Source organism: Mirounga leonina, unplaced genomic scaffold (genome assembly GCF_011800145.1).
Source record: "Mirounga leonina isolate KUSES-001 unplaced genomic scaffold, KU_Mleo_1.0 Mir_129, whole genome shotgun sequence".
Taxonomy (NCBI): Eukaryota; Metazoa; Chordata; class Mammalia; order Carnivora; family Phocidae; genus Mirounga; species Mirounga leonina.
Genome location: NW_023270323.1, coordinates 20,127,369 through 20,271,547, shown reverse-complemented (window position 1 = coordinate 20,271,547; position 144,179 = coordinate 20,127,369). Strand labels below are relative to the sequence as shown.

Sequence of the window (144,179 nt, the reverse complement as noted above, 5' to 3'; positions counted from 1 at the left end):
AGAGAGCATGAGCAGCGGGAGAGGCAGAGGGAGAAGGAGATGCAGGCTCCCCACTGAGCCAGGAGCCCGATGTGGGGCTTGATCCCAAGACCCTGGGATCATGACCGAGCTGAAGGCAGACGCTCAACCATCTGAGCCACCCAGGTGCCCCCGAGCAAATTTACAATGAGGGTTTTCTTCCTGAAATTTTGCTTGGTGACCAACATTTAAATGAATATCAGGAGTTGAAGATTTTACCATAATTATCCAAGAGAATAATCATTCTCCCCATACCAAGTGAATCGTGATTTTAAGTGCAGCCCAATTAATAAGAGCCAAAATTCAATAAGTATTTATTTTTCTTAAAGATTTTATTTATTTATTTCACAGAGAGAGAGAGATATCACAAGTGGGGGGCGTGCAGAGGGAGAGGGAGAAGCAGGCTCCCGGCCGAGCAGGGAGCCCGATGCGGGGCTCGATCCCAGGACCCAGGGATCATGACCTGAGCCGAAGGCAGATGCTTCACCGACTGAGCCCCCCAGGCACCCCTCAGGTTCAGTTTTTAGACTCTCATTTCATAGATGAGGAATTTGTTTCATGGGCAGTTAATGGCCAGCCCAAGGTCACATAGCAGGGCCTGTGGCCAGGATTCCAAGTATTCTGCTTCCAGAGCCTGCACTCCTAGCCAGGAGGTAATGCTGGCCTCATAGGACTGGGATGCTCCCTTAGGCGTTATGGTCAACATGAGTGAGCCTGGTCCATCCTCCACACCCCATCGCTGTGACTTCTTCAAGGTGCAGATCTGATCATAACACCGGTGTAACATCTGGTGATTTCTCACTGCCTACAGGATAAAGTGCAAATCTTGAAGATGGCCCACAAGGCTTCACTTCCATCATCTGCCTCTCCAGCTACACTGTCTCCTACCTGCCCCTGCCTAGCCACGTGACTTGCAGATCCCCAATTAGCCTGTGCCATTTGATGCTTCCGGACCTTCAGCCTCTCTGACCTGACCTTTTTCTCCCCTCCTCTTCTTACCCCGTAAGCCCATGTACATTCTTCAGGACCTCTCTCAAACATTTCTGGACCCTTCCCTGACATAAATAGCCTCTCCTCTGCTACCAGTACATAGATTAAGCAAAATAAAAATAGCAATCTTTGTTTTGTTTTGTTTTTAGCTCTCACATGCTAGGCACACAGTGCTATGCATTTTACATGTTTGGTGGGTAGAAATCTTGAGCCACAAACATAATTATGCAAGAATGTAACTGCTTCTTTTTTAGAAACGGACTGTAATTTCTGTTTTGAGACCTCATTCAGCAGAGACAGAAACTATCAGCCAATTCCCAGTGTCCCCCAGCTCCTGGGGTTGCAGCTGAGCTGTGAGGGCCTTAGGCAGAGGCGGGGTGTGTGTGTCACAGGGAGTCCGAGTGAAGTTGCACCTGTGACCTTCATGTCACCATGTCCCCGAGGCGGTGCCTGATGTGTCTGCTTACCAGCCAAGCTGGGAGGGTGGTATCTGCAGCCTCCTCGGATCCGTCCCGTGTCTATGCCATCTTGGCTTTACCAGATACGTTCTGCCTCTCCTGGGCCACCCTGGGTTGGGATGATTGGTGGAAGGCGGGAAGCTCTCTCCTGCCTAGGTACACCACATAGACATTTCTCTGACTCCGACTCCTTACTGAGTTCCCAACAACTCTGGGACGAAGCCCGCTCTCCAGACTCTTGCTTGGGGGCCCACATACTTTCTGCTCTCAAATCCCTAAGCCTATCTGGAGCTTCCAGCTTGCCCCGTGTAGGACTCAGAGTTGCCCTAGCTTCTAACTCCCCTTCACTTCTCTCTGACTCGCTTTGCCCTTCTTTGTGAGTCCTAGGAAGCTGTAATCGCTGTTGTGGGGGAAAACACTGGTTCTGACTAAGAATTCTCAGTCTGAGTATTCTCAAATCTTTAAGACTTGTGCCTGGATTCCTTTGTTCTCTGAGTTCTGCTGACTCATCCTTTCTTTGGTCAATGAATGGCACCCAATGGGAGGAAAGATAGGCCCGTGAGGAGATTCAATAGAAAGAATAAGAACAGTTACTATTCACTGTTACTTCTGCACCCACCAGATACACGCTCAATAATTATCTCATGTTGTCTTCCCAAAAACCTATGGGAGGAGATTTCTCTCCCTGCAGTCCTACTGCCCAGGAATGGTTTAGTATTTCCTTTCAGATGTTTTTCTAGACTTGTGTAAAACATACTAAACATTGTATATAATTTGACTTAACAATATGGACATCTTTTCTTTCTTTCCTTTTTTTTAATAAGATTTTACTTATTTATTTTGTCAGAGAGAAAGTGAGAGAGCACAAGCAGGGGGAGCGGCAGAGGGAAAGGGAGAAGCAGGCTCCCCGCTGATCAGGGAGCCCAACATGAGACCCGATCCCAGGACTCCGGGATCATGACCTGAGCCAAAGGCAGACGTCCAACCGACTGAGCCACCCAGGCGCCCCCAGATGTAATTATTCTTGGAGGAAAAACTAAGGCTTAGAGGAAAAACTAAGGCTTAGAGGAAAAACTAAGGCACACAGCTAGCAAGCTCTTGACTCCAGTCCATACTCTTGATCACCACACTCTACTATTCTTATCACATGGTACTGAAATAATTTCTTTCAACGTTTGAGTTTCTGATGATCACTGTGACGTCAAGGCTAGGACCTCACCCGACTTGATATCCCCAAAGCCTGGCACTTAGCAGGTACTCAGCAGGTGGTATTTGAATTGAAATGGGTCAAGGAGAGAGAAAGGAAGGGAAGGAGAAGGGAGGAGAAAAGGTCAATGGGAAAATCTTATCTTAGGCTATTCTAAAACTCCCTGGATGATATTCTGTCAATCAAAATCTAAGCAGAATTGCTGGTATTATCTAAATCATGTCCAGAATAGGAGTCTCCTTACATGATACTCTCAGAGTATTAAAGACATGGAAATTATTTCCTTGTGTCCAGAAAAGAAATGGGTGTAATGTCACTGGTGACAGCAATAACAAGTGAGGAGCACACGCATATATGAGCAGTGCGACCAGAACTCGTGATAGTTGTCATCAGCCAATGCAGGCCTGGTTGACGTTTCTTTACCTTCAAGACATTGTCATCCAAGATGCCGGTGGTGTATAAATCTGATAACTTCTAGAATTTCACTCCTTTCTATTAAATTTTCGTCTGAAAACTCTTGTTATCCCACATTACATAAATGCCTCCGATAACAGATATTAGACTATGCATGTAGGTGAAGGGTAAATGCTGTGGGCTGCGACATGCCCAAGTTACCACCAAAGGCAGCTTAGCTGAATCGTTTTCCTTCTTCTTCATAATTGTTTATCTACAGTGGGCCTTATTTTTACAATTTTTATTATTTGATATTATTGGGGCACTTGGCTGGCTCAGTGAGCATAGTATGCAACTCTTGATCTGGGGGTTGTTGAGTTGGAACCCCATTTTGGGGGTAGAGTTTACTTAAAAAAAAAAAAGGTTATTATTTGCTATGATAACAAATACTATGACACAATAAAAGTAAAATAATAAGGTCAACATTTTCCCATGCCACCTCTTTCAGGTAACTTCTGTTAACAGCCTAGTGTATGTTCGTCCTTATGTGCTTAACATACGTGTTCGAGCACATCTTCATGGTTATAGGAGTCTGATGTTCCTTTTCCTATTCTCCCTCCTGCCCTACCTTCAACCTCGTCTTTGACCCTGTAGCCGTCATCTCTCCTTCTTCCCCTCTTTCCTTCTCTCTCTTTCTTCTCCCTCTCCAGTTTTCATCTTCCACCTTTTCCTCCCTCGTTCCCTATTAGCCTTGCAATACCCAGACTCTCAGGAAATTGAGTTTTCACCCCAAGGTGTGACAGCTCCATCTAAGCTTTGGAGATGGACTTTATTCCTTGGGTTGCCTTGCAGTCTTACAAAGCGTGAGAAAGTGAGAGGCAAGCATGGGAAGAAATCAAAGACTCAGTTTATCAACGTTAGCTTACTTGGCTGAAATATTTCAGAATTCAGGGTGCTTTTGTAATTATTGAAATTTTTATTGTAAACATTTAATTCAAAGAGTAACTTATACTTACTGTTTTAAAAAATGTCCACACTCTATATAGAGGTGTTTAAAAGCAAAAGGTAAATTTATGTTTATCCTCCGAGACTTCTCTCCCTGCAGTCCTACTGCCCAGGAATGGTTTAGTATTTCCTTTCAGATGTTTTTCTAGACTTGTGTGAAACATACTAAACGTTGTATATAATTTGACTTAACTATATGGACATCTCTGGGTACTACCTCTAGGTCTGACTCTTGTCAATGCTGCATTTTATGCTTCAGAATTCATCTAACCATTTCCAATATGAGCTTCCAATTTCCAGGATGCAATTCTAATCTTTCAATCAAAACTTTCCCAAGAGAATGCTGTCCATCCTTGTCTCCTTGGTGACCTGAGGCTGCTGACATGAGTGACTGTTCCTTCATCATGACCCCCACAATTGAAAATGTCCTTTGTCTCCCACATGTCCATGAAGCGATCCCTTTGAGGCTCATCTGTTAGTTTTGTTGTTCTGTTCTTCTTTTGGCTTCCATTTAGACCAATGCAGGTTTGATGCGGGATCCCGGATATGCCCCCCTGAGCCATGCACACGGCCATGCAATTGTAGTGGCCCACATAGTGAGTGCACTTTCACAGACCTAGTCCTGCCTTCTCGTTTCCTTGGGTTCTGACCTCTGCAAGATGCTATGTAGCTTTCCAGGTGACAGTCAGGTTGCATAAAGGCCTTTACTTGAGACCCTAGTCCTAGGGTCCCAAAGAACAGAAACCACAGAGGCGCCCTTGTCAGTAACAGCCAGCTGCGAGCAGGAGATGATGCTTTAAATAAGGAGAGGGCGTGAGGGTGCCTGGGTGGCTCAGTTGGTTAAGCGACTGCCTTCGGCTCAGGTCATGATCCTGGAGTCCTGGGATCGAGTCCCGCATCGGGCTCCCTGCTCGGCAGGGAGTCTGCTTCTCCCTCTGACCCTCCTCCCTCTCATGCTGTCTCTCATTCTTTCTCTCGCAAATAAATGAGAGGGGGTGAGGAAGCTGTTAGCTCAGCCGACTTGGGGGCTCGCCATTTGCAGGAAAGGACTGTGATGGAGGGAAGAGATAGGTGGCTGAGAAGACAAGGAACTGAGAAGCTGAAAGATCTTACAGGATTTTCCCTTCCATGTTACAATCACCACTTCATGAAATAAATTACTTCTCAGGGTTGGCCTTGTCTTAAATGCACTTCCTTATTTTAAATTTCCATTTTAACATCTTATTCACTATGATGGTTGTTTACTTTTCACATGGCGAGCAGTTCAAAAAAATTAAAATATTTATTAAAGTGAATATTACATTAGAAATTATGTCCACATTAAACCTAACTACCTATTTGAGAAGGAAGCACCCCAAACATTCTCCTAATATTTTCTCTCTGAAGCAAGATCCATGTTTCTTTTTTTTTTTCTTTCGGGTTTTCCACAGTCCATTTTTTGTTTTCTTTTGTTTCAAATTCTTATTTGATTTCTAGTTAGTTAACATCTAGTGTAATATTGGTTTCAGGAGTGGAATTTAGTGATTCATCACTTACCTGTAACACCCAGTGCTCATCACAAACAGTGCCCTCCTTAATGCCCATCCCCTAACTAGACCATCCCCCGTCCACCTCCCCTCCAGTAACCCTCAGTTTGTTCTCTGTAGTTAAGTGTCTTCTGGTTTGCTTACAAGAACCCATGTTTCAGGTGTATACTTTCCTATTGGTGAGTTTTTTGTATTGACCATTAAATAGTCCCTAGAACTGACTTTCAATATTCAACAGATACTGACCTTGTTTTTCTAAGGTGTCACAGCCAAAAGAAGAGTATAGATGAACCAGGGAACTTATTGTGTGGCAGTGACAAGAGCAAATTGAAATAATTCTTCCTCTTCTTCTTCTTCTTCCTCTTCTTCTTCTTCTTATTATTTAGCAAAGACTCTTATGATTCAAATAGTTTTCACATTAAAACTTTATTTGGAATTATAGAAAGAATGCCAAGCAGAATTGGTAAGAAGTAATAGTTGATTATTTCTAAGTTAAATTTAATTTTTTTAAAAAGTAGGCTCCCTGCCCATCATGGAGCCCAACATGGGGCTTGAACTCATGACCCTGAGATCAAGACCTGAGCTGAGATCATGAGTCAGATGCTTTACTGACTGAGCCACCCAGGTGCCCTTACATGAAATTTAATTTAATAAAGTACAAAGTATATTTCAAAACTATACTACTATAATATAGAAAAGAAGCTAAATTTGTGAAAAAAATAAATTCAGAACCCCAATCACATATATAATTTCTATATGTAGTTTCTTTAAAGGTATGATTAATTAAATGTATTAGACTAATTGAAATTAAATACTTCAAAGAATAATTGCTGAATCTGGAATTTGGAGATATATGTAAATAACCGTAAATTTCTTAAGCTTTTTGTTTGAAAAAGATACTCGTTCTCAAGGGTTTCTCCTTACTAATAAGACCTGACAATTGTAGGGGACAAACCAACTTCTAAGTGTGTGTACAGTATGAATCAATCCATTTGGAATTGGCATAGTCAATCTGATGTGATTTTAAATATTTTTAGCTTAGCCTATTTATCTCATACTGAAATTTGGACTTAGAGGTTGAAATATTTAAGAGAAACGGGAGGAAATGATTTGGCCTGTGAAAGCACCAAGTGCCTGGACGTGCTACCACGGCCAGGCATCCTATCACCACCCCTGTTTCTGACTCATGACTCCTCTGCCATCACCACCTTGGTGGACCTTCTACATGTCACTCTGATGTGTCTCTAAGCATCTGCCTTCAGCTCAGGTCATGATCCCAAGGTCCTGGGATCGAGCCCAGCATGGGGCTCCTTGCTCAGCGGGGGGTCTGCTTCTCCTTCTCCCTCTGCCTGCCACTCGCCCTGCTTGTGCTCGCTCTCTCTCTGACAAATAAATAAAATCTTTAAAAAAAAAGATCTTAGCATTTTTTAAAAGCTTTCTTTCTTGATCAATATGTCTGTTTTAATCTTTTAAAAAATGCTTTGGATACTAGTGTGAAAGCACCATTTCTGGGTACAGTCTTTTTTTTTTTTTAAGTAGGTGCCATGTGAGGGGCTAGAACTCACCACAGTGAGACCAAGACCTAAGCTGATTTCAAGAGTCAGATGCTTAACCAGCTGAGGCACCCATGGTCCCCTGGAGTACAGTTTTAATAGGAACTGAAAGACAGCATGACTTTACAGAGATCATCTTTAATAATTGTCTTGGAGTTAATCCATACCTATACTTGATACGTGTAACTATTCCACGGTCATTTATCAGTTCTGCTTCATGAAGGAAGGGACAGACCATTCTGCAGAGAACTGAGGTGCCAGGTGAGGGAACTTGCTCCTCGCTTGTGCAGAGAGACGTTAGCGGCATTTCGTGTTGCAACAGAGGTTTCTTCATTTCCAGGCTCAGCTTTGATCCCATGAGACAAGTTGTTTTCCTTTCATCTACAAATATCTGACAAGGCCTCTAAGTTACAGATACAAGTCAAGAGTATTTTTCCAGAATCTGTGGTACAGTGGAAGCCCAGGGATTTCTCATCATAGTGATGGATTTCACGGTATAAAATAGGCTGTGTGGGAGGTAAGATTTGGACCCAAAGTATGTTTTCAATCACCAATTTAAAGTGATATTTCAAACAGGAATAGAAGGATCTGTTCCACCCTTATGAAATTTCACCTGACCCTGAGCACTCAGGAAACAAAAAGCAGCTGCAGGACTGGTCTTATCTATTCTGCCCACAGTGCTCCTGCCTGTGTCTTCCAGCTAATACCTCTTATTTCCTCAACATGGTGGCAGAGGCAATGTGCTGTCTATACTGAAGGGCTGACCACTTATTTAAAGCTGAAGTTGTGAACATCACCTTCACCCAAAACTACTTCCACAGGGCTTCCAACCCGCAGCAACATGTGTGTGGGTACCCCATTGATTATATGATAGGTGTATATGTGTTTGTGCATGTTTGTAATACCATATGGAAGACAACATCCAGGTTGAAGGGGGATAGTACCTTTTTGGAGGTGGGAAGGAAGCCTGTCCTTAAAGATTTCAGGAGAGGTTTATTCTGTGGATGCTGTGATGGCTAAAGCGTCTGCGTTTGGCCAGGTTGTAACAAAGAGTATGGCCAAGTAAAGACAAATGGTTTCAACTCTCCTGGAACTCAGGCTTCTAGTTCCTACCTAATTAGGCATTCTCTTCTCTGTGTCTGTATATATATTTACTGCCTTAAATACAGAACCTGAAATTTTAACAACAGGGATTCCGCTTGAGTGAGAAGAAATAAAACCAATCTCAGACCTTTCTGTTATCTTAATCTCTGGCGATGACATGTGAGAGCAATTAAGAAAGGTACTCTAAGAAAAAAAAAAATCTTACCTCCATTGAAAGAGGCTGGAAGAGCCTCTGAAGAAAGATGAAACTAAAAGCACCATACCTTCCTTAGGGAAAAATGAAGGGGGGCGGGAATCGGAGGGGGAGACGAACCATGAGAGACTATGGACTCTGAGAAACAAACTGAAGGTTCTAGAGGGGAGGGGGGTGGGGGGATGGGTTAGCCTGGTAATGGGTATTAAAGAGGGCACGTACTGAATGGAGCACTGGGTGTTATACGCAAACAATGAATCATGGAACACTACATCTAAAACTAATGATGTAATGTATGGTGATTAACATAACATAATAAAATAAAGAAAAGGGGAAAAAAAGCACCATACCTTCCTTAAGAATATTAACTGGGCAGCTAGATCACAAATGCAAAACAAATGCAAATGTGTACTCTAAGACCCAAACGATCGCAAAGCTGAATCCAAGCTCCCGAGAGATAATAGCCCTAACCACTGAAATAATCACCTGCCTCTCCTCTGGAGATGATGCTCATGGAAACTAAAAAGGGCTGAGAAGGGAGGTTTCAACAGCATTAGCCGATCAGCAACAACCTGGATCTCTCCGGTTGACTTATACTGAAAAAAGGACATACGGAGAAAAAGGATGGTTATTTTCCTTGTAATGTGAGCTTTTTTTCTTCCCCCCAAGCTGTGAACTTTTTACCTTTCCTTCATTCATGCTTCATTTGATCAATTACTAACTGTATGGGCCCTGAAAAGCGAGCGCGGGCTTCTTAAAGTCGGGATTTTGCTCTGGGATTCCGTCTCGTTTCAAAATGGGGCGGGGTGGGGGAGGTAAACCACCTTTCTGACTGGGAGCAGAGAAAGGAGACGCCGGGAGCATGTGCGCCGGTCCCCTTAATACCACGAGGACCGGACGACTTGGCCTGCGGAGGGGCGAGAAGAGCCCGACTCTTCACTCCCAGAATCCGTTTTCAAACCTTGGGGAGCCTTCTCTGCCATTGAAATGCAAATCCCGCCCTGAGCGCGCGGGCCAATCCGGGAGGCTTCCTGTGGGATTACCTGGTGGCGAAAGCCGAGCGAGCGCGGCCCCTCGGGCGCGGCCCCCGCGGCCGGGAGGCGTGGTCGGCGGGCGCCCCCGCACGCTCCGGGGCCCGGGCGCCGGGATTGGGGCCCCTGGAACCGCGCGCCCCGCACCCGCCGCGCCGCAGCCGCAGTAGCCCGGGCGCGGCGGCGCAGGGCGCGGCCGAGCCGCCCATTGTTGAGCGCGGCCGATGCCCCCGGCGATGCCCTGCTCCGCCTCCTCGGAGCCGCGGCGAGGTTTGAACTTGGCGTCGGCCTGGAGTCCTGCGCGGCGCGGGAGGCGGCGGCGGCCCGGCGAGCGGCGATGGTGAGTGCGGTGCTCCGGTCCGCTCCCCCAGGTCCGCGGCCGGCGAGGTCGGGGCGCACTGCTGCCTTTGAATGGGGGAGGGGGGGGCGGGTGCCGCGCCGTCTGCTTTCTAAAGGGCGTTTATTTCTGTCCCTTCGGCGACTGTGGAAAGCCTTGTCTGTGAGGATCGGTCCCGCCAGGTGGGGGGTAGGTGGTGCGCTCCGAGGGTCTCCTGACACTCCCGGGCTTTGGCTTTTTTTTTTTTTTTTTTTTAAGGAATCAGGAACTGCCACTCCAAGAGGAAAATAATTGCAGATTATTGACAGCATGAAAACTTTTCAGAAGAAATGATCTGTGAAATATTTTAATTTTGATAAATGGCTCCGCATGAGGGCCCCTACTGAGTTTAGAACGACTCGCCTTTCGTAATTTTACTGGATTGGTTTCTGTAGGAAAGTTCCCAAAGGTGCTTTGAGGGACACGCCTACCCCCCCACACCTGTTCCAAATCTTAAGGCGGTTTTTTTTTTTTTTAAAGGTGTGCTCTACGGTCCTGTAGCAGAAATTAAATAATGAAAATGAAATTATACCTGACATTTGTTCTACTCTGAATTGCCCGAGGGATAAAAGTGCTTTGCCAAAGGGCGTGGGAGGACTTAATAAAATTTCAATACAGGGAGCATCCTGGGGTGGGGGTGGGGCTGGGCTACGTCTGTCTCTCTCCCTGATGTATTTTGGCATTACTTTTTTTTTCTTTTTAATCGTAGTGTTGTGGTGAACCTGTGTGCACGGAGGCTTTGGGGTTGGGCATGAATGGGCACCCGCACGCACATAATCTCCATGGAGAGATTGCTGTGAGCTATCAGGGTGCTACAGGAAATCTTAGCACAGAGGCTCCTCAAGATTGTTCTGGGCGTTTTCTATTTCTAATTATTTACTATTTAAAGGCTCGTTATCATTTCCAATTAAAAGCGTGTTAGACGTATAGCTAAATCCCACCCACAATTGCACCAGAAGTTGGTTTACATTTTAATTAATTTTGATGGGTACTTTTGTCTTAAATTTTTTTTCTGATTATGAAAGTATTACATGATCATTTGCAGAAAAGGTGGACTATACAGAACTGAGAAAGAAGTAAACGGCTATTCATAACAATAACATTTATATTGTATGTTAAGGCCTAGTTTTTCATAGACGCCTAGTCATTTGAAAACTTTGCAGCTATGGACATTTTTTTACTTGTTAATGAATTTGGTTAAGGAACTAAAACTAGGAAACGTCAAGGAAATAAACTTGTATTTTAAAAAAAGGTTCTAACCAACAGTAACTTCTCCACATGGTTCATGGAACAGAATTTATTGTGGCAATTTCTCTTGATTCAACTTCCCACATCTGCTCCTGACAAATGGTTTCTGTTTGTGTAGCCTGTTTTGTAAATACATCTCTCTACCATTAAGACAAAGGGCCCAAACACATCCCTTATCAGTGCTTGTAGCTAGCTAGGCTCACAGAGTTAATATTTTTATTGGTTTCTACATCAGAACTTCTTCACTGTATGCTTGATAAAACCCTGGAGAAGGTTACCAAGGGATGTTGTGGAGAATTTACTTCCCTGGAGGTTTTAAGAATAGGATAAACATCCATCTGCTTTCAGTGCAGCGCTGTCTGGATAAAGGAAGACTGGGTCACCTCTCCAAACCCCAAACTGAGGAATTCTAAGTATATTTCAGTCTTCAATAACCTGGGACCAAAGGGTATAAAGATTCCCCCCAAAGCACCTGAGCCCACTGAAGCCCTGCTTTGATTTATGTAAAACAAAGATCCTCCTTTGGTAAGAAAGATTTATAATTATCCCTAGGACTTGCCAGTTCTTTTCCGTTTATGGATAGAAAATCAACAACGATATAATTTCTTTCTAAGAAGTTGTAGGTTGAATATAGTGTAAGTTGTGTGATTTAAAGTAAATGAATGAATTGATTGATTCACAGGAATTACAAGTTCTGCCTCAGGTGGGGAGGGGTATATGCGTCGTAAGCCTCTGAACTAAGGATGGTGTCCCTGAGAGCTCTCCCCACTCTGGATCCAACTTTCTTTTCAGTATCCTATTTTGTGTGTTAAATCTGAGTACGTTTTTGCATCAACATTACATTTGACTTTTTCCTCAAAATGTATTCTCGTGTCGCACTTTTGCCCAAACGGCGTATTCCCGTAGCTTCTGTGGGAGGCTGCTCCCCTGGGCCGGCAGGGCTGCCCTTTTGCTGGTTTCTTTCAGAAGGTCCGGATTTCACGGGCGGCTGCTTTTCTACCCCCTGTTCGATAGAAGTATCCTGTAATTCTAACCACTGTGTGACCTCCATTGCAGTGACCCCTTCCTCCCTTTCCGCGATGTCACTTGATCAGGAGCAGCCACCACGCTTTCTCCCCAAGGGGTCACCACTGGGAGGGGTTCACTTTCTAGGAAAGGTTCTGTCGAAAAGAAAATGGGGATGTCAAGAGTCTCCTGGCTGGGCGGTTTTTCACTTTGCTTGAATGAGCACTGCCTCCCCTTCACACCCGTCAGCTTGTCATATTTCTCCATGCATGCCAAGCATGTTTTCTTATGCTATAGTAACGCCCAAAGAAGGAACAGGAGTAGAACAATCGTCTTTCATTTGTTCAGCAAACATTTACTATGTGGGAGGCAGCCCAGGAAATGGAGATGGGTTCTTTGCCCTCAGGGAACTTGTCCTATAGGAGGAGAAATCAAATGTTAATAAGCTAGTGCCATTCTGAGGGAGTATAGGGGTTAAGCACTTAGGTTTATTATAAGTTAAACATATACCAACCCTATGACCCACCATTCCCCTGCCTCGCTATTTACCCAAGATAGATGAAAACAAATGTCCATAAAAAGACTTGTACAGAATGTTCATAGCAACTTTATTGATAATTGCCGACAACTGGAAACAACCCTGTGTCCATCAACAAGAAAATGGACGCACTGTGGTACATCCATACAATGGAATACTACTCAGCAGTCAAAAGGAATGAAGTCCTGATGTACACAACCAGCTAGATGAATCTCAGAATCATTATATCAAAGAAGCCAGACACAGAAGAATTCATAGGCAATTCTATTTATGAAGTACTAGAACAGGCAAAATTAATCTATGATAGAGAAGTTAGTGGTTGCCTCTGGGGGCCGTGGAGGGATTGATTGGAAAGACTTAAGAGGTTTTTCTGGAGCAAAGGAAAGGTTCTAGGTCTTGTTTTGAGTGATGGTTGCAGAGTTCTACACAATTATCAAGCTCCATCAAACTGAACACTTAGGACCTATGCATTTTATTGTATGCAAAGCATTAGTTCAATTAGAAGAAGAAAAGCATAGGTTCTAGAGCTTGACAAGGGTACACATCCCATCTCTGTCTCTCAGTACATATTGCCTTGGGGAAATGATTAAATAAATGCCTGTGAACCCGAAAGCATTGGACAGTAATGAAGCATCTTCATAGAGTCATTGTGTGGACTGAGTTTGATAATGAAAGTACTTAGCTTAGTAAGGACTCAATAAATGTCAACTAATAATCTCATGCACTGTGAGAAATAGAAATGTGGTTTTGGTGTTGATAAAATTATTTGTACTTTTTGTAAAAGCCATCTATCTCATTTATTTAAGATTATGAAGGATCCTGTAACCTATTAACTGATCTCCTTAGCATTATATGTATTTTCTTTTTAGTAAGTTCTTTCTTTGAGGTTGCAGGGAATTTAAAGTTCTTGCCTGCAGCCTACCTTTTCAAAATACCAGTGGGGCCCTTTATTGCCAGCAGAGGTAAAAAAGAGAGGAAATACCCACTAGGCAAACCCCTCTGTTTCTGAGGACTGATTTAATGAAATTTGTTGAAGCTGAATGACCAGACCAGGCTTTCAGCTTTCTCTGGGAATCCACACGAAAAGGTTACATTTTACACCCTCTTTCTAAAGATGTAGGTGGACAAAAACTCTTGAACTCTGTATCAAATTGATATTGTGCTTTTTTTTAAAGGGGCAAACTAACTTGAATTTTCAATAGGATACCTTGGACAGAGTGGTAAATATGATAATAGTTTACTTAATCCATTAAGCTTCAATTATTTCAGTTCAACAAAGTGCTTAGGAAAGACATTATTTACTTTGCCAACTCCAACAGAGGCATTTTGTTGTTGGGTTGGTGTAATTCATTCAGTAAACATTTATCACACATTTACTGAGAACATATTAGCCCTGGGAATTCAATCATGACTGATAAGATGTTTTACACTCATGGGTTCATAGACACCTTGACTGTAAGTGTGAATGTGTATCCATTTCTCTTGGAACTTTTTTCAGAGCAGAGGGCTCTGTCTTAGGCTAGTCTTGTTGGTTTTTTTGGTTTGTTTTTGTTTTGTTTTGTTTTAAGCCTCTTGAGGTTTAAATCCTGGTTTTTGTTTTGTTTTTGTTTTTTGCCATTGGTACTGTTTTCTTAAACATCAGAGTTACTCGCGAAGGTTTTTTCTTATTATCTTCCTAAGAATAAGAACAACAAAATGTTCTATAAAAAGGCAGTTGAGTATAGTGAAAAGGTCTTAGACTGTGGAGACCGAGCACCTCACATCTGAATCTGAGCTCTGCTACCTCCCAGTGGTTTGGGGCTTAATATCTTTAAGCCTCAGTTCCCTTATCTGTAGAAGGGTGATGATAATACCTTGAAAGAGGTATTAATACTATCAGATTGAGGCCATCCTAACCATTCAATGACACAACACATGTAAAGGTAAATAGCTAGGCACCTGGTGGGTGTTAATTTCTGAAATTTACTGAGTACTTGCTCAGAGGGAAGCACTGCCTGAGAGTCTTCTTGTATCTTCTTCACACTCCTGTGAGGTAGGCACTCTTGTTACCCCCCTTTAGAGGCGAGGAAACCCCAAGCCCAAGAGATTAAATAGTTTGCTGAGGGCATGGAGCTGCCAGGGTTGGAACTCCACAGGATCGTGCTGCTCAACTGATGAGTCTCGTAGGGGAGGTCACTTGCTTTTCCCTTTTAGGTAAAATTATTTTTAAGATTTAATTACTGCAGTAAGTGGCGCTAGCGCCACCATTATGGGATGCACACAAGTGAACGCTGGTGATGGAGGGTTTGGTTGATCGTGGCGGGGGCGGGGGGGTGGGGGGGTGGTAATGAATGTGTCAGATTCTTTTCCCAGGCCCTCAAAAGTCTGTCAGTGGCCCTCTCTGAGCCCTGTCCTTCACCCTCCTACCACCCCAATGGCTCCAACTAAGAAGTCAATCCAGGAACAAAGACAGCCGGAGAACTAGGCCACCTGTTAGAATTTGGCCTAGATTTTGTGAAGCCCTTGTAGGGAAAGACATAGATGTGGTATTACCTTGGTCTCCAAAAGCAAGGCCAGGTGAAAGGTGGTGTCCAGAGCCCTGCCACAGTAAGAGGGGAAGGTAAGCTGACCCGGGGTGTTTGTACTCCCTATTTCCATTGGCATTTCCTCAATAGATTCTGGAGAACCCTGAGCTAGACTTTAAAAATGAATGAATGTCAGGTGTACATTGAGAACCCTACTGATTTAATGAAGGCTTAGGTCACATTGGCCAATTAAAATAACGTGTGGAGGGGGTGCCTGGGTGGCTCAGTTGGTTGCACGTCCGACTCTTGGTTTCGGCTCACGTCATGGTCTCATGGGTCGTGGGATCAAGCCCTGCATCAGGCTCCGCGCTCAGCAGGGAGTCTGCTTGAGGGGTTCTCTCTCTCTACCCCTCTCTAAAACAGGTAAATAAATCTTAAAAAAAAAAAAAATGTGTGGAGGCCTAGGGGGAGCATGTAGTTAAATAAATTATAGATACGATTTCCTGTTTAGATAAGAGCCTTTGCACTAGATCTGCCCCACCCGCTGCTTCCGTAACATCCTGGTTGTTGTGCAAGACGCTCTGTATTATCATTCTCATCATCTAGGCCTCTCCTTGGCAGTGCAGCTCAACAGCCAGAATCTCAGGACTTTTTCCTCAACTACCCAAATGGTGCCCTGTCTCCTTACAGACCCACCAGAGAAGCTCCCTGGGCAGTAGGGGAAGTCCCACCCGAGGCAGTGGGCTGTGGGGAGGGGTCCCATTGGGAAGTGTTGCTTGCAGCCCTGTATGTGAAGGAATGCCGTTGTGTACCAGCTCCGTACGCCCACGTGAGCCACATTATCACAGGGCAACCTTCCTGAGAGAGGAAACTGCTCTCTGAAGGGGAAAAAAGAAATCGGGAGGAAAACCCTGCAAGGATCTTGGCTCTCTGGCTGTCTGAGCCTTTAAAGCTGCTCTGCTGTGTACGAGCTCCACTTCTGGTCTTTGAGTCTGACTCACAATAGATGTGCATGGCTCAAGTGAGGAGAACGGAGGGCACTTAAGTCCCTCTCTGCCTCTTCACCATTGCCTCCAGTCTCTGCCCCTCAACTTTAAGCCCTTTGTGTCGGTTCCTATGGTTACCTCTTCACACCCCCACCCCCCAGCAGCTGGAATACCACAGTGAGTCGAGGCTGCCTCCCCTCCTGAGCCAGATCTGGCTGGGCTGAGGCCACCGCTCTGTGGCTGGATTCGTGACATGGGGTCGCAGTCCGGAACCTTCTCTTTGTCATGGGTTCTGTACCTTTCCCAGGCTTGGCAGGCTCAAGTTGCAGCTGGAGGGGAGGGGGGGTAACATACAGGGTATTTCTTGCCCTAGGCCAGCCTGGCTGCCCCATGACCTGTCACACTCCTGCCTGATGCCATCTTCTTTTGTGTGTTAGTGCTCAGTGGAGGAGAAAGGACCTGCTCTGCCCAGAGAAGAGTGATCCCTCGCTTCCCCACCTGCTCTCACTTTTAAATACAGACATACCTCATTTTATCGCACTTCGCTTTATTGCGCTTCATAGGTACTGTGTTTTTTACAAAGGGTTTGTGGCAACCCCGCAGTGAGCAAGCCTAACAGCACCATTTCCCCAACAGCATTTCGTTACTTCCTGGCACCGTGGCCCATTTTGATATTCTTGCAGTATTTCAAACTTTTTCAGTATTATAATATTATGGTAATCCGTGATCAGTGATTACAACTTGCTGAAAGCTTAGATGATAGCATTTTTAGCAATAAAGTATTTTTTAGAGATTTTATTTATTTGACACACAGAGAGAGAGAGAGAGAGAGAGCACAGACAGGGGGGAGTGGGAGAGGGAGAAGCAGACTCCCTCCTGAGCAAGGAGCCCAATGAGGGACTTGATCCTAGGACACTGGGATCACGCCCTGAGCTGGAGGCAGATGCTTAACCAACTGAGCCACCCAGTTGCCCCAGTTTGTAATATTTTTAAATGATGTTTTGAGAATGCTATGCTAAACTCAAGACATAGATTTTGTCAGTCCCACTTTTGTGTTACACGTTAGTGGGTCCAGAATTCCCTTGGAGGATATAGGATAGTATTGGGGTGAGTAGGGACATACTGGATTAAAAAAACCCAAAAACTCTAGACCCTGTTACACTAATCCTGTAGTAACCAAAGGAAAGGAAAAATGTTGGGGACAAGTAGAAACTCAGCCTGTAGAACCATAATTACAAACACCTTGAAAAGGTATATTGTAAACCACAATTACTTTTCCACAAATTGTCTGCATGGGGGCACCTAGTTGGCTCAGTTGGTTAAGCTACTGCCTTTGGCTCAGGTCATGATCCCAGGGTCCTGGGATGGAGCCCCACATCGGGCTCCCTGCTGGGCAGGAAGCCTGCTTCTCCCTCTGCCTGCCCCTCCCCCCGCGCATGCGCTCTCGCACTCTCTCCTCAAAATCTTTAAAAACAACAAACAAACAAAAAACAAATTGTCTGCATTTTGGTACCTTGCCTTCCATTCAGACCTGCTTCCCAAAAATACAATGCAACAGCTGCGGGAAAGCTTGGGAGACAGATTCCTGCTTTGGGTGAGAGCAGAGGTTGGAAACATTTAGGTTTGTGATTCGGAGGCATTTAAATAGCATGGAATGTCTGTTATCTACCCTAAACAGCAGAATGAATCTTGCATATTGTGGACACAAATGCAGTTGGCATGAGCTTAAAAAAAGTGCATGTGAGCTTCTTTCTAAGACCCAATAATCCTCTTGGGCAAAGTGAGGATTAGGCCTTCCTCACAAACAAGGAGGGGGGAGGTGAGTTCATTTTTGCTAGGATTCCTCAGCTGATGCCAAATTTAGCAAGGGACCTATTTTCTCTCTAGGCAGGTTTAGGACAGGAGCAGCTTATTTTGTAGATGGAGAGGGAAACCTTGACTCCCATAGACCACATTGCGACCCCAGGAACCTTCCAGAACCAGAGTCCCTCCATGTCCTCCCGTCTGCAGGAGGGGAGGGGTGTCTTGCCCCAGAGACTGGTGCGGGGGGACTCCAGGCACTCAAGAAAGCTGGGCCCAAACTCCTGTTTTTAAGACAGCTGTGCGCGTACATTGGCTGAAGCGCCATTTCTGCCCGTTACCTGGGACTCCTCTGATGAGGGGAGGCCCCTGGAAGAGCTCCTCAGGCTAATTCTGACACCCCTGTACTTGAGGAACTCTTTCTTTCAGACCAGTGGCTGGGTTCTCTGTGCTAGTCTGTTCCCAAGGGGCCTTCCTCATGCTCCATATTCTTGTTCTTGTTGCCTGATCCTTCACTCTGGAGTTAAATATTTATTTCTGTGCCTCCCCAAAAGCTTTGGACCTTCGCAATTTTCCTTTTTTAAGGAATTCGAGAGCCCATCATTACACCAACCATCCTGTCACACCCTTTGGGTGACTTTTCCTGTCCCTCTCTCTCCTGTAGACCACTGTGATCGAATGGTAATAGCCGCATCTCATGGTGGTTATCACACGCCAGGCTCTTTTTGTCTCATGGAAGTAGCAAAAGGGTATGTGGAAGGAATGGCAGGCTCGCATGGCTTAGCATGTGGCAATTCCTTAGAAAAAAGTATTCAAAGCCCAGTGATCCTCGGGGGCAGTACGGAGAGGGCGTGGCCTTCAGTCATTCCTTTTTCTACTTGTTTTATTTCATTTTACTTTTTTAAATTTTATTTATTTGAGAGAGAAAGATAGGAAAAGAGAAAGCGAGAGAGAAAGAGTGTACACGTGGGGAGGAGAGGGAGAAGCAGGCTCCCTGCTGAGTAGGGAGCAGGGTGGGGGGCTCGATCATGACCTGAGCTGAAGGCAGACGCTTAACCGACTGAGCCACCCAGGCGCCCCTCATTTTGTTTTCTTTTTCTGTAATGAGGACCCTCACTGTTTCACATGATAAGAAAATTCACTGAATTTTGTTGTTACAGTATCTGGTGTATACCATGTGCCTAATAAATGTAAGTGTCTGTCCTATTGGTAGGAAGTTAGTATTTATTGCTAGGCTCTGTTCTAAGTGCTTTTTACACAGCAGCTTGTTCGAGCCTCCCAACTACCCTTTGATGCCTGTGCTCTTATTGCCCTGTCTTGTAGAGGAGGAAACTGAGGCACAAGAGGTTAAGTGATCTGCCAGAGGTCAAACACCTATTAGGTAAAAGAGCCTAAGCACGAACAAAAGCAGCTAGTTCCAGGGGCGCCTGGGTGGCTCAGTTGTTAAGCGTCTGCCTTCGGCTCAGGTCATGATCCCAAGGTCCTGGGATCGAGCCCCGCATCGGGCTCCCTGCTCAGAGGGGAGCCCGCTTCTCCCTCTCCCACTCCCCCTGCTTGTGTTCCCTCTCTCGCTGTGTCTCTCTGTCAAATAAATAAATAAAATCTTTAAAAAAAAAAAAAACAGCTAGTTCCAGACCCACATTAATACACCGTCTGCCACTTGTCAGAGCTGATTTAAGGGCAGACTCAGAGTTTGCAGCGAGGGCCATACCCCTCTAGTGGCGAAGATAACCTCAGTTTAACCGTAGGGCCTTGCATGAGGGCTCTTCCTTTTCTTACGCCCTCGCTCTGGGCTACCTATGTGTTTATAGGCTTCAGTGGGTGGAGGGATTTGAGTCAAAAGTCAATTCGAAGCAGATTCAATGTTTACTAGGTAGGTTAAAAGATTTGGCCAGTCATTTGGCTTTTTCCCCTACCCACCCTTTTCCAGTCCTGGTGCTAAGGTTGACATAGAAGTCATTGGCTAGGATCTGGAGGTGGTTAAGCTTATGGTTTCAAAAATCATCAGAAATACACTGAACGCCAGTGGTGTAAACTGTACATGTGGATCCAGTGGGAGGTTTCAGGGGATACCAAGTGAGAAAAAGCAGCAGCAAGAGCAGGAGGTACAAATGGACGCAGGTCTGAGCACTGCCGTTCACATCTCTGCATGACTGAAGGGTTACGTGGGGCCCTCCTGTAATCAGCAAGCGGCGAACCAGGGCGGGCGAGCAGAAAGAAGAGGCTTTTAAGTCCATGTCAGTGGTATGTATGCCGATGATGGAAAGCACCAGCTGGGGTTCAGGCCTGAGAGAATACAGTGAGCTTCCTAGATGGTAACGAGTGATTTAAAAAACAAAAAAGGATGGGGCACCTGGGTGGCTCAGTCGTTAAGAATCTGCCTCCGGCTCAGGTCATGATCCCAGGGTCCTGGGATCGAGCCCCGCATCCGGCTCCCTGCTCAGTGGGAAGCCTGCTTCTCCCTCTCCCACTCCCCCTGCTTGTGTTCCCTCTCTCGCTGTGTCTCTCTCTGTCAAATAAATAAAAAAATATTAAAAAAAATATTAAAAAACAGGGGCGCCTGGGTGGCTCAGATGGCTAAGCCTCTGCCTTCAGCTCAGGTCATGATCCCAGGGTCCTGGGATTGAGCCCCGCATCTGGCTCCCTGCTCAGTGGGGAGCCTGCTTCTCCCTCTCCCACTCCCCCTCCTTGTGTTCCCTCTGTGTCTCTCTCTGTCAAATAAATAAAATCTTAAAAAAAAAAAAGTTTCCTTTAAAAAAAATAAAATAAAAATTAAAAATTAAAAAAATTAAAAAACAAAACAAAGAGAGTAAGGGAGGGACAGTGACCCAGAAGGCTAGGTCTAAATATATAGACGTGTACATATACGAATATAGACCAAAAGGCGAGGAACAGTAACAGGAACAGGGGACTTTGAAAGAAAGGGCAGTTTCTTTCATAGTGTGAAAACTATGATAAATAGTCATCAGAAAACAGAGAACAGCTATGTTAGGCTAAGAACAGAGATCTGTACCCAATGGCATCAGTTCTTAAAATGTTCTTCCAGACCCTGGAGGAGCCGAGAATCCAGGCTTGCTTTCTCCCCTTCCCAGAGACCGAGGGGAGATCCGTGGGAAGCCTCTGGCGATGACACTCAGCCTGCTACCAGGAGAGAGATGATAGGCCAGCTTCATGCATGATGGACATGGAACAGGACAAGAAGAAGAAACATAGGAAACCAAGACCATGACTTTTAATAAGGCAAATTATGAAAATGAGTACACTCATGCATCTAGCCTAAATCCAAAGGAATTTCTCCAAAGGGCTCTGAGGTCCAACTCAGGCCTGTATAAATGCACTTCTGTCTGCTTAATCTCAAAAAGCATTCTGGCTGGTTCAAAACATAAGGCAGCGAAACTTCACAGAGCTTTGCCACCTGTTTGTTTGTGGGAGGGCTCAGGCACAGTCCCCCAACCCTGATCCTCTCTACCCCACAAAAGGCCACTGCTAGTGAGATGGACCAAAAAGGACCGAATATTGGACTTTCACAAAGAAATTGGCTGACAGTCTTATAGAGAAAACAATGAAAAGAAGAGAGACCCGCCTTCCCCAAAACGTGTATGGTAAATACCTTCAAGAGTTGATGGGCAGAGAACTCCATTCTGGATGTATCCCACAATTATTCCCTTTATAGTCTCCTATGATCCATTCAACAAATCTGTGTGTTATGTGCCTACTGTGATCCACTCACCGTGGTAGGCTCTAGGTGCATGGTGGTTTAAAAAGCAAAACCGAGGGCAAGCCAGCCGTGGGCCCAGACCTCACTGAGCTTGCTCTTCAGTAGAAGGAACAGACCATGTGCAGGTGAATGATCCCATTCAGCCATTAGTGCCATGAAGGAAAAGACCAGGTGCCTGGAAAGAGACTTCGGCCGTAGATGAGGTGGCCTCTGATGTTCGACCTGGGACCGGAAGGCTAAGGAGGAGCCAGCCAAGTGAAGAATTGGGAGGAAGACTGTTCCAGGCAGAGGGAACAGCGTGTGTGCAGGTGAAGAGTTCGGTGGGGTGGGGAGCTCAGGACAGAGCGGGAAGGTGATATGGAAGGGAGGACCAGAAGCCAAGTCACTTGGGCCTCAACAACCAAATGAAGGGACTTGAATTTTGTCCAAAGTGCAGGGGGCAGCTACACAGAGTTTTACCAGAGAATGATATAAGCCATTTCCATTTTTTAAAAAGTGTCACTGGCCGCTGGGTAGATGCTGGATTGAAGGGGGGCAGGAGTGGAAGTGGCCAGTGAGGAAGCTGTTCCCTGTTGGGTAAAACACAACAAAAAGGAAGAAACTGCTTGTTCTACAGATAAACCCAGCATGTCCCTAACGTGGTAACAGTCCATGCTAAGGAGATACGGTTCTTTGCCTCTCTACTGCAAGACAAAATAAAACTGTTTAAAGTCCACAGAAACCAGGAATCTAAAGGGATCTGGAGAGATCCTTTAAAAGACCTGGCTCAGTTCCTCCCAGCTTTCACTCCGGCCTCCCCAGGCATTCCCCAGTTTTTGTTCAGTTCAAGAGCGTCACAAGGAACAGAACGATTGGGAACTTTTTCTTCTAATATTGGCTGAAAGTCAGTTCAGAAATACCAAATGGTAAAGCAGCCAGTGTATATTCAAGAGTGGTGAATATTGGGGGTGGTGGGGGAGAGGGTGGAGGAAATAGGAAATAGAAATGTAGGTGGTTGGCCTGGATATCTTGTTTCTTTCTTTCTTTCTTTTTTTTTTTTTTAAGATTTTATTTATTTGACAGAGAGAGACACAGTGAGAGAGGGAACACAAGTAGTGGGGAGTGGGAGAGGGAGAAGCAGGCTTCCCGTGGAGCAGGGAGCCCGATGCGGGGCTCAATCCCAGGACCCTGGGATCCTGACCTGAGCCGAAGGCAGACGCTTAACGACTGAGCCACCCAGGCACCCCTGGATATCTTGTTTCTTAACTGGAGAAGAAAGATGACATTGGGATTGTGGATCACAGTTATTTCATTTATTTATTTTTTTAGCCCCTGCTAAACCTTCTTTGGTCTGCTTTGAGTCCTCTTTCATCGCTCAGTAATCTGTCATCTCGAGACTGGGGAAGAGCAGGAAGCAGTATAAAAACAGTGCCCCGGAATTCTCGTTAGCTTTCCCGGCGAGTTAAGTGAACTAAAAGGAGACAGGAGGGAAGAAATGTTACAGATCTGTTGAACATTTGGCAGTGTTTCATTTAACAAATAATTATCAAGCACGTCTGTGTGCCAGGCGGCAAGCTGGTTCGCTTGCCTGAGCCTGCCGCGGAAGAGAGGCCAGCAAGCAGGTGGTCAGAAGACAGTGTGGCTTGCACTTTGAAATGCACATCTGTAGTCAGCTTAGCTAGCATGGAGCGCAGCACCTCATCCCCAGCTTGCACCCAGAGAAGATGATGTCCAAACCGAATCCTGCAGGACAAGTACGGATAAGCCAGGAGAATATGGTACCTTTTGGGATCTTGGAAGTAGCCCCATAAGGCTGGAGAGCTGTTCGGTTTCTGTTTGTATTTTTCACTTGAACTTGTTTCATTGATTCCAAGGCTTCTGCAATGTATCTTTGGGTATTTTTAAGTAAAACAGTGTACCTTGGAATATCTTTTAAGTAAAAATTAGCTCATTTGGTAACATGTTTAATTAATGTCCCCACAGTCACCATTCTCCACCCAGTCTGGCCACATCTAGGTTAGTAATTCCAAGGCCTATAGAATTTGTGAGATAAACCTCAACATTTTTGAAGCTTTTAAACTGAAAGGAAGAAGAGGAAGTGGTTGTCAGTGATTGTTTTTTTTTTTTTTTTATCCCAAGCGAGTCTGATTCCATGTGTGGTTTGAACCAAGATATACAACTCCTCTGTCTCGGCTTGTTCATCTGGAAAAGGGGGCTAAAAGAATTAGTTCTTGCCTTTAGAGAAGTTATGAGAATAATTCATGATATATAGGAAAGCATATATATCCTTTTTTTTTTTTTTTTTAAGATTTTATTTATTTATTTGTCAGAGAGAGAGAGCAGAAGCAGGGGAAGCTGCAGGCAGAGGGAGAAGCAGACTCCCCACTGAGCGGGGAGCCCGATGCGGGACTCGATCCCAGGACCCTGAGATCACGACCCCAAGCTGAAGGCAGACGCTTAACCAACTGAGCCACCCAGGCGCCCAATACAGATCCTTCTGTAGGAAAGACTTGGAGTCTGTTCCGGTCAAGTGATAACCACGGTACCACTAATGGTGCACCACTTCCTGATGAGATCAAAGCACGTGCTAGGCTTTGTCAGTTCCAGTCTGTTGTGAGCCAGGTAACCTCAGGTGGGGTGGGACAATGTGCATTCCAGAGACAGCCCAAGTTCAGTGTGAGATAAGATAACTGGCGGGGGGAGGAAAGGGTGAAGTGAAGATTCCAAGGTGATAGGCTTCCCAACACTCATTCCAGGATTATTTTATGCCTCGGTTCACTATAGAATTTTTTTTCATTAGAACATATGAAGGGCGCCTGGGTGGCTCAGTTGGTTGGGCGACTGCCTTCAGCTCAGGTCATGATCCTGGAGTCCCGGGATCGAGTCCCACATCGGGCTCCCTGCTCGGCAGGGAGCCTGCTTCTCCCTCTGACCCTCCCCCCTCTCGTGCTCTCTCTCTCTCTCTCTCTCTCATTCTCTCTCTCAAATAAATAAATTAATTAAAAAAAAAAAAGAACATATGAAGTTTTTAAATGTTATTTGTTGTCCAGATTATTCCAGAAAGGCAGAAAAGCTGTGTTCTAGGTGCTGGTGATTCTTCCTGCACGCTCTCTAACCTCTTTTCTAGTTTGTTCTAGTTTGTATGATATAGCCAGAGAGCCCACTCGGGTGCCAGCCCATCCAGGGTGGGGGGAGGGGAAGATCAGCAGGGAGGCGGGGCTGTGATTTAGCCTGGGGGTTGCAGTGAGCAACAAGCCACATGGGTTCCACAAACCCTCACACGCAGGTGCTAACCTCAGCAGGTCCCCTGGAGGTGTCAGGTGACAGGACCACGTGTGGCCACGGAGAGCAGTGCTCTGCTTTCCTAGGGTTGCAAAGAATCACGTATTAAAAATCCTTAAAAAGAGGAGATCATCTCCTTTTTTAGATCATCTCCTGTTCTTTGTGCTTCCATCTTTTTCCCATTTGTCTGCTCTTGCTGCCAGCCCTTCAGTGGGACAGTGTACCCCTGGACCTTCCATCCCTTTGTGCCTCCCGGGAAGGGGGAGTAGGCAAGGAAAGAGGAAAGGGCTTAGCTATTGTGTGGCAGGGACAGAGCCAGCGATTGTGGTTTGGGCCAAAAATGAGGAAGTTATTAAATGCCACAAAGGTTTTATGAAAGTTCAGGCTTGGTCTTTGTTTGCCCGTAGCAGTCAACATCAGGAGCTAGCGGAGAGCTAGAAAGGAAAGCTTGCTGGCAGAACAGATTATACCAATGGGTGGTCTTGGGCGTGCTCCTTAGGTTCATATAATCTTTAAACTCGCACATCTGATGGTGAGATGCCTGTGAATCTACTTTCCGCCCCAGTTTAAGCTAGAGGGTTTGGTGCCACTGAGGGTTGTGTGAGTAATCCTAATTGGAGACCACATGATGAATTCTGCAAAACGCTTTGACATGTTAACTCTCTGGCCAGAGTTCTTTTCTTTTTTAAAGATTTTATTTGACAGAAAGAGTGCGCGCACAAGCAGGGGGAGCGGCAGGCAGAGGGAGAGGGAGAAGCAGGCTCCCCGCGGAGCAGAGAGCCCGATGTGGGGCTCGATCCCAGGACCCCGGGATCATGACCTGAGCCGAAGGCAGACACCTAACTGACTGAGCCACCCAGGCGCCCCTGGCCAGAGCTCTTCTTGCTCTTACTTCCAGCACAGATTAGGTCTCTTTAGTTGTGTCTATTTTGTATAACATCTTAGCTAGAAGAAGCTCTAAAATAGAGGTTCTGCAGTAAAATGATAATGAGAATAATTAGGCATATACCATGTGTAGGCAGGATGCTAAACAGTTAATAGACATCATCTAGAAACCTTACAGCAGCTTTGCAAGATAGGCATGGTAATGTTGGCTAATTTGCTGAGTGCTGAATATGTGCCAGGCTCTATTCTAAGTGCTTCATCGGAATTAGGTTAAGCGACTCAATAGCTCTGTAAAAGTGTGGGTGTTCTTTTACACCCATTTTAGAGACGAGAGAACTGGGGCACAGAGAGGACAGTGTCACAGGGCTGATCAGCAGGAAGAGCCAGGACTCCAGCTCAGAGAGGCTCCTAACCGTGGCATGCCGTCTTATTTTTACATTACGATGCAGAGCCGGAGGCTCAGAGGGCAGTTTTCCCAGTGTCTTTCGTTCATAAGTGACAGAACCTCAGACTTCAAGCTTCGGTTTATATTGACTGTATTAAAAGCCAGGAATCCTAAATTGGATGAGAAAAGTAATGTACAGAAATGGGTGATGGAAGCATATCTGAGAAATGGAAACTCCCTGGTCATCTCCCTCCATGACCTGAAATAAAAGGAGTGAGCAGCCGTTTGATAATCCCACCTCTTCTCAGCCGAGGCTCATGCAGAGGAGAAAGAGCACACATTTGCGTCTTCTCCGGATTCCTGCTCTCAGGACATGTGTGGGGGCGTAGGTTCTCAGAGTCTCAGAAAGATCCTCAGAAACAGATGCTGAAAACACACCACTGGTACGCAGCAAAGTGGAATGATGAACAAACCTGCTTTAGAGCCTGATGCAGGCGACCGTCTGATCAAGAGGAGACCTTAAAGTCAGGCATGTGGAAATTCGGGAGCGGAGATTCTCCTAAGGAGAAGAAATGCACCTGTTGTCACGGCAGAACACGTTGGCCACGCAGGGCTTAAAATCTTCTGACTGCCTGGGAGTGTGGAGGAAAAGAGTCAAGGGAATGGTGTTCGGGACCAGGGGTGGGGAGGGGTGGGTTTAAATGCACACATAAAAGGCTCGCCCCCAGCACAGTGGAATCTAGACAATCTGAAATAGCTCAGGCTCAGGAGTTGGCACGTTCCTCTGCGCGGCCACCTGCCGAACAAAGGAGGGCTGCTCCACTTGGGGGTCACTGTGCTAATAATGAAATTGAGAAGGGAGGCAGTAGGGGCTGGGTTTCAGGGACTAGGTCTGACCACTTGCTTCAGTGAGTCCAATTTCTCGCTTACCGACGGAGGCTGAATTATAGGGGGAGTTCACCTTCATTATAGTGTCTCTTTCTTCCCCCTTGGTTGGAAAACCTGGTGTTTGGAGACTGGGAAGTACATTTTCTTGCTTCACAGAGATGGAGATAGGAAAGGATGAAGACCCTCAGGAGCGGATTCACCTTCTTTGGGGCAGAGAGCTTCAGTGGGTGCAGGCTGGGAACTGTGCACTTAGCTCTGCCGCTTTGCTCTAACTCCACGGTTCATTTTCATACATTTTGCTTGTTGATTCATTTGTGCCCCTGCCCTTGAACACCGTCACACTCAGCTTCTCATTTTCCTCTTTCTGCCAGAGATGCGTGTGCAGACCCGGGCCCTGCGGGCACTGGCACGTCTGACACCAGCCCGGAGCACCCGGCCTCCCACCCCCAGCACAGGAAAGCAGCGTGGTCAGGAGGGGCTAAGCATCGGCCGAAGCACAGGTAAGAGGCGCAGAGGTCTGTGCCGAGTGGTTCAGAAAAAGGGACTCGACTGCTGGAAAAGGGAACGGGGAGCAAGACTGTGAGTCAAGAGACAGGCTAGGGAGCGAGGTCAGGAGGGGCTGGACAGGGAGGTCCCACAGAAGCTCAGAGTACATTCATGGCAGTTTTCAGACTAGGTTCTGAAGAACCCCAAAGTTCCTGGGAGGTGAGGTGGGGCTCGCAAATCATTTGATTCAGATCTCTTTTTAAAAACACAACTGTTTTTAAGACTGTAATTAAAAACACTCAAAGCAATAGACCAACCAATGTCTTAAACACTCTGGAAATGACTAATGGGTTACATTGTACAGTAAGATTAATTCATCTTTGAACTGATAGTCATTTAAAACTTCTCTTGTCATCTGTTAAAATGGAGGAATGTCCTGAGATTATGAAGTTAGCCCAGTAACAATTCGCAGCCACGTCCCTGTGCTTCCTCCATGCTCCTGCGTACTCGGTGGTGTGCTAGGCCTTTGCCTTTTTCATCAAATCCCCACGCCAGTCCTGTGATGTCCACCCCAGTATTCAGCAAGGAGGCGGTGGGTTCACATTCAGTTTGAGCTCACAGATGCCACCCTCTCTTGCCTCGACAATCAGCATTACGACCTACTTCCTAGTAAAACCCTGGGAATTCAGCGAGCTAAGGTAATCAAAGCACTAAGCACAGAGCCCACCCGTGGGGAATGGGGTCCATGGAAGCAAACCACCTAGATTCATGTGGCAATTCTGCCTCTTCCTGTGTAACCGTAGGCATGTTATAATCTGTAAAACGAGTTTAACAACTAATCCCGGGGCTGCTGAAAGACTGAATACACAGAAAGCACGTAGGGCAGTGCCCAGCACATCGTAAACCCTCAACACGTGCCGCTTATCGTTGTTCTCAATCATCCCGATTTCAGTTTGCGGGCTCTTTCTTGCAGACATGTTGACTTACATTATGAAGAAATAAACATTGTAAATTTGGATTTACACAATTATCCCTGTTTATGGATATGCAAATATACATGAACATATTTGTTATGTTTTTCATAATGAAACAACACTTGTATCCGGGGTCGACCTTAAAGTTGTCTGTAAGATTTCATTTGAAAAAAAGAGTCAAAAGAAGTTTGAGTGTACCGACAGAGGACAGGTCAGATTGGCAGAGGGCTCTGGCTACAAGGCAGCCAGCCTGAAGCAGCAGAGCCCTGAGCACTCTGCCCTCCGGCCTCCTTGGGTCATCACGGTGCAGAGAACCAGAGCCTTCTGTTCAGCAAGACTCCACTGGGCTGTGTAGGCTGGCGTGCCACAGGGCCAGAAAGTTGTGGTGAAGGAGTTACTGCAGTTGCCAGCCAGGGGAGAGAGTGATCGGGATTGAACCAAGCAAGTGGTGATGGGACAAAGGAGGAGATAAGATGGGAGATGAATTTGGGAGGCAGATGAGGATGGGAGAAGGGAGGAGAAAGAGGAAAGGGTGTGACTTCCAAGTTGCTGCCAGTGGGGCACTTGGGGCTGACCATGGGACCGTGAGGTGGGGTGATGCAGGCAGGAAGAGCAGAGATGAAGTGAACGCCTGCTTGAGCACGGGAATCACTAGACCTGCGTTTGAACTTGAAACAATGAGAAGATTTTATAAGGCAGTCTTTTTTTTTTTGTATTTTTTTTTATTATGTTATGTTAATCACCATACATTACATCATTAGTTTTTGTTGTAGCATTCCATGATTCATTGTTTGCGTATAGCACCCAGTGCTCCATTCAGCACGTGCCCTCTTTAATACCCATCACCGGGCTAACCCATCCCCCAAACCCCCTCCCCTCTAGAATCCTCAGTTTGTTTCTCAGAGTCCATAGTCCCTCTTGGTTCATCTCTCCCTCTGATTTCCCCCCCTTCATTTTTCCCTACCTGCTATCTTCTTCTTCTTTTTTTTTTTTTTTTAACATATAATGTATTATTTGTTTCAGAGGTACAGGTCTGTGATTCAACAGTCTTATACAATTCACAGCGCTCACCATAGCACCTACCCTCCCCAATGGCTATCACCCAGCCACCCCAACCCTCCCACCCGCCCCCCACTCCAGCAACCCTCAGTTTGTTTCCTGAGATTAAGAATTCCTCGTATCAGTGAGGTCATATGATACATGTCTTTCTCTGATGGACTTATTTCACTCAGCATAATACCCTCCAGTTCCATCCACGTCGTTGCAAACAGCAAGATTTCATTCCTTTTGATGGCTGCATAATATTCCATTGTGTATATATACCACATCTTCTTTATCCATTCATCTGTCGATGGACATCTTGGCTCTTTCCACAGTTTGGCATATAAGGCAGCCTTTAGCAGTTGCATAAGACAAATGAACCTAATTGTATCCCCAGATGGTGTCCTAGCTAGCCACGAAGAGACTGTCTTTAAAACAAGCTGGGGTTGCCCTCACCAGCGTGGTCAAACCTGGCCAACGGTGCTCTGTGTGAAGGGGGACTGGAGGGTGCAGATGGGCAAGCAATTGTGTTTTTAAAAAGTCATGACCTATATGTTGCAGACATTGTTCCCACTCATATCCCTTTAACTCCAAATACTCTAGGAATTTTACATGTGTGTCTTGACTGCACAACTATATTTATTGTAAGCCCCTGCAGTAGTTGGTTTCTTTCCTAGAGGAAGAGATCTCTGTACCCCAAGTGTACCCTGGTGTAGGACTGAACTTGGAAGTTGGAGTGGTTCTCATCCAATTACACTCCAATCCTAAATCCTGTCCATTTTGGTTTTTACTTTTTATTCTGAAATAATTGTAGCTCTCCTAAAGTTAACATCTCTTATAACCATAGTCCAAATAGCAAAACTAAGAAATTGGCATTGGTGAAATGCTATTAACTATAGACGCTAAGACTTACAAACTATAGACTTTATCATTTTTTTCTCCTACGAGTGTCCCTTTTTTGTTCCAGGATTCCATGTTGTATTTGTCATGTTTCCTTAGTTTCCTCTCATCTGTGATATTTCCTCAGGTTTTCCTGGTCTTTTCTGACCTTGACACATTGGAAGAGTATGAGCCAGTTATTTTGTAGAATGCCTTTTATTTGGGTTTGTTTGATATTACCTCATGGTTAGATTGAAGTTCTACATTTTTGGCAAGAATACCACAGAAGTGATGTGTCCTTCTAAGCACGTCCTGTCAGGGATTACATGATGTCAGTATGTTTTATTCCTGGTGATGTCAACCTTGATTACTTGGTTGAGGTGAAGTCGGCCACGTTTCTCTGCTGTACAGTTATTATTTGTCTCTTTGTAATGGATAAATATCTTGGAGGAGATAATTTTGAGGCTATGTAAATATCCTTGTTTCTCCTCAGACTTTCTCCATTGGTGGATATATTCCCTGTAACACTTATTACTATAATATTCTAAGATGACTCTGTATTTCCTTCATTCCTTCTATATTTATTAATTGGAATTTTTCTGGAAGAAAGAGCCATCTCTTTCCCCACTTATTTAAACTGTTTTATATCAGTAAGGACTCCTTCACATTTATTTTATTCTGTGGCTTGTAATCCATGATACTGTTATTTTATCGCTTACATTATTCCGGTTTTGGTCATTGGCAGCTCTTTCAGGCTGGCTCTGGTCTAAATCCTGTCTTGAATTATGGAAAGGGGTAAGGTGCTGATGTCCTGGTCTTCCACGTGGAGCAGAAGTGACATGCTTATCAGCTTCTTAGGAGTCTTCCCGTTGTTGAGGTGGGAGGTTAGTAGTGGGCGTTGAGCAAATCTAATTCGTGACAGGTCACAGATTTTGGAATTGAAAAGTGCCACCTCATGAGCCAATTCCAAGTGCCCTGGGTCATAGTTATAGATAGTTCCTTTTTTGTAGAGAAAATAGCCAGGAGGGATTTTCTCATTTATGTATAAGAAAAATGAAAGAGTTAAAGCCAGAAACCCCATCCCCCTAGGTGTAGACCGGGACCAGCCAAGAAACCAGGTTTAAAGAGAGAAACTCTTGGTGGCCCAGGGCTTAATATGCTCGCAGATCCAATCCCATCCTTCCCTTCCTGCTTAGACCCCTGAATGCTCTCTTACTTGTCAGTAGGAATCCTGTGATCTCACTCACCTTAACAGAAACGTCTCCATAAAATCTGTCAGGCCTAGGCCAGGGTTGTTCAGGGGGTTGGAAAAGGAAACAAAATGTTCCAACTTAAAACTCAAGATTTCCTGAGCTAGCGCTTCCCCCCCAGAAACTTCTCAGCCCTTCCCCAACCAGTCACCACCATCCTTACAATAACTCTCTCATCTGCTTACTAAGCATTTGCCACATGGTGGTCTGGGCTCTGTAAAATAAGTCAAGACAAGTCCTAATAGGAGCTCAGGTTTTGACCCCTAATTCATTCTCCATTGAGCAGTGAGGCTGGTTCACCAGGCACTTTGTACTTCCTTGGCAGTGAGTTTTGTCCCGGTGCCACTGACTTAGCTTTCACAGGGCAGTGTGCCTTAGGAGGTTTAGTGGATGTTGATTTCGACCCTGGCTTCCGTAGCCTCCCAAACTGTGGGAAGCTTAAAGCAGTTAACACACGCTTTTGCGGACAGTGGCATTTTTGCATGTGGAGGAGGGAGCGGGTTTGGCAGAGATCATTCAAGGAAACTTCCTGATTCCAGTTTGATGCATTTTATCAGCAGATGGTTTTGCTTGCTTTTCTCCTCCTCCTGCCCCAAAAATGGAATTCTAGCATTTCCAAGCTGCGTGCTCTTGTCTAAGATGCTCATCTTCTCAGGAAGAGTTACTAAGGGTCACCTTCTCTTCTTCACTCGGATTTGGCAGGAATTGAATTTGAATTGGCCAATTTGCAGAGGTGACTGGGAATGAAAGTCCCACGCAGCTGCATGCTTGGTGAGTTCAGGGCGGCTCAGGCTGTCTGACAGGAGGCACAGAGGATCGTTGGGAAGAGGAGAGAGCAGGAATAGGGCGAAATGGCTTTTTATCCCAACCCTGAATATGACATGCAGTTGGCCAGAGGGCTGTTATCTAGGATGCTTCTATTTGCCACCAGGTGAGTTCATTACTATGTGGGAATGAGCTTTAGCATTTTCTTTGCTGGACTCACGACTGCGAAGCCTTTCACAGGTGTCTTTTTGATGTTGTGCTGTATGTCTTTATAACGAAAAAGGACCACATGTTTAGTTTAAGCCTGTTTTTCTAAATTGTCATTGAAAATTCTTTTTATTTGAGCACTCACGTAATTCAGTACTGTTAGTATTTCTGCTTGGGAATTTTCACTCATTCTCTCTCCTCTGTATATAGTCACCGTATTTCTTATAATGTGCATATTTGGAGTGGCTTTTATCTTATTCAGATTAGCAGTTGCTTTGTGTCGTGCACTTCATGGTTTTGCTCCCCCCCCCCCGCCCCGCCATTTCCCTGGGGAATTCCACAGTTAACTATTTCGGTTTCTCACAAGGAATGATTATCTGTGTACTAAAAGCCAAGTTCTTCTCTATTCTCATTGCCAACACTTGTTTGAAGAGAAGGAACCTGTGAATATATTCTCAGTTTTAAAGACAAGGTGTGGTCTTCTCATTGAACTTTGAATTTAAATGAAGAGTTTATTGAGATTGCCAATCGTACATTATGTAAGTCCATCACAGTTGCAGGTGTAAATGCTTATCTTTTCCCTATTCACAATCATTTGAATCAGCTTTTATTCTTTTTTGTTTTAAGATCTTATTTATTTATTTGAGAGAAAGAAGAGAGATAATGAGCAGGGGGAGGGGCGGAGGGAGAAGCAGGCTCCCCACTGAGCAGGGAACCTGACACGGGCTGGATCCCAGGACCCTGGGATCATGACCTGAGCCGAAGGCAGACGCTTAACCGACTGAGCCACCCAGGCGCCCCTGAATCAGCTTTTATTCTTACATAATCCTGATTCAAGGTTTTTGTTCAGAGCTATGCTTAATGCCAATGCTTGTTTCTAGGGATACTATTACTTAAAAGAACCTGTGGCATATGGAAAAGAGGATGTGGCAGTCATGGTAATGTTCTAGATCTCAAGGTGATTTAAATATTTATTACTACGGGAATTCATCTTGCTTTTATACCATGTAAAAGGTAAAAAAAAGAAAATATGAACTGCTTATATTATAGAACACAGAGAGAGAGGGATCACAAGGCTGGTTTTTCAAGTTTTATTTGGCATTCTTTCACTTGAAAGTGAATAAGAGAGAAGCATTCTTCGGAGTTGTATTATTTTCTCCCCCACCAGTGTCAGGTTATGTGAGTCGTGGTAGTCAAACTCCTGTTGTAAAATTTATTATGAAGATATTGGTAGGGTAGGCACTGAGGGGCTGGAGCAAGTATTCCGAAAGCTTTCAGCCTGTCTTCTTTTCATTCAGGTTTCTATAATATTTAAAAGCGTTCGTTTAGTGAACAATCCCTTTCTGGTACGATTCTAAAATGTAGATTCTTTTGACCACTGTTGAAGATTTTTCCCTAAAATGAATTCTTTCTGTCCTTTCCTTTGTTTTCTTGTTGTCTTTAATTGCTTATTTGTGGCCTCGTTCTTGAAATGACAAGAAAGTGAATTAGAGAAGAGAAAAACAATGCAATGCATCATACTTACCCCCAAAAAGAATTCAGTTTCTTTAGTGTTAGAGGTTTGGGGGCCATCTATTTGTTTTTGTTTAATGGAATAGTATTTGGAAAAAAGTAACTTCCAAAAGGTAAGGCTTTTGCCTCACAAAAAACAAACAAAAAAGAAACAAAAAAACTTTCTTCACTTGTTTTGGCAAATGAAATTCGATTTATACTTTGGGGGGCACCTGTGTGGCTCAGTCGGTTAAGTGTCTGCCTTCGGCTCAGGTCATGATCCCAGGGACTTGGGATTGAGCCCCTCATCGGGCTCCCTGCTCGGCGGGGAGTCTGCTTCTCCCTCTCCTTCTCCCTGCCGCTCCCCCTGCTTGTGCTCTCTCTCTCTCCCTCTGTCAAATAAATAAATAAAATCTTTAAAAAATTTATACTTTTGCATTATATAAAAATTAGCTTAATTTTGAAATACCTTAGTTGGTATTTGGACTCCTTTAAACTCCAGAGGACGATCTTGTGGGTTTATACACAAAGGAGGAGGAGTGTGTCCAGCTAGTGGTAGCGTACCCTTCCCCTCCTGCCTCTCAGCCCTGCAGCCCACTGGGTGGAGGGGAAGAGCCATGCACACCTTTTATTGCGCCCTGCTGAACTGCTTCTGATTTATCCAACAAGAGTCCTCTGGCAGAGACCTCAAGCAACTTCTCCTTACAGGTGGCAGTAATTCAGGGGCACACACAATATTTCTGGTTCTCTGCAACTATCTGACACTCTCTGAGATCCATGAGTATGTTTGTGGGTGTCTGTGTGGAAGATAAAAACAAACCAGCATGGAAATGATTTATCTGAGCTCTAGCTACATATTCTATGGCACAGAGAGGTAGAGAAGAAAATTCTAAAATCATAATATCTGCTATCTGAAGAAATCGGTAAGAGCCAGTCCCTCCTTCCTTCCTCCAACAAATGTCTGATCGCAAATTGAGATTTGAGAAGAATAAATTATTGATAATTAGAACTTAGGCTATTCCATGGTAATTGAATTTTGAAAGTCAGTGAAAGACAAAATGAATGCTATTACAGATCGGAGCTGTTACGGTGTTTGCATCAACTTCTGCCGTGGCTTATTTGCACACGTTGAAGTATGGGAAGGAGAGTTGACTATTCTGATTCCTCAGAGTTGAGAGGAGGAGGGTAGAAAGAGAGGGCTATTGAGAGAAAGACATTTCAACACCATCACCCACCCCCATTGCCAGTCCCTCTTCTTTACGATAATAGTCTTCTTTTGTCATCGATAAAATTTAAATCTTTTTGGGGCGCCTGGGTGGCTCAGATGGTTGAGCGTCTGCCTTCGGCTCAGGTCATGATCTCAGGGTCCTGGGATCAAGTCCTGCATCGGGCTTCCTGCTCCTTGGGAGCCTGCTTCTCCCTCTGCCTCTCTCTCTCTCTCTGTCTCTCATGAATAAATAAATAAAATCTTTAAAAAAAAATTTTTTTTTAAAATTTAAATCTTTTCAAAAACATGTCAGAATAGAGAGTGGGGAAGAGATAAACCAGTAGTGAAAGAATGTTGGGATAGGTGTAAGGAGTGGGATAAAGCATCTTACTAGATGTGCTTGGACCAGGGTAAAGCAGGTTTCCTAAACCAAAAGGTTTTTCATCTTTTCTGCAAATTTTAGATGTTAGAGGCTTCTGTCGGTCAGTTAGCACACTTCACTCTTACTTGTGTGTGATTCCGTTGTCACAGCCAGAAGTCCCCAGGGCATATTATCAGGATGTGACATTTAAAAAGAACTTCTCTTTCCAGAAAGGATTGTGTTGCTCTGGGGTTATATTACCTAATGCATACCTTTCTACCCACTGAACCACTTGTTTAAGACACAGATGTTAGTGAGGCAATTATAAAAGCCTTAGAAAATTTTGCTTGGATTTTTCTGTGAATCCGAAAAGTCTGAAATACAACCTTGAAGGGCCTGTAGTCCTAGAAACTGGAGGCTAAGGGTGCTTTAAGGGGGGTAAAGGATTTCTCAAAAACAATGTCTTTGGGGCGCCTGGGTGGCTCAGTCGTTAAGCGTCTGCCTTCGGCTCAGGTCATGATCCTAGGATCCAGGGATCGAGTCCTGCAACGGGCTCCCTGTTCGGCGGGGAGCCTGCTTCTCCCTCTCCCACTCCCCCTGCTTGTGTTCCCTCTCTCGCTGTGCCTCTCTCTGTCAAATAAATAAATAAAATCTTAAAAAAAAAAACAACAAAAACAATGTCTTTGACAACAGTGTGTGAATGCACAATTACCACCTTTATTTTTTTTCTTCTTTTTTTTTTTTTTTGTATTTTGGAAGATAGGCTTTTTCAACTCTTTAAAAATTTTGACAGCTTTTCTCCTGTGAACATGTAGAAAACTGATCTCAATATAGGGTAATTTTTATTGCAGAGAGTGCCATCTGGATCTATGGAATGAAACAATGTTATGAGTACAGCTCAGTTTGCTTGGCTTGGTCATCGTTTTTCTTTTCTTTTCTTTTTTTTTAAGATTTTATCTATTTATTTGACAGAGAGATAGCGCCAGAGCACAAGTGGAGGGAATGACAGAGGGAGAAGCAGGCTCTCTGCTGAGCAGGGAGCCCGACGCGGGGCTCGATCCCAGGACCCTGGGATCATGACCTGAGCCGAAGGCAGATGCTGAACCATCTGAGCCACCAAGGCTCCCCTGGTCATCGTTTTCAATTGCTAAATATTTTTGTCATCAGTATTTGGGGCCTATCATTGTCCTGTAAACAGGAAATGCCTAAAAGGGCATTGTTGTTCCTATCATCTGTTCTACCACACTACAGATATAATCTCCCCCCCCCAAGTACTTGTACAGTGACATTTAATTGTTCATATTGAGTTTGCTTCCTCTTTAAAGTTACGTGAAAGGGGCAATTTAGCATTTACTAGCAAAACCGCAAGTGCCAATTTTGATCCAACAATTCTACTGGGAATTTCTGCCGTGATATGTCAGCATAGATAGAAAACAGTGTGTGGGCGTGGTTATTCACTGAAGCATTATTTGTAATAGCAAAAGACTGGAAATCAAAATATCTACAGAAAGGGTCTGGTTAAATAAATATGATATATGCACAGAAGGGAATATGAGGCAGCCAAAAGGAAAAAATGGCACAAGGAAACTAAGTCCTGAAGAGATATGGGGAGTGCAGGCTGGGAATCGTGGAGTAAGACTTCTCAGTGGCTTTGATCTTTTTTTATTTTAAACTATATGAATTAATTACCTATTCAAAAGAACACCTGAAATAAATGGGAAAATATTAAGACTTGATTAATTTTGGTGATGAGTACATGGGTGTTCTTTATATGAATATGTTTGAAGTACTTTATAATTTTAAAAACAGATGGGGAAAAATAGCAGTGACACACAAAAAGAAACTTAGGAAACCTGCTTTACCCTGGTCCAAGCACATGGTGCTCAGTGAGTATATTAGGAAGACCCCTCGACCCAAATCCATGACACATTAATTCAAATAGACCTAATTTGCAGAATATATTGATATATTGGGGTTTTTTGGGGGGGGGGTGGTTAAGACCAGAACCTTGTTAAATTGGACTTGGTCATCTGTTAAAGCTTATCGTGCACTAAACAGACGATGGATGGGCAGGTAGGTAGGTTAGTGAGCATATTAGAAAATGGGATGTTTTATTTGATAGTGCTGGTAGTCTACTTTGTATTCTTACATATTCAACTCATGTCCAGGTGATAACTGGCATGGTTTTAGCATGTTGGTGCGCCCAGAAGAGTCGACACAAAGTGTCAGTCATAACAGCTTGTCAAAGCACAGCATCAACGAAAAAATGAACTCTAGCTCTTAGAATTTTTTATGTTCCGAGTTAAGGCTCTCACCTTCTCCATTTATCCCACTAAGCATACCAATCCTTTGAGGTCATGTGAAGTCCCGCTCTACCTCTAGGCCATTTGGCCAACTTCAGACCCTGTTCTTGACCGTGAGCAGCATGTGAGTTGTTTGATGCTTATATCCCAAATCCCTTTAGATCCACATGGCCCAGTATGATCTGATGACTTCTCCTGCCGTCTGCTCTTCACTCCGGTCACACATCCATGCTAAATATTCTGCCCCCCTCTCTTGCATAGTTGACTCTCATCATTTAGATCTTGGTTCAAATGTCATTCTCAAAGAGGCTGTTCCTGATCCAAAAGCAGACACCCTCAGTCACACTCTCACAGTACCCAGTTTTATTGCTTTCGGAACTCTTATACAGGATATTTTCATACAGTTCTATTTGCTTATTGTCTGTCTCTCTACTCTGCCCAGCAGACCTTTTTGCTTAGATGTTAAGAGCGCAGGCTCTGGGGACAAATGTGTGAGTTTAATACCAGCTCTGCCCCTCACCACCCTTGTGACTGTGGACAAGTTGCTTAGTTTTTTGTTTTTGTTTTTTTTTAAGATTTTATTTATTTATTTGACACAGAGCACAAGTAGGTAGAGAGGCAGGCAGAGGGGGAGAAGCAGACTCCCTGCTGAGCAGGGAGCCCGATGCGGGACTCCATCCTAGGATCCTGGGATCATGATCTAAGCCAAAGGCAGACACTTAACCAACTGAGCCACCCAGGTGTCCCAAGTTGCTTAGTTTTTCTTATTTACTTCATTTTCTCATTAATTGCCCTGTAACATAAAGACAGTACAAAGAGTGAGAAAACACACACCAAGTGTCTACAATGGGCTTGGCACTCAGCAGGCACTGAAATATTTTTTGAATCTATAAATAATGATTCTGTTTAATACTTTTTCTTGCATCTAAGGCTCCCCAACAAGATTATAAACTCCTGTGGCCATCTGTGACCTCTCAGAACTCCAACTAGAATTCATCAAGGTAGAATTCACATAGTAGGTGATCGGTGAATACAGCTTGCAATACCTGAACTTGATTATAGATTTCTCAGAAATATGCTCTGCATTCCTGAATCAGTGTTAGGGCACAATCATCTAAGAAGGACATCATGTCACTTGTTAGCTCCAGTTCCATCAGCCTACCCATCCCACACAGTTGAGCTTCCTTGTTTGTGGTCAGGAATGCAACAAAAGAGCTTTGTTTGAATTATGCCCACACACAAAACTTGGTTAGCTCAAATTTTAAAATTAAAAGAGCCTTCTGACTCTTTTTGGTATGCTCATGCTGTAATGCCCTTTAGGAAAGTATTTCCTTATCTTCTTAAAGATCAAAGTGATCCCCAAATATGAAAGCATGCCGTGCTCTTTAGGAATGTTTATTAAATTATTTGCATCATTGAAAAAGTCAGCCAACAGCTGTTTGACTTTTTTTGGTTATCTCAAGATACAATGTGATATATTTGTAAAATGAGAGGCTATTTTTGGGGAAATACTGTGCCTTTTAATAGGTAATAGGTATGCATGGTACACAAGTCAAAAGTTACAGAGAAAACATACAGTGAAAAATAAATTTTCCTCCCAGAGGCAGTCATTGTTTCTAGTTTCACAAGCATCGCTCTGGAATATTCTCTACACTAATAAACATAGAAGGAGTTACATGTATTTGCCCCTTCTGTACTGCAGCATGCTGTACTCACAGTGCCACACCTTACTGTCATCATCTAACCATATATTTTGGAGATCTTCACATGCCAATATGAATAGAGCTACTCCATTCTTTCAATGGCCACAAAAGTATTCTATTCTATGGATGTATTGCAGTGATTTAACGAGTCTGCTACTGATGAGCATTTAGCTTGTTTTTCAATCTTTTGATAGATCTGTTATTTAAAACATTTTTTCCTAGATGTTGCCAAACTGTTCTTTCTTCAGGTTGTGCTGATGTATATATATTCCCCTTAGCAAGGCATGAGAGTTGGTGGGCTAGATTTCGGTCCTCTTTTTCATTGTTCTTTTCCCTCATTTCATCACTTAACTGTCCATGTGGAAGAAAAGACTTATCTCTGAAGCCTTCTTCCAACATACATGTTTTTGTTTTTGTCTTTTAGGACCTTTTGATTGTTTAAAGATCTCTCTGTTCTTAATGTTTTAGGTCTGTGAGGAGATCTGACACCCCACCCCAGGGCAGGTAGTTACCTCTCCAAGCTCCAGAGAAAAAAGCTCCCCAAGTTGGGTTTCCGATCTTGGCATTGCAAGTCTTGGACATTTATCTTTACTGTAGGAATTATTTCTTTGTGATTTATTATTTACTGTAGGAACTGCCTCATTTGGTCTGGCTACATGGATGTAAGCTCCTTAAGGGCAGGACCCTATCTTAGTCATTAATTCTTTGAAATATCTCTTGTCAAGTTTCAACTCTTCTAGTATTCACTGTTGTGCTCCTTGAGCCCCAACCCACCACATTCAACCCCCTCAATTTTTCCTCCTCTGGCATCATCATGAGAATAGAGGACACTGGGTGCGAAGTCTCTCTGATCTTCCTCTACCCCGCTGTCTTTCATACTTAGGAGCATCAACATTTTACCTCCTCCTTTCTTATTTCAGTGGATCTGGCTTTACTCCTACATAAATAAGGCTGTACTCCCCACATGCGCTCTAGAATGCCATCCCTTCCTATGTCCTCATGAGCCTTGAGGAGTGTCATCCTTTTTGTCCTGTATCCTGGAGCTCCCTGTCTCACATACACTTGCTCATACTTGTTTAAAACAAAACAGCAAGAACAAAATCATTCCCTCCCTGATCACCTCTAGATTTCTAGCTACCACCCTCTTTCTCTCCTTTAGAGCCAAGTGTTTAAAAGAATGATCTGCCCTTGCTGTTTCCGTTTTCTCTCTCATTCCCCTCTTACTCCACCCTAGTCAGGCGTCTGCCCCCCTGCAGTTCCACAGGAAAGACTTACTAGTTGTCAAATCCACTGCACATGCATCCACCCTCATCAAACTGCCTTCTCGGTAGCAGTTGGAATGGCTGGTAGTTCCTCCTCCTTATTCTCTCCACTAGGAACCTGTGAAACTCCTGTACTCTCCCTAGTTTTTCTATTTCTCTAGAAGCTTTTTCTTGGGCTTCTCCCTTGGCTTCCTCTCCCCTAATTCATAATGGTTCTCAAAGATCCATCCTTTAACTCCTTCCTTTGTCTCCCTATGCATTCTCCCCAAGCAACTTGCCTTTTCTCAAAGGCCACGTGTCTTTATGAATCCTCATATCTAAATGCAGCCCAGGCTTCAGTCCTCTAGACCCTCCTGCCTGCCATATTCCTCCGTGGGAAAACTCCACAGGCTCCTCATATTTGCATGCCCCAGAGCGAGCCAACCACTTCCCCACTCAGGTTCCCTCCTCCCTCTCTCTATTCCCACCTCCTCCATCTAATGTTCTTGATATAAGTTAATTTTATTATCATTCTAGCTCAAGCTAGAAACATAAACACCATCCTTCCTCCTTGGCTATCCTCCCTTCCACACCACCTACATCCAAGTAGTTGCTGGCTGGGCATTCTCTTTAAGTTCACTGCCTACCACCTTAGTGCCAGGCCCTCAGACCCTGGCCAATAGAATAGCCTCCAATCTTGTCTCAAATTTATTCTCCTTGTTATTGGCGATTTCTTACTGATACCTGAACATGCCCTTCCCTGGCTAAGGTTATTTGGTGGTTTCTAAATCCATAGGATACTGTCCAAACCTTTTAGTGAGGTCTGTAAGATCTAGCCCCTCCCACCTCTTCACCTTTGTCTACTGCTCTTCCCTTACTCATCATCTCCTTCCCAGCTTCTCTGAGTTGTTTTACCATTTGCTTGCACATTTCCATGCATTTGTTGTGCTATTTCTTCTAGCCGGATGGCCTTCCCTTCCTTTTCCCATCCTTTTCCATCTAGGAAATCTTTCATGATGTAGGTAAAAGTGAAGCTTTCTTGACCTCACCCCACAGTGTTAGTGAGTCCCTCCTCTGTGTTCGCCAGGCATCTTGTACGGGTCTCTATTATGGAACCCATCTCATCGCAGTTAACTTCGCTGTCATCCTCTATATTTTGAATTATTTGGGTCTCATGATACTTTGTTGTTCTTTGTATCCCCAGTGCCAGCATAGTGGCTGGGATATAGAAAGTGTCCTTGGATGTCCCCTGAACGAATGGGAAAGAAACCAAGGAAACGTCTGGATAGGTTACATTTTTTAAAAAGCTTTGCTCTTGGGCGCCTGGGTGGCTCAGTTGGTTAAGCAACTGCCTTCGGCTGAGGTCATGATCCTGGAGTCCCTGGATCGAGTCCCGCGTCGGGCTCCCTGCTCGGCAGGGGGTCTGCTTCTCCCTCTGACCCTCCCGACCCTCCCCCCCCTCATGCTCTTTCTCTCAGTCTCTCTCTCAAATAAATAAAAAAATCTTAAAAAAAAAAAAAAAAAGCTTTGCTCTTGTCTTCAAAGCACAAAGAAAAATTTTCCTCCCTTAAAACAGCTCCATCTGTCTTCATTGTTCTATGGAGAGCCTCTTGTACACTTGGGAGTCTGATTCAAAACTTCCAGCAAGATGTCTGATCCTTCATGAAGGTGGTGTACCAACTGATATAGGAAGTCTGGGTAGCTATATTGTGCTTAGGGCAGCTCCCCTTTTCTTTCCTGGGAGGCATCAGTCTAGAGGGCTTCTCTGGAACCCTTGAAATTGTCAGGAAACAGTAGCTCACACCTCATCTCCTTGACTAGAAGAGGGATCTTTCTGTGGCACCTGTGGAATTTATCAGGGCCTGTCCATTTCTCTTGGGTTGGAAAGACTTGTCAGCACCCAGTCTTTGTAGGCATGGTCAGATGTGGTTGGTGGATGAAGCTGCCAAAGAGTCATCCCCAGCATTACCACACTCAGGTGTCAGGACAAGTTCGCTCTTCAGCTACACCCATTGGCTTCTCGAAGCCTGTCCCTAGTCACAGGGCTCGCTAGCATCTTACTCTGAGAGGGGTCCTGCCAACTCCTCCCACTGAGGTAACCAGAACACGAGATGGGAAGATGACAGTTTTTCTTTCTCCTTATGTATTTTGGACCCGTTTGGATCATTTGGGCCCATATGAAGTGTCTCCAGGTGCCTCATGCAAAAGACACTTTATATTTTTTCATTAAGTTCTGTATGGTTTTTCAGCCGCATTTGTTGAGTATCTGAAGTCCTAGGTAACTGGGTTTGAATCCTGGCTATGGGACTTAGGGCTGCGTGATTTGGGCCAGCCTTTGAGGGGCTCGGTGCACCAGGAAGGATTTCTAATCCCTGGATGGAACTGGAAGATAAAGCAGGAATCTAAGTTAGTGAGGAACTGGGGTTCAAGGGAGGTAGCCTGGCTTCAAGGAACTAGGTGAGGAACCTAGTTTTTGGGGGGCTGCATGTTCAAGGTCAGAGTGAGGCTAGTGGCAAAAATGCCAGACTGTGAAGACAGCCATTACCCTGGGGCTCCCTGGTGGCCTTCTGAGATGAGGAGAGGTTCAACTTTGGGGCAGTCCCAAACCCAGAGGCATGTGTTACCTGGGACCTGTTATGGGGATTAGAGAAGTAGGGGGCAAGGAGCCAGACAAATTGTAATGTTTTGCCTTCCACTGTTGGTCTCTTGTGTTTGCACCCTACTTGATCTCTTTAGGCCAAGGCTGTGTTACTACTTGCTTTCTTTCCTGGCTTCCAGGTAGGCAAGGTCTAGTCCCTCCTGGCCTGTGTCTACCTCCCTGACTAGAGGTCACAGCCATCGTCCTGCAGCTCCCTGCCTTACCACTGTGGCCAGGGTCCTTCAGGCTGCGAGCACAGTAACCCTCTGCTGTAATTATCTACTCTGGGTACTTTATTAGGGAGTTCAGAAGTGGGTGACTCATCACCATCAATAGTTCCTGCCCATTCTGCTCACCTCCACCATTCACTTCTGGCTTCTCTCTCCCCTTTCCTGTCCTGCATTGTAGATCTCTCTGGCAGGCTTGTCTCCCTATCCTCTAGTTTTCACCAATTCTTTAATAATGAATGACTGAAGATAATCATACTTAACATTTATTGAGCTCTACTATGTGCCGGGTATATTAGCTCATTTTTTATCTTACAAAAACCCTATTTATAGGTTCTGTGATAATCTGCCTTTTTCAGATGAGGAAGCTCAGAATGGTTAAGAAAGTTACCACCGGTTTTTAGCTTTTGGATTTTAGGTATCAGGATTAGAATCCAGGTTTGTCTGATAGCAGAGCTGATAACTTTTAGCCACATTTCAGCTTCTTTCTATCCCCAGCATTTTATCGAGATATTTCAGTGAGATATTTCTCACTTTCCTTGGCCTCTGTAGCAACACAGATATTAGTCTGACTATAGGTTCCTTCATTTCAATAAACACTGACCGCTAAAAATCTTGTGTGTCTGTATCCCTTGCTTTGCACAAGATCATTTTCCTATCACCCCAACCTCTCTTCAGAAAAAATATATGTATTTTTGGGGAATGATTTTCTCTCTTGGCAAGTCCTCCATACTCTCTTACAGATTTTTAAAGTTGCTTCAGATTAAAATGAGGTTAATACACCCTCTTTGATTAATGTCTTTATCTTTTACATGAACAAAGGCTTATGGAGAAGTAATTTATACAGGGTCGTATAGTAAGTTAATAAAGTCAGGGTGAGAACCCATGTCTGACACCTGGGCTAGTATTATTCTGATATACTTAACACTCGAAATTTTACTGGTATCAGGGGAATGAATTTTCATTTATATAACATAAGCTATTTTTTCAGAAAATAGGTGGATGTACTTACAGCTTTATCATCAGTGTATCAAAGTGGATTCCTGGATCCCATACTCATGTTTCTAAACTGTAGGAAAATTCCTCTACAGTCAGAGAGTTCAGACGTTTTCAGTATGAAATTCCTGATAGCTCACCTCACTTTTTTCCCAGAAAAAGGCACATTCACTCTCTCCTGTCTCAGACCTTCTATAGTAGTGTAATTCTTCTTACCAAATTTATTCTTCAGTATTGCTGTTGAAGGACACCCACTTTTTCCCTTTGGCTTTGTAAACACTTTGTGTTATAAGGGCAGGATATTTAAAAGTTGAAGTCATTGACTTGCAAAATGAAAAATGACTTTTGAGAGCATCTTGCTGTTTGTTTATACCACGTAACTGAGAGCAGTGCTAACACTGAGGTAGCTGCTAATTTTTATGTAGTTCTTACCAAGAAATTAAAAGAATGTCATTTATGCAGCATCAGGATATGACAGAGGACTTCAAAATCCCCAGAAAGCTTTTTTACCATATATCCACACACAGTCTCTTGGGATGTGGGAAGGAATTATTGCTCACATTTTTATACATGGATAAACAGAGGCAACTCCGGCATTAGGTGAAGGATATGTGGGAATTTTTTTTCCAGTTTTATTGGGATATAATTGCAAAAGAACATTGTGTAAGTTTAAGGTGTACAATGTATAGATTTGTTACATTTATAAATTGCAAAATGATTCCCTCCATAGCATTAGCTACCACCTCTATCCTGTCACATAGTTAAAATTTCTTTTTTGTGGTGAGAACGTTTAAGACCTACTTTCTTAGCAACACTCCAAGTATATAATATAGTAGTATTAGTTATAATCACCATCCTGTACACTAGATCCCCAGTCTTGTAAATCTCATAACTTGAAGTTTATACTCTTTGACCCAATCTCCAACTCCCCAGCCCCACTCTAGTCTGTTATTCTGAGTTTGTCTTTTTTAGATTCCACATAGAAGTGAGATATATTTATCTTTCTCTGTCTGCCTATTTCACTTAGCATTATGTCTTCAGGGTCCATCCAAGTTGTTGCAAACAGCAGGATCTCCTTCCTTGTCGTGCCTGAATAATATTCCACTGTGCGTGTGTGTGTGTTTGTACATACCACATCTTCTTTGTCCATTCATCAGTTGGTAGACATTTAGGCTGTTTCCTTATCTTGGCTCTTGTGAGTAATGCGGCAGTGAACATGGGAGTGCAGATATATCTATGAGATCCTGATTTAAATTTCTTTGGATATATACCCAGAAGTGGGGTTGCTGGATCATATGGTAGTTCTGTTTTTAATTTTTTAAAGGAACCTCCATACTGTTTTCCATAGTGACTATACCAATTTGCATTCACACCAACAGTGCACTAGGGTTTATGTAGGAATTCTTTATACTAAGTTTGCAACATTTTTATGTAAGCCTGAAATTATGTCAAAATGAAAATAAAAATATTAATAAAGCAGAGAGTAGCAATGGTTAATAAGAGAAATAAGCAGTAAGATCTACTTTCCAGTATTTACTTATTTTTGATCTCTGAGGATACAGCAGTGTCTGTTTTTAAATCTATAAATCCCATCAATAAAGAAACTCAGCTGAGAATGCTCCTAATGTTGAGAGGTCCCTCTCCTGTAACTCCCCAGGCGCAGTGACCCTACCGGCCGACCTCACTCTTGGCATTTAACCAAATTTGGGGAGAACCAACCAGATGCCAGCATGATGCAAATAACTCCGGGCACGATTGGCACTCCTTGGCCCCAGAGATACCATTCCAGGTAAGTGGCCCCAGCTGAGACTCGGGGCTTTTTTTCTTTCCGAGGTCTTGAGAACATTTTCTTACACTCACTTCGAGTATTAAACCTCTCTACCCACCAGCTTCCTCATCCTCTTAAAACTCCGAATGTATACCAGTTATCTTCATATCCTGGGCTAGGCTGGCACAAAGGGAGGCCATTTGAGTTAATTACAGGGTCTGTCCATTCTCAGACACTTCTCAATTACACATGGTAACACTACTAGAAAAATTGACGAGCTTCTTCCCTCACGGCTTACTGCCCTTCTTAGCCAAATATGCATCTGCTTTTTACTGAATGATCTTATTCTTGTATTTGAACTCCCCACTCGTTTTTATCCTTCTGTTAAGCCAGTTATCCAACTTAGCTCCAACCCAGAAAGTTAACACACTTAGGGCTGCTCAGGGTACACATTGTCTCATGTGATATGACATGCTTTCTTCTGTGTAAAACACACACAGTAGTCTTAACCCCATTTTACAGAACAGGAAGTTGAAGCTTGCAGAGACTAATTTGTCCAAGGTCAAACAACTGATCAGGACCTGAGTCTAGACTCAAATTCAAGCCAGGGGTCAGAGCCATGGCCTATAACTAACTACTAGTTCTACCTCCTCTCTTTCTCTAGTCATTGTATCAGTCAAGGTTCAGTCAGAAAAAGGCAAGGCCACTGCAGTGTCATGGGAGAAGGGACGGACTATAGTAATCAGACCTGACACAGTTGAGAGGGAAGCCAAACTTGACCACCAGACATATTAAAGTACTCAGTCAGGACTCCCCTACATTTACTATGGATTCAGAATCCATGCAAATTAGAATCCATCTTCTGATGCCAGGGAGTTTGACCCTGTTGCTTCAGGCTTTTTGAAAGTGCTTATATAAGGGTAATGGCAGGGATGGGAGGGTAAAGAGGATATGGGTCCTATATGCAAATGAGATGCAGGTGCTGATGGGTCAGGTGGGGGGAGGGGCAAGACTTCTGGAAGGATTACTTAACTAACAGATGGTGGCTCCACATTTGGCAAGGTCAGGACTCGGAACCCTTAACTCATGTCCAGTCAAATCAAGGGCCAATTCCTAGACTCCTCACTGATGGACGTGGCTCCTGGCACATCAGGGTAGGCTTCAGGCCACAGAAAAGAATTTCATGGTGACCCTCCTTGTTAGACACTCCTCTCCCTTGCCCGTGTCCCTCCCACTAACCCTGAAAGAATTTATTCTTGCCATCTGGGCTCAGAGAACAGGGCCCCTCGCTGGGCGCCGCCTGCACCCAGGCATAGCACTTTCGCTCTCTGGGCCTTTGGAAGGTAAGATGTGGAGGGCCCTGCAGTGCGAAGGAAAGAAAGCATAGTGGGAAGGCACTTGGGCTTAAATCCCAACTTCACTGCTTACTAGATGAGCTTGAGCAAGTCATTTAACCTCTTTGATCTTGTTTTTCTTGTCTGTAAGATGAAATTAATAATATGTATCCCACTGGATCCATGTAAAACATTTAGTGCAGTTCCTGGAACGTAATAAGCACTCAGTAATTACAACAGTTACAATAATTAGGCTGAAGACTTATCAGAGGCACAGTGAAACCTGATAATAAATTTCAAGGTTAATAGCATAAACCGGCACGCACATAAAATGCAATTGTGTATTAGCAGAGTGCTCCTCAACAGTGGGGCCCTGTGCAGCCTCCCAACGCCTCACCTCCCCAGGAGGCCCTGAACCTGCTCATACTGTAAACTAAAACACATGAGCAGAAGGTAAGAGTGCTGCAGTTGGTGCTCAGAAGAGCTGCCTCCAGGCACTAAGAGAGTTGGCCACTGGAGAACTGTGCAGCTGGTGCTAGAAGATTAGCGCTCTGAAGGCTGCGTGTCCGCACCTCCCGTGTCCTCTGCCCCGTCCCAACCTCCACAGGGAGTCAGGCAGGTGGATCCATCACTGCGCTTCTAATGCAAGCTTCAGGACAGATGCCGCCGAGCGTTGCACAAAGGACCACGTAGGGTACGAGGACAAAGGCAAGCTCACGTTCCCCACAGCACTACAGACCTGAGGATTCTCTTCTTCGCCAGCACAGGTCACGCTGTGGTCTGTTAGGTCCACGCCTCAGGCTTGCAGCGCTGACAGATGCCTCACCCCAACTCCGTGTTCTCTCAGAGGGCCTGACGTGGGTGGCTGTCGGTGGAGACGCGCTCCAGGCACCTTTCCAAGGAGCACAGTAACATCCAGTGGTCTGGTGCGCCAAACCAGCTGTTTGGCATCCCTCTGACAGCCTGCCTTTGGTTCTAGAAGCCCAATCTCAGTCCTGAGTTTATGGATCTGTTTCTCATATAGAAGCTGGTGCACCAGGGAGCTTAGGGGAGAGGGAAGCACAGGACAAGTGATTTTAAGTGCCTGCAAGCTGGTTTAGATCTGGATTTCATCGGCTTCCTGTCAGACCTGGCTCACAGTCTTTTTTGCTGTCCTGCAGAACTCTCACACAATTAAAGTATACTTCAGAAGAGATCTGGAAAAGTCATGTAATCTAGCCCCTCAGCGGAGGCTGAAATAACAGTATCAAAATGCTGAAGAACCAGTACTACCTCTCAGGTGATTTCTGGTTACTAGGGGTATAATACTGAACAAGACCAAAAAAGCGCCCACCTTATAATATTTGTTGACCAAGGTCTGTTCCATGGATTAATCATCCATTAGATGCTCCTTGGAAAAAAGTTCCTAGGATCAAATTAATTTAGAAGACACTGTTTACTATAGTTTCCTTTTAGAACATCACATGAACAACAGTTTATTAAAGACTCAGAAGTCTTATAGCAAATAGAATTAATTTACTTAGCTCGGCATTTTCCAAACATTTCATCATCTAAGGAATCCACATTCTATGAGTGCACTTTAGAAAATGTTTTCATACACTTGTTTTGTGCTCTTTGCTGTGTGTTTTAAGTATTTAGAAAATACATGTAAACACACAAAAGAGTAATATAAGAATTATAAGTAATATTATAAGACTACGTGGATCGACCACAAAAGTAACATTTTGTCATATTTGCTTCAGATCTTAAGCATTACAGACACTGTTGAAGTCTCTCTCATATAATGAAAGGGATATAAGGTAATGTCAAGTAGTGGTAAGTACTATGAAGGAAATAAGCAGAGTAACAAGTGGTAAAGATGGGGGAGATGCTCTTTAGATGCTCTTGCGTTCAGGAAGTCTCCCAAGCAGAGACTTGAATCAGGTGAAGAGCATACCATGTGGTGGGAACAGTGGGTACAAAGGCCCTAAGACACTGGAAGAGCTTTCGTGGGTTTGAATTACAGGAAGGAGGCCATTACACTGCAGTGCAGTGAGCAAGAGGGGACCAGTAGAAAATGAGGTTGGGAGCTAGCCAGACCACGATAAGAAGCTTGACACACTTACTTGACAGTAGGGCTGTCTCTGTATGGGCTGGAACTGTTCCAGGGAATGAAGACCTCATCCCAAGTTCTTCTTCCCCACCATTAAAAGTGCGATCTTGGAAGCAAGAACGGCAAAGATAATCAGAATGACGACTTCCAGAAAGTGGTGGAAGAACTCCGTAGAGGGTGATGTCAGTGCACTCGATGGCACAGCATGCCACTTGGGTCTGTTCCCCACTCAGCTTTGGAGTGGAGATTTCCAAGGGATAGTACATGGTACATTCCACCTGAGGTTTGGTGGGTTAAGTTTCCTTTAGCCACAGGATGGAACCCATTGTACCCTTGCTCTGCCTAAAGATATTTACACCAGCGATTTTGTATTTCTAGACATCTACATTTTGAGATGTTAGTAATGACACTTCTTGCCCTTCAGTCGTGAGAGTTTCAGTTATTCCGTCTCTTCGCTTTGACTTTTTGTGTGTCCCTAAGTAGATCTGAATTATCCTTTCAGTGAAAGACTGCTAAAATTCCCAGCAGTTGGGGATTAAGTGGTGCCTACCACCTGCATGGAACTGGTGAGCAAAAGGGCCATGATGGGGTATACGGCTCCCATTTCCACTCGAAGCATTAGCTCTGTATCTCCTGTTAGAAGAGATGAAGGGAAGCGTAAGTGGGTCATAGGAGATTATCCTCAACTGAGCTGTCATGTACGTTAACACAGTCTTCATTTGAAGGGGAACTGGGAAGAGGGGGAGGGGGTAAAATCTGGCAGTGACATATGCCACACCGTTGAGTGCCAGGACTGGTATCTTTAGTCTGGCTGGCTCAAGAGCTGTTCCTTCTTTTCTCCCTTGAATTTACACCTGTCCCTCCCGAAGGGGGAGGCTCCATTCAGTAAACGGACTCTGTCTAAAAAAGAAAAATTACATCCTTGAGGTGAACTGCTGAAAATGTAGTCTTCCTTGAATTCCAGTGCCAGTTTTGAATCAGAATATGGTCCTTCCGGTCTCTTGCCATAGACCCTGGATTTAGGCCAGCCATAAAACATTATCCTATGCTTAGTCAGGAAGACACTGTATTTACTTCAATGAGATCCAGAAATATAATCATAGCCCCATGAATTTTAATAGTGCTTAAACACCTATTCATTTAAAAGTACAAAAGCTTAGCAAAAAGTTTTAGTGTTTACCCTTCTGTAGAGAATGGTGAGTCACAAACATTTGAACAGTTTCGAGACTGTTTGATTTTTGAACCACTTACTCCTTTCTGTATGCCCTCACTCCCTCCCCCCAACGTGCTGGGTGAAGTATATTTTAACATTTGTAACTAAAGCTAATTAGAAGTAATTTTGTTTTGAGGCAACTCTCTGGGGGATGCCATGTCAGGATTGAGAATCTGAAAAATCACCTGGAGGACTGTGTAAAGGAGAAGGTCTTACCTTTCTAAGTGTTTGAAGGAGGCTTTGCTCGGGCTTTGGGAAGCCATCCACAGGTGATAGACTCCTGTAATTAAGATTTCTTTTAACGCTTCCCTCTCCTGTCAGCTTTTTCTGACTTTGCCATTTCTCTGAATTTCTCTCATTCAGCTTTGTGTTTAGCTTTCTCACTACAATCAAATTGTCTCTAGTAGTTGAGATTCCAGGAAGATTGCCAGGGTATAGCCCTTCAATTCCATAAAAAGGAAAGATTAACTAAAAACACACACGTGCACACAGTCTCCCTCACCCGGTGCACGTGCCTGGTCTCTTACTAAGCTCTTCCCCTTCTTCCCACAAAGAGCCCTAAGAGACACAAAACTGCAGTCTCTCTCACTCCTCCTCCTCCTCTCTTCTTTCCTCCCCCATCGCTCATTTCTTGGCACACACAGAATGTCACTTGCAGCACGCAGCAAGTCACATCAACGTGTTGCCTCTACCCAGAGGCTGCGCGGCTTCCTCCACGCCCCCCGTTCTGCCCCTTGCAAGCCCGGGTGATTAATTAGAGGCGCACAGGTTACAGTGTTGGGCAATTACTCCTCGTGACAACACACAAGGAGGCTGAGCAAGGCCCAAATTGGCCCTTTTCACCCACCCTTCCAAAAACCAAACATCTTGCACAAGAGTACATTTATAAGCTAGGCCCTGTGCCTGTGAGCCTCCCAAACGCTATTGTCTCCCTTTCTTCTAGCTCCTCTACCAGTGACCTCTCCAGCTTTGACCATGCTTATCTGAGGCGAAGCCCTGACCGCTGCAGTTCCCAGGGGAGCATGGAGAGCCTGGAGCCCAGTGGGGGATACCCACCCTGCCATCTTCTTTCCCCTGCCAAGTCCACTGGCAGCATTGACCAGCTCAGCCACCTCCATAACAAGAGAGACTCGGCATACAGCTCCTTCTCCACCAGTTCTAGCATCCTAGAGTATCCACCCCCTGGCATCTCTAGCCGGGAGCGGTCAGGCTCCATGGACACCACTAATGCTCGGGGTGGCCTCCTAGAAGGGATGAGGCAGGCTGACATTCGCTATGTCAAGACAGTCTATGATCCCCGGAGGGGAGTCTCGGCCGAGTATGAGGTGAACTCTTCAGCCCTCCTTCTCCAAGGGAGGGAGGCCCGAGCGTCAGCAGATGGTCAGGGCTATGATAAATGGCATAATGTTCCTCGGGGCAAGGGAGCACCACCCCCATCCTGGAGCCAGCAGTGCCCCAGTGCCTTGGAGACCACTCCCAACCTGCCTCCTAAAGTGGGCGCACCCCTGCCCCCAGCTCGGAGCGACAGTTACACAGCCTTTCGGCAGCGAGAACGACCCAGCTCGTGGTCTAGCCTCGATCAGAAGCGGTTCTGTCGGCCTCAGGCAAACCCGGCAGGCTCCCTGAAATCTCCCTTCATAGAGGAACAGCTGCATACCGTGCTAGAGAAGAGTCCAGAGAACAGCCCCCCAGCGAAGCCCAAGCACAGTTATCCCCAGAAGGCCCAACCTGGCCAACCTCTGCTGCCAACTGGCATCTACCCAGTCCCTTCTCTGGAGCCACACTTTGCCCAGGTGCCCCAGCCTTCTGTGAGTAGTAACGGCACGCTCTACCCAGCACTGGCCAAGGAGAGTGGGTATACAGCTCCTCATGGAGCTTGTGACAAGATGGCTACCTTTGACGAGAATGGGAACCAAAATGGATCTAGCAGGCCTGGGTTCGCCTTCTACCAGCCTCTAGAACATGATTCAGTGTCCCCAGGAGAGAGGAAACCTGAAACTTCAGCCAGATGTGTCCCCTACAAAGTCCATTTCCCTTCAGTACCTGAAAATGAGGAGGATACCTTCCTGGAGAGACAGCTCACACCTCTCCGAGGCAACAGCCCACATCCCAATGAGAGAAGGAGCACCCACAGCAACAAACCATATTCTAGTTACCACAGCCTCAGATCCCCTCAGGCCTGGCAAGTGGGTGAAGACAAGAGGTCCTCCAGGCCCTCAGAGCCTTGGGAGGGTGATTTACATGAAGACCACAATGCCAACCTGCAGCAGAGGCTGGAGAGGGAAAGCCTAGGCCAGAGCCTGTCGAACAACTTTGGCAGGACCAAGCCAGGCTTTTCCTCTCTCCAAAACATTCCTGAGAGTCTAAGAGGGCAAAGCAGATTGGAGCTAGGAGGAGGAGCCCAGGAGGGCTACCTGGAGGGCTGGTCTACCTCTGTAGTCAACAGCAAGGTAGAAGACTCTGGAAGGAAAGCTGTTCCTGACCACAGGAGCCAGCTGGACAGGCCAGTCTCCTATCCAAGGCCTGAGGCAAGAACCAGTGCCTTGGCCTCTTTCCCCAGTTCAGACCCAAGGTATGAGGAGCCTCCCTCCCCACCCCACCAGCAGACATCTAGTCTGGGCAGGAGGCGGCTCAGCTCCAGCAGCACCTCCGCTCTGCAGGGCTTTCAGTATGGGAACCCCCACTGCTCCGTGCTGGAGAAGGTTTCCAAGATCGAGCAGCGAGAGCAAGGGAGCCAGAGACCCCCAAGTGTGAGCAGCTCTACTTACGGCCACAACTACAGGCCCAACAGGACGCTTGCGACTTCTAATACTTTTGGGAATGACTTTGACGAGACAAAAGCCAATGTCCGTTTTTCTGAACCCACTGAACCCATAGGCAATGGGGAGCAGCACTTCAAAAACGAGGAGCCAAAGCTGGAAGAGGTTTCCTGGCAGCCATGTGGTCAGCAGTTGAGGCGGGGTGCCGATGTCGGCCGTGGCCCCCAACTTCACGGCAGTGAGCCCCCGAGGCGGGACCCTCACCTGCTCCGCAGCCAGAGCACCTTTCAGCTCTTCGGCGAGGCGGAGAAGGAGCCCGTGTGGCTGGACGAGAGGCCCGGCACGCCCGAGTCGCCGGTGCTGGACGCCCCCTTCAGCCGTGCCTACCGGAACAGCATCAAGGACGCGCAGTCCCGTGTCCTGGGGGCCACCTCCTTTCGACGCCGGGACCTCGAGCTGGGGACACCCGCAACTTCGAGACCCTGGCGCCCGCGGCCCGCCTCGGCGCACGTGGGGCTGCGGAGCCCGGAGGCAGCGGCATCCGCCTCCCCACACACGCCTCGTGAGCGGCACAGTGTGACCCCGGCCGAGGGCGACCCTGCCCGACCCGCGCCCCCTGCCGCCCGAAGGGGGCCGCGCCGCCGCCTGACCCCCGAGCAGAAGAAGCGCTCCTACTCAGAGCCTGAGAAGATGAACGAGGTGGGGATCTCGGAGGAGGCCGAGCCGGCGCCCTCGAGCCCGCAGAGGAAGGGGCTGCGTTTCCCCGAGAGCGCGGTGGCGGACCGGCGCCGCATCTTCGAGCGCGACGGCAAGGCCTGCTCCACGCTCAGCCTGTCGGGCCCGGAGCTCAAGCAGTTCCAGCAGAGCGCTCTGGCCGACTACATTCAGCGCAAGACCGGCAAGCGGCCTTCCTCCGCCGCCGGCTGCGGCCTCCAGGAGCCCGGGCTGCTGCGGGAGCGCGCCCAGAGCACCTACCTGCAGCCTGGCCCCGCGGCGCCCGAAGGCCCCAGCCTCGCCTCGGCCTCCAGCCTCTGCTCCCTGCGGGAAGCCAGTCTGCAGCCCCGCAGGGAGGCCGTCCTCCTGCCGGCCGCAGCAGTGGGGGGCGCGGGGGAGTCCCCGCGGGCGCCCAGAGATCGCAGCAGCTCCTTCGCTGGAGGCCGCCTCCTAGGGGAACGGCGACGTGGGGACCAAGCCCCAAGGGAGCAGCTCGGTGGAGCTAGTAACTATGGACCAATGAGCACCCAGAGGGTGGACAGAACCCCTGGGGAGCCCTCCGCGTGGGGAGCCGCGGCCAAGAGGGCTGGGAAGTCCATGTCTGCAGAGGACCTGCTGGAGCGCTCCGATGTCCTGGCGGTCCCTGTCCATGTGAGATCACGGTCCTCGCCCACTGCAGACAAGAAGTGTCAGGTAAGTGCAACCAGAGGGTCTTAGAATGGGGCCCTTCGGCCCCAGAACTTTTGTGAGGCTCCCCTATCCTCCTGCTTCTCCCCACTCTAATTTTACTGTTATATGCAAAAGGGTAGCATTTGTTTTCATGGAGTGATTTCTTTCTCCATGCCGTGATACCCTTACAGAGATACAGATAGAGTTGTATAGATATCTGTGTGTGTGTGTGTGTGTCTGTGTGTACCCTTCATTTTAGGAAGTTACCCACCTCTCAGGGCAAGAATGCATGGTTAGGAAAAGTTAGGGATTGTCTTTTTTGCTGGTTTGGTTTTTTTATATTCACGGAATAGAGACTGTCTCAGTATTTTAAAGATTTTAGCTTTGCACCCTCTGTTTCTGACTTTTACATTTACAAAACAAGAATTATTAACTCTAATAAGTTACTGGCTATCAAACTCCTGGCCCTCAGCTAAGTATGCTTTACATTTGTTATCTCATTAAGCCTCAATCCTCCTGTGTAGGATATTGCCCACATCAAACCTATCTGAATTCTTGGAGTGCACCACTTTGGTGAGATAGGAGAATCAGACTTTCCAATTCTCACATAAAAGGATTTTCTAATAAAGATTTCAAACTATTCAAAGATTATGAAGTGCTTTCCACTGAAGATTTCAGCATAGCTAAGCAATAGAACCTGAGCACTAACTCCCAGGAGTCTACTAATTGCCCTAATTCTTAGTCACTCCTTGCTGCGAGTGCACTGCAGATCAAAGGCCTACCTCATGGTTCCCTTCCCACCTCAGAAGATATTAGGAATTCACATCTAGGTCAGCACAGGGGAGAACACTCCTCCACTGTCCCTTCTCGCATTCTGTTTTCCCAGCAGAGAAGTCAGTCGTTTAGCAAGACTTTGTAGAGCATGTGTTGTATGAAAAGCACTGTACTACGAGGTTGAAGGAAACACAGAAAGACGTAAGGCTCATGCCTTTCTGGGGTTCACAGCTGAGCAAGGAGTATGATGAACTTCTATATAAATGACACACAGGACTAGCGAATGCTTTGGGAGCAATGATAAATAATATGCTATGGAGGGGAGAGTGATTAATTCTAACTGAGGAGATCTAAGGGCTTCTCTTGAAGGAGATGGTATTTGAACCAGGCTGTGAAGGATGGGTAAGATGTTAAAGGATTGGGGTTGGTAGAAACAGCTGCAAAGAAAGAAAAATTCAGACATTACTGCCTGAGAAGTTTTTTGCTGCACTGCTTCTGAAACAAAATACTGTACCCATCTAGATATTTTGTTTCAAAACACCCAGAAATACTTTCTCTCCAGGATAAATGCACAAAAAATTGTATAGAGGCAGTCCTCCACAAGCTTTCACTAACCATTTTCTTCCCCTCAGAATGAAGCACAGAGCTAATTTCTACTCCTTATCCTACCACTAAAACACTTAAAATCCATGTATGTAACATACAATTTCAGCTAGTTTGATGAACTTCAGTAGCATAATGACCCCAACATTAATTTTTCTTCCCATGTTCTCTAAAGAAAAGAGAAATGTTGAGGTGAAAACTAAGTCATATTCGGCTATTTATTTCTTACTATATTTCATTATTCTCCCTTGGGGAATTGGTTGGATGGCTCTGAATGTTACTCTGCTTTCTCCCCAGATATTGAGAAAGTGGTAAACTGGGAAATAAAGCTAAAACATAGGTGTAGGGAAATGACGAAATTCCTCCAAATCCCAGCTGAATACGTTATTTGAAAAACTTTTAGAAAAGTACAGAACATTATTTACATCCTCTTCAATAAAGAGAATACCATATTTAGATATTTAATTTGGGGACTCTGATGCCAGAAGGGGAATATTTTCAAAATGAAATACTTTCTCTGTGCTGCTTTGCTCCTACAAATTCTGAAAACAGATTACCAGCCCCCAGATTGTAATTGTGCCGGGACTGTGCTCTGGAGCATCCTTCTCCCATTCTCCCACCAGCAACCAGACCTTGCCTGCCCCAAGACCTGGTCCACGGCAAGGTCTTCGCCTTGCATCTTCTTCATATAGCCGTCCTCTACCCTATTTGTAGAACTAGTTAAAAAACAAAACTAGTCTCTACACAATTACTGTGGTTCTTATTTCAGGATATTGTATTTTTTTAATGTGCATGAATTCTAGAGACTTTACAATTATTATTAAGCTTTAATGAAGGTATTCAATAAGAATTTGTCTCATCCCAGCTTTAGAGAACTCTGAGAAATTAAGTAACCCTGCAGAAACTGTCTGCCTACTAAGTTAAAGCCAAAATATGAAGTCGTTTTCTGGGGCTGGCTCATTCCATGGCATCCTGAACAAATGTTCCTTGCTCCTGCCAGCCAGATGCTTATAGAGCAGGATTTTATAAGCTTTTGACAAGGATTCAGTTCCTTTTCAGAAGTCCATTAGTGAGGACAGTTTCTGCCTCCCAGACAAGGTCAACATGGAAATCAGTTTCTCTGTTTATACAAATTGATCATTCTTGCACCTAAATAACTGCAGAAGGCTGCCACCACTCGTAGCCTGAGACCTGCTCAGACACTCAGGAGGCCTGGGCCTCTCCTTAGCCAGCGATGGTTCTCTCTGAAACATGCAACCTTTTACTACTTCTCTCTTAATTCTTCTTCATTTGAAAAGTGTAACTGCAGAACAAATGGATATTAGTGATGGCGCTGAAGGACACATCAAATTCTTGCCTATTTCCTACTTTCTATGAAACTTTGGAAAACTTAACCTTTTTAAAATGGGTGGGCCCTGAAAAAGCTGCCAGAAAATACCCAAATATTCCTGCTTCAGAGATGAAAATTTACACCTATTCATTGCATAGATTTAGAATCCAGCAAAGGCTATAAAAAGAAACCTTTGGAGAAATAAGATTTCTGGCTGGGAGTTGCTTTTTCCAGATGCTGAGTTAGAGGTTTCTCTGGTTCTCACTGTATTTACAGAGACCTTGGTTCGTGATATATAAGATATTCACCATGTGATGGTGTGACAAACATTTAATTGCTGAGGAAATTGCTTAGTTCATCCCACAGTGTTTGGATATAGGCTTGATTCTGTAGAATGCAGCTTGTAAATCATTTTAGCACCCCTCAGGAAGCACCCATTCAAGCTTGTGCATAAACAGAATCACCTTTCCACAAAATGTGAAGTTACAAATTGCTAGTAATAATAAAAGTCTACTGTGTATGCACCAGTCATTGTTCTACGTGTCTTATAAGCATAAAAATAATCCTCACATCTACGCAAAGAAGTAGATACTATGGTTCTCTCTGTATTACAGATGAGGGATCTGAGACACAGAAGGGATGAGAAATTTGCCCAAGGTAGTGGGAGGGAGGTTTTTGACCCCATGCTGTCTGACTCCAGATTCTGCAAGTCACTATACCATACTCCCTCCTTGAATAAAAAAAGACTGGGGGAGGGAGGAGGCAAGAGTTAAATATCTGAAAACTTCAAGCCAATGAATTGATTTCATTTTAACATTTACTGATTACTGTTATTCACATTTAAATAAAATTTTAAGATTTCTCAAATGGATTCCTAATTCATTTTTGCAGATACTTGGAAACTGATATCCAAAGTAGATGAATACTATCATCATCATATTTCACTGGCCACAGAGTTAGTAGGATATCTAACTCCGAACCCAAAGCAAGAGTGTAAGGATTGGGACTCAACTTTAGGTTTATAAAGTTTGCTATGCCTAACGAAGACTAAGAACAGGGGTATTTTTTTAGGTCAGTCATCAGAAGTCAGATAACTAACAAACACAAATAGACATTTACCCAAGTATCTATTGGAATATACCTCGTATTTCTCCCATAGCCATTGCTGTTTCCTAAATTGCCGTAAGTAGTTTATTTTCTATAAACTGGTAGGAAGTATAAAGTCTTCTTTGGCAGTGAATATATGCCCAAATCAGAACAAGTAAATGTAACAGAAACTGATCTCCTTGGGCTTGTACGAGGTTGGACTTCTGTCCAAATGATATTGTCATCGACAGAGTTAGAGAGTTTTCTTAATGGCCTATTAGTGGATCTAACTTCCTTTATCTTGTGCACACCCACATAAATATCAACTTAAGCTTGATATTCTGGGGGCCAACTCATGTGACTGCAGAGGTTAAACTCCTTCTCATACTGAAATTCAAAGGAAATAAGAAAATGGGAAAATAGACTTAATTGTTAGTGGGCAAGGACCTCACAGGGGATCTAGAGGCATTCCCAGTTAATTGCACATTCTTGTCAAGAGGGGGGTGGAGTGGGGAAAGATTTTAGAAGGACCATAAGGTTCCATGGAGAGCGGGAATTCCCATTCCCTAGAGTGATATTTGAGCAAATCGGAGACGCATGGAACTCCTTTTTCTCAGAGTATTCAAATCTGATTGCATCCAGCCCAGCCTCTACACACTTATGAAGATGCCAAGGACAGATCTTGGGCTTTGAAGACATCATGGTTTGAATGCTCGCTCCTCCACTTTAACTGTGGGTAAATACTTCACCTCTCTGAGCTGCAGTTACCTCCCTCACCTTAGTGTTATAGATTAAATCACAGAGGGACTACTAAGTTACCTGATACAATTCCAGGCACATAATTTGAGGATTTTAAGGTACTTTGCAGTGTCTGGGACTCAGTAAATGCAATAAGGGATAACTGCAGTTCACAATATTCATGTGTTTGTTTTCCCTTCAGGCCTACTACCACCTTTGGCTCTTTTTTTCTATTGCCTTTCAGTACTTCTACCACTGACTGGAACAACAACAACAAAAGGTGGACAGATTAATGGTGAAATAAGTTGCTAAAACTAAGGGTAGGGATCAATTAAATTAAATATGGATTTAATTTCTCTGTTATTTATAAATAATTGAAAATTAAATGTATTATCAATAACAACATCCTTGTCTGCATCAAGACCTGTTCACATGGGCCAAATTTTATGCTATCAAAAACTCACCAAAAAAACCAAAGAACACCTCACCTATCACCCTTTCAGGAAACCAGTCTATATACCCTTACTAAAAACAAAAACAAGTCATGACTACCCCTGAAAAGTTACCAGAGTTACTGATATTACATGTGGGTGAGATGTTTTTTCCTGAAGGGAATATACTTCAACCTGATTACAAGCCAGATGCATATCTTTTCTCTAATTAGAACTCAGAACATTTGAGATTTTTTGCTACATTCAATAAACGATCCTTTTCCTTGTCATCTCCCATATTTTCCTATTGCTGTTTCGAAAGTTTGGCCCTCTGAAATCATTTTCATCATTGTATTTCAAGTATAGTGGTTATTCTGAACCCTGGAGGTAACTGTCATCAGACTTCTGCTTAGAAAACGTCTTTGTGAGGAGAGACACCTGGGGAGACAGACTGAGGTGCAGATCCTAGCTCTGCCACTTGGGAAGGGTAACTGCTCTGGGCCCATGTCATCCTCACTGCTCTGGGGTTGACAGTGTTGCTGGGGCCGTGGGGGTGAAGTGGATAGTATGCAACAGTGCTGTGTTGGGGCCTGACACTAAGTAGTAGGCCTCCAACAAAGGTTCCTTCTCCTTTCTACCTCCAGCCTCTTGGTAAATTTAAATGCCTCTTTGTTGGTCATAATGCTGTGCCTTTCTTGTGTTTCAAGGATGTGGTTTTGGGGGAAAGCAACAGCTTTGGTCTTGTGAAGGATCCATGTTATCTGGCTGGCCCTGGGTCCAGGTACGTACATGTATTTATGAGGCCCTCTGCCTTATGAATGCTGGAGTTAAATGCTTCTCTTCTGCTCTACGAGAAAGGGAAATGTGACATTAAGATGTTTCGTGTTATTGTGTGCCGCCTTTTCAATTTGTCTAGGCCATAGGAAACGTCTAAATTTTTTATTTATAGGTGACTTTCTCTAAGAATGATACTTATTCAGAATGGGTTTTGATTGTGCACTAGGGAGGCAGTAGTTGACTTCAGTTAAGGTTAGCCTTAGAGTAGTTCCTGGAGATGCTCTTCTCAAGCATATCCTGTGGCTCACAACTGGGGCCTCACTTGTGCGGCTCTCTCCGGGTTCTGTGCACAAAGGATCAAGTCTGGTGACTAAAGCACTAGCAGAAGAATGAGCATCTCATGAACAGCTTCACAGAGCAAGACAAATTTATCAGAAGCACACGAGGTAAAAAATAAAGCTCCCAATCATAATTTTTAGGCACTGAGGGATAGGAAATAGAGTTAGTTTAAAATTGCCATCAAGGGGTGCCTGGGTGGCTCAGTTGGTTAAGAGCCAGCCTTTGGCTCAGGGTTCGAGCCCGGAGTTGGGCTCCCTGCTCAGTGGGGAGTCTGCTCCCCCCTCCACTCACTCTCTCTCTCTTAAAAAAAAAAAAAAAAAAAAAAAAAAAAGGCAGCCCATGTGGTGTCAGGAAGAGGGTATTAAGTTACCTTCTTTACTAGCAGACTTCCCCAGCTATTTGCTCTTGCTCCCATAGTTGTGCTTAAAGTGAAGAAAGTATTCAAGGTGAGGCTCAGAACTTTGGTTAGTTTCAGTGCATTGCTTAAAAGCTAGAGACAAGGGAAAACTGACAGTGACCTAGAGCATTGCCAAAAGAGAATTGTCTAAAGTCAAAGGTGAAACTCAACTCAACCACAAAAAATCAAATACCTCAATTACAAAAAGAACTTGAGTAGACATTTCTCCAGAGATGATAAAAAATGGCCAGCAAGCATATGAAAAGATGCTCAACATCACTCTCAGAGAAACATAAATCAAAACCACAATAAGATACCACCTCATACCTATTGGGATGGCTACTATAAAACAAAACAAAACAAAACAAAAACAAAACCGTAAGAAAACAAGTGTTGGTGAGCATCTGAAGACATTGGACCCCTTGTGCAAACATGACTACTAGGCTCCTTTCCCCCCCTCCCCCGCTGCCTACCACCCCTAATTTATAGCCTGGTAATAAATGTCTTTCCCCCCACCAAAAACAATTGTTGGTAGGATTGCAAAAATGGTCCAACTGCCTTGGAAAACAGGATGTAGGTTCCTCAAAAAAAACTAAAAAAAGATCTACCATATCCCTTAGCAGTCCCACTTCTGAGTCTGTATCGGGAAGAGTTGAAAGCAATGTCTCAAAGAGGTATTTTCATACCCATGTTCATAGCATCACTACTCACAATAGTAAAGAAGTGAAAGCAACAAAAATGTCCATCAATAGATTTTAAAAATGTGGTACATTCATATAATAGAGTATTATTTAGTCTTAAAAGGGGAATTCTGGTACATGCTACAATATGGATGAACCTTGAGGACATCATGCTAAATGAAATACATCAGAGACAATAAGACAAATACTCTAATTCCACTTATATAAGGCATCTTAAAGTAGTCAAATCCATAGAAACAGGAAGTAGAGGTGATAAGGGCTGGGAGGAGTTGTTACTTAGTAGGTATAGTGTTTCAGATTTACAAGAAGAGAGAGTTCTGGAGATCTGTTGCACAACAATATGGATATTCTTAACACTACTGAACCAAACATTTAAAAATAGACTAGTAAATTTTATGTTTATCACATTTAAAAAAAAAAAGCTATGAAGAAAAAAAAAAAGAGACTAAATGCTTTCAAACTCCATTCTTGAATGTTAGGATTCCTAGATACCTATCAACAGCTGTTTGCCTCTCACACTCTAGTATAAAAGAGACTCAAGGATGGCTCGGTGGCTCAGTCGGTTAAGCGTCTGTCTTCGGCTCAGGTCATGAACCCAGGGTCCTGGGATCGAGTCCCACATTGGGCTCCCTGCTCAGCGGGAAGCCTGCCTCTCCCTCTGCCTGCCACTCCCCCTGCTTGTGTGCTTGCTCTGACAAATAAATAAAATCTTCAAAAAATAATAAAAATAAAAGACACCCAAACAAAATCTTTTACCCTATCCTTTGTTCTTGAAAAAATACAATCACCAAGGAGACGCATTCTCAACCAGGCTAAGCATTTAACTCAAATATTACCTTCAAGAATACCCAATTTAAGTATGGTTCTTATAAACTAAGAAGATTAAACAAAAACTAAAAATACATCAACGTTTATTTGGGCTTTATTTTAAATAAAGGATAAATAATTATTTTGGTTTTTAACGATGTCTCTCCTTTTAAAAAAGCCTCAAGATACAAATATAATAAAATGAAGGTACCCAAGTTAGTCATTAAAACAGATTCCAGTTATTCCATGTCCAATTAGAGGATGCTGAGTTTAAAGAATAGTTTATATCCTAGTCTAAACAGCAATTGGGCAGAGACATTGCTTGTTCAGCAGACATTTACTGAGAGGGTACTTTGAACCAAGTACTGAGGATACCAAAATGAATACGGAAGGAAAGCACCCAGCAGGTCCCCTGCCTTTGGATTTTCAGTTCACCCATTTGGGAACCCACCAAGAAGTACAGAGTAGCCAATCTTAGATATTGAGAGGTTCCTGGTAAATAAACTGCCTCTACATGAAAAGGATATTTCAGAGGAAGGGCAAGTTTGCATCTGAGAGAGATGGGCCCCTTAACCATCTGCATGTATAATACAGAAAAAATAACATCACGAGAAGAGCTAATTTGGTTCTTTGCCGTCTTTCCCTTCCATATGCCGTGTTACCCTTGCCTGGTGCTTGGATGGTTTTATGCAGGCCTGTGCTGGGGCTCTGCCCGGGGACTGAACCACAGCTCCCTCAAGACTCAGATCTGCAAAATGAAAAGTTCCATCTGCTCTCCAGATTCACTTGCATACCAGTCAGGGAACTCCAAATGTGGAATTTTCAAATTAGGATGGGTTTGCTGGAGGTTGGTTCTATGCTCACATTAACTTGCAGGGTAGCAGGCAGTGCTGCGGATTTCTGTTGTCCTATGGAACATAGTAACAAAAGTATTGGAAATTGTTGGGTTTGTCCTCAGAGCCAAGGTAGAGGACAGGGGTTTAAATTACCGTGTACCCTATTTGCTCCTTATGATCAATCTCTCTCTCCAGAGATAATTGCTTATTAGCTCCTTGGGTGAGACTCTCCCCCTCCTTCTTACTTTCCATTCTAAAAAATGAAAACACTAGGAGACTAAGCGAAAATGGTAAATCCTTCAGATTCAGCAGCCCTCGCTGATGCTTTCCAAACAGACCTCTCCCATGGGGATCACACTGGGAGAGAATAAGGCAGCCCTCTTTTCCCAAAGCAGTCCTAAAAGGGGCTGAAGAAATGTACCTGTTTCCTTTTAGATCCTGAAGTCTGCCCTGCAAAGCTGGGATATGTGTGCTGGGGGCGGGGCGGTGAGCAGTGAGAGCGAGCTAATAATAGGAAATGCCTTGTGGCCCCAGGTCTACCATTTGACATTTTCCTGTAGGAGTTTATGCCTGTTTGGCATCTTTTTAAAACTCGGTTCTTTGTATGAGCAGCTTCTCTGGAATCCTTTTCCCTAAATGCTTTCCCATCTGTGTAATGAACTCTGGGTTCAGTATCTGCCCCTTTCTTCTGAGCCATAACCCTGTGTTTGTATCCTGCTCCAGGTCATTCAGTTGTTCAGAAAGAGGCCATGAGGACATGTCGTTGCTCAAACACCATCCCAGCCCTCGTTGGGGTGGTCCAGGCTGCAAAGCAGTTGGTGGTGCCTCTGTCCCCAGCAAATGTCCTGGACCCCTGGACCCTCAAAGGCAGGCTAGCAGAACAATGCCTTGCCCTGGGCTGCTCCCCACAGGAATGCCAGGGCACCTCACAGACAGCAGGGCTGCACCCTTGACCCCACTCGGCTCCGCTCTGCCTTCCCCTGCACCCTTGAGCTCTCAGGCTGCAACCGATCAGCCAACTGGAAGGGATGGTCCAATGGGGCAACAGCCTCTTCCGCCCCACACCCAAGCAGTGACCCACAGAAGTGACGGTCACGGCCTCGTCCAGCCTGCCAGTCCAAGAGGCCGTGAGCCCAACAGCCCAGAGCATGGGATGGAAGAGGCAACAAGGAGGCGGGTCTCGCTGCCTCAGCGGCCTGCCCCGCCTCGGGTGAAGTGGGCCCACGCAGTCAGAGAGGACAGCCTCCCTGAGGACTCTTCGTCACCTGAGTTTGCAAACCTGAAGCACTACAAAACACGGCAGGCTCCTCCAAGCTCAAGCAGCACTCTTGAGGACACGCCTCTTGGGACCCCAAGCACTCCAGGGAGGCTCTCCCTCCGAATATCTGAGTCAGTCCTGCAGGCCTCCCCACCACCTCGGGAGGACATTGATGATGAAGTGTTTGTGAAGGACTTGTACCCCAATGCCACTTCCAGTCCCACATTTGACCTGCCCCCACCCCCACCGCCTCCACTGAGCCAGGACACACCTGTGAATAGCTTGGACGACTTCCCTCCACCTCCTCCCCAAGCTATGTATGAGGCAGAGCTGGTCAGTGAGGATTACAAGGAGCCCTGTACCAGGTAAAGTGGGCAGACTCTGTGTAGAGCAAGCCCCCCAGCTGAGGAAGGAAAGGATGGCCCTCTTGTGAGAGATTTTCACACTGCAGACTCCCCAGATCCTCCTTCCATTGGCCACTGGAGAGCCCTGGTGTGGAGATTTTCTATACAGTTAAGTCATGAAACTAGCAGAACGGTTTCATTTGTTTACCTTGGCTGGTCGTTACCGTAGTACCCAAGACTAGCACTGGGAACAAAGGAACAAGAGTACTGACAATGAACACCAAAGCCCAAAAGGCATAGTTCACTCTATGGACAGGATAAATTCAAAGGGTCCAAATAAATAACATGCCTCTTCCCTGCTTGAGTTCTGAATCAGTTAAGAAGACAAAGGAGGAAGACATAGAAGACAAAAATATCATTTTTATTACCGATAGAGCTGATACTAGAAAATAGGGCTTCTCTGTGAGTGTACGTGGGCCTTGTGATGCTGAGGCCTAGCAGGTTTACCTGCCTAGCCTCAGGCCATGCTAGACACACACTGGGTGTGTGTGTGTGTGTGCAGGGAGACGTGTGTGTGTGTGTGTGTGTGTGTGTGTGTGTGTGTAGGGAGAGAGACATAGATTAGCCTAGAGGCAGCCTCACTCAAAAGAAAAAGAGGCTGGACTATGGACAGGCTATGGTCAGCTTTCTTATCAAAGTCACGCCATGTCCATCAGAAAGGATAAAGAATAGAGCGGTCAGTTAATGTGTAGGGAAAACCTTGTGAAAGCCAAAAGAATGGGTAGAAGCCCTTCCCAACAAATAGTCCCTGGGACAAGTGATCTCTGAACCCCAGAAGAACACTATGCCTCTGTGGTAACCCCCTCTAAACACCACAGGAATGATGTACCAGCCCTGCCCTCTGTTCCCCTGGACCTTTCAGAAAGCTCTGGAATCTCACTGCCACATTCACCAAAGCTGAATTCCTACTAGATCCATCCCCCTTAAAAAGTCACACAGCTTCCCTGTACCAACTGCTGGGCTGAGGAGAACGCCCTTTAGGACCCTGCAGTTTGGGGGGAATGATAACCTCAGAGGACTACCTTGTCCCCACCATTCCTCATGTGAGAAACCACAGCCCTGATGTGGAAAACTTCCCCCTAGTCTTCCTACCTTTCTGCTGACTCCTCTCTTACCCTCTCTTTTTTAATATCCCTAGCAGCTCCAGCAAATTTGCCAAGGTGACAGTTGCCAAGGAAAGGCCCATTCCCGGTACAGTCCATTTAGTTGGTAGTCAGATACTGGCTTCCAGATCCCAAACTTCAATCAAGGTTTCAGAGGCCAACGAGACCAACCCACCTTCCAGCATGGGTGCTCTGCCCCAACTTGATGGGGCTCTTGGCAAGCAGCCAAGCCCCGGGCAGCCACCTCCCATCCATGACCCAGTCTGTGGGACTCAGGGTTTAGAAAAGAATGTCAGTTCTGGCCCTCAAAAGACCTCAGAAGACATTAGAACAGAGGCTCTGGCCAAGGAAATTGTCCACCAGGACAAATCTCTGGCAGACATTTTGGATCCAGACTCCAGAATGAAGACAACTATGGACCTGATGGAAGGTTTATTTCCCCGAGATGTTAACTTGCTGAAGGAGAACAGCATAAAGAGAAAGGCCATGCAGAGAACTGTCAACTGTGCAGAATATGAAGGCAAGAGGTAAGTCCCTGGCAATGCCCACAAAGAGACTTACATTTAAACTCCTTCCAGGGGGTGGTGGTAAGTCTAGGACAACTTACCTGATGTTTTCCTGCCTCCAGAGATTCTGACCCAAAAGTGACACTCCATCTCAGTCTTAGGAGAATGGCTCTGAGGAGTAGGACGTGGGACTGACCGCCCTTGAGTTACCAGGCACTTGCCCAACAACAAAAATGCTCCTGGTACATCATTCCTGTGGTGTTTAGAGGGGGTTACCACAGAGGCATTGTGTTCTTCTGGGTTTCAGAAAAAGAGGCTGGACTATGGACAGGCTGTGGTCAGCTTTCTTATCAAAGTCACGCCATGTCCATCAGAAAGGATAAAGAATAGAGCGGTCAGTTAATAATATAATAATATTATTATTTTATTAATAGTGGTGACAACTGCCATTAATACCGTTAATATTGTTCACATTCTTTGTGTTAATCATTGTATTAATTTATATAAACATTATTTCATTCAGTCTTCACAAGAACCTCCTGACATAGCTACCAATTGTATCTCCCTTTTACAAGTGAGCAAACTGAAGCACAGAGAAATTAAGACCATGCCCGACCAAAGTCCTAGAACATGTGAGAGTGGTGGCATCTGAATTTGAACTCGGCACTATGACCGTGCCCGCTCTCTTAATGATTTTACAGTGCCCCCAACTCAGTAAGCAAGCAACTGCCCATTCTCTGTCCGAGTCACCTTGATAGAGAGCCCCCCAGGGGTCCGTGCGGAGAGAGGCAGGGGGAGTGAGCCCATCAGAGGCCTCCGCAAGGCAGAGGTGAGCACAGACTGTAAGAAGGATGAAGCCTAGACAAATGGGTTTATTTACTACACTGACATCCATCCACGTTCCAAGAGTTAGGATGGATGTTCGCTTCAGCCTGAACAGCAAGAAAGACCAGAATGTCTGTCTAGACGCTCTTACGGTTTTGTTCAGCTGCCTGCGCGTGTGTTTACTGTGGTGTGATGCGTCCCAGACCCCAGGCACCGGGGTGAGCCGTCTGTATTTGCCGTTCTTCTGCTTTCTCCTGGGTTATTGCAGTATTTTCTTGCACGTTTGATTTCCTTAAAGGATGACTATGGGAAAGGTTTAGGGTGGTTTTTGTTTTCTTTTTAATTTTCAGTGAAAGCTATGTGGATTGATGGACTGGAACTCCACAGTTAGTGGCTTCTAGACTAAATAAAAACAGCATTTCATCTAAATTCAGTCTTGCCTTTTAGAAATTTCCAACTAATCCTAACTAAATTACTAACAGGAATACTATGTTTTGATTTGCGGGAGGGGGAAAAAGGAAAGAGTTATGGAGTCCTTATGAGCTCTTTGAATGTTTGTTGGAGACTCTCCTAATATGAGGCCTTAACCATCCCCTTATCCATCCCCTTCTTCAGACTTGGCAGAGACTAACTGAGGTGAAGTGATTTATCCAGGGTCATGTGTTTAGCAAACATTTACTGAGTTCCTACAATGTGCAGGGCAGTCCACTGGGTTCCATGAGGGACCCAAAGATGTGTCTCTGTGGGTGTGCCAGTCACTTAAGTATGGGTGTTTGTAGTAGATCAAAGTTAGGAGCTTCCATTCATTCTGTTCTCTGACCACTTGCTTTAGAAAGTCCAAAGGAACTTACAAATACATCCTTAGCAAAGCATTTCCTAGCATTTCCTTGCGTTCTCTCAGTCAATTTAGAAGTGAAATGGTCATGTAACTTTTGCTGCAGAGACCTTCTGGAGAAATTTCAAAAGGGTGGCATGCGCCATCTTCTGGTGGAAAGGAGCATTGCCCTGTTGTGCGTGAGACTCGGCAAAGAGCCTTTGTGAGGGGTAGTTAATTAAATGCCTGAGAAGCCAATTTGTAATGCAATGAATATATCTGGGGGAAAAGCGTATCAAAAGACCTTTTCCAGTTTCTTCAATTAACTGAATTAAATGTTGCTTAGAACATTTATCATTAAACTATATTGCTTAGAAAAATAGTCCTAGCAAGGAGGAAACTAGTAAAAATGACTTTTTTTTTTTTTTTGTGGTTCTTTATTCCTCAGTAAAACGATAGCCTAGATGTTAAATAAAGTCACCAGATTGAAATACCTCTCCCAGAGAACCTAACCCACTTCCACAGCGTCATTTCTTCACTGGTAGCATCTGACCTATACTCTGAGAGACAGCTTGGTTATAGTAAAACAGAGAGCACTAGATACTGGGTTTCTCAATTCCTGGTTTGTTCTCCAAACTCTCAAAACCCCTGCTGTGTAACTAAGGAGTCGACTTCACATCTTGTCCTCACTGACCAGCACAGGCTCTAGGTCTCTTAGGCTCATCTGGTGCATCATGCTTACATGAGACGGAAAAGTGGTAAGTGTCCAGGCAGCAATTAGAGCAGGCGTCAGGAAGATTATGGTGGCCCTGGAAGACTAGGTAACAACTTGCAATCTGAGATGTGTGCAGCACCTTGGAAATACCTTCACAGTCATGGAGTCACAGTTCCCCCGTGGTCTGTGAAATAGGGAGTCAACACCATCCTTATATTTATCACAGAAGGAGAAACCTGCAGGGAGGTTAAATGACTCGCCCAGAGTCAACTGGCAGATGCATAAGCCTGACTCCCAGGCTTCTTCCATGGTACTGCCTTTGGCGTTTTCCAGCCTAGGTCTGCCTGAATCAAGAGCCCTATGCAGAGTAGTTGCTCCTTAGTAAATATTTATTCATCCTGATCTCTGGGAAGGGACTGAATAGAACTTTTTACACGTTTCTGAATGGACAGGCAGGTGGTGACATGAAGCTCCTGGAATGTGCTATGAACTTTTTTGTTCTTTATGGTGCAGGAGTGAAGACAAGGAAGCAGTGGGCATGTTGGTCACCTGCCCTGCCTACTACAGTGTGTCTGCTCCCAAGGCCGAACTTCTGAACAAGATCAAAGATATGCCAGAAGAGGCCAACGAGGGAGAGGAGCCGGTGGATGTCAATGAAAAGAAGGTAAAGGAAGAACTGGGGCCTGTGTTCTCCCCAAAAAGAGAGTCAAGGTCCTAGCAAGGCTACTGGCCCCTTAGGGCAGGAGAGTGAGAAGGGCCTATCACATCACCAGTCCTGCCCGTACCGTCACTGGACCCTCAGCTTCTTGGCACTCAGTGATTTCTCACAGCTTTCCTGTCATTTTCAGTTTTACAGATGACAAAAGTCAAGGTTACTGCCTAAAAGTCACATAGCTGAGACTAAAACCCAGGTTCCCTACCTCTTAATCCAACACAGAGACACCCCAACACTCTTCTCAGAGCTGACCAGCCAAAGCCCATGGTCGGGGTCATTTTCCTTTCATGTTTCATGGTCAGAAGGACCATGGAAACCAGAAAACGTAGAAACTTTAAGGGAAAAGAGCGATTGTCAAAAGACACTTGTGAGAAGAGGTAACGTTAATCTTTAGGTTCCCCAGCGCTCTCTGCAATACCCCAGGAAAGAGCCTGGAAGCACTGTTGGAATTCAGCTGTTAGCAGCTGATACCGCCACAGAAATTTTAAATGTAAAGCATTTTACAAATGCCTGTGATGCCGCCTGTCTTCCCGCATACCCTGGAGATCTGAGCCCCACGGTGCCTGCAGGGGAGAAAGTGCTTGCCATTCCACTTTCCCTACAGCCCCAGAGGGGCCGCCTGCCTGCCCCCCTGCTTTCAGCTCTCCATACGAGTCAGGGTCAGGCCTGCATGCTGAAAAAGGACTCTTTGTTAAAGCTTGTCTCTTGCTGAGCTTGGAATGTAAGTGGTTCTCAGTGGTACCAATTTCAGGAGCAGCTTTCTTATGTGATTCTATTTCATTTACTCTCTGTGTCCTAAGTTCTCTGGTTTCGGTGTGGGTTGAGACCACAGGATATAGACCCTGGGAGCAGGGAGTCATGGGGCAGGAGGATTTAGGGATTTTGGAAGCCCCTCCATCAGGGGGATTCCTCCCTTCCCACTGCTCTAGGTCCTCTGGCTCCGCGGGCCCCCGAGCATATGGCTGACACACTGACGGGCCACTCTAGTGACACACTCTCCCAGCCCAAGGTTTTCCTGTGTGAACACCTACCTCGTGGCACCTTCTGGCACGTCCTTTACTTCAGTGCCGCCAAATGCCCCCATTTAATGGGTCCTCTGGTCAGGAAAAAAAACCCACCTGCTCTGGTCTCTCCATATTTATCCCAAAGAGGGAGCTCTATAAACACCATTACAGGTACCAGGTTGTCATGACCCCTTTCACTGAATATTTGACAGGTTTTTGTTTTGTTTTGTTTTTTTTACATGTAGACATACCCTATTTTACAGTAGCAGTGGGACAAATTACTCATTGCTTTAAAAAAAAAAAAAAGCGTTTCCATCACTTTATTATCAGCCTCTCACTCTGATGATTATGTGGCAAAAGTATTTTTAGACCAAGAATATAAAGGCAGAGGATGAAAACTCACAGGAAGTAGCAGCAGGTACCATGTACCGAGCACTGCTTGTTACGCGGGGGCCATGTTTTTCATAGTGCCGTATTATCTTTATTTCCACAAAACTGCTCTCACACCTGTATTGCCACATTTTACACTGAAGTCATCAGAATGAGTCAGGGTGAGAGGAGGAGACAAGGCATGCAAGACAAAGGACTGGCCTAGAAAAAGACCTGGAAAAACACAGGGAGCGTATGTACACTGAAGAAAGCTTTTGCCAGAAGTTTGATATTTTGTGATGTAAAACAAAAAGGCCCCTGCCTCAGTCAGAAATTACCAAATTTAGAGGATCACAAAGGAAGGTGACGAATCCCAGACGATGAGGCTGGGAGGCTCCACAGGGACCAGAAGGTCATGGAGGTCACATGGGGCTCTGTGTAAAAGGCTGAAGCGTTTGGATCTTACCGTTGGGCAGTAGAAGACCCTGGGAGATTTTTTTAATGAACTACAAGCTTATTCATGTGTGACAGAATTTTCACTGGTGTCACTTGCATTTACATATCTGATTTGGAAACAGAAAATATGTGAGTTTTAAACAATGTTGTGGAAGGCATCTATTAGTATTCTCAGCAGAGAGTTGAAAATGCAGTTCCCTTCCTGATATACAACAAACTTTCCTAAGGGTGATTTTAAAAACTGATGCTGGGTCAAGATTGTTCCAAGGCAGAGTACAGCTGTCTGCTAACTTTCACAAAGTAATAGTTTATTACCTAATATTTAAAGTTATTAATAACCTGAGATATACTTCTAGGCATGAAATTCACCAAGAGTCTGTGGAAACTAGAGTCCCAATTTATTAATAAATATTTTAAAAAATTGAAATTAGCCTTTGAGATCAATTCTACTTTAACATTTTTATGTATACATCATAGATGATGGATTATAACATTCCAAGTAAATGTAAGCATTAAGGTATGAAACCCTTTCATCGTCTGAACTTCTGTCTGAACTAAAGACAGTCTAATAACTAGAATTTTAAATTATTTGCCTAACCCTGCCATATCTAATAGGCAAAAATTTGCTTCAACAGATCCCATGATTCTTTATTCTGAAGGCCAAAAGGCTTTGGCTTAGAGACTTAATGGAATATTTCCAAAGGCAAAAAGAATCTGTTGTTTCTCAGAATTGGCTTTCCCCAAGAGATCATTAGCGACCCAGATGGGCTCTCAGCTGCCCATTTCTGTTGCTCTTCTTCATTCCTCAAGTTCCAGATTTCTCTGTGGTCTTTCTGTCTTTCAGCCTGAAAGATTTGCTTCAGCATTTCTTTTAAAATAGGGTCTGCTGGTGAGAGTTTCTCTTAGCCTAATTCTTCATCTAAGAATGTCTTTATTCTGCTGCCATTCCTGAAGGATATTCTCACTGGATATGGGATTCTAGGTTGACTGTTCTTTCTCTTTTAGCACTTTAAAATTGTTGTTCCACTTTCTTGCTCCCATGGTTTCTGATGAGAAATGCACAGTCATTTAAGTATTGTTTCTCCTATATGCCATGTGTTGTTTTTCTCTGGCTGCTTTCAAAATTTTTTTTCTCTTTCATTTTCAGCAGTTTCATTATGATCGTGTGGGCCTGATTTTCTTTGGTTTCCCCTATTTGGCACTTACTAACTTCTTGATTCTGTAAATTTATGTCTTTCACCAAATTCAGGAAGTCCTCAGCCATTATGTCTTCAAATATTTTTTATGCACTAATCTCTTTTCTCCTTTTGGGACTTGAGTACTACAAATATTAGACCTTTTGATATTGCCCCACAAGTCCCTGAAGCTCTGTTCAGATTGGATCATTTCTATAGGTCTGTCTTCATTCTGCCAGTGATTTTCTTAATTTCAAATATAGTTTTTAGTTAGAAAATTTCCATTCAGTTAGGTTTTTTGTTTTAGATTTTATTTATTTGAGAGAGAGCGAGAATGAGGGGGTGGAGGGCCAGAGGGACAGGGAGAGAGAGAATCAAAGCAGATTCTGTGCTGAGCAGAGAGCCTGACACGGGGCTCAATCTCATGACCCTGAGATCATGACCTGAGCTGAAATCAAGAGTCGGATGTTTGACCGACTGAGCCACCCAGGTAGTCCCCATTCAGTTAGTTTTTTGTAGTGTCTGTTTCTTTGCCAACAACTTATGTCTTCATTCCAAGGGTGTTTCTTTTACCATGGAGAAAAGTTATAAAAGCTATTTTAAGGGCCTTGGTAATCCCAGCATTGGGGTTCTCTCAGGGTTAGCACCAGTTAATGGTCTTCCCCTGGGAACTGCTCACGGTTTTACTATTTGTGGTTTTTGTTTTTTATATTGGGTAATTTTGTATTGTATTCTGCACATTTGGGGAATTATGTTGTGAGACCCTGAGTTCTGTTAAAATCCTCTAAAGAATGTGGATTTTTTTTGTTTTTGTTTTAGCAGGCGGACTATTTAGCTTCAGAGTACAGGTTCCGTCCCACCTTTAGGTACAGATTCCAATGTCATTTCTGTTTTCAGAGCCTTTGCTGTATTGTACAGGTCTGTCCCCAAATATGCACCATTCAGAGGTTAGTCTGGGACTTGGGTAGTTGCTTCTATCATAGTTCAGTTCTCAAAGCCTTTGCTGTGCTGCTTTGGTTCTGTCCTACACACGTGCAGCTTGAGGCTGTGCCTAGGCTTTATGTCAGTTCTTATACAGACTTTGGGGATCTTCTTTCCAGATCTCGCCTATTCAGTATTTTCCCCCACATTCTCTGGCTCCCAGCGGCCTCTCTGCCTGGGCCTCTGGCTGGAAAGACAAGTTCTCCTGATTATAGCAGCCCGTGCCGTTCTGCATGACCGGGACCACCCTCAATAAAAGAGAAAAAAGAAATAGTAGGCATTCCCCTGACACTCTTCAGGCCAGTGCCTCTGACCAGAAAGAAGGGTTTTTCTCCTGCGGTTTTCAGCTCGGGGATGGGAGCTACTCTTGGAAACCAGGGCCAGCGGAAGAAAAAAGGGACGGTTCAAACAGGATTTTCCCCCCATTCTTGACCTCACAGAGGCCCCTTTTCTGGTCTGCTTGTTTTAAAGGCAGGGCTTTTCTCAGAGTTGTGCTGCCACACCCTGCGTGCAATTCTGCACCGGTCAGAGCGAGAGCATCAAAGGGGGAGGCAGGAAATGAACCCCCGCTCTGGGTCATACTTCACATTTGGCTCCCTGCCCCAACACACTGCCGTCCTTAACTTGACAGAGCCCCCCTTCAGAGTCCAGGGATGTTAGCTGGGCCAAATGGGGAGGGAGGCTGCAGTGGGTGTATGCCATCTTGGCCAAGGTCACGAGTTGTTCGCTCTTCCCCCTCCCCAGGACGTACCAGGAGGGAGACAGCTGTGGCACATTTGCATTTTAGAACAGTCTCTGGCCACTGTGGAGGTAGACCAGAGGCCGAGGTGGTCGTTGGGAGGCCGTTACAGGAAAGTGAGGACACCTGTGTAAGGGCAATATGAGCCGTGAGAAACAGATGGGTTTTTAAAAAGGGGGTGGGGGGAGCCAAGTGGACAGAACCTGGGGACAGATTAGACGTGGAGCATGGTAGAGAGAAGAGGGTCAAGGCTGCCTCTCGAGTTCCTGGCCTACATGGCTGTCCTAACTGAAACAGGGAGGTCCTTTAGGGAAGGAGGATGACGGGCTTAGTTGAATTTAAAGAAATTCAATATTGTTTCTTGTGTGTCAGAGATTCCTGATACCCAGAACCAAGAGACCATGCTGAGTAATAGATCAGCTTTCTGATCACAAGCCCTCCTGAGAGGAAATGAATGATAAAGAACCACTCTTGACAGAGAATGTGCCAGAGAACATTTGAAATGGCAGTTGAGTCCCCAGGATCTTTCTGTTTTGCTCAGGTCAGCCAGCAGGGGGTAGAGGTTTGATCCCATTTCTGTCACTGGGACAAAAATCACCCCTGACTTTTCTCTCTTGGATGAAATTCGGCTGAGAAAACCATGTGCTACTGCCTAGATCCTCTTCCATTTAAAACCAAAGAAACAACAGCAAAGCCTATGGCTGAAATACCTTTATCCTTCTCATTTTTACTAGCAGGAGCCTGAACTCCACTCTGCCCCCAAACGCCAGCCATGGGGCTAGGAGTCCCGAATTACTCTTACTTGAGATGAAGACGGTCCGCCGGCAGAGGCCAGCTGTGTTAGTAGGGCTGTGATTGGCCATGCTGTCAGCCTAAGTCCTTGAGCAGAAGGCAAAGTGGTGTCGCCATGCAGGGGAGAAGCTTAGTATTCCCCTGCAGAGGTCGCCCTCCAACGAGGGTGTGTGTTGTTCAGCCTGTTGACAGATCAATGATAGCACGAAAAGTAGTAATAACGCAAACATGTGTACAGTACTTTTCTATTTCCCGGAATGCTTGCACAAGCTTTATTGTATTTGAGCCTCATAACGTTCCTATAAACTATTTTAAGGTAGTGATCAAAAAGCCTGACCTGAGCCTCATAACATTCCTATAAACTATTTTAAGGTAGTGATCAAAAAAGCCAGGTCGTCTGGCTCTGGCAAGTTAACTAACCTCTGTCCACCTTACTTTCCTCATTAGTAAAACCAGGATAATAATAGTACCTAGCTCATCGGGTTGTTGTGAGTAGTAATCGAATAGAACACTTAAATAGTGCCTGGCACAGAGAAAAAGCTTAATATTTAAACATTATTAGCTTTAGGCATGTATTATTATCCCCTTGCTCTGAGTGAGAAAGCGGAGGCCCAAAAGGTCAGGTAGCTTGCCCAATGGTGAGTTTTCTGTCAGAGCCTCCGCTCCTGACTCCTGGAGCAGTGAAGAGGTGGGAAGGGGCCCAGCAGGGTTTCTGCAAACAGATGGTGAGGTGGGAGGGGAGGGTCTGTTAAACTATATTTAGAGAAAGAACCTTTATAAATAGCATCTCACACTGGGTGACCATGCTAACAGTTTACACCCATTGAGAAGTTAAGGGAATAAATGTCAGTGATCTTGCAAATTAAGTAGCTCCCGAGAGACTAGTATGTTACTAAAACAAACCCCTCCAAAAAGACCTCTATTGTCTCTGCCACAGCAAATTCTGTAGATAGGAGTTGGTAGGATTTTGTTTTTTGGTTTTTTTTTTTTTTTTTTTGAAGAGGTCTGCCTGGCAGAGAAATGGTTGTTTGGTACAGCTAACTTTCCCTTGTTGCCTTCAGTTACTCACATCCCTTTTAACTGCGTTTTTTGAAGCCAAATTTCCATAATTTAAAGGCTTAGAAAAATTTTTTAAAAAATCAAATGCCACCCAAATATGCACCACTTGGGCCAGGCGTGACTGATGTGACTGCTCAGTAACTTACGTATCCCAACCTGGCCATATGTGCTCATACATGACATTACAGCCCAGCAAAGAGCTTTCAGAAATCAGAACGCCACAGAGTGGGTACTGGTTCATCCCACAGGATCCTCCCCGCATCATTCCCAGACACTTTGATCTCATTCCATTCCTTCTTACACCATGAAGCCCCCGTGTACACATTAGCTCCTGTACAGAGAGGCTTGCGGCTCTGCCCAGCATCGGTGTCTTTGAGAACTAAAACAGGGTGTGGTGCCGAGGACAGACGGAGGATTAGACTGCTGAGCCTGGTCCCCGGCTGCAGTTCAGCTGTGTCACATTCTTGGCCTGGGGCTCGCCCACCGGGCCATGCTTGCTCGGTAGCTCCCCTTTCGGCGCTGCTGGCCTGCATCGGAGCCCGAGAGCGCTGGTGAGCTGAGTCCAGCAGAAACCTAGCCCAACACGTGAGGGCAGACTTCTCCTAACCGGTCACTGCTCATTCACAGATTCAAAATCAGCACGCTTGTCCCTTAAAATATCAGCTTCTAAGGACACGATGAGGATTTTTTTTAACGATACCAATTCAATTATTAACAAAAGTGCTTTGAGTTCCAAAACCAATGACACAGTATTAGTTTCCAAAGAAGCCACAGTTCTAGGAATGAAAAAAACACGAGGCCATTACCCTCTTTCCTTTCTTCTATTTAGTTTCTTTAAAAGACTTTTCTAGAAACTGCTCAAGACATGAGGTTGAAATGGATCCCACAACATTTGAATACTCAGAGGCCTTTTCGTGAGGCTAGAGTGTAGCAGTGTTGCTGAGTAGTCACCTGCTTCTTTGGATTTGGTGCAACTGGTTTTCTCTGGGAAGGTGCCATCCGGAGACACTGAGAGTGGTGAGCCCAGGAAACGCAGCCTGTAAGTCCTGGGCTGACTTCATGCAGAGGTCAGCCTCTGTCTATCTGAAAAGCAGCAGTAAAGACGTTTGACTTCTCTTAACCCTGTCCAACAGGAATGTGGGAAGATGTAATAGCAGGCAGTGTTTATTTTTCCTACTGCTTTCTATCCGAGTCTCCTTGCTCTTCTTTTCATAGAACGGATCATCAGACCCTGCTGGGTGTTTTGCTGAAGCTCCTTATTAGCTGGTTGTGTAGCAGGCAAATATGAGAGCTGCCAGCCAGAATTGGTGGGGGTTTTTTTGGAAAATGAAACAATATCCTCTCCCGCCTGCATTTTTCTGGGTTCAGACTCCTCTGTTGGGGAGTAATATAGACTGTACAGCTTTTTGCACTACTAAAATTATCCTTGATTGACTTTGTCTTAACTAAACAGCTTGAGGAAAGCCAAAGATGATAAGCCATGATGGGACAGTGCAGCAGATGGGAATATTTTAGTCACCCGTTAGCCTTTGGGATTAGGCAAGTCGAGAAGACAAGCTGTCACCATGAAAGCCAGAATTTGGTCATTTCAAGGACATTATGAACCTTACTTAGACTGGAAGACTGAAGTACCTCTGATGGCCTAGCTTCAAGATGCGCACATCATGAAGAAATAAATATTTCCCCATATCATTGTGATTATTGAATTTTCTGGTGATGAAGAAATTGTACAGAAAGTCCTCAGGACCCTTCAGTTCTGTGAGCCAAAATTTTTTCTATTTTTCCGCTTTCTTTTCCTTCCTCTAAAAATGAAGATTTGGTTTAACATCAAAAAATTGTGATCATTTTTTACCAAGTTTCCAATGGAAGTCATGTGGTTTGGTTTTATATATATGCATAAAAATTTTTCTTTGAGCTGGAACAATTTTAGTGGTTAAAGAAATAGGTTTTGGGTGCCTGGGTGGCTCAGTTGGTTAAGCGACTGCCTTCGGCTCAGGTCATGATCCTGGAGTCCCTGGATCGAGTCCCGCATCGGGCTCCCTGCTCGGCAGGGAGTCTGCTTCTCCCTCTGACCCTCCCCCCTCTCATGTGCTCTCTCATTCTCTCTGTCAAATAAATAAATAAAATAAAATCTTTAAAAAAAAAAAAAAGAAATAGGTTTTAACCAAAAAAAGATTATGTCCTTTCTCCATCTGGCTACCTTAGGCTAAGAGAAAAAACGAAAGACTAATTTAAAAATCACCAAGTTTAATTTCTCTTATAGCAAAGTAGTAGACATTTAATATAAATGTAGTCAAACTTGAAACCACTAAGACCCGTACTTCATTCCTTCAATTAAATATATTGGATATTTGTGTTAACTGTTTATATGTATAGAAATTGGCAATAAAGATGGCAAATTATGTAGCTCAGGCAACTGGAGCCCGTGGAGTGCAGTGGAAAGATCATGGGGCTGACTTCTGATAAAGGTCTCAGTGAATATTCACAAGGGTAAATCGTACAAGGTAGTTGCTAAAATCAGGCTGACTTGAGTTCAGGGCAGCCCCACTTAATGGTACGTGCATCTTGGCCCATCACCTCACCTAAGTCTGTTTCTTCACCTTGTGTATGTGGATAAAATAGTATCTACTGCATGACTGTTGGGATGACTAAATGAGATAATCCACCTAGAGTTCTGGCACATAGTAACTGCTCTAGTTAGTGGTAACTAGCATTAAGATTCAACTCCGCTCTCTGAGCTTGGGCAAGTCCCTTAATTCCTTCAACTCTTGGCTTCTCTATTTGTAAAACAAGAAATATTTACCCTACTTGCCTATATTACTGTAGTGAGGATCAAAAGAGAGCATGTCTTGAAAAGCCTTTCAAAAGTGAGTTAATAAGCCAATTGGGAAGGCAGAGGTGTATGTAGTATGACAACTGGGAAACATTACGAGGGGACATCTAGTCAAGCGTTGGCCTGTGAGGACTGCATAGACTCTGAGAAAGGCAGCTGTAGACAGTCAGGGAAAGGAAAGAATATTGTGGCCTAATGTTGGGGGGCAGTCCAGAGTAGGGGACCTTCAGCTGAGCCCTGAAAAGACAGGATGTGGCTGGGAGAAGTCAATCCTCCTTCCACTGACAACTCCACTGGCTAACCTTCGCTGTGTGTCTCCTCTGCGATTACAGGCCGAGCTCATTGGAAGCCTCACCCACAAGCTTGAGACCCTCCAGGAAGCGAAAGGGAGTCTGCTGATGGACATCAAGCTCAACAATGCCTTGGGGGAAGAGGTGGAGGCTTTGATCAGCGAGCTCTGCAAGCCCAATGAGTTTGACAAGTACAGGATGTTCATCGGGGACTTGGACAAGGTGGTAAACCTGCTGCTCTCCCTCTCAGGGCGCCTGGCCCGTGTGGAGAACGTCCTGAGCGGCCTCAGCGAGGATGCCAGTAACGAAGAAAGGGTAGGTGGCCTAGCGATTTAGTTCAGCAATTTTTCCCTCTGAAGCCACGTACACAGAGGGGTGCAATTAAACACAATCCCTTCTCTGGAGAAGATTACGATCTCTTTGGGGCAGAGAGTCCAATGTATAGGTTACCAGGAAACACAGAAGAAGGCATCTTGCAGGCGAAGAGGTAATGCTGACACTTCAGGCTCAGGGAATACTTAGGGAAGTAAAAACACAGGTGCGAGAATGTCTTTCCTTCCTTTCTGTCCCAGGAAAAAGAAGAGACAACAGCACGGTGGGGGTTGACATTAGAAAAAGAGAGAGGGACGGGGCGCCTGGGTGGCTCAGATGGTTAAGCGTCTGCCTTCGGCTCAGGTCATTATCCCAGGGTCCTGGGATCGAGCCCCGCATCGGGCTCCCTGTTCCGCAGGAAGCCTGCTTCTCCCTCCTCCACTCCCCCTGCTTGTGTTCCCTCTCTCGCTGTGTCTCTGTCATATAAAAAAAAACAAAAAAAAACCCCCAAAAAACTACAAAACAAAAAAGAAAGAGAGGGACAAAGAAACTGTTGGGACTGAGGAGAGGGCGCAGGAACAGGGGCTCAAGCTCCAGGGACTCTCCCGGGTCAGTGCGTGGCTGCAGGCCCTCCGTGAGGATGCACCCTCGTGTCCCCACTGCGCCCTCTGCTGGAAGGAAGAGGACAGGTAGCAACAGTGGTGCCCACACTGGATAACATTCAAGTCCTTCGTCTTTGCCTGGCACGGTGGGCTTACACACTTTATCTGCGGGCTCACTGAATCCTCACAACAGGCCAGTACGTGATGGAGCCAGGATAGAAGGGGTCCTGCTGCAGACCCCACGTTTTATTCACTAGGTTGAACTTAATTCTGTAGTTACGGAGCATTCTTCACCTGCTCATCTTTACCGCAAACACTGGCTGTCTGATGTATGCCACCAGGCTCATGGGATACAGCCGTGAGCAAAGCAGCCAGATCCCTGCCCGCAGGGAGCTTATCGAGAGAAGTCAGACAATCAACGCATCTGTAACTATTGTACTTTCATATTATGCTAGAAGGTGATAAGCACCCCAGCCATCAAGAGGCTTCTTTGCTTTCTGGCTCCTTCTCCTATCTACAGCTCTCTTTCAGTGCCATGAGGGATTTCCCAATTATTTCTCCTATACATTACATCAAAGGGGAAGATTCTTTTTTCCAAATAGAAAAAGTCTAGATCGTATTAAGAAACTGACAGCATACAAGAACTTTCTGCAGCGGCAACCCCCTTCCTGCATGTACGCTCCTCATGAGGCTGTGCTGAGCCTTAGCTTCCTCATCTGGAAATGTAGTGCCTGCCTGTCAAATACCCAGTGCTGTGCATGCTAGTGATGAACACCGACTAAAACGCAGGCCCCGCGCTCAAGGAACTCAGTGCAGAATGAGGAAAACCAGCATGGAAGCAGCGAGTGCATCCAATATGCCGCAACACGGCGACAAATTCAGCCCATGAGACACTTCTCAGGTGTTGGTGGGAGCCCAGGAAAGACTTGGCATACGTGACACTTGAACAGGGTATAGGAGAATTTCTTAATTCTACACAGACTAAGGGGAGGGCTTCACCATTTAGAGGGAATGTCATGGACAAAGTCAAGAAAGACCATGGCATGTTCTAGAACCATACACATATGATTGGTGTGTCTAAAACAGAGTGATTGCTTGGTTTTAAAAATCTCAAGTTACAGGAAATAATAGAAAAGTGTATAGTCAGGGAACTCACAGGAAGTAGAGAGTTCAATCAACCGGGGTAAGCAGAGAAAGTTCAGTGAAGGTGTGGGGAGGAGTAAGGAGGACCAAGAAGAGATAATGAAGCTCCCTATTCTCCCAGGGTTAGCATCACTTGGAGGAGGGAGTCCTTATTAGAACTCTGTGTCTGTCCTACAGCACTGAGGCCTTGGTGAGCTAATGTAGCTCCCACTACCTGGCAAGGAAGGAGCCAGAGATAGGGGCCCCAGGTTCTTCCTCCCTCCCTCCCTCCCGTCTCCTGCCCATGACTCCCGTTGGCCAAGCCCAGAGGGAAGGGAGCCCAGCTGGTGCAGCTTGCACCGTTCAGCTTCCTTAGACACAGAGCAGGGCTGAGAAGTGGATCTGGAGGGCCCAGCAGTATCCAGCACAGAAAACAGTCACAAAGACCTTGTGGGTTATACCTTATAGATAGGACTTCAGCCAGTAGGCCAGGAAGAGCCATAAACTAATTTTATAACCTAATCTGCCCGGGGAGGAGTGTGACTTATGCTAAGAGTCTAGCCAGAAGGAGTTAGGCTGTTCGTTTAGGCTGTTGTCATAGGGATAGAGACTAGGGAGTGAGAGAATGAGTTTGAATTAGTAAGGCGTGCTAGATGAGGGGAAGAGGAAAGCAGAAACTAAATTTTCGTTTCCTGTTTGGCCACTGGGATGGATGCCACAGGTATGTGAGAGAAGGAACACTGGTACAGTTAGTTAGGGGAAGAGGAGCTGTTCCAGAACTAAATTCAGCTCAACATTTAAACGTAACACACACACTCTTGAATACAAATATGTGCATGCTCCCATGCAAAATACATCCATAGTTTTTATAATGATTAATCTTAAACTGAAAGTATAAGTAGAAATGAGGGAAGGAAGAATAAGTGGCTCAACAAATGCCAATTGTAGGATAAAGGTCATGGGGGGTTGGGGGGATGGGAGAGTGTGTATCAGGCTTCAACTGAATCTCTAATTTTTGTTTTTAATCTGAAGAAAATATGATAAATGCTCCTGTTAAGAATTGGCACAGTTAAGGATGGGTACACAGGTCTTCTACTATTCTCTATACATTTCTAATGTGTAAAATATTTCATAATTTTTTTAAAGGTGAGGAAGAGGTTTTCACCTTTTAACTTCTCTACAGTATTTTGAAAGGTGTCTTCATTCAGATTAAGTCCCTAAGGGTTTTTTGGGGTTTAGTTTTATTCAAATTCCAGTTAGTTAACATACAGTGTTCTATTAGTTTCAGGTGTACAATATAGTGATTCAGCACTTCCATACATCACCCGGTGCTCATCACAAGTGCACTCCTTAATCCCATCACCTATTTGACCCATCCCCACCTACCTCCCCTCTGGTGACCATCAGTTTGTTCTCTGCAGTTAAGAGTCTGTTTCTTGGTTTGCCTCTTTTTTTCTCCCTTTGCTTGTTTTTTGTTTCTTAAATTCCACATATGAGTGAAATCACATGGTATTTGTCTTTCTCTGACTTATTTCACTTAGCATAATACTCTCTAGCTCCATCCATGTCATTGCAAATGGCAAGATTTAATTCTTTTTTATGGCTAATATTCCATGGTGTGTGTGTGTGTGTATAGATGAACGACGGATAAAGAAGATGCGGTGTGTGTATACTGATGGACACTTGGACTGCTTCCGTAATTTGGCTATTGTAGATAATGCTGCTATAAACGTTGGGGAGCATCTATCCCTAAGGGGTTTTTGTTCTTGAGAGAGAGAAAGTGCATGCAAGGGGGTAAGGGGAGACTTCAGCTGGTGGCAGGCAGAGGGAGAGGGAGAGAAAGAGAATCTTAAGCGGGTTCCACACACCAGCGTGGAGCCATACACACAGGGCTCAATCTCACAACTCTCAGGTCATGACATGAGCCTGAGCTGAAACCAAGCATTGGACACTTAATGGACTGAGCCACCCAGGCACCCCTAAGGGTTTTCTTTTTCCTTTTTTTTAAGATTTTATTCTTAAGCAATCTCTACACCCAACATGGGGCTCTAACAACTCTGAAATCAAGAGTTGCATGCTGCACTGATTGAGCCAGCCAGGTGCCCCATCTGGTGTGTTTTTCTGATTAGGGGAAGGAAGCCATGAAAATGGAGATATTTGTAAGATAAACCTATAGCTTTGTAGCTTTTCCCCTGGGCATTATTATGTAGGATCTGACAGGCTAGTTCAAGGGAAGTTAAGGTAAAAACACATGGTCTGTGAACTTTTCATAAGCCTACATATGAAATAAGATTAAAGATATACCTCTTGATTTTCATTTTAATGTTTCTCAATCACTTTGGCCTTAAAAGTCTAAATGATTAAATATAAAATGAAAAAAAATTTTAATGACATTCATTGTAAGTCAACATGTTGCATAAAAAGCCATGTTAAAGATTATTATAAAGTAAATTAGCCCTAAAGATAACATGCTACCTTACCATTGGGTTTGTATAAGAAATGCTCAGAATATGGGGCGCCTGGGTGGCTCAGTCGGTTAAGCGTCTGCTTTCGGCTCAGGTCATGATCCTGGGGTCCTGGGATTGAGCCCCATGTCCGGCTCCCTGCTCAGCGGAGAGCCTGCTTCTCCCTCTCCCTGCCACTCTGCCTACTTGTGCTCTCTCTCTATCCCTCTGTCAAATAAATAAATAAAATCTTTGGGAAAAAAAAAAAAGAAATGCTCAGAATATGAAATTGCCATTATTGTTAAATAGAATTTCTCTCATGTTAGATTCAGAGGCCTGAAAACTAGAAACATTTCTTTAGACATGGGAAATACGACATTCCCATTGTTATTTGTGGATCAGGGCAGAGGTTCTCAAACTTCAACTGCAGAAGAATCACCTGGAAAGCTTCAACCACAGCTTCTGGGCCCTAAGCTTTATATTCAGTAGGTGGAACAGGCCCTAAAAATTTGCATTTCTATGGTCCCAGGGTCCTGGGATCGAGCCTGCTTCTCTCTCTCCCTCTGCTTCTCTCTCTCCCTCTGCTTCTTCCCCAGCTTGTGCATGCTCTCTCTCACTCTTTCTCAAATAAATAAAATAAAATAAAATAAAATAATTTGCATTTCTAACAAATTCCCAGGAGATGTTGCTGCCGGTGGTCCACACTTTGAGAAACGCTATAAATGTAAATACTTGTAAATGCTCAAGGTAACTTAAAGATTGGTCTTTTTTTACCCCCTTCAGTTTTTTATCATGGTAAACTACACATAACCTAAAATTTGCCTTCTTAGCCATTTTAAAGTGTTCAGTTCAGTAGTGTTAAGTATATTCACATTGTTGTGCAACTGAGCTCTAAGAACTTTTTCTTCTTGCAGAACTAAAACTTTATATCCATTAAACAGCTCCATTCACCCCTTCCCTGCAGCTGTCAACCACCATTCTACTTTGTATCTCCATGCTTTTGACTACTCGTATAGGTACATGTAACCCCTAAGTACTTCATGTAAGTAGAGTCACTGATTGTCCTTTTAAATCTAGAAGCCTCAAGTCAAGCTTTTACCCCAGCCAATTTATGTCATCTCTCTTAAAGCTGCCATGTGACTTACAAGTTAGAGATCTATATACATGCAACAGAAGGGTAATAAACTGATTTTCAAAAAGAGTCTGTCTCCTTACTCTAGAGTGACAACTGAAATAGAAACTTGGACTTTTCACAGCCTGGAAAAGGTGTCTCTGCAGACAGTTCCTTCCTCTGCCTTGCCCTCTGCTGATCTGTTTGTTTCGCCTTGGCAGAGCTCTCTCAATGAGAAGAGGAAGGTCCTGGCTGGGCAGCACGAGGACGCCCGAGAGCTCAAGGAGAACCTGGATCGAAGGGAACGTGTGGTGTTGGACATCCTGGCCAACTACCTCTCAGAGGAGCAACTCCAGGATTACCAGCATTTTGTGAAAATGAAGTCAACACTCCTCATTGAGCAGCGAAAGCTGGACGACAAGATCAAGCTAGGCCAGGAACAAGTCAAATGTCTGCTGGAGAGTCTCCCCTCAGATTTCATTCCCAAGGCAGGGGCCCTGGCTCTGCCCCCAGACCTGGAGAGTGAGATGGCTCCTGCTGGGGGGTGTACTGTAAGTGGTGTTTTCCCGACATTAACCTCTCCACTTTAACCTCTTCTAAAAGACCCAACCAAAAGATCACCCTTTCTCTCAACACTATTTAATCTGAAAACTGTTTCAGTGCAAACCACCATTTAAACTCTATGGGTCATTGGGGTTTTTCTGGATAAAAGGAAAAAATTCTATCCAGGAAAAAGCCTGCTTTTTTGTTTTTTGTTTTTTTTCCTTCTCGCCCTACGTGATTGATCTGAGAGCTTGAATGCTGCTGGGAACTTAGCCCTTTCTATTCTCACTTTCTAGTAGAAGGAAAATTAATGAAACTGTGAGAACTGTTTGGAGGGCGTTTGATTGGTTAGTTTTTAGCAGGCTGAGGCAACATAGATGAGTGTGTGTCACCCTCAGGAATGTATCCACAGCGGCCTTCCTTGCTTGTGGGCAGTGTGTCCTGACGACAGATATAAGAACTCACTAATGAAGGGTCTGCAACATAAAGCCTTAAAAAGAAACATACACAGAAGAAAACTGTAAAACCTTGAACATTGTTGTTATTTATATTTTTTAAAATGAAAAAATCATTATGTTTGTGTGCTAACCACTTATTTGATTCTGTTTTGTGGTGGACGTAGACAATTGCGTTTGAGCTTTGTATTTTGTGCAAACCTTAATGAAATGAAGAATTCCAAAGATAGTCACATTGAGCGTGGAGACTTTTGGTTTTTTCTTCAACCCTTGGCTTGTTGCTCTTATTTGTACAAATATGAGCAGACCTTCTACACTTGTGTTAAAATTGGGGAATCCCAGTTTCCCCGGCTGCCAGTTGTCACCACTTTACTTCTGTAGTGTTCCTCTTGGAACACTACACCTTGCCCAGGAAGAAGGATTTGTGCAACATGGCTATCACATCATTTCCTAGTGCTTCTTGGCATTCCCACCCTGGTGGGGAGATAGAGCTCAATTTTACTAACAAGGACAACAGCTCTCCAATCTGTATACAAGGACAGTCAGAAACCAATTCAAAACTGAATTCATGCTGTCCTTCTGCATGGGATTTGGGCTAAATGTAACCTGTTTTAAGAGATATACTGTGAGGCTGTTTTAATGATTTTTTTTTTAAGATTTTATTTATTTGAGAGAGAAAGCATGAGAAGGGGAGCAGAATCCCTGGTGAGTGGGGAGACTGATGCAGGACTCGATCCTGGGACTCCAGGATTATGACCTGAGCCGAAGGCAGTCACTTAACCGACTGAGCCACCCTAGGCGCCCCCCACCTTTTTTTTTTCTTTAAAGATTTTATGTTTTAATGATGCTTTTAAAAGTTTTCCTAAATTGTTAAGCCTATCAACCACCATTAAAAACAGCCTTCTTAATATCTGAAGACTGATTTTGCACTATCAATCTGAAGTTTGCACAGTGCATCTGAAGACTAGGATTTTGCTTCACAATAATGACTTTCTGGAGGGTACTCTTGAGCCCAAGTTGTAAGTCTATTCAAACAGACTGGGAGGTGGAAGGAGGCTAGGGCCAGTGGCCAGGATAGCAGCAACCTCATACTTTACAGCAGGTGGGCTTTGGTTTAGTTTGTTGTTTTCATGTGCTCAACCCATGGCTAGTGGCCACCTCTGCTAATTTGGACTGCAAGTACTATAGAGAACTGAAGAGTAAAACTTGTATGAGAGACCAAATGCCCTTTCCTCCCCTAGTACATTTTAATTACTTGATGAACTGTATCTTCTGGTTAAGAACTTCAAAACTATAGTTTTGTTCCCCGATACAGATGTCTTTTGATGAGCTTAGAACCAAAGGCCACCCAGACGTTTCTTGTGCGCAATCAACCAAAGCTGTTGCTTCCCTTTTTGGAGGTTAGACGCTGACTCCCATTGGTACAGTGAGACAGCGCCTCTGTCTCCCAGGAATGTTGTCAGAAGCTGCTCTCTCACATCCAAAGGTCCCATTTCCCAGGGACTCGGTGGAACCTGTGGCGGCGTTCAGCAGCCACACCACATGGTCATTTTGAGGTAGAGAAAAACAGAGCATCTGACATTTCCTCAGGCTTAGGCCAACACGGGAGCCCCAGATCACCTCCAGTTGGTAAATAACTGTGTCTTGCTGACACTGAGTGACTCTTTCCATCAGATCAGGTGGGAGCCAGCCAATAAATGTCTTCAGCTGCTCCCAGTGAAATTCCTCAGGGGGATTCTGGGGCCGCCCACATTCCCAACACTCTCCAAAATGATTCTGCTGAAGGATTTGACTGGGCACACTTTGTAAGTCTTTTTCAATCACTTTTCTAATTTATACATGTCAAGCATAGGGCATGCCTAGGACATCATCCCTTCCTTTGCTACACTGAGATGTTCTGTCGTTAAGTGAAATGAGGGAGGTATCAGGTGCAACTATGAAAACTAATTCTTAGGGGATGTGATACTTCCTATAGCAGGACTTGACCTTTGCTTGACGAAAAGAAAACCACTAACTTAATTTTCATTATTAATTTTTAAATGCCTTTAGCTCAACAGTAAGTCTGTTCTCTATCCCTTTCCTATTTTTGCATTCTCTTTCCACTATCATCTTGAGGCGCCTGGGTGGCGCAGTCGGTTAAGTGTCTGCCTTCGGCTCAGGTCATGATCCGGGGTCTTGGGATCGAGTCCCACATTGGGCTCCCTGCTCAGTGGGGAGTCTGCTTCTCCCTCTCTCTCTCTGCCACTAACCCCTGCTTGTGCTCTCTCTCTCGCTTAAATAAAATCTTCAAGAACAAAAAGCAGTCATCTACAGAAGCCATCCTTTTTCCTCCCAACAATACCTTAGGCCAAGATCATAAGCAAATGAACCCTGAGCATGTTGTTGGTCAAGACTTCAAGGATGTATGTTCACAGTCAATAACTGTCCCTGTGGATGCAATCATTCCTGAAATACCAGGTCCCATCAGAAGTGGTGGGTGTGGGATGGCCTTGCAATAGTCCAAATGCTGATACTCAAGGAACCTGTGAAGTTCTAAGAAGGGACAAGGTCCTGCAACAAAATTGGGAGTCCTCCAACTTCTGGGCAGAAGTTCTGGGCATGTTGCTACACGCTGGTTGACTCAGGGCTTTCTCCTGCTGTTTTGTTTCTTGTGGTGGCTGCTTAACCCCAAAGAATGCCTGAAGGTTCCATAGTGAAAGTGTCTGAGGTTTTCCAAGAGACACTGGTGAAACCAAACATTTTTTCCTCTGCTCCAGGGGAACATTTTAGGTTTTGTTTTGCACAATTGGTTTCCAAAACTGAAGATTAGCAAGCATGGATCAACCCCTAAGAATCACAAGCTATTAAAGTGAGGAGTGAGGGCCTTCAAGACATACAAAAGAGAAATCAGGAGAAACCAGCCTGGTATACCCCAGTTTTCCTATTATTCCATTGTTAGTACCTGATCTACAATCACTTCTGAGTGTAAAAGTTAAGATCACAGTTGTTTCTAATATGAGTGCTACCTTAAGCTTATATTTTAAGTATCTTTTACCAAGATGTTGGGGTTTTTTCCTGGCTTTTTATTCTTATATGGTTCCAAATTTACTTGTCTTTAATTTTCCACATTATTCGTTTTAGTCTATTAGGTTGGAATTATTTTTTTTTTCCTTTAGAAGAGCATGAGTCTTAGTCACCTCATTACTGGCAAGAAAAAGGAAGAACTTCAGCCTGAAAGAACTCCCTCCCCAGCAAAGTGTAAAATGATCAGACAAATGTGAAGGGGCCGTTCCACACAGAAACAGTATACTGGGGACAAGGTATTCCTTGTTGCCTTAACTCTGGGATGAAGCATGAGATGAAATGATAAAGACCATTTTAAAATCAGAAAGGACACATGAACAGTTTTCTTATTCTTATTTCTAAATAAAGTTTCACTTTTCTTATGGAAGCTCATTCAGACACTAAATCATGGTTTCTCAAAAATACTTTGCATCAGAATCACAGGAGTGCTTGTTAAAAATGCCCATTGCTGGGGCGCCTGGGTGGGTCAGTCAGTTAAGCATGCAACTCGTGATTTCAGCTCAGATAATGATCTCATGGGTCATGAGATCCAGCCCCACATTGGGCTCCATCCTCAACCAGCAGTCTGCTTGGGATTCTCTCCCTCTGCCCTTCCCCCCCACTCATGTGTTCTCTCTCAAATAAATAAATCTTTTAAAAAATCCCTATTGCTGAGACACCACCATGGAGGCTGCAAATCTGCACCTATATAAGTTCCTTGGGTTGTCCTGATACACTTCACCATTTGAGATGAACTGATACCAACCATTTGTACAGTTTTTATCATCATCACAGAAAGACTAACATGAATTTATGTAATAACAATCCGAGAATTCAAAGCCCTGTCATGTTTACTCAACTACATCATTATGAGTTAATATTGTCCCCACTATTTTTGTATCATCCCCACAGTTACGATATGGGTTTTTTTTCCCTGCTCACTTTTTCTTAGATTGGCTTTAAATCTGAACAAGCTAAGCATGTATTCAGGCTCAATTGCACTATTTTTCCTCAAAAGGAATCAACCTATCACACAATGTCAGTAATTTGAAGTCCTGCCATGATATCTGCATTAACCTGAAATCGCAGCTGACCTTTACAGTGGGGCCTTTCTTCAGATTTCTGTTGCCCCTTCCCAAGTCTCAGGCTACTAGGAGAGGTAGAATTTCTCTTGGTGCGGATTTGATAGTCTAGCTTATGACACAAAAATATCAAATTTCAAAACCCTAAAGTCAAAACTATGTAAGAAAAAAAGTTGCAAATGAAGAAATCGGTTCACTTATTCCTACATCATTCTATAAATTCCTCTCTGATATTCTGTCATTTGGAAAAGCAGCTCTATTTCTTGCTAAAACATCAGTATTGCCACTCCTTGACAAAGCAGGTTGAACAGGGTAAGTTTAATATAAAGAATTATTAAACTCCAGTGAATGCCTATAGGCTATAAAGAAAGTTGATTACCCTGAGCTAAGGGAGAATACACAAGGAAAGATAAACTTGGAAAGGGTCTCCCTTCCCAAGACTGAGGTTCAGACCTCCTCGGAGAACTTAACCCACCCACAGCACAAGAGTTTGTTGGTTTACCCAGACCAGAGCTGGTCTGTGATCCCTGAGCAAGTAGGAAGCAACCCTCCAGAGTGCAAGCTGGGTGCGGCCAGTCAGCAACCAATGGCAAGACGTGGGGGCCCTGCAGAGGGGGTGGCCACTCAGTGGAAACCCTCTAAGTTGCAGATGATCTGCATGGGGGAGCAGGTGTTGGCAGAATGCCTTTGGGGCACTGAAGCAAGAATGAATTCTTCAGGGTGTAGGTTTCTAGTCCACAGGGCTGGGAGATGCTAATCACCTGCTAAGGCTGTAAGATCATCAAGACAAACCATGGTTGGGGCAGAACTCCATCAGATGCCCCATACCCACACCACTCATACACCAGTCAGTAGCCCGAGAGCAAGATAGTCCTTTTCTCCCTTCCTGCCCCACCAGCATCATCTAGGTGATGATTGAGATCCTCCTCTTTGGGACACTGACAGGTCTTAGCATGCCCTCAACTACTAGGGGACACAAAGAATGAAGAAAGCTGACTGGAAAACTACATAGGTTTGAAAGACAACCAAGAGCTAGGGTAGGGTAGGGTTGAATGATGAGTTTCATCTCCTTTGCAATGCCACTCTTTGAAGACTGGGAGCAGTGGCTGTTTTATCTAATGCACAGAAACCCACACAGAAAGTTAAAGAAATGAAGAAACAGAGGAATATGTTCCAAATGAAAGAATAAGATAAAAGCCCCAGAAAAAGACCTTAATGAGATGGGGATAAGTGACTTACCTGATAAAGAGTTCAAAATAAAGATGCTCACTGAGGTCAGGAGAACAATGCATGCACAAAGTGAGAATTTCAAAAAAGAGACAGAAAAATATAAGAAAACGCCAAACAAAAATCAGAGCTGAGAATACAATAACTGAAGTGAAAATTCAATAGAGGGGTTCAACAGAAGACTAGATGAAGTGGAAGCAAAGGTCAGCGAACTTGAAGACATGGTAGTGGAATTTATCCAAAGGAGCAAAAGGGGAAAAAAAAAAAAAATGAAAAGGAGTGAAGATAATTTAAGGGGCTTATGGGACAACATCAAGTGGACTAATATTCCTATTAGAGAGGTCCCAGAAGAAGAAGAGGGAGAAAGGGGCAGAAGCATTTTTGAAAAGATAATGACTGAAAACTTTCCTAAATGGAGAAGAAAACAGACATCCAGATCCAGGAATATGAGACTTCCAAGTAAGAGGAATCCCAAGAGACCACACCGAGACATGTTATAATGAAATTGTCAAAAGTTAAGCACAGGAAAGAATCTTAAGAGCAGCAAGAGAAAAATGACTTGTTATGTTCAAGGGAACCCCCAGAAGACGGTCAGCAGATTTTTCAGCAGAAACTTTGCAGGCCAGAAAAGACTGACCTGATATACTCAACATGCTGAAAGAAGAAGAAAAAAAACCTTGCCAACCAACAATACTTTACCCAGCAAAGCTGTCCTTCAGAACTGAAGGAGAGAGTTTTCCAGACAAGAAAATCTAAAAGAGTTTAATAGGCCAACCTTACAAGAAATGTAAAAGGGATTTCTTTAACCTGAAATGAAAGGGCACTAGTTAGTAATAGGGCAACATATAAAAATGTAAATCTCACTGGACACAGTAAGAATATAGTCAAATTCAGAGCAATACAATGTGGTGATGGAGGTGAGTGAATCACAGAAATCTGGTATGAAGGTTAAAATACATAAGTAATAAAAGTAACTATAACTACAATAACTTGTTAATTGATACACAAGATAAAAAGAAGAAAATGTGATATCAAAAGCATAAAATGTGTGGGGGAGAATAAAATGTAGAGTTTTAGAATGCATTTGAACTTAAGCTGTTATCAGCTTAAAATAGACTATTATAACTCTAAGATGTTTTATATAAGCTTCATGGTAACCACAAAAGAAAAATTTAGAGTAGACACACAAAAGATGAAGAGAAAGGAATCTAAGCATACCACTAAATAAAATTATCAAATCACAAAGGAAGAGAGCAAGAAAAGAATAAAGGAATGGAACTACAAAAAAGTCATAAAATAATTAACAATATGGCAATAAGTCCATACCTGTCAATAATCACTAAGTGTAAATGGACTAAATTCTCCAATCAAAAGACATAGAGTAGATGAATGGATTAAAAAAACAAGACCCAAGTATATGCTACCTACTAGAGACTCACTTCAGCTTTAAAGATGCACACAGACTGAAAGTGAAGAAATGGAAAACATGATCTATACAAATGGAGATCAAAAAGAAAGCTGGGAATAACCATACTTATATCAGACAAAACAGACTGTAAGAGAAAGATGATAATAAAGAGACAAAGAAGGTCATTATATAATGATAAAGGGGTCAATCCAACAAAAAGATGTAACATTTATAAATATTTATGCACCCCACATAGGAACACCTAAATACATAAAGCAAATATTAACAGACCTGAAAGGATAAATAGCAGTACAATAATAATAAGAGACTTCAATACCCTACTTTCCTCAGTGGACAAATCATCCAGACAGAAAAATCAATAAAGAACATAGGCTTTAAATGACACATTAGACCAGATGGACTTAACAGACATATACAGAACATCCCATTCAAAAACAACAGAATACACATTCTTCTCATGAGCACACAGAATATTCTCCAGGACAGATCGTATGTTAGACCACAAAACAGGTCTTAATAAATTTAAGAATACTTAAATCATATCAGGCATCATTTCTAACCACAATGGTCTGAAACTAGAAATCAATTACAAGAAGAAAACAGGAAAATTCAAAACACATGGAGATTAAACAAAATGCTACCAAGCAACCAATGCGTCAAAGAAGAAATCAAAAGAGAAATTTAAAATATCTTGAGACAAATGAAAATGGAACTACAAAATACCAAAACTTAAAGGATGCAGCAAAAGTAGTGCTAAGAGAGAAGTTCATACTGAAAACACCTATATTAAGAAACAAGAAAGAGCTCAAACAACCTAACTTTACACTTCAAGAAACTTGGGGGGGAAAAAAAAAAGAACTAAGCCCAAAGTTAGTAAAATGAAGAAAAGAGCAAGTTCCATCAGAATGGAAATAAGTTAATCAGCAACTAAAAAGACAATAGAAAATAAGTGAAACTAAGAGTGGATTGTTTAAAAAGAAATGTTTAGCTAGACTCACCAAGAAAAAAAAAGAGAAGAGTCAAAGAAATAAAATTAGAAAAGAAAGAGGATTCATTACAAGTGATATCACAGAAATACAAAGGATAAGAAACTGCAATAAACAATTATATCCCAACAAATTGGACAACCTAGAAGGAATGGATACCTTCATAGAAACACACAACCTATAAGACTGAATCATGAAGAAATAGAAAATCTGAACAGACCAACTACTAGGAAGTATATTAAGAGGTATTTGATTACTAATTCAATAAACAAAAGGCCAGGACCAGATGGCTTCATGAGTGAATCTACCAAACATTTAAGGAATACCAGTTCTTCTCAAACTCTTCCAAAAAATAGAAGAGAATACTTCCAAACTCATTATATGAGGCCAGCATTACCCTGATACCAAAACCAGACACTACAGGGAAAGAAAATTATAGGTTAATATCCCTGATGAACACAGCAAAGATCCTTGACAAAACAGAGCAAACCAAATTCAACAATACATTAAATGGATCATATACTATGATCAAATGGGATTTCTTCCAGGGATACAAGGATGGTTCAACGTCCACAAATCAATCAACTTCATACACATTAACAGAATGAAGGATAAAAATCATATAATCCTCTCAATATATGCAGAAAAACAAAATTTGACAAAATTCAAGATCCATCTATTTAAGATTTATTTTTAGAGAGAGAAAGAGCAAGTGAACACAGTGATGGGGAAGGGCAGAGGGAGAAGGAGAGAGAGAGTCTTAAGCAAACTCAGCACTCAGTGTGGAGCCCAACCCAGGGCTCAATCTCACGACCCTGAGATCACAATGCTTAACAGACTGTGCCACCCAGGCGCTCTCAAGATTCATTCATGATAAAAACTCTCAACAAAATAGGTACAGAGAGAACATACCTCAACATAAAAAAGGCTATATATGACAAACCCATAGCTAACATCGTACTGAACAGTGAAAAACTGAAAACTTCTCCTCCAAAATCAGGAACAAGACAAAGTTGCACAATCTTGCCACTCTTACTCATCATAGTATTAGAAATTCCAGCCACAGCAATAAGGCAAGGAAAAAACATAAAAGGCATCTACACTGGAAAGGAAGTAGCATTGTCACTATTTGCAACTGACATGATACCATATATAGAAAACTCTAAATATCTCCACAAAAAATTATTAGAATAAGTGCATTTGGTAAAGTTGCAGGATATAAGGTCAATATACAGAAATCTGTGGGATTTCTATACACTAACAATGAACTATCAGAAAGATAAATTAAGAAAGCAATTCTGTTTACAATAGCATCAAAAAGAATAAAATATCTAGAGGTACCTGGCTGGCTCAGTCAGTAAAGTATGCAGCTCTTGATCTCAGGGTCATGAGTTTGAGCCCCACGTTGGGTGTAGAGAGAACTAAAAAACAAAACAAAAACAAAAACAAAAAAACAAACTTTAAAAAAAAGGAATCAAATACCTAGGAATAAATCTAACCAAGGAGGTGAAAGACCTGTACAATGAACACTATAAGACACTTTTGAAAGAAACTGACACGAATAAGTGGCAAGATATTCCATGTTCATGGATTGGAAGACTTAATTTTTTTTACGGTTTTATTTTTAAGTAATCTCTACATCCAATGTGGGGATCAAACTCACAACCCTAAGAGTCAGATGCTCCACTGACCAAGCCAGCCAGGCGCCATGGAAAAACTAATATTGTTAAAATGTCCATACTACCCAAAGAAATCTACAGATTCAATGCAATCTGTATCAAAATTCCAGTGGTCTTTTCACAGAAATAGAATAATCTTAAAACATGTATGGAACTACAAAAGACCCTAAATAGCGTAGCAATTTTGAGAAAGAAGAACAAAGCTAGGGAGGCATCACACTTCCTGATTTCAAACTATATTACAGAACCATAATAATTGAAACAGTATATATTAACATTAAAACAGTATTTAGATCAGTGAACAGAGAGCCCAGAAATAATGTATATATGGTCAATTATTTATAACAAAGGAGCCAGGAATATATAATGAGGATAGACTCTTCAATAGATGATATTGGGAAAATTGGACAGCCAAATGCAAAAGAAGGAAACTGGACCCCACTTTACACCATACAAAAAAATCAATTCAAAATGAATAAAAGATTTGAACTTAAGAGCTGAAACCATATAAGTCCTCAAAGAAAACATAGGGGGTAAGCTCCTTGACATCAACCTTGGCAATGATTTTTTGGATTTGACACCAAAAGCAAAAATAAACAATGGGACTGCATCAAACTAAAAATCTTCTATACATCAACAAAATTAAAGGACAACTTATGGAATGGGAGAAAATATACGCAAACCACATATCTGACAATGGGTTAATATCCAAAATATATAAAGAATTCATACAACTCAGTAGCAAAAATCCCCTAACAATCCAATTTTTAAAATGAGCAGAGAGGAACTGAATAGGCATTTTCCCAAAGACACACAAATAGCCAACAGAGGGGTGCCTGGCTGGCTCAATCAGTAGAGCATGCAACTCTTGATCTTAGGGCTGTAGGTTCGGCTCCACATTGGGTGTAAAGATTACTTAAAAATAGAATCTTTAAAATAAAAAAAACGGCCGAGGGGTGCCTGGGTGGCTCAGTCATTAGGCGTCTGCCTTCAGCTCAGGTCATGATCCCGGGGTCCTGGGATCAAGCCCTGCATCGGGCTCCCTGCTCCGTGGGAAGTCTGCTTCTCCCTCTCCCACTCCCACTCTCCCTGCTTGTGTTCCCTCTCTCACTGTGTTTCTGTCAAATAAATAAATAAAATCTTTAAAATAAACAAAAGTTTAAAAAAACAGCCAAAAGATACATGAAAAGGTGCTCAACATCACTAATCATCAAGGAAGTGCATATCAAAATGACAATAGTAACTACCTCACACCTGTTAGAATGCTATTATCAAAAAAGCAAGAAATAACAAGTGTTGGTGAGGATGTGAAAAAAAAAGAGAACCCTTGTGCATTGTTGGTGGGAATGTAAATTGATGCAAACACTATGGAAAATAGTATGGAGTTTTCTCAAAAAGTTAAAAATAGAACTACCATATGATTCAGCAATTCCACTTCTGGGTATTTATATGAAGTAAACAAAATCTCTATCTCAAAAAAAATTGCATTCCCAATGTTCATGCAACATTACAAGAGCCAAGAAATGGAAACTACCTAAGTGTCCATCAGTAGATGAGTGGGTGAATGGGGGTGAGAGAAATGGGTGAAGGTTTCCAGAAAATATGAACTTTCAGTTATAAGATAAATAAGTCCTAGGGATGCAATGCAGAGTGTTCACTATAGTTAACAATGCAATATTGTGACTATATTGTACTGTATATTTGAAAGTTACTAAGAGATCTTAAAAGTTCTTGTCACAAGACAAAAAATGACACCACCAAAAAAACACAAATGATCCAATTAACAATGGGTAGAAAACATGACCAGACATTTCTCCAAAGAAGACATACAAATGGCCAACAGCCACATAAAAAGATGCTCAACATCACTCATCATCAGGGAAATGCAAATCAAAACCACAATATCACCTCACACCTTGTTAGAATGGTTAAAATAAGAAACACAAGAAACAAATGTTGGCAAGGATGTGGAGAAAAAAGATCACTCATGCACTGTTGGTGGGAATGCAAACTGGTGCAGCCACCATAGAAGACAGTACGGAGGTATCTCAAAAAATTAAATATAGAACTACCATATAATCCAGTAATCGCACTACTGGGTATTTATACAAAGAACAAAAACACTAATCCAAAAAGATATATGTACCCCTATGTTTATTGCTGCATTATTTACAAGAGCCAAATTATGGAAGCAGCCCAGGTGTCCATCAATAGATGAATGGATAAAGAAAATGTGATATATATATATACAGTGGAATATTGTTCAGCCATAAAAAGAATGAAATCTTGTCACATGCAACAACATGGATAGATCTAGAGCTTATAATGCTAAGCAAAACAAGCCAGTCAGAGAAAGGCAAATACCATATGATCTCACTCATATGAGGAATTTAAGAAGCAAAATAAATGAACAAAGGGGAAAAAAAGAGACAAACCAAAAAACAGACTCTTAAATATAGAGAAAAAAGTGATGGTTACCAGAGTGGGGGGTGGGGGAAAGAGGTGAAGGGGATTAAGAGTACAGTTATCATGATGAGCACTGAGTAATATATGGAATTGGTGAATCACTATATTGTACACCTGAAACTAATATCACACTATGTTAACTACACTGGAATTAAAATAAAAATTAAAAGAAGCCAGTGTTTTTTTAAATAACATTTTCAACTGTATTTGAGTCAGCAAAAGAATCGGAAATCTATGCATAAAATAGAAAATTCTGCATAATTTTAAGTTGTTAATGCCAGAAGTCTCCAGTAGCAAGAAACAGTAGTACTCATTGCACTCTACACAGTTAAAAAATGTACTTAAAATATTCCCACTTTAATTTTTTCATCTATTATTCTATTTGGATGCCTACATAAAGGGTAAGTGTATAGAGCACAAACACCATGTAACTTAAGAATTATCTTACCATATTTGTTTGATATGATGGTGTTCTTAAACATTATGTTCTACTCCTTATTACTGAATGAATTAAGAATACAGTATGGGCTTGTGGCAGATGTTAAGTGACTATCCTACTCCCTACCTCCTTAGAGTGTGCTGGCAATTTGGGTATCAATTTCTCATCAGAGGATGGGGATTAAATCCTGATTATTTACTATCACTAATGATCATCCTTTTCTGATTGCTAGCAATTGGCTTAGAGAAGTCATAGGACCCAATTCTAGACAGATAAACAAAGGAGGTATTTGACAGGTTTTTTTCTGGAAAAGGTTTCCTCAAAGATTCAAGAAACCATGTAGGGTGAAATGCAATCTTATCTTTTGTTGAACATCCCCTTGTCTGGATGTGATGCCTGGTTATGTCTTTCAAAAATGAATTTTTACTTAAGCTCAGATAATAGGGCTGGCTCCCAGCACTAGAGCTTCAGCAGGCGGCAGATACATGCTTCCAGAAGCAAAGCATCATTGATGGCATCCAAATCTGGCTTCTGATGCCAGCAGATCTGGCCCCATCGGGTAAGGGATGAATCCATGATATCATCTGATGCCAGGAAGAAAGCTTGAAGCAGTTCCACACACCAGCCCATAGTCAGGGCCCACCAGAGGCTATCAGCATCCTGCCTCCTTGGCTTCCCCAGCTCCTGAAATGCTATCAGCACTGTCAAAGCCTGCTGGTATTTGCCTTCAATAACATCATACTCCAAGACCTCCTCGAGCAATTGCATTTCCTGTCTCTGGGTGGCCCATGCCATCCTCGGTCAGCACCTTGACAATCTGGGAGAAGTGCTTGATGAAATCCTGCTCTTCTTGAGCTTTTCCTACAGAGGTCCTATCAGACTGAGATTGGACAGACCCTGGACCTCATCAAAGCCTCCCGGGGCAATGTGGATCTTGGCAGATTCACTGAAAAGAAGTACAAATCCATTGTCAAGTCCAAGACAGCTTTTCTATCTTCCTGTAGCTGCCACCATGTATATGGCAGGCAGTGACAAGGAGAAAGAACATGCCAATGCCAAGAAGATCCTGCTGGAGATGGGGCAGTTCTTTCAGATTCAGGATGATCACCTTGATCTCTTTGGGGAGCCCAGTGTGACAGGCAAGATTGGCACTGACATCCAGGACAACAAATGCAGCTGCCTGGTGGTTCAGTGTCTACGGCAGGCCTCTCCAGAAGAGCGCCAGATCCTTCTGGAGAATTATGGGCAAAAGGAGGCTGAGAAGGTGGCCTGGGTGAGGCCCTATACGAGGAGGTGAACCCCTCAGCTGTGTGCACGCAGTATGAAGAAGAGAGCTACAGCCACCTTGTGAGCCTCCTGGAGTGGGTACGCCACGCCCCTGGCCCTAGCCATTTTCCTGAGGCTAGCACAGGGGGAAAAAGTGACCTAGAGACTGTGAGGGTGGGAGGGGAAGTTCTCGATAAACTGTCTAACCCTCAAAAGAAAAAGAAAAAGAAAAAGAAAAAGAAAAAAAAAACCTGGTACCTGAATAATGTTACTGAGCCATTGAACCAACCAGCCTTATAGCTATTCCACCTTTGGACTATTTCTTTTGTGAAAGGCTAAATTTATTTTTAAGCCAGTTGACTTAGGGTGCCCTATTAGTAATAACTGAAGATAAAATTTCCACTTTTGTAGGAGTTCTGTAATTCAGATGTGGACTTTAAGTAAATCATTTATTTTGATGTCTTTGTATAGAGATCTGTTTTCTTACATTTTATTCCAACCACATTGTGTGTCAGAACAAAAATAGCAAAACTCCTTGGAGGAATATGTAACAGAAACAGTTTCCAGGATATACTATTCATATCATCCAAGTGAAAATCCAAAATTGCTTGATGTAGGAACAAGCAGCAATTTGTGATCCAATCTCAAGAAAAAAGATCATCAGCAAAGAGCAACCCCGAGATGACCCACAGGCTAGAATTAGCACAAAAAGATTTTAAACTGGCTACCATAACTATACACAGGGAGCTAAAGGAAAATGCTCATTATTGAAGGCTCATAGTGAACAAAGAGATAGTTTTTATTTATCTTGAGATTTCCTATTAAAAAACCCTGAAATTACAAAACTAAAATATACAATATCTGAAATGAAAAATACACTGAATGGATTTACAAGCAAAATAGAAGTGATGAAGTAAAGCATCAGTGAACTTGAGAAAACAGATCAATAAATATTTTCTAATTTGAAGAACAGGAAAAAAAATAATTTAATAAATTATAAAGCATCAAGACCTATAACTGTAATCCCTAAACTATCAAGTTAAAAATGCAAAAAGCTAGGCACTTGGATGGCTCAGTCAGGTAAGAGTCCAACTCTTGGTTTCCGCTCAGGTCATGATCTCAGGTTCTGAGAGAGAGCCCTGCATGGGGTTGGGCATGAAGCCTGCTTGGGATTCTCTTTCTCTCTCCCCCCTCTCCCTTGGCCCCTCCCCCCCCGCCCACTGCATGCACATGCTCTCTCTCTTAAAAAAAAAAAATGCAAAAAGCTATACCTACATAGGCAATTCATAAATTAAAATGGAATTTTAAAAACTACTCAATCCAAAATAAGGCAGGAAAGAAAAGAAAAAAACAGAGGCAAAGAAAGAACAATACTGTCCCTGTAACTCAAACTTACGAATAATTATATTTTAATGGCCTAAACACTCCAATTTAAAAGTGGAAATTATCGAAAAAATCAGGAAAATCAAGATCCAAGTGTATGTTTTCTGCAAGACACATTTATATAAAGAAACCAACAGACTGAAAGTCAATAGATGAGAAAAGATAAACCAAGCAAACACTAGTCATAAAACTGGAATGGCTATATTAATATCAGATGAAACAGACTTTGAAATTAAAAATATTACCACAGATAAAGGGGGACATTTCATAATGATAGAAGTGTCAATTCTTCAGAAAGATATAACAATTATAAATACCTATGTGCTATTTAAAAGAACTTAAAAAAATACACAAAGCAAAAACGGACAAATTGAAGAGAGAATATAAATCCACAATTGTAACATCTCTCCCTCATCAATAAACAGAAAAACTAGACCAAACAAATCGCAGTAAGAACATAGATAATTTGAACACTATCAATCAATATCTAAATGATATTTATAGAACATTACAACCAACAATAGAGAATACCATTATTTTTGTTACATATAATATGTACATCAAGGTAGACTAGATGAATGGCCATAAAATAAATCTCAAAAGGATTAAAGCCATACAGATTATGTTCTTTGACCATGGTATTAAGCTAGAAATTAATAACAGTAAGACACTTAGGAAAACCCCAAATATTTGGAAACTAAACAACACTTTTCTATAACATACCTGGATCAAAATACAAATCATAAGTAAAAATGGAAAATATTTTAAACTGATAATGAGGGACACCTGGGTGGCTCAGTCGGTTAAGCAACTGCCTTCAGCTCAGGTCATGATCCCAGTGTCCTAGGATCAAGTCCCACATCGGGCTCCTTGCTCAGCAGGGAGCCTGCTTCTCCCTCTGCCTGCAGCTCTCCCTGCCTGTACTCTCGCTCACTCTCTCTCACCTATGCTCTCTCTCTCTCTCTAGGAAATAAATAAATAAAATCTTTTAAAAAAATAAACTGATAATGAAACATCAAAAATTGTGTGATTACTGAAAAAAGTGAAAAGAAGGAAATTTATAGTTTTAAAAACTTAGAAAAGAATGCTCTGAAATCAATACTTAGGTTTCCACTTTCAAAAGCTAAAGAGGGATGCCTGGGTGGCTCAGTCAGTTAAGTGCCACCTTTGGCTCAGGTCATGATCTCAGGGTCCTGGGATGGAGTCCCACACTGGGCTCCTTGATCAATGGGGAGCCTGCTTCTCCCTCTGCCTGCCGCTCCCCCTGCTTGTGCTCTCTCTCTCTCTCTGACAAATAAAATCTTTTAAAAAATAAAAAGCTAAAGAAAGAACTATGTATACCATAAGTAAGGAGAAGGAAGGAAATAATAAGGACAAAAGTAGAAATCAACAAAATAAAAAAGCAATTGAAGAAATTAACAAAAGTGAAAGGCAACAAAATTGGGGGGGAGGAGCAAGATGGCAGAGGAGTAAGAGACCTAAATTTCCTCTGGTCCCAGGAATTCAGCTGGATAGGGATCAAACCATTCTGAACACCTATGAACTCAACAGGAGATCGAAGAAAAGAATAGCAGCAACTCTGAACAGAAAAGCAACCACTTTCTGGAAGGTAGGACGTGCGGAGAAGTGAATCTGAGGCAATATTCGGGAGGACCCCCGCGGGGAAGGGGGCCTCCGTCAGCCACTTCTGGCAAGTGATAGAGCCGCGGAGCACAAAATCAGAACTTTTAGAAGTCGGCTCTGCTGAGGGACGTCGCTCCAGTAGCTAAGTGGGGGGTGGAACCCTTGCTGGGACAGTGTGGTCTCAGGACCTTTGGGGTCACAGAAAGACTGGGGGTGCCTGAGTGCAGCAGAGCTCCCAGGTATCAGAGCGGGGAAGCCGGCTGCAGAGACGGAGCCGAGGAGTGGGCTGTCAGCTCAGGGTTGCCATAAACTGTGATCCGCAGCACAGTCGGGCCACTGCTCCTCCAGCAGGGACCCAACAAGCGGCAGATCCGGGGAGACTCCCCTTCCTCCCCCAGGAGGAGCGGCGCGGGAGCGCACCGCAGGGATCTGCTGGGTTTGGAGACTCCACCCGGGTCGGGTGCCAGAGATAGAAACGCTCAGGCACAGGCCGGGTGAGCACGGAGTGCAGCCGGAGACCGGGGAGATGGGGGTGATTGACGGATTTTCTCGGGGGGCTCAGAGGAGCGGGGCCGGAGTTCTCGGCTCCTCCGGGGCGGAGATTGGGAGGCCACCATTTTCACTCTCATCCTCCAAAGCCATATGGAAAGCTTGCAGGGAACAAAAGCTCCTGAGAGCAAACCGAGCAGATTACTTAGCCCTGACTGGGAAAGGCGGGGCAATTCCGCCTCCGGCAAAGACATCTGGGAACCACGGCAACAGACCCCTCCCCAAGAAGATCAGCAAGAACAGCCAGCCAAGACCAAGTTTACCGATCAATGAGAACGGCAGGACTCCAGCACTAGGGAATACTGCATATAGAATTCATGGCTTTTTTACCATGATTCTTTAGTCTTTCAGAGTTAATTTTTTTTTTTTACTTTCTTTTTTTTTTAATTTTTCTTTTTCCCTTTTTCAACCAACATCTTATCCCTTTTTTTAAAAAAAATCTTTTTTATTTTTCATTTTTAGAGTCATATTCTATCCCTTCATAGTAGTTAACCTTATTTGTGGTGTATATATATATATAACCTTATATAGATATATATACACACATATATATATAAGTTGTTCTCTCATTAAAATTTTGGGATACAGTTTCTTCTAACAGACCAAAATATACCCTAAAACTCTAGTGTATGGCTTTGTTCTAGTCTCTTGCCTGATCACATTCTCTTCTTTTGTTAATCCTCTTCTTTCTTCAACCAACTTCTTATCTTATCAATTCCTTTTATAAAATCTTTTATAATTTTCATCATTACAGTCATATTCCATCCCTTCACCGTATTAACCCTTGTTTTTGTACATATATAAGTTTTTCTTTCTTTAAAATTTTGGGAGACAGTTTTTTCTAACAGACCAAAATACACCCAAAATCTAGTGTGTGGCACTGATCTATGCACCAGCCTGATCATATTTGATCATATTCTATTTTATTTTTTTGTTTGTTTTTATCTTTTTCTTTTTTCTTTCTTTCCCTTTCTTTTCCCCCAGTTTCAGGTCTCTTCTGATTTGTTTAGTGTGTATTTTCTGGGGACGTTGTTACCCTGTTAGCATTTTGTTCTCTCATTTATCTGTTCTCCTCTGAACAAAATGACAAGACGGAAAAAATCACCACAAAAAAAAGAAAAAGAGGCAGTACTGACTGCCAGGGACCTAATCAATACAGACATTAGTAAGATGTTGGAACTAGAGTTCAGAATGACAATTTTAAAGATACTAGCTGGGCTTGAAAAAAGCATGGAAGATATTAGAGAAACTCTTTCTGGAGAAATAAAAGAACTAAAATCTAACCAAGTTGAAATCAAAAAGGCTATTAATGAGGTTCAATCAAAAATGGAGGCTCTAACTGCTAGAATAAATGAGGCAGAAGAGAGAATTAGTGATATAGAAAACCAAATGATGGAAAATAAAGAAGTTGAGAAAAAGAGATAAACAATTACGGGATCATGAGGGCAGAATTCGAGAGATAAGTGATACCATAAGATGAAACAATATTGGAATAATTGGGATCCCAGAAGAAGAAGAGAGAGAGAGGGGGGCAGAAGGTATACTGGAGCAAATTATAGCAGAGAACTTCCCTAATTTGGGGAAGGAAACAGGCATCAAAATCCAGGAGGCACAGAGATCCCCTCTCAAAATCAATAAAAATAGATCCACACCCCGACATCTAATAGTAAAACTTACGAGTCTCAGAGACAAAGAGAAAATCCTGAAAGCAGCTTGGGACAAGAGATCTGTAACCTACAATCGTAGAAACATTAGATTAACAACAGATCTATCCAGAGAGACCTGGCAGGCCAGAAAGGACTGGCATGATATATTCAGAGCACTAAAGAAGAAAAATATGCAGCCAAGAATACTATATCCAGCTAGGCTGTCATTGAAAATAGGAGAGAAAAAAAGCTTCCAGGACAACAAAAACTAAAGGGATTTGCAAACACAAAACCAGCCCTACAAGAAATATTGAAAGGGGTCCTCTAAGCAAAGAGAGAGCCTAAAAGCAACATAGACCAGAAAAGAACACAGACAATATACAGTAACAGTCACCTTACAGGCAATACAATGGCACTAAATTCATATCTTTCAATAGTTACCCTGAATGTAAATGGGCTGAATGCCCCAATCAAAAGACACAGGGTATCAGATTGGATTAAAAAACAAGACCCATCGATATGCTGTCTGCAAGAGACTCATTTTAGACCCAAAGACACCCCCAGATTGAAAGTGAGGTGGTGGAAAACCATTTACCATGCTAATGGACACCAAAACAAAGCTGGGGTGGCAATCCTTGTATCAGACAAATTAGATTTTAAACCAAAGACTGTAATAAGAGATGAGGAAGGACACTATATCATACTTAAAAGGTTCCATCCAACAAGATCTAACAACTGTAAATATCTATGCCCCTAACATGGGAGCAGCCAATTATATAAGCTAATTAATAACAAAAGCAAAGAAACACATCGACAACAATACAATAACAGTGGGGGACTTTAACACCCCCCTCACTGAAATGGACAGATAATCTAAGCAAAAGATCCACAAGGAAATAAAGACTTTAAATGACACACTGGACCAAATGAACTTCACAAATATATTCAAAACATTCCATCCCAAAACAATGGAATACACATTCTTCTCTAGTGCCCATGGAACATTCCAGAATAGATCACATCCTAGGTCACAAATCAGGTCTCAACTGGTACCAAAAGATTGGGATCATTCCCTGCCTATTTTCAGACCACAGTGCTTTGAAACTAGAACTCAATCACAAGAGGAAAGTCAGAAAGAACTCAAATACATGGAGGCTAAAGAGCATCCTACTAAAGAATGAATGGGTCAACCAGGATATTAAAGAAGAATTAAAAAAATTCATGGAAACAAATGGAAAATGGAAACCCAACTGTCCAAAATCTTTGGGATGCAGCAAAGGCAGTCCTAAGAGGAAAGTATATAGCAATACAAGCCTTTCTCAAGAAACAAGAAAGGTCTCGAATACACAACCTAACCCTACACCTAAAGGAGCTGGAGAAGGAGCAGCAAATAAAGCCTAAACCCAGCAGGAAAAGAGAAATAATAAAGATCAGAGCAGAAATCAATGAAATAGAAACCAAAAGAACAGTAGAACAGATCAACGAAACTAGGAGTTGGTTCTTTGAAAGAATTAACAAGATTGATAAACCCCTGGCCAGACTTATCAAAAAGAAAAATGACCCAAATAAATAAAATCATGAATGAAAGAGAAGAGATCACAACCAACACCAAGAAAATACAATCATAAGAACATATTATGAGCAACTCTATGCCAGCAAATTAGAAAATCCGGAAGAAATGGATGCATTCCTAGAGATGTATCAACTACCAAAACTGAACCAGGAAGAAATAGAAAACCTGAACAGACCCATAACCACTAAGGAAATTCAATCAGTAATCAAAAATGTCCCAAAAAACCAAAGCCCAGGGCCAGATGGCTTCCCAGGGGAATTCTACCAAACATTTCAAGAATTAATACCTATTCTTCTGAAACTCTTCCAAAAAATAGAAATGGAAGGAAAACTTCCAAACTCGTTTTATGAGGCCAGCATTACCTTGATCCCCAAACCAGACAAAGACCCCATCAAAAAGGAGAATTACAGACCAATATCCTTGATGAACATGGATGCAAAAATTCTCACCAAAATACTAGCCAATAGGATCCAACAGTACATTAAAAGGATTATTCACCACGACCTAGTGGAATTTATCCCTGGGCTGCAAGGTTGGTTCAATATCCGCAAATCAATGTGATACAATACATTAATAAAAGAAAGAACAAGAACCATATGATCCTCTCAATAGATGCAGAAAAAGCATTTGACAAAGTACAGCATCCTTTCTTGATCAAAACTCTTCAAAGTATAGGGATAGAGGGTACATACCTCAATATCCTAAAAGCCATCTATGAAAAACCCACAGCAAATATCATTCTCAATGGGGAAAAACTGAGAGCTTTCCCCTTAAAGTCAGGAACGCGGCAGGGATGTCCACTATCACCACTGCTATTCAACATAGTATTAGAAGTCCTAGCCACAGCAATCAGACAACAAAAAGAAATAAAAGGCATTCAAATCGGCAAAGAAGAAGTCAAACCCTCACTCTTTGCAGATGATATGATACTTTATGTGGAAAACCCAAAGACTCCACCACAAAACTGCTAGAACTCATACAGGAATTCAGTAAAGTGGCAGGATATAAAATCAATGCACACAAATCAGTGGCATTCCTATACACCAACAATAAGACAGAAGAGAAATTAAGGAGTCGATCCCATTTATAATTGCACCCAAAACCATAAGATACCTAGGCATAAATCTAACCAAAGAGGCAAAGAATCTGTACTCAGAAAACTATAAAATACTCATGAAAGAAATTGAGGAAGACACAAAGAAATGGAAAAATGTTCCATGCTCATGGATTGGAAGAACAAATATGGTGAAGATGTCAAAGCTACCTAGAGCAATCTACACATTCAATGCAATCCCTATCAAAATACCATCCACTTTTTTCAGAGAAATGGAACAAATAATCCTAAAATTTGTATGGAACCAGAAAAGACCTCGAATAGCCAGAGGAATGTTGAAAAAGAAAAGCAAAGCTGGTGGCATCACAATTCCAGACTTCAAGCTCTATTACAAAGCTGTTATCATCAAGACAGTATGGTACTGGCACAAAAACAGACACATAGATCAATGGAACAGAACAGAGAGCCCAGAAATGGACCCTCAACTCTATGGTCAACTAATCTTCAACAAAGCAGGAAAGAATGTCCAATGGAAAAAAGACAGTCTCTTCAACAAATGGTGTTGGGGAAATTGGACAGCCACATGCAGAAGAATGAAACTGGACCATTTCCTTACACCACACACAAAAATAGACTCAAAATGGTTGAAAGACCTAAATGTGAGACAGGAGTCCATCAAAATCCTAGAGGAGAACACAGGCAGCAACCGCTTTGACCTCAACCGCAGCAACTTCTTCCTAGAAACATCACCAAAGGCAAGGGAAGCAAGGGCAAAAATGAACTATTGGGACTTCATCAAGATAAAAAGCTTTTGCACAGCAGAAGAAACAGTCAACAAAACCAAAAGACAACTGACAGAATGGGAGAAGATATTTGCAAATGACATATCAGATAAAGGGCTAGTATCCAAAATCTATAAAGAACTTATTAAACTCAACACCCAAAGAACAAATGATCCAATCAAGAAATGGGCAGAAGACATGAACAGACATTTCTGCAAAGAAGACATCCAAATCGCCAATAGACATATGAAAAAGTGCTCAACATTGCTTGGCATCAGGGAAATCCAAATCAAAACCTCAATGAGATACCACCTCACACCAGTCAGAATAGCTAAAATTAACAAGTCAGGAAATGACAGATGTTGGCGGGGATGCGGAGAAAGGGGAGCCCTCCTACACTGTTGGTGGGAATGCAAGCTGGTGCAGCCACTCTGGAAAACAGTATGGAGGTTCCTCAAACAGTTGAAAATAGAGCTACTATACGATCCAGCAATTGCACTACTGGGTATTTACCCCAAAGATACAAATGTAGGGATCCGAAGGGGTACGTGCACCTCGATGTTTACAGCAGCAATGTCCACAACAGCCAAACTACGGAAAGAGCCAAGATGTCCATCGACAGATGAATGGATAAAGAAGTGGTATATACATATACAATGGAATATTATGCAGCCATCAAAAGGAATGAGATCTTGCCATTTGCAACGACGTGGATGGAACTGGAGGGTATTATGCTGAGCGAAATAAGTCAATCAGAGAAAGCCATGTATCATATGACCTCACTGATATGAGGAATTCTTAATCTCAGGAAACAAACTGAGGGTAGCTGGAGTGGTGGGGGGTGGGAGGGATGGGGTGGCTGGGTGATAGACATTGGGGAGGTTATGTGCTATGGTGATTGCTGTGAATTGTGTAAGACTGTTGAATCACAGACCTGTACCTCTGAAACAAATAATACATTATATGTTTAAAAAAAAAAAAAAGAAGAAGATAGCAGGAAGGGAAGAATGAAGTGGGGAAATCAGAGGGGGAGACGAACCATGAGAGACTATGGACTCTGAGAAACAAACTGAGGGTTCTAGAGGGGAGGGGATGGGGGAATGTGTTAGCCTGGTGATGGGTATTAAAGAGGGCACATACTGCATGGAGCACTGGGTGTTATACGCAATGAATCATGGAACACTACATCAAAAACTAATGATGTAATGTATGTTGATTAACATAACAATAATAAAAAAAATAAAATAAATCATGAAGGAAAGAAAAAAAAGGCAACAAAATTGATAAATCCCTAGGTAATCTAATCCGGGGGAAAAAAAAAAAGAGGGAACACAAATTTCCTATATCAGAAAGGATCTACAGACTGTATAAATATTAAAAGGATAAGAGAATATTATATACAACTTTATGCCAAAAGATTGAACAATATAAGCAAAATGGACACTTCCTTAAAAAATAGAACTGACCCAAACACCAACAATTAACATCATACTTAATGGTGAAATATTGAATGTTCCCTTCTAAAACTGGGGTCAAGGCAAGGATTTCCATTGTGAACACTTTTATTTCAGATTCTACTGGAGGTCCTAACCTTTGCTATAAGGCAGAAAGAAGAAATAAAAGGCACAAGTTTGCAAAGGAAGAAGTAAAAATGATCTCTAGTTGCATATGACAAAATCGTTTACAAAAAAAAAAAAAAATCCTAAGCAACCTACAACTGTTAGAATAATAAGTGAATTTAGCAGGGTTTCATGATGCATGGTAAGAGACAAAAAATAATAAGGTCCTTATATACTAGCAGCAAACAATTGAAAATTGAGCTAGACCTAGTAGATAAGTCCTGGAGCTCTAATGGACAGTATAGCAATTACAGACTGTAAAACTGTATTATAGGGCGCCTGGGTGGCTCAGTTGGTTAAGCCACTGCCTTCTGCTCAGGTCATGATCCTGGAGTCCTGGGATTGAGTCCTGCATCAGGCTCCCTGCTCAGCAGGGAGTCTGCTTCTCCCTCTGACCCTCCCCCTTCTCATGCTCTATCTCATTCTCTCTCTCAGATAAATAAAATCTTTAAAACAAAACAAAAAACTGTATTATAAATGAACTTGCTAAGATACTAGATCTTAATGATTCCTACCACAAAATAACACGTGACAATTATGTGATGTGATAGAATCATTAGCTAAGGCTACAATGGCAATCATATTGCAATATATAAATATATCAAATCAACATGTTGTACACCTTAAACTTAGGCAATGTTACATGTCAATTATATCTCAATTTTAAAAAGAAAACTGAACTAGAAACAACTTATAATTTATAATTATATTAAAAACCAAAATATTTAGGAATAAATTTAGCCAAAGGCATGCAAGAACTCTATACTTACTACTAAAAAACACTGTGGAGAGAAAAATTCACTAAGTTTAAATAAATGGAAAGATGTTAATTCTCCCCAAATGGATCACAGATCCTTTGTTATCTAATCATAATCTAAGGAGATTTTTTCATTGACAAACTCATTCAAAAATTAATACAGAAATTCAAAGAACCTAGGATACCTGAAGTATTTTGGAAAATAACAAATTTAGAATACTTACATTATTTACTGACTTCAAGATTTACTATAAAACTAGATTAATCAAGAATGTGAGGTCCTGGTTTAAGGATCAACAATAGATCTGCAGAACAGAATAGAGCCCAGAAATAGGGGCACTTATATGGTCATTGGGGTAAAAAAAAAAAAAGGCACCAAAACAGTTAAATAAGGGAAAGAGTTTTTCAACAAATAAAGCTGTAATAACTAGACGCCCATGTGACAAAAAACAAATCTGGTCCCTTCTTCTTCACCATACAAAAAAGTTAATATTAAATGAATTAGAGACCTAAAGTAAAAGCTAAAATCACCAGGTTTTTAGAGGGAAATGAGAGAGTATCTTTATGACTTGGGAGTAGGCAAAGTTTTATCAAACTGGTCACAAAAAGCAATAAACATAAATTTAACTTCATCAAAATTAAAAACTGCTCATCACAAGCTATCATTAAGATAAATTCACAAGCCACTGATTGGAAGAAAATACTCACAAATATCTGACAAAGGACTGGTATCTAGAACATATAGAAAAAAACTTCTACAATATAATAAGAAAAAGACTGGGGTGCCTGGCTGGCTCAGTCAGTGGAGCATGCGACTCTTGATCTTGGGGTTGTGAGTTTGAGCCCTGCACTGGGTATAAAGAATACTTAAAATCTTCAATAATAATAATAATGATAATGATAATGGAGGAGGAGTAGACAACAACGATGACAACCAATTTTTTAAAATGGGCAAAAGATCTGAACAAATACTTCACAAAAGAAGATATACAAATGGCCAATCACCAAATGAAAAAGTGCTCACTATTATTCATCATCAGGGAAATGCAAAAAACACCATGAGTTATCACTCTACATCCCCAAGAACAGCTGAAATTACAAAGACTAACAATTCCAAATGTTAAGTATGTGGAGCAACCAAAACTTTAATACACTATCAACGGGAGTGTAAAATAGATACAACTTTAGGAAAAATATCTGGCAGTTGTTTTTTTTATAAAACCAAACATATACCTACCCTTAATACCCAGCAATTCCAATCCTAGGTATCTACCCATGAGAAATGAAAACATATATCCACAAAAAGCCTTGTATGAGAATGTTTATAGCAGCTTTACTCCTTATACTCCCAAACTGGATATAGCCCAGGTGTCTACCAAAAGGATAACAATTTGATATATTCATTCAATGGCATACTACTCAGTAATAAAAAGACATGAGCTACTGATACAAGCAACAACATGAATGGATCTCAAAAATATTATGTTGTCTAGACAGAAGCCTCTCACAAAAAAAGTACATACTTTATGATTCTATTTGCGAATTGACTGTGGTGGAAAAAATTAAAACGTGATGGTCTCTGGGGCAAGTGAGAACAGAGAGAGTGGGAAGGAGCATGACGGAACTTTCTGGGGTAATAGTAATTTTTCATGTTAGGGGTTTGAGTTACACAGGTGTGTGCATTTGTTAAAAGTCAGCAAATGTATACCTAAGACTTGCACATTTTATTAAATGTAAGTTTTACATCAAGAGAAAGAAAACTAAACAGGTTTATCTCTGATTTATGATATGCATGCTGAAGTACTAGGGAGAAGAAAAGTATTTGAAATGCCTCATAAATTAGATAGATTAATGGATAGAGAAACACAGGACTGAATAGATCGTGATAAAAGAAGTCAAAGAAAATGTTAATCGTGAAATTTAGGTGGTGAGGATACAAGGAATCACTATAAAATTCCTTCAACTTTGCTGTATATTTGGAAAACTTTTATAACAAAATATTTGGGGACAAACTCAGTGCATATATTATGAAGACTGGTGCATTTTACTGTATTTAAATGTTACATTGAAAGAAAAAATAAATACTGAATTCTGGTTATTAACAGGCGTGCTGAAGAATTTAGGGGTTTCTGCAATTTTCTTTGAAATGTGTCAAAATTAAAATGGATTGAAAAAGGAGTAGAGGGATAGAATGGATTAATAAAAAATTTTAAAAAGAATAGTAAAAGGTCAGTAGAATCTAGGTCACTGTGTTTTTGCTGTAGAATTCTTTTATTTTTGTCATATGTTTGAAATTTTTCAAAATAAATTGTGAGGGTAAAACTCAGTAAGGGCAAAGTTTCTCTATCACTAAATGAAGAAATTAAAAATAGATATTGGAAACAACAGCCTGCCTCAGTGGATAATGTTAACTTGTTGACTGAGGTGGTCCATTCCCTCCCATCCCACCTTCCCAGTGAGTTAAATTCCATCCTTAGAGAGTAATTCTTTTAACTAAACCTTGAGCCTTGTTGAAATTCAAACAGCTTGATTGTTTCTTATTGTCTCCTTTGGCCTTGTTTCCTACATGCCCCCAGGCTTCTATCCCTAAGTGATATATTCAACCCACGACATTCACTACCAAAATGCATCTGGCTTTCAAACCCAGCTCTGACCTCGAAAGTCTTTGAGCTCCGCTTTTACATAGCCAGCTGATTTGCACTTAGGTACTGGAAATTAAACTGCTGCCACCTCAAAGTCAGTATATTCAAAACCCAAACCATCTTCCTTCCTAACCCCATTTTACTTCCTGTCCCTATTTCTGTTATGAGCACTACCATCCTTCCCAGGGCACAGATTCACCGTATTCACTCATTTCTTCAAACAGTTTTAAAGTTTTAACTTTGAAATGCTTCTGCTAGAGGCATTGAACAAAACAGACGCAATCCTTGTTCTTGAGAGGCTTATAGTGTATTACCACCTAGTTGTTCCTTCTCCCCTTTTCCCTTCCCAGTTTTAATGAATAGATGAGTGATGTTCATTTTATCTTGATGGCTTGCAGGCCCACTGCCCTCCCCCAGCATCCCCCCGAGCTGTGCCAAGCTCCGCGGGGCTTAGGCAGTGCTAAAACCTGGGGGGAGGGGAAGGGCACCATCAATTAATTGTCACCTGGGTTACCACTGGGACATCCATCCATCACTCCTATTTGTGGGCCCCTTCAGGCCCAGTGGCTTAATAGCCTATGCCCTGTTTAGGGCATTCAAGTCTTTTCTGAGGCAGCCTCTGTTCCCAATTTACCTGGGACAGTCCTGCTTTATGCTTACTGCCCCAGGGTAATGATCAGTAGGGCTTCCTTTCATTATCAAATGGTCCTAGCTGGGTCAATAAATTAGGAGAGGGTGGTTACCTTCTCCTAAACCACACACAGCCATTTCTAATCTGAGCACTTCTTTCTTCCTAACATGAGCCAGCAGGCCAGAAGAGCCCCCATTTCCAGAACCTCTTTCTAATCTGGGGGTTAAGAATCAACACCCCTCCTCTACTCTTCTAAGAGGGATTGTTTGTCCCAGGGCATTTCCTTTTCCTAAGAGTTTGGACTTCTAGGCATAAAAGCCAAAAAGAGTTGCAGCTTCCTTCCAGTTTCCCCAGTCCACCATTACTCTTGCCCTAGGTTGGGGAGAAGGAAAAGAACAGAGGAAAAAGAATGGGTTTATATCAAAATCTTACCCCAGATTTAGAACCCAGTTATTTGTGCATGTGCTTAATCTCCTCTTCTGACTAAAAGCTGTTTAAGAACAAAGATTTGTCTTTTTTTTTTTAACCCATACTCCTTCCTCCCCCTTTATAAGAAATAAGGCCTTGAAAATTTACATACAACAAAAATTAAAAAACTTTTACAGTAAAATTTAGTACCTAGATTCTAGGTACCTAGATTCTACCAACATTTCACTACTCCTGTTTTAATCTATCTACTCTTTTCACCTACCTATCTTGCATGGTAGGCTCTTTAAATGCCTGAAGATATAAATGTTATCAGTCATTTGCACCTTAGTGTGAATGAGTTTCTGTTCTTTTTCCAGCTATAGATCTAGACAAGGGACGAATGTAGCTGGGTATCTAAGAGATATGATCTAGGTGGGAAAATAGACAACTCAGATAGAGTGGCAAAAACTTCATTCCGTGTTCCTCAAAAAGTTAAAAATAGAGCTACCCTACAACCCAGCAACTGCACTACTACATATTTATCCAAAGGATAAAAACATAGCGATCCAAATGGGCACACGCACCCCAATGTTTATAGCAGCAATGTCCACAACAGCCAAACTATGGAAAGAGCCCAGATGTCCACTGACAGATGAATGGATAAAGATGATGAGGTATATATATACAATGGAATATTACTCAGCCATCAAAAAAAATATGAAATCTTACCATTTGCAATGACATGGACAGAACTAGAGAGTATTATGCTAACTGAAATAAGTCAGTCAGATAAAGACAATTATTGTATGATTCCACTCATATGTGGAATTTACACTCATATGTGGAATTTAAGAAACAGAACAGAGGACCCTAGGGGAAGGAAGGGAAAAATAAAATAAGACGAAATCAGAGAGGGAGACAAACCATAAGAGACTCTAAACTCTAGGAAACAAGCTGAGGGTTGCTGGAGGGTAGGTGGGTGGGGCGATGGGGTAACTGGGTGATGGGCATCAAGGAGAGCACGTGATGTAATGAGCAGTGGGTGTTATATGCAGCTGATGAATCACTGAACTCTACTCTGAAACTAATAATACACTGTATGTTAATTGATTAAAAAACTTCATTCTGCTCACATTTATCCAACTGAATAGGGCCTCACCTCTTCACTTTCTCACAGAATATAATCCCGCACCAAGATACTAGAATCTAGTTTTCCCCTTGTTGTTCACTCCCCGTCTCTCTGCACCGTGAGCAACGGCGCCTGTGATTCAGAATTCCGCCAGGCAATTGGCCCAACTCCTAATGAACCACAGTGAATGCAAAACAGGAGCAAGACTTTTAGGGTGCCCTACTCTCAGCTGCCTGAAGAGCATAAAGGTGAAAATAAAAGATCCGCCTACCCCAAAAAGCGCTCCCACATCCTGTAATCATTCTTCAAGTCCTGAATCAAATACTTCCTAATCTCTGAAGGCTTTAGATTCTCCTATACAAATCAACTTCCCATTTCAAAATACCTCGTTTCAAACTCTTACTGACAGAACTGATGAAAAACATTAGTTTTAAAGCCAGACAGCCCATATTCCAGATTCAAACCCAGATTCACTTATGCCCCCTCGCACAAGCTACTTGATTATCCTATGCCTTCATGTGCTCATCTGTAAAATGAGGCATATGTACACATCCATATGTGCACACTTTACATCAATGATGCATATATACACATAGTAAATATCTCATTGTATTTGCCAGGAGTTACTCTAGGTGGGAGTGACGGAGCAGTGAATAAGACACACGGTTGGTTCTTGCCCGCTTCCAGGTGCATCGCAAAGAATAATCAACATTAAATAAATGATTGTAACAACCTTGACTTAACTCAGCCTGAGCTCTGACTGTGCTTTGGGGACGCGTCTAGAATGCCCACATTTGCACCCACCACTCGGGTCATGTAATTCCCCTCCCAAAGCCCGTCTCCCCCCAGGCCTGCGGGCCCCTGAGCACTCACAGTCGCGGCGGGCGGCGTGCTCCTTACCTTCAGGCCTCGCGGCCCTCCCAGGCCCTGGCGACTGTCCTTGTGGACCACAGGAGGGGCGCCGTGCTGGGGCAGGGACACGTGCAGCGCGTGGTCCCTCTCAGGGCGCGGTCAGAGCCGTGCCACGCCCCCCACCCCGCCGGCCTCAGTCTCCCCGCCAGGTGCCGGTCTGGTCCGCAGCCAGCCGCCCAGCGTGGGCTCTCGCCACACCTCTTCCCCTCTCCTCGCCGCCGCCGTTTGCTCTCAGGAATCCCAAAGACGGAAACGCCGCTAATTAAAGTCTCAGACCTAATTTTTCTCTTTGCCTTGCCCTCATTTGCTCCCGTCGGTGCATTTCCGGTCGGTCCCAGGCCTGCGAGGGGGCGCCTCCTGCCCCCCCTCACCGACCCCAGCGGAGAGCAACCCCCCCCCCCAGACGGCAGCTCCCGGGCCGGCCGTTCAGCCTCACCTCGAGGGGAAACACTCCTCATGAATTAACCCGAAGCGTCCACGGGCGGCACCTGCGCGAGGGGCCGGGAGCCGAGAGAGCAAACCCCGTGCGGCCGGCCTTGCTCTTGGCCGTGAGGCTCACGTCTCACCGCGCGCCCCGGGGCGGGTCCGAGCTCTGCACGCGCGCGCAGCCCCCACCCCCGACGGCGGAGGGAGAAAGGGAAGTCGCCCTGGAGACCCTGAGAGGTCGGTTCAGGCCTCTTCCCCTTGCTTCAGAGCGAGGGAGGCCAGTGCAGGCGGAGGCCTCGTCCCTTCCGTTCGGCCACGAGGCCCCTACGTGAGAGAAAGGCTACTCTCCCGGGTGCCTTTGATAACCTTCACCTCGGGGCCTCCGAAGCTGAAAGAGGCCTCTCCGTTTGAAGCTCTGAAAATATTTTTTAAACGAAGACGTGCCAAAAACAGTTACCAAAATATTTCAATTGTGGTTATTTTAACGATCCTTTATGATCTGCTTGTGCTAGTGTGACTACGTGTATGAGCTCATCTGGAGAGAATGCCAAAGGCCGTATGCGAGGCCCTTGATGGACATGAAGCTGGAACAAACGGGCCTTCTGCTCCTCTGCCAGCCCTGATCCTGGCTTCGTGCCTACCAACGCTCAGAAATGGGAGAGGAAGTAGCCTCAGACTGGGGCATGCGGGAGTGCAGGGGTTGGGAATTAAGCCTGTACGGGAGGCAGCGAGGTCAAAGAGAAGTCTACTGGAGAACCAGGTTCACACTTGGTCCCAGTTTGGATACTTCACCTTCCTCAGCCTCATTGCCGATCTGTAAGCTGAAGAATGTTGAAGGAGGCTATACGGAGAACAAAGATAAAAACAGACTTCTAAAGAAGAAAGATGCCATGGACGTGGGAGGCAGGAATGCATTACTAAATGCGCCCTAAAGATGTTTCCTCCCTCCCTCCCTTCCTTCCCTCCTTCCTGAGTTGGAATCGAAATGCTTTAACAGGCAGTTGGCAAAGAACATCATTCATCCCAAATAGGTAGTTTTCCCTGTGCTTGCTATTTATCAGAATCTTGGAATTCCATGCCTCATCCACATTTCCATGTAGCTTGTCTTTATGCATAAACATCAAAAAGGATGCAGCTTGTTACATAAAGGTGTTAGACTGCAGAAGCCTAACATGTGTTGTTGATTCATTACAGAGAGCTCCCCACAGCTTAAAGTCAATCAAATTAACTAGGCGGTACAAGTCAAAAATAGTTTTGAAATGTCATTAATAATTATATCTGTAACAAAATCATTATTTTTAGATTTCTGGGCAATGTATTTCTGAATTCTTGTCATTGCTCGTGCTCCCCACACTTGCTACTAGGAAAGAGAAAAAACATTCTCTCTCAGTCTGTCCACACCCTCTCCTGCACGCACTGCCCGGTGACTCACGGGCAGAGGAAACCATCATGATTGCATTGTTTAGCTCCCTAAGCTTCAGCTGTGTGAACTGCCTGTCACTTAACCTGCCTGGATGAATGAGCTCATTAACGAGCCGCTGCAGAGGCCTTCTCAATTGGCTACCCTCCCAGACCCTAGTTGTCTTTCTCCATCCTACGGCCTGTCACTGCCACGGTCAACAAGCCTTCCAAGTCTAGCCAAGCAAGTCCTCACACCCCTCTCATTGTGTACCCTTCCCCCTCCTAGAGAACTTAGGGCAGTTGGAAGCAGTCATCCCAAGCATCCTGCTGAAACTGCACTTTTCACAAAGGCCACCCTTTCTCCAGGACACCACCAACCCCCACCCCCCCTCACCCCGCTGGGTTCCTAGGGAAGGAGGATGGACCTAGTCAGCAATTCTGACTCCTTGCTTTGCCAATGGGCTGCTTCCCCCTCTCTGGTCAGCCCATGCTTGGTAGGAAACCCTGAATTCTTTCATTGTTCCCCCTTACTGTGAAACTGGACAGCCCAGATGGGGGGACAGCCCTCTCTGGGATCTAACTGAGAGGGCTCTGTGGAGTGTGGGGGGAGATGGGTGCCTTGGGGTTTTCCCTTTCCTTTAGGACAGGAATTCCCTTGTCCATATGTCTATCCTGTGGTGAGCATCCATCCATCTTGAAGTCTCTAGGGCAGCCATCCTGGGATTTGCTTTCAAGATTTTACAGATTTAATTACTAGGATCCTGGCTTTTTGTGCCTTGGTTTCTCCTTTCTAAGAAAGGTGAAGACATTTGGATTAAATAAAAGCTAAGTTCAGATTTCCTTTTGTGGACCCCAAGAGCATGGTGCACCTCCCCTTTCTCACACACCCAGTCTCAGTACATTGGCCCCATCCGTCTCCTGTTTTTTCCTTCTTGCTGCCTCTCCAACCAAATACCCCCTGCCACCAATGGCTTCTTCGTCTTTTTTCCTTTTTTGCCGCTCTTGGACCCAGTTGTAAACTTGGCATTATTTCCGTCAGCTTCAGACAGGAGCCATTCGTGAAGGAAACCTGGGACAACACTGAAGACCTCAACTTTTTCTGAATCCTCACCTCCACCTGTCTTTCAGTGACCAAGAGCATCCCAGACCACTTCCATTTGCTGAGGTTCCCAGAATACTTAAAAAAAAAAAAAACTTTTTTTTTTAATTTTTAACAACACAGGGCTTGAACTCACGACCCTGAGATCAAGACCTGAGCTGAGATCAAGAGTCAGATGCTTAACAGACTGAGCCACCCAGGTGCCCCCAGAATATATTTTTTTAAAAAATTGATAAAGGTAGGGGCATCTGGGTGGCTCAGCCCTTTAGCGTCTGCCTTCGGCTCAGGTCATGATCCCGGGGTGCCGGGATCGAGCCCCACATGGGGCTCCCTGCTCGGCGGGAAGCCTGCTTCTCCCTCTCTCACTCCTCCTGCTTGTGTTCCCTCTCTCGCTGTGTCTCTCTCTGTCAAATAAATAAAACCTTTTTAAAAAAAATTGATAAATGTCAATAAAGTCACAAAAATTGTGGAATATTCTAAATGTTTACATTAAAACAATTGATCCCTGAGATACACTCACAAAACATTATAGTTGGACTGTTTCTGAAAGATATCTAAAGTCTAAATACAGGTGCATTGTGAATTTGGGGGCTCCAGTCAAAACCTTTATCTATTTCCCTTCAAAGAAATGTCTGCCAGTTCTTCTTCTTATCTAGCTTTCAACCAGCTACTGATAAGTCTGAGCAGCAAAGGCAGCATGTTTGATTCCCCTCTGCCCCCAAGCTGTCAGCCCCACCCCCAGTCGCAGGGCAGTCCTAGTCCCCAGTAGTGTGGAAGACTCTTGATTCCTGCCGCTAGGTGTTCACTGATGACCAGATGGTAGCTGTTAATGTCATTCTTTTTAAAGCGTGACTGGCTTTGCAACAGCACACACAAGGGTATTTTTAAACTAAGCTAATTGTTTTTTTAGCTCTCTTTTTGAATCAGTAAAAGTGTTTTAGAATTGGCATCATTTGAAAGAAGAACAGCAGAATGTTGGTAACTATTGGAGCTGGGAGATAGGTCCTCAAGCGATCAGTATGCTGGTCTCTCTACTTCTGTGTGTATTTGAATTTTCTATAATAAAATAGAATAAAAACAAGTAAATATTCTTGAATCTATATTTGCTCTAAATACTAGCATTTAGAATAAAATATTCTGAATTTCCACTTATAAGTTGAGAAAACAACCTCTTACCTCTTCCTTTTTTCTGCTTTTTAACAATTGTCTTGCTTTGTGGCTGTGTGTGGGTTCTTTTTTAGTACAACCTGAGATATAAAACCTAGTTTATTATTAAATTATGACTTTTACATTAGAAGCATTTGACTTTATTGAAAAACATTTATTAAGACTTACTGAGGTACAAACTTCCAGTTATAAAATAAGTGAATCATCAGAATGTAAATGTACAACATGATCACTATAGTTAATAGTACTGTGTTGCATATTTGAGGGGCGCCTGGGTGCCTCAGTTGTTAAGCGCCTGCCCTCGGCTCAGATCATGATCGCAGGGTCCTGGGATCCAGCCCCGCACTGGGTTTCCTGCTCAGTGGGGAGCCTGCTTCTTCCTCTCCCGCTCCCCCTGCTTGTATGCTCACAGCTCCTCTCTCTGTGTGTGTCAAATAAATAAATAAATAAAATCTTAAAAAAAAATACTGTGTTGCATATTTGAAAGTTGCTAAGAGAAGATCTTAGAAGTCCTTATAAGAAAAAATTTTGTAATTATATGGCTATGGATATTAACTAGACTTATTGTGATCATTTTGCAATACATACAATATTGAATCATTGTCATACCCCTGAAACTAATGTTATATGTCAATTATACCTAAAAAGTAAAAGACAAACAAAAAGACTTACTAAATGCCCTACTGAGGATGCAGAAAGGGATATGTGAGAAGAAAAAAATAAACAGACTTACTGGTAAGCATGGAGTAGAGGTATCTGTGAAGTCCCAAGGAAAGTTCAAAAGAAGCGGCACCCAGTCTGTCAAGGAGCAATAGGAAAGGTTTCTCAGAGAAGCTAGCTTTTAAACTGGAACTTGAAGGATACAAGGAGTTTCACCAGACTGGGCAAGGGGGAGAAGTGCAAGTGCGGTTATTCCAAGAAGGAATTGTGTGAGTTCAGGTGCCAAGGTAAGGGGCCAGCACATTCCAAGTATGGCAAACACCTCTGTGTGAATCTGCAGTGTGTGCTTTCGTGCAGGGGGTGACAGGGGCAGTAGAGAGGACCTGCCAAGATGAAGTTAGGTAGGGAGGCAAAGGCCAAATTCTGAGGAACTTCGGAAACTATGCTAAGAAGTCCAAGCTTTAGTAAGTCTAGGATATGGCTCAGGACTCTGCATTTTAACGTACCTTACATAATTTTGATGTAGGTGGTCCAGAGATCTCGATGTGAGAAATACTACTCAGAGGATGCCCGACATGTGCTTCAGAGGCAAATAGACCTGAGTTCTGGTTTTATTCTGCCTTGTGCTGGCTGTGTGATTTGTGGCAGGCTACCCATGTCCAAATCTCAATTTTCTCACCTATAAAATGGGAATAATAAAGATACCTGCCTCCTAAGGTTATTGTAAGGATTAAATGAGCTACTTAGCACAGTGCCTGGAACATTAGAAGGGCTCAAAATATATTTGTTGCTATTGTTATTTTGCTTTAAAAGTTAACCCTGGCAGACCTGTGGTAGACAAATGGAATTTGGAGAAAGTAACAGAAGATGTAGATTTATAAAATGTCAGGCACAGTATTATATGTGAAGTACCAAAGACACATAAAGCTTGAAACTAACCCTCACACATAAAGTGGGCTAATAAGAGTTATTAGGTCCACTAAGTATGGTTGTGCAGGTTGTGCACTGCACCATAACACTACATCTAAAAAGGGACCATTCAGATTTTAGACATCATAGCTTTGCATATTTATTATAATAATTTTTTGGAGATGACAGCCAAGTGTCTTCTTTTAATAAAATGAGTATAATACAACAATTTTTCAACAGACAAAAATAAAGTGTCTTGAGGAAGGAAGTGGCAGATTGTTATATTAATAGCTCCAAGGAATCATGTTTTCTGGTATCCACACCCTTGTGTAGTCCACTGTCATATTAACTCTGAGCTTGGTTTTAGCCATTGGGACATCAGCAAATATGACACAAGCAGAGCTTGCAGAATTTCCAATTAAAGCCAGCAACTCTGTGATTTTCTAGAACTTTCCTTCATCATCAAAAGATGGCAGTTTCAAGAGCGCCTGGGTGGATCAGTCAGTTGGATGTCTGCCTTCAGCTCAGGTCATGATCCCAGGGTCCTGAGATGGAGTCCCCCCTCAGGGTCCCTGCTAAACAGGGAGTCTGCTTTTCCCTCTGCCCCTTCCCCGATTGTGCGCATGTGCGTGCGCTCTCTCTCTTGCAAAAATAAATAATAAGTAAATAAATCTTAAAAGAAAAAAAAGATGGCAGCTGCTGACCCAAAATAGTTATAGGCACCCCATCTTCATTCAGAGGAGGAAGGAAAAAAGAGATGGAGGCAATGTCAACCAAAACTTCTTTTCTTAGAAAAGTAAACATTTTTTCAGCAACATTTGAAGAGACTTTATTTATATCTTTGACCAGATCTGTGTCACATGGCCATTCCGAGCTGCAAGGGAGTCTAGAAAGTGGGAGAGAGAGAAGCAGCCTTCCCACCGAGCAGGGAGCCCGATGCGGGGCTCGATCCCAGCACCCTGGGATCATGACCTGAGCCAAAGGCAGACGCTTAACGACTGAGTCATCCAGGCGCCCCTGTCATAGAATTTTTAATCATGGATCCCACATGCAGCCATTCTCCTATGAGTACCACAAGGTCATACAACATGGAGACATAAGATACTAACCATTTTTCAAGTAAGATACATGAAAACTTTTTAGAACTAGTTAATGATCTTTGAGGCCAGGCTGAATTCATTTCTATCGAACATTCATAATAATGCCTCTACAGAGAAATCAGAAAATAAATCAAAAGTGCTCCTGGTTAGGGAAAAAAGAAAAGTCTAAATTATCCATCACCAACTCTTAAGTCAGTGACTGTCAAAGCTTATGACTGAGACTCATTAATAAGAATTTTATTTTACATCATAATCCAGGATACACAATGCACAAATATGTATTTCATAAAAATACCCATCCTTATTTTATGGTATACTCTAATATTTCTATTATATTTAAATTCTTCTTTTAAAAAATTGGTTATGGGGGCGCCTGGGTGGCTCAGTCGGTTAAGGATCTGCCTTCAGCTCCCTGGGATAGAGCCCCGCATCAGGCTCCGTCCTCAGTGGGGAGTCTGCTTTTTCCTCTCCCTCTGCCCCTCTCCCTGCTTGGGCTTTTTTTTTCTCTCTCTCTCTCTGTGAAATAAATAAATAAAATCTTAAAAAAAAATTGGTTATGACCCACTAAACTAATTTCACCACCCGCTGATTGGCCATGACCTGTAATTTGAAAAGCACTATCATAAGCCGAGGCCAGGAACAACATTTTTCTAGCCACAGGGAGTAGCAGATGCAAAGGCCTTGAGTGTGGAGTTCTCAGGACCTAAGAAGGCCAGCAAGGTTACAGCCCATTGGATGGGATGAGGTGGGAAACATCAGCAGGGGTCTGTCATGAAGTCTGCAGGCCGTAGCCGGAAGTTTGGGATTTATTTTTATTCTAATAGGAGTTCTCGATGGGTTTAAGCAGGGGAGTGACATGATATGATCTATTTTCTAAAATAGTTTCTCCTGACCTCAAGCACAGTCCAAGGATGATTCCAGAATGACCTAATTTTCTCTAAATTTAATACAAGTCTGGAATGACTTTAAGACCTTCCTTTGAGGATACTCTTACTCTCCCCACATTCGTTTAGTTAAATTCATTTCCTGGTTCCTTTCCTTACACACGGGCTCCTGACCTCTGCTGAGCTCCTCTGGAGACCAGTCTTACAGAAATTCTGAAGTTTTAAAATTCTCCTTCTATCCAGTTCAGTATCTTTATTGTCTTTTTGTCACTAAATATCCACATATTTGCTGGCCACACCATCCTGGAGTCATGCATACCCAGAGATATTTTTTTTTTCTGATTTGCAATGTTGACATTTGGAAGGAAATCTCTAAGTTTTGGCAATGGGCTCCTTGCAGCTTGAACGCACGTCTTCTCTCCCAGTGAGGGTCTCCGTGTCTGCTGGGATATCTGTTGCGCCTGCTGCGTCTTAAAGTGGTTTAAGTTTTGGCTCACACAGACTGAAAAGGAAGCTGGGAGGGGGGGTGCATCATGGGAGGCGAGCAGATTTCCCAGGGCCTGGGCCTCCTTCCTGGCTCATCCCCAGGAGATGAGTTCCAGCTGCTTTTCTTTTCTTAATCTTCCTCCTCTCCCCAGCCCCCTTTCCGGCGGGGCCCCCAATCCCTCCCTCCTCTGGCTAACCCCCAAGCCATACAACATTTCGGTTGGAAAACATCACTGTCAAAAGGGAGGAGGCCAGGGACTGGGAGGCTGAAAGCAGAGCGGGGAGCCTCTCCTCAGAGCTGTTCCGTGGATCTGTCAGCTCTTGTCTAGGTAAAGACAGGAGGTGCAGCAAACCGTCAAATGTGTTTTTCTTCGGCCAGTTAGCCCCGTTACCTCTCACTTGCCCCCACCTCCCTACCCCACACCCAGGATTTGTCCCCAGCTTGTGGAGAGCATCCGACCAGATTTCTTTTATTTACTTGTGGTTTCCAAAATAGACACTTGCAAGGCCTAAGGGTAAAGATGCTTTTAGGAAAGGGATAGAGGAGGGAGAGGGGGAAGAGGGAAGGAAGAAGTCACTTTGAAAAGCGGAGAGCTAGTGAGTCAGTAAATTGTAGTGGTTAAGGGCAGAGCCCCCAGATTCACATCAAACATGGGTTACAGCCCTGTCTCTGCCACTTAGTCCTGTGGGCATTAAAGTTGGCTATTTTAACCTCTTTGAGCTTCTATGTCCTCACCTATAAAATGGACATATTTGTACTCAGCTGTCAAGGCTGAGAATTATATGGGATTCTCAACACAATTATTAACTGCTCTGGTAAGTGCTTGTTAAATGGAGTTTTATTATAATTAATATTATTCATGTAAGAGAGCATTGGAATAGGAGTTGGCAGTTTCCTTGAAAAAAAAAATAGAGTAGCTGCTGAGGAGCTTCAGAAACACGAGCTCTAAGTTCAATACTATATATATTTTTAAAAATCAGATTTGGTCATTTCCCATAGGCTCTCATGTCTCTTACCAGCCACAGTCTTTACATGTGTGTGAGCTATGAAAGATGAGTAGATGTTTGTCCCCATTTCACAGATGAAGAAATTGAGGCCCACGGTGATAATGAGGGTGATAATAAGATAATGAACATAAACGCACTCGGTCTACTGCAACATAGCCCACAAAAACAAGATTGTATCTGGGTTTTTGTTGTCACACAAACTGATAAGCGATGGGACAGTGCCCCAAACTTGAGTGTTCCAAGTCTTTCTTCAGTGTTTTCTGCACTGGATCTCAAAAGCAGAAAAACTCAAAAGAAGGCTAGCAGGTGGAGAAAGACAATCCCAAGCTCAGGCCGAAGGAGGAAGGTATGAGGTTGCTGGTGATGTGGTTGAATCCACAAGCCAGGGAGGACAGAGGAAGGGGAAGGCTAGACAGGCTGAAGCCAGTTTGGCATTCCCAGAAGTAATGTCTGAAGATTACAGCCCTAGTGAGAGTAGGTATAAAATGGGAATTCAACATAAATAATCCAAAAATGGAGCAAATTAAATAATGGAAATACCTCCCCAGTGAAAGTGCTTTTGAAGGGAAGTCAAGCTCAGAAACAGAGAAAGCAATGAGACAGTATTAGGAGTGCATTTTAAAAACCAAGACCTACAGGGTCTTGTTTTATCCTTGCAAGCACTGGGAATGATGGCTTGGATTTCACACAGGAAGAACACATAACTGGTTCTGGATCCCAATCAGTGACTTCACTAATAAGAACCAAGAGAAGCAAACTGAATGTGGGTTACTGGCTAAAAATAAACATAAATCAGAAACCAAACTTGCACAAAATTATGCAAGCTGTACATCTGGTCCTATATTTTCTTTGGAAGGTTTCTGAACACCACTTTTCTTTTTCCTTCTTTTTTTTTTTTCCAGTCTCAATCTGCTCTCCTAGTGTATCCTTCTGAGTCTTCACTGTATAAAATAAAACTGATATTTCCATTAGGCTAGCTGGGTACTCGGGTATAAGGACCTTCAACTCCTCATATCCCAAAATGGAAAATAGAACTCATCATTCTCCCAATTTTTGTCCCTCCTTATATTCCACATCTTAGGAGTGGCACTGCTCCCATCCACCGAGTCACCCAGACCGGAAATCTGGGTGTCCTCTGTGGGTGCTTTTCCCTCATGCTAACTAAGCTGTATCAAACCTTCTCCAGTCCCTATGCTTCTCTCCATCTCTTCTTGCCCCCTTCATTCAGGTCCCCATTGTTGCAGGATTTCTTCTTCGGTGCCCATGGTTCTTCTCATGCTGCTTCAGAGAATGAAGAGGCAGACCAGACGAAGAGTGGTGGGCAGCAAAGCAAAGTTTATTGAGCGATAGCACAAAGTGATAGGACGAAGATCCTGAAGAGGGAGGGGACCCGAGAGGGTTGCCCTGGAGTTTCTAAGTGCAGAGGTTTTTAGGGCTGGTCTGCAGGCTGGTTTAATCTGATTAACCCTCCCTGCGCCTGCCATCCAATCAGGTTTTTGTTATCTACCTGTCACGTGGGAAAGGGTGGAGGGCTCCTTCCAGGGTGGTGTAAAATCATTTTAAGGGTGGTTTCCTCTTAGGGAGGGGGCTTGTCCCTGCCGGCCTTCCTTCCAACTATCCTTCATCACCGTCCTCAATCGCACCCCCCCCCGCCCCCCGATAGCTAAGACAGCTATACAGGCTTCAAACCTCCGCTGCTATGCCCCAACTGCCTACACTTTGCCCCTGTCCAGGACTCCACCTCACCCTGCAGTAACAAGCTATTCTGCCAGCAGCCTCCTGGCCCCCTGATGTTCCTCCACAGACCCACGCTGAGGGCCAAGAGAAGGGAAGGCTTTGAGACCCACCAAGGAAAAGGAGCTGAGGAGATAGGTCATAGCAGTGACCTGATAGATGACCAGGAGAAGTTGCCCAGGCCATGTGGCTCTACTCTGCAGCCTCTTAGCACTTACAGCCTTTTTGAATGGGTGGAGTTATGTGACTTTAATACATTCACATACTTGAGCAACCATCACCACCAACTATCTCCAGAACTTTTCCATTTTCCCAAACTGGAAACTCTGTGCCCATTAAACACTAATTCCCCACTCTCCCTTCTCCCAACCCCTAGCAACCACTATTCTATTCTCTGTCTCTATGAATTTGACTATTCTAGGTAGCTCATCTAAGTGGAACCCACACATTATTTCTCCTTTGGTATCTGGCTTATTTCACTTAGAATAATGCCTTCAAGATTCATCCATGTGTCAGAATTTCATTCCTTTTTAAGGCTGAAGAATATTCCATTGTATGTATACACCACGTTTTGTTTATCTACTCATCCATCAATGGACACTTGGGTGGTTCCACTCTCTGGCTATTGTGAATAATGCTGCTGTAAACATGGGACATGGTTCAAGTCCATGCTTTCAATTGTTTTGGATATATAACTCAGAAGTACAATTGCTGAATCATATGGTGTCTTTAAATTGTCTTTTAATTTCTTATCTCTCCAGTAAGACCGTGAACTCTTAAGAGAAAGACTGAGTCTTGACACAAATACTTGTTGAGTAATTACTGATCATTAACTCGAGCCAAAAAGATTTTGTAAGAGATAAAGTTACAAAGATAAAGGATTGGGAGGGGAGGAGTGGTGGGGGGGCCTTCAAATGGTTCAGATCCTGGCTAAATTTACAAAGCTTTGATTAAAATCTTCAACAGAGGAGAGGGTGGGAGGAAGCCTCCTAGGGAGGTTTTATCACTAGCAGTTAAGCTCACAGACCCTGGATGGAGCCAGACAACCTGGATCCATAGCCTAGCTCTGTTATTTCCTCGCTTGGAGAGCTTTGGCACCTTACTTAACATTTCTCTGTAAAATGGGGACAGTCCTGATTAGTTCATAGGGTGTCCTGAGGTTCCAACACACAAAACGCTTAGAATAGTGCCTGGCGCGTAGTATGCTCTCAATAAATTCTGGCATTATTAACAAAATCAGAATTGGATTAGAACATGGGTGAAGTTTGGAATATCTCAGGAAAGTGCTCATTTCACTAGCAGTTATACTTTCACAGCCCATTTGGTTGGGAAAGTAGTTAACATTTGTTTCAAGTACGTATTTTGTGTTGGGCCTGATTATTATTATGTGTTATTATTATAGATTATTAACATTTAGGGGTATGAAAAATGAGGTGCAGGGATGTGTAATCACTTGGCCAATTTTACATGTTTACCAAGGGCCTGAGCCTAGTTTTTTAAATCTGATCTCAAAGGAAAGTGGTCAAGAGGTGCAGCAGAGGGAGGAAATACTCCTGTTGCATTCAGAAGAGATCCTAGGGTGAGAGTGGGGGCCTTCAAGGGGGTGGGGGAAAGCCCTGTGAACCATTCTTATGGGGGGAAAGAGAGCTGCTAACTCCCAGGACAGCACTTTACACAGGCCTATTGCCAGGCAGAACGTGCCTGCTATCAGGGAAATGCAAATCAAAACCACACTGAGATACCACCTCACACCAGTTAGAATGGCAAAAATTGACAAGACAAGAAACAACAAATGTTGGAAAGGTTGTGGAGAAAGGGGAACCTCTTACACTGTTGGTGGGAATACAAGTTGGAATAGCCACTTTGGAAACCAGTGTGGAGGTTCCTCAAAAAGTTAAAAATAGAGCTACCCTATGACCCAGCAATTGCCCTACTAGGTATGTAGCCCAAAGATACAGATGTAGTGAAAAGAAGGGCCACATGAACCCCAATGTTCATAGCAGCAATGTCCACAATAGCCAAACTCTGGAAAGAGCTGAGATGCCTCTCAACAGATGAATGGATAAAGAAGATGCAGTCCATATATACAATGGAATAGTACTCAGCCATCAGAAAGGATGAATACCCAACTTTTACATCAACATGGATGGGACTGGAGGAGATTATGCTAAGTGAAAAAAGTCAAGCAGAGAAAGTCAATTATCATATGGTTTCACTTATTTGTGGAACATAAGGAATAGCATGGAGGACATTAGGAGAAGGAAGGGAAAAACGAAGGGGGGGAAATCAGAGGGGGAGATGAACCATGAAAGACTATGGACTCCGAGAAACAAACTGAGGGTTTTAGAGGGGAGAGGGGTGGGGGATGGGTTAGCCCGGTGATGGGTATTAAGGGGGGCACGAATTGCATGGAGCACTGGGTGTTACATGCAAACAATGGATCATGGAACACTTCATCTAAAAGTAATGATGTACTGTATGGTGACTAACATAACATAATAAAAAAATTTATTAAAAAATAAAAAAAGAACTTGGCTGGGATACGCTGACTAGCCGACTAGCCGACTAGCTCCCCATCCCCCATCCACACCTAGCCTAACATTCAGAGGCAGGCATTGGGACCTTCTGCTTTTATGGCAGAGATGGCTACTTGCTATCCCTGTCTTCATGCTTCCTTTCCTTCTTGGTAATCCAACTGCGGTTGTTTATCTGGGCACAAGAGCACCTAGAGTCAAGATGACCTTTCCCGGACTCCTTCAGAGCCCAGTGTCACCATGGTAATGTTCCAGTCAATGAAGTATTAGTCAAAGAGTTTTTTTGTCAACTTCGAGAAATGTAAAAGCAAGTGGTTTGAGCTTTTTGCCTCCTTGTCCCTCCAGATAGCAGCTGGAACCCCAGCCACCTCTCTTGGAAACTAGAGCAGAAAAGAACCTCCACCATGGAGCTGTTCTTGCCCTGGAGCATCTTCATCTGGAGCTGTTTTATGTGGGAATGAAATGAACTTTATCTTGCTTAACCTACTATTCGTTTCGATTTTCTGTCACATATTCTGTTAACCGAGTCAACGCTCAGGCCTTCTGTTTAGCAGAACCTGCTTCTGGTAGTGTATACTTAGGCCTTCCTGTGCCCTGGCCTAGGTTTAAGAGACTGATGTCCTGAAACTGCAGTCCCACCCTTCCTCTACCACCCAGACAGAGAGCACAGACTCAGTTTCCAAAAATACTTCTTAGCCTTCTGTATCTTTCAGCATCTTCTTGTAAACAAAGATTGGTAGCCACGGGACCAACAGCTTTATCAGTCTGTCAAGTTAGCGGAAACATAAAACATTGTTTCCCATGTCTATTAGAAAAGAAACCAAATATGAAAACCCAATCATTCTAGCTCTGTTGATAGAATAGTGATAGAAGATGCTATTCATAAAACTGAAAAAAAATATTAATAAAGGAGTATAATTCTTTTAGCTTTATTCTATACCTGATTTTCCCCTTGGAAAATAAATGTAATTTGTTTGAGGAACCAACTATGATACCCAACCCTGTAACCATTTGTTTGTGCATTTATTCATAATTCATTTCGAATGTAGCCATTCATTCTTTCATTCAAAAATACTTGTTAGTATACCAAAGTGAAAAGTTAAAAAAAAAAAAAGCAACTAAAAACTAAAGTAGAACTCCTTCACCTGTCCAGCTAGGTACTTAAGGAACAGAAATGCAGAAATCTCACCCCTGACAGTCCAGAGAATGAACATGTTAGTTGAGAAGAGAAAAAATAATGCCCAGGAAGGAATTAGAGCTTATGCTCCAAACTGGGCTGATACTTTCCTGCTAAGAGCTGGTCCAGTGGGTGGCTCCATTGTTAAGCATCTGCCTTGGCTCAGGTCATGCTCCCGAGGTCCTGGGATAGAGCCCTGCATCATCGGGCTCCCTGCTCAGCGGGAAGCCTGCTTCTTCCTCTCCTTGTGTTCCCTCTCTCTCTCTCTCTGTCAAATAAATAAATAATAAATAAAATCTTTAAAAAAAACAAACAAATATGGGGCACATTTTACATACATGAATATGAAGGCGCCATTAAAATAAACAAAATGGCTGCCTCTGGGGAGAAAGAAGGAGGGCCAAGGGATGGGGCTAGAGGAACAAGCCTCCACAAACTCACTCCAAAATGCCTATCTTGCTGAAAATTTTTGGCCATTTTAATGTCTCACGCTTCCAATGTCTCCCTTCCTGGAAGCCCACTCCACCTCCTCCAGCTAGAGGGTAAGGCACTAGGTGCCTTGGACCCTAAAGCATAAAATCAGGTGTGTCAGACGAAGGCTGGCTAAATGATTTCTAAAATCCCACAAGGTTGAATCATCTAAAATTCACAAGAATGGCTATTGTTTATTTGAGCCCTTATTAATATGTCAGATATTTTACCCTCATTATCTCATTTGATTCTTGTAACTGTAAGAGACACATACTTTTATTACATTCATTTTACAGATAAAAAAATAGAGACATGGAGAATTCAATATCATGATCATGAGGTCACAGAAATGGCAGGACCCAGGACTATCAGACTATAAGGCCTGTATTCTTTTTTTTTTTTTTTAAAGATTTTTATTTATTTATTTGAGAGAGAGCATGAGCAAGAGAGAGAGTAGGAGTGGAGGGTGGGGGGGGGGCGGAGCAGGAGAGGGAGAAGCAGGCTCCCCGCTGAGCAGGGATCCCGATGTGGGGCTCGATCCCAGGACACTGGGATCATGACCTGAGCCGAAGGCAGAGGCTTAACCGACTGAGCCACCCAGGTGCCCCGAAAGCCTGTATCCTCAATGCCTGTGTGTTAAGGACAGGTGCCACCTTCTGAATAGCTTCTTCTACCTCTCTGTCTCACCGCATTGGTAGCCCCTATACCACCTTACCCATTCTCCTTGTTGTATAACCATTTATACAAATGTCTTTCCAAAATATGAGTTCCTTGGAAGAGGGAATATGTCCTGATCATTTTTGTAGCACTGCTTAGAACACAGGACCTGGCATACAGTAGGTGCCTAAATGTTTGGTTAAGTAACTGCATCAGTCACCAAAAACTTAACAATCACAGGCACGCTGCATGCTCACCAAGTGTGCATGAAGATTTTGCACCTTTCTCCTGCTCTGCCATGTTACTATTAATGAATGTCTCTGAATATAACATATTCTTCATATTTACTGAGCACTTCCTAAAAGCCAAGTGCTATGCGAGGTCCTTTATTTTATTTTATTTTTTAAAGATTTTATTTATTTATTTGACAGAGAGAGACACAGTGAGAGAGGGAACACAAGCAGGGGGAGTGGGAGAGGGAGAAGCAGGCTTCCCACTGAGCAGGGAGCCCGATGCAGGGCTCGATCCCAGGACCTTGGGATCATGACCTGAGCTGAAGGCAGTTGCTTAACAAGTGAGCCACCCAGGCATCCCTATGCGAGGTCCTTTAAAGCACACAAAGATAATTAAGAGACAGTTGCTATCTTTCTGGAGCCTACAGTTTACAAGACAAGATAGACACATAAACAAATGAGTTGGCTGCAAAGCTGATTGCCATAGGAGGAAAAGCAGAAACATAAATAAAACATTTTGTTGAAGTTGATGCCATTGATCAGAAGAGGCATCGTTATTTTAAGTATTACTAAAAAAGAAAAGTTTGCTGCTAATTAACCTATGCACACCATTGCTTTGAAGATGCATTCTTATTACAGAGATGTTACAATGCTTTTAAAATGTGTCTCTGGAATGAAGTACTACTGATATGAGTAACAACATGGATGAACCTTGAAAACACTATTTTGTGTGAAAGAAGCCAGTCACAAAAGACCACATCTAGTGTGATTTCATTTATATGGAATGTCCTGAATAACCAAATCTATAGAGATAGAAAGTAGATTAGTGGTTTGTTAGGGCTGGACAAGATTGGGGGTAAGGAGCAGATTGATGGCTAAAGAGTATGGAACTGGGTTGTGGGATGATGAAAATATTCTGGAATTGATTGTGGGATGGTTGTACAACTCTGTGACTATGCTAAAAGCCATTGAATTGAACCTTTTAAATGGATGAATTTGAATGGTATGTGAATTATATCCCAATACAGCTGTATCAATTTGGCTATGTCTCCAAATAGCAGGTTGGGAGGGCAGAGGCTGGTGTGGGCAGAGTAAATCAGATGGGGAGAGATCTAGGGAAGGGCATTGACACCTAGAATATGGGTGGGAATCCCACCATGCAGAAATAGAAAACGGGCTGGGAGGAGGTGATCCAGGCAGAGGTAACAGCTTAAGCAAAGTCCAGGAGGCCAGGGGACTGGACAAAGTGCAAGGAGAAGCTGAAAGAAAGGAACGGTGATTGGAGGAAAGGCTCAAAGGCAAGCTAGCCCACATGGAGGAGGGCACTGAATGCCCAGACTATGGGCTGTGGCTTTTCAAGATGTAAAAAGAAGCCTTGAAGTTTTCCCCAACTGTCAATCTTTAAAATTTTGGCAACTCTATACACAAAAAGAATGCATTATGAAGGCTTTTCTTCCAGCCACCGGGCACCATTATTGACTTGACAGGCAGTAAAATCCCCTTTGGAACTTGGAGCCAGATGCCAAAAAGGTTCAAAAGGCAAAGGGCAGCGCCACCGGAAGCACAGTGTTTAAACAGATGCTGGGAAGAACCAGGGTTTCTGGCAGGGAGCCACGAAATTCCAAAGGTCATGCATGGCAGCAGAGCCAGGAAGCTGAAAGCAAAGAGTCATCACCATGCTAGGAGTCACAGAAGGAATTACACTCACACTTCTCTCCCAAAGGCATTGAAAATTGAGAACAAACTGAAATGGGGAGGAGGAAGTGTGCAGAGTTAGGGGAAGAACACAATTGGTGTCCCGAGGGTGACGGGAGCCAACTAATTGAAGAATGAGCTCCTGGACTCAAAGATGGTCTTTTGTAAGCCGTGCCTGAGTGTGCCTGCCTGAAGTGGCGTGAGCCTGAGGCCCCAGGGGACACCGGGGTACAAAGGAGACAGAGACCAGGACTGGACAGGCATGCTCATCGGCGACTCCCGGGAGCGCTGCAGGTAGGGTGCAGCCCCTGTGCGCCTCCTGATCCTGACCTTGGCAAGGGGACTCCAGGCAGCTCTGCTAATTGAGTCTGGCTCCGCAGAGGGAGGTGGAGGACTGCAGGATGCACAGCAGCCTGGATCCCACAACCTGGGTGTCCTGGGTCCTCAGGCAAGAGGCATTTGCACTAACAAGCAGAGAAGAAAAGGCTCACCTGGGTCTGTCTGCCCTTCGGCTCATCTCTTCCATTTCCAGTAGAGCTTTTGCAAGTTTTAAGTGAGCTGATTATTCAATTTAAAGAATATACGCAGCACAGTCCACTCTTAGCCTTCTCAAAAATGCCAACATAGTTCCCAAGGTATGCAGAGGACCATGATCTCAGAAAAGCTGCTGTAGAGGACCGCCAACATGCCCAGGCTTTCTTCCTCAGAGGAAACAGCCTTTAATTTAGAATAATAGTGCTCAGGCTACGCCATGCAGAGTGCAGTGGCAAGCAAAAAAAAAAAGCTATTGGCAATGTTTGCTAAATGGAAGTGTTTATTTACCTGCATGTAAACCCACCCACTACTACAAAGGATCAGAGGCCGCAGATTGCATTTTGTGCCTGTTAGTACTCACCGCCCTTGGAGATTAAGTGCCGACAGACGTCACGCAGTCTGGGTTTTCCCAAACAAAATCTGAAACCCTCTCTTCTTGGTCTGTACCCATGTACCCATAAAGAGCAGTCACAGGAAGAACTCCTCAGCTAATCCTGTGGATCTGATAAGGCTCTCGCTTGCTTCCTTAAGGTCAAGAGAGGCCCGTACCCTGCCCCCTTTCTGGATCCCAGGTCCGCCTTGCTCTTCTCAGCCCCGAGGTGGTGACACCTGGGTGCTGGTTCCAGGTGGAGCCATAAAGGTAGGGCAGGGCTGAGGAATCTTAGTCTGGAAGGGCTATGAGGTTATTACTGTAATGTGACTGGAAGTGGGCATTCCTGTCAAAATGGTAGGCGGGACTGAATGTAGGCCTCAAGGCCATCCCACAGTCCCCTTGGGCTCAGCCCCAGACAAAAAGCCTAAGGACCTAATCCCTCTGAGATTCTGATTCTGTCGGGTCTGGGACCAGGGCAGAAACCTGCATGTTTAAAAAGCTTCCCAGACCACACTTTCAGAAACACTGAAATAGAAGGTTTGGGACATCTTCACAATGCCTGGAACTCACCCACCTTTATCCTCTGCAGAGGGCGTTCTTCCGGGATAAGCTGCCCAAACCTACCATGTACCCGCTGTTCAAGCTGCGGTCACATGGACCTTTACTGCATCATTTACACCCAGTCTGAAGCATCTGATGGACACAAAAGATATACCCACTCTGCTCCTTCCAGTGTATAGTACTCCCCCAACCCAGGCAGTGTCAGTCCCTCTGTGTTCATTTATCAAAATCCTACCTATCCTTCAGGCCTTAAGGGCTACCTCTTCCATGAAGCTTTCCTTTATCTTTTGAAACCATAGTAATCTTCTTTCCTTTAAACTTGCATTTGCCCCCTCTACTGTTGTTATAGGATGCTTACCTTGTTTGCTTGTTTGTTGTGGTCATTTGTGCGCATTCTCCTTGCTAGACTGAGGTCCTAGATGGCAGGATGTCCTCCATTCTACCTACTTTTTGGACATACATGGCACAAAGGAAAATAACCCCCTTAGAAATTGGAGATAATGGGGCGCCTGGGTGGCTCAGTTGGTTGGGCGACTGCCTTCGGCTCAGGTCATGATCCTGGAGTCCCGCGATCGAGTCCCGCTTCGGGCTCCCTGCTCAGCAGGGAGTCTGCTTCTCCCTCTGACCCTCCTCCCTCTCCTGCTCTCTGTCTCTCATTCTCTCTCTCAAATAAATAAATAAAATCTTTAAAAAAAAAAAAGGAATTGGAGATAAGACAAATCAGGTGAATACCTGTTGGGTTTTGCCCACCTGGAATCCACTCCCTTCTGGTGACGGCATCATCATGATATACTCACTCTCTGTCTAGGTACAAAAAGCAGATCTCAGGAGAAGTCATGTAACCAAGGTCTAGACAATCCATGCATTCTGTCTCCCTAAACACCATGGCTCAGCGATGGGCACCTAACCCAAGCCAGGCCAATGCAATTTAACTGTACAAGTTTTTAGTGAACTATTGAGAAAAAGAGAAGCTTTTATTCAACTGGACTTGAAACTGAAAGGAGTGTGCCTGGAGCCTGTCAGAGGCTACCACTTGGCCAGAGCCTACCTGAAGATGAAACCAGTATAGCAGAACCGATCCAAAGGAGGCGTTGATGACATTGTTTGAACCCTTGGATCCAGCTGTGCCAGAGACTTTGAAATTGCATAAACCAACACATTTTGAACTGCGTTTTCCTTTGCTTGTAATTAAAAGAACACTGCCTAATGAATCCTCTGAAATTTCAATTGGTATAACCCACACACTCAAAGCCATCTTCCTATCAAAGTGTGATGGAAAAATTTGATTATACTCCAAGTTTCAAAAAAGAAAAAATGGAGGGGAGCCTGAATGGCTCAGTTGGTAAAACGGCTGACTCTTGATTTTGGCTCAGGTCATGATCTCAGGGTTGTGGGATCCAGCCCAGGTTGGGCTCCTTGCCCAGCATGGAGTCTGCTTGAGATTCTCTCTCCCTCTTGAGCTCTGCCCCTCCCATCCATGCACATGCTCTCTCTCTCTCTAAAATAAATAAATGAATCTTTAAAAAAAGAAAAGATGGATATTTAGGGAGTTAGAACTACAATATCTTGGTAATTTAGTAAGTAAAAACAATGAATTATATAGTGGCCTGAATTGTGGCCTATTTTGTGAACAAAAGAAAGATGGAGCATGGAGCCCCAAAAGTTAGCAATTGGGCTCAGATAAGGAGAAAAAGTACGCTGGCTTATGACCTCAGGTACTTCTGGCAGGTCTATACCTGTTGCAAATCAGCTAACCACAGGCTCTTCTACAGAGTTCAATGTTCACAAGCAACTTTGTGATGATAAATTACCCTTAAAATGGTGTTCAGGGAGAAAATATGTTTATCCCACCAATATCAAAACTGCATAACAGTTTGCAATCTCATTGTAAACCGGTAATTTGGCTCTCTGGTTTTATAACCAGGCTCCATAAGCTTGAGTAATTTGAGCTTTCCTTTTGTGGTGTGAAGAAAGAATCAAATTTTTGGCCCAGGAAACTGATGGTCAGATGCCAGATGGTGTCAAGTTCATCCTGTGAGTCCTTTTTGTGCACAGGTGTTCTAGCGTCTGTGATTTATTTTAAAACATGTGTGTTTGTTAGGTTAAGCCAAAACCCTGGAACTAGTCGAGAAAGGAACAGGCAGCCAGCATCCCATCAGAAAGTACCCTGCTCCAGAGTCAGTCCTTGTGTTATCACACCTTGACCAATACCAGCAGGTTTCCAATAAGTATACTCAGTGTCAGATACTGGGTTTTATTGGGAAACTAGTGATGCTTTAATACACATGGCTGATGTTAGAAATGGGCCTTCAGTGGTGAAACTAAAGGCATTTGAGGTAGGTAGCGTGGCTAGAAAATAGAGTAGAGGTCCTCTCTGTCTTTACATGAACAAGGTATAAAAATCTGGTGAGGCCTGAATCTTTAGTGATGGTGCCTGAGACTTGATTGCTAACCGGTTGCATGACCAAGTCATTGATTTCTGAGGATTTCTGATTGTATGATGCCCACTAGATGTGGTAACAGCCTACCTTGAAAGAACCTCTCATGTGGAGTCTGGGGAAAGCACCGAAAAGGGCTGAGATCTAGGACTTAGGTTCCCTGAACAGTTGTTATGAACTGTGTTGTGTCTACTCGCTAGGGAATAGTTATCTAATAATGTCTGTATGTGTGACGGGATTTGGTTTCATTATAACCTGGTAGTGAGGTGTGGGGAAGTAGCCAATTGTTACTTCCTGGAAACTTCTCTGGGGGCTACCTTTATCTACCCACAAGAACCTAGAGGTTTGCATGACCAAAGTGGCTTATTTCAGGTCCCACCACCAGACCATAATTCCCACTCCATACCATGACCACAATACCTCAGGCTTTTCCTGTTGAGTTAATGGCTGGTACATAGAAAGGCCTTTAGAAACTTTGGTTAATGAATTTGGTGAGTTAATAAATGAATAAATGACTTAAGGGAGTGCATGGATGCAATTGGAAAGTAGTAGCATGATTGTTGAGTTACTGAGGCTCTACTATCCAATTTCTTTCGTAAAGCTTTCCCTTCCTAATCTGCTTCCCCCATGACACTAGTGAAAATTATCTTTTAGCTTAGATCCTTTTAAATCTCCTAGGATATGGGGTGCTTGGGTGGCTCAGTCAGTGGAGTGTCCGAGTCTTGATTTTGGTTCAGGTAGTGATGTCAGGGTCGTGAGATCGAGTCCCGTGTGGGGCTCCATGCTCGGTGAGGAGTCTGTTTGAGAGTCTCTCTCCCTCTCCCTCTGCTCCTCCTGCTCATGTGCTCTCCCTCTCTCTAAAACAAATAAATAAATTTAAAAAATAAATAAATATAGGATATAAAATATTCAAAGGCAGAAATTACATATTTCTGTATTCTATAAAAAACCCAATGTGCCAAATAGAATATATTTCATGAGCACTGACTGATAATGTGAGCCTAATGAAGATAGTAATAAAAATAGCTAATAACATTAAGTATCTACTCAATGCTAGACACTATTCAAGTGCTTTCTAAGTGCTATGTCATTGAATCTATACCATATTCCCTTACAGAAAGCATTATTATTTCCATTTGACCACTGAAAATTCCAAGAAACTGTATTACTCGCCCAGGGCTCATAAATTCCAGGGCCTGAATAACCCCAAGCCCATGCCCTGGTCATCCTGGTTGTGGAATCTCTGGCTGCAGGATGTTCTCCAGAACAACAGGTCTGGACTCTAGATCAATGGCTATACTTTGTCGTAAGGAGTTAGTCAGTACCTTCCCAGATTCTTCAAGGATTTAAAGTACATGCGTACTTCTTTCCCTTCATCAGAAAACTCCAAATTTCTCATGAAGATCAGCATTCAAAGACTCTGCTAGGACATCTGTCTGCATGATCTTTATAATGTTGGCAATTTTAGGATCCTTCAGGACCCCAAGGTTCAGGCAGAAGGACTACTGCCCTCATTGAGAAGACCTGGCTTTACCTCTGACACTGATGGCTTTTTGTTTTCCTGGATTGCTGGAAACTGATTTCGAAAGCAAACAATGCCAAGCTTTCTGAAGGGCGTTACATAGGAAACAGATGTTCAAATTCAGCTTGGGTTCATATTCTTTTGTGGCAGATAATTTCTTGGCTCACCTCTCTGCCTGAGGCACTGCCACCCAGCCAGTGTTTGGTGGGGACTCAGTCCCGACAAAGCAACCAAGGACAACAGCCTTCTGAGTGGGGCATTGTGACAAGACTACCTCTGGCTTCAGCAGGCAGCCGTCGGAGGCCCTCAGGAGAAGCCAGCATGACCATCAGGGGGGACGGGGGTGTCACTGGCTGCCAGGCTTTGCTGGCTGAGAGCCCCAAGCCTCATGCCAGGGTTCTTAGCAGGCTGGATGGCAGCAGGCTGGCGGGCCCATTGCACAGCGGTGACCTGAGAGAAGGCGAAGCACAGCTCAGACTCTGGCGGCACATAGGAAGAATGAAGTGGAATGGGCAAGAAACTTCCAGTGTTTCAGAACTAGGACAAGAAACTCTGTTCATACTTGATTGGAAACTGAGGAAGATAAGCTGCATTTCCTCCCATCTGGCAACTGACCCAGGAAGCCCTCCTGTTTCCAACAGCCACTTTTAGCTGCACTTTGCTGAGCAAACATAACTCTCCCAACAAACCATGAGGTCAACCTTTTAAATCTCTTTCAGAATTGTGTGGGGAAATGAATAATGTCAGGGGTCAGGAGGGTCAAGGCAAAGGGGACTATGTTTCATCAGGGTTTATTTCTTCTTTTTTCAAGTTGATCGATTTCCTATGTTGAATTTAAACAAACTACCAATAGACTTTTGAACTGTGTATGTGAACTTTCTTGCTATATTCATGCATAGTGTCTTACAGACCCAAAAAAGCTCTGACACTACCCCAAAATTTCCACCTCCCTTTCATTTGAGCCATCAGAACCAGTTCTAAGCCTCAACTGAGAAAAATCATATAAGATTTAAGAAATAATAAAAGCTGACACATATAGCGCCTGCCAGACACAGGGCTTTACAAAGAAACTCATGAATCTTCCCAGAACCCTGTGATCCTAATTTTATGGGAGAAGAAACGGAAGCAAAGAGAAGTTGAGGAAGTTGCCCAAATTTACACGGCTGATGAGTCAAAGAGCACAGATTCACATCTTAGCAGCCAGGCTCCAGAGTCCAGGCTCGGAATTTTACAGTCCATATCTTGCTATATCTCAGTTATTTATATCTTTAAAGAATTTCTCAATTTCATCCAAGTTGTCATAAATGCTCTCAGTCTACTGTGAGAGCCTCTCTTTCATTTCTGATGCTAGTAACTTGTGTTCGCTTCCCTTTTCTTTTATTCAGTCCACCTCAAGGTTTATCAATTGTATTGACCCTTCAAGTAAACCAACTTTTGTTTTACTTGATTTTTCTATTTTTGTCCAATTTTTACTTCATTGATTTCTTCTCTTACCTTAATTTCCTTTCTTCTACTTAACTTTGAGCTTATTTTGATCTTCTTTTTTTTAAAAGTTTTATTTATTTAAGTAATCTCTACACCCCATGTGGGGCTAGAACTCATGACCTCGAGATGAGGAGTCACATGCTCTTCTGATTGAACCAGCCAGGCACCCCTTCTTTCTTAGCTTCTTAAGGTGGAATGTTTAGATGATGATTTTAGAATTTTCTTTGTGTCTAATATAAGTATTTAAAGGTGTAAATTTCCCTCTAAGCACTGCTGTAAATGAATCCCACAAATTCTGATATTTTGTATTTTCATTATCATTCACCTTGAGATTCTTTCTAACTTCTCTTATAATTTCTTCTTTGACCCATGTGTTACTTAGAAGTGTCTTGTTTAATTTCCAAATATTTGGAGATTTTACAGATATAGTTTTCTCATTTCATTACATTATCAAAAAAGTATTTGTTTTAAATTTATTGAGACATTTTATAACCTAGCATATGGTCTCTCTTGGTGAATATTCTATGTGTACTTCGAAAGGATATGTATTCTGTCACTGTTGATACAGTATTTTATCTATGCCAGTTGGGTCATATTGATGGTGTTTTCAAATCAATATCCTTATTCGTTGTTTAGCCGCTTATCAATTATTGAGAGAGGAGTATTAAAATATCTAACAATAATTGTGGATTTGTCTATTTTTCTTTTTAATTCTATCAGTTTTTAGTTTACTTTATGTATTTTGAAGTTTTCTAAGTGCATACACATCCAGAATTGTTATGTCTTCATAACGAATCAACCCTTTTGCCATTATGAAATGTCTCTGTCATTGGTAATAGTCCTTGTCCTGAAGTCCCCTTTAATGTAGCTTTATTTTGATTAATATTTGCATGGTATATTTTATTTCATTCTTTTATTTTTTAAACTCTGTCCTTATATTTAGAGTGTGTTTCTTTTAAACAACCTATATGGATCTTGTCTTCTTCCAATCTGACAATGTCTGCTTTTAACTCTTGTGTTTAGTCCATTTAGATTTAATGCAATTATTCATATTGTTGGATTTTACATCAATCATCTTACTGTTTGCTATTTGTCTCATCTCTTTGTTCATTTTTTCATGTTTGCTGCCTTCTTTTAGATTTTTTTTTTTAGTATTTCATTTAATCTCCTCCATTGTTTACATATCTTTATTTTACTTTTATATTGGTTCCTCTAGTGTTAACAGTATGTATCTTTACCTTATCACAGGTTATCCTCAAATGAAATTGTACTGCTACATAATGTTAGATCTTATGACAGTCTATTTCCATTTTCCCATCTTCCTTTGTCATACTTTTTACTTATACATATATTATCAATCCCAAATATATTGATTTTTTTTTGTTTTAAGTACACAATTATCCTTCAAGAAAATTTTAGTAATGAGAGAATTTTACCCACATATTTGCTGTTGTCAATGATCTTTATTTTTTGTATAGAGCTGGCATTTTTTTCCTTATAGACTAAGGAATTCCTTTTCTATTTCTTGTAGTGTAGGCAAGATTCACTTTTTTTTTTAGAAAGAGAGAGAGAGGGGAGAGGGAGAGAAAGAATATTAAGCAGGCTCCATGCCCAGTGTGTGAGCCGGACATGGGGCTCCATCTCAGAACCCTGAGATTGCAACCTGAGCTGAAATCAAGAGTCAGACACTTAATTGACTGAGCCATCCAGGTTCCCCATCAATATTTATTTTCCAATAATTAGCTATTATTTATTTTAATATTAGCTATTATAAAGCAAGCAAGAATTACTTTTAAGTAATTAGCTTTTGTTTATCTAAAAATATCTTTATTTCAACTGCATTTTTTAAAGGTTGTGTTTATTGCATATAGAGTTCTAATATAAAATTGTCTTTCTATGTTACTCTGTGTCTTTTGACTTATGTTATTTCTAATGTGAAGTCAGTGGACATTCTTTTTTTTTTTAATTTTTTTATTGTTATGTTAATCCCCATACATTACATCATTAGTTTTAGATATAGTGTTCCATGATTCATTGTTTGCATATATCACCCAGTGCTCCATGCAGAACGTGCCTTCTTTAATACCCATCACCAGGCTAACCCATCCCCCCACGCCCCTCCCCTCTAGAACCCTCAGTTTGTTTCTCAGAGTCCATCGTCTCTCATGGTTCATCTCCCCCTCCGATTTCTCCCCCTTCATTCTTCCCCTCCTGCTACCTTCTTCTTCTTCTTCTTTTTTTTTTTTTCTTAACATATATTGCATTATTTGTTTCAGAGGTACAGATCTGAGATTCAACAGTGTTGCACAATTCACAGCGCTTACCAGAGCACATACCCTCCCCAGTGTCTATCACCCAGTCACCCCATCCCTCCCACCTCACCCTCCACTCCAGCAACCCTCAGTTTGTTTCCTGCGATTAAGAATTCCTCATATCAGTGAGGTCATATGATACATGTCTTTCTC

The 144,179-nt window shown here is 43.3% G+C and overlaps 1 protein-coding gene and 1 pseudogene across 1 annotated transcript; both read left to right on the top strand.

The window, feature by feature from the left end:
• Positions 1-27,230: 27,230 nt before the first annotated feature.
• On the top strand, positions 27,231-87,171 carry SHROOM3 (shroom family member 3). Its single transcript, XM_035005563.1, has 10 exons — positions 27,231-27,295; positions 27,444-27,572; positions 46,499-46,630; positions 52,192-55,414; positions 61,060-61,133; positions 64,933-65,832; positions 67,013-67,501; positions 70,348-70,498; positions 80,290-80,562; positions 86,060-87,171. The coding sequence occupies exons 1-10, from the start codon at positions 27,231-27,233 to the stop codon at positions 86,426-86,428; spliced, it is 5,805 nt and encodes a 1,934-aa protein (XP_034861454.1). The 3' UTR covers positions 86,429-87,171.
• Positions 87,172-100,035: 12,864 nt separating this feature from the next.
• On the top strand, positions 100,036-100,722 carry LOC118010846 (annotated as a pseudogene).
• The last annotated feature ends 43,457 nt before the right edge of the window (positions 100,723-144,179 follow it).

What these genes read in the sequence shown, in the direction of transcription:
- SHROOM3 (XM_035005563.1), top strand. Translation starts at nt 27,231, where the DNA reads ATGGAGATAGGAAAGGATGAAGACCCTCAGGAGCGGATTCACCTTCTT. An exon ending in GCAGAATATGAAGGCAAGAG is followed by an intron (nt 67,502 to 70,347) that starts GTAAGTCCCTGG and finishes TTTATGGTGCAG; the next exon opens with GAGTGAAGACAAGGAAGCAG. An exon ending in ATGCCAGTAACGAAGAAAGG is followed by an intron (nt 80,563 to 86,059) that starts GTAGGTGGCCTA and finishes TCGCCTTGGCAG; the next exon opens with AGCTCTCTCAATGAGAAGAG.